Here is a 144,179-nt window from a genome sequence, read left to right on the forward strand (position 1 = left end):
GATGGTTGCTTTACCTTTCAAACTGGAAAGTTCAAACCAAGTGTCCAATCAACCATGTTCATCAACCCAGAAAATCGACCTCATGCAATACAATTCATCTTTGATTAAGACTTGTTCAATGCACTCAATTACATTGCATAACAGCAATTTTCTGAGAAAAGTAAAAACTAGGAACATAAAGACAGTCGTGTCGGATTTAAAGTCTACACGTCCTTCATTCTAATCTGAGTCCTATTCTTTGAATTCTTTCAAGCAGCAAGTTTGAATTAGTCATAAATGTGTGGCAAGATTGTGAGCTTCTGCATATTTCAGGTGAAAGGAAATTACACAAAATTCATGTTAGGGTTAACAACCCATCATTCTTTCATGAAAAAAAGTGCTAAATATTCACACATTTTCACACATAATGTCTAGCACCAAATGTAATTTACACAAATCTTTGTCTTTTTCCAAACATGTAAGATAAAAAGTACATACCATGAATATCAGACAGACTCTTTTTTACCAATGAAAACACATTAGATAATAAGCTTCATGGATAGAGATGACAAATCATTAATTTGTATTGCTATAAGCATCTGTCTCTCAGGCAAATCAGAAACGCGTGTAGACTCCAGTATGCCATCATTTTCACCAATACAGAATTTGCTCAAAACCAACTTTCCCTTTAACATGAATATGGATAGAAGAGTTTTGGCAGATTCTCCACCACACTGTTCCACTCTGCCTGTCTGTTTATTGGCACAGGATCCATTTCATCCATCTCAAGCTCTGAGTTCTAGTTGATCGTTGCATATCCATAGTTGGTCCACTACCACCCCAGAGGAACTGGTATAGAGGACGGCTCACCAGATGGGATGAAGTCCACCAGCCACCTGACTTTAGGATGATCTCCCATCTGATTCTCATAAGTCTCCTGCTCCTCCAGAACGTATAACCCTTACATCTTACTAGTTCAAAAGTAAACCTTACATGAAAATGTTTTGTTTTAGCATAATATCCACCCCGGTTCACATTTGGGTCCACAACTGCATAGGAAACAAACAAAATAGGAGACAACATCTTTCCCAGTAAAAAGGTAGGCACAGGAAAATAGAAGATTACAGTTAAACAAGACGTTAATATTGAGCAGCTTACATTTTAAACACATTATTACTAGTTACTTTGTCTGTTTTCTGACTGTCTAGTAATAGTCTTTCCAAGTGAAGCCATAGCAAAATTCACAATTGCATGTTTCTGAGAAACACAGTAGCCTATTGTTTTTTTTCTCTCTGAATAAATCAGTGTTTTGAACAAATCGGTTGAGTGAATGGCTCAGTGACTCTGAAATGTTTTTGAACAAATCAGTTGAATGAATGATTAAATTACTTAAACGTGAGAGCTGTTTCCTTCCTGAATGAATCACTGTTTTGAAAAAATCAGATCAGTGAATGATTCTATGACTCACTGACTTTTCACCACCTACACTCTTAAAAATAAAGGTGCTTCACGATGCCATAGAAGAACCTTTTTGTCTAAATGGTTCCATATAGAATATCTTTTGTGGTGAAAGAAGGTTCTTCAGATTATAAAAAGATAAGAAAGAGATGGTTCTTTAAAGAACCTTTGTTCTTTGTGGAACCAAAAATGATTCCTCTACGGTTTTGCTGTGAAGAACCTTTTAAAGCACCTTTATTTATAAGAGTGTACTGGCGTATCAGTGAACTCTGCTGTATGAAACTTTACCATACATTAAAATATTACACTAAAACAAACCTATAAGGACGATGAGAATATTACAAGACCCGTCTATAATTATAACAAAATAGACTGTTCAAATCAATGAAACAGATACAGCTCTGAATGAACCTGAACAAAGGCGGATTCCCATAAAACTACTGATGCAGTCTGCAGCAAAAGAGATGTGATGTGTGTAATATGCTAGAAACTGAAAGGTCAATTGGAATAGGGACTAGTAGGATTAGAGTTAGTTATTCAACTAATAGACATGGTCTCAAGTATCAGCTCATCTCAGAGAAAGAATGTGTAATAGTTGTTTTTCAGTGATTATTATGGATAGCATCTGACTGACAACTATTACTGAGATTTAATGATGGTGTGAATTAGAATGAACCTAATTTTGTTCCTAAGTGAAGGCTTTGACTGACTGCTTGCTCAATCGTGTTAAGTGAATATCAAAGTGACTTTTCTTTGATGCAATGCAAAGATCACAGCACTTCATTCAGTTGTAAGGTTCTTAGCTCTGAGAGAACACATATTTTATTAAGCCACTAATGATTAGGCTCTGACTGTACCCATAGCCTCATTAAACCACCTCTAATGCCACACTCTGTCCAGGCTTTTTTCTTATTTTTATAACAAGACCAGGTGGCCAGTCTAACATGATTTATCCTCTTTTCAATCCTCCCTCTTGTTCTGCAGGGGGCTCTTTATGGCTCAAATCGGTGTTCTGATTAAAGTCACTGGTACCTTCAGCCGAATAGAAACTAAGAGTTAAATGGAGTTCCTATACTAAAGATATAGGGTTCCTATACTAAAGATACTTACATAGATCTAATCTTCAAATAAATGGACAAATATTAACCATTTCATCTTTTTACTTTTATATATTCATCTCTCTCTCTCTCTCTCAGATTTTTCAAAGGAGAGAATGCAGCTGTCTGTCCTTTTGTTCCCTCATTCAGATTATTTGAGAGAGAGTTGTATTCCCCAAATCTTTGTGACTTAAATATGTGAGATAAACATGGTCATATGCTGATGACCATCTCATGCATGTCTGAACCGGCTGTTTTTGTTGTTTTAGTTGAGAAAACACAATTATGTCCAGACACGCTCTCCAGCTCTCTCACCCTAACCTGCTTGTGTCATCGTCCAGCTGTTATTGCTCATTGTTTCTGTCACAATATACACTTCACTCATAATTCTGAACACACTCGCATGCACTCCTCTGACAGAAGGACATCATAAAATGAGATTAGATTCTAATAATAACTGTCAAAATTTAATCTTGAATTATGATACCCAAACACTTTTGATTGATTGTTCAGTTTAAAGTACTGAAAATAATGAAAATTCATTTTAACGCCAAAATGTTGCTGTTGTGTTTTAATGTGTATGTGTAGTACAGCGACATGCAGTGGCATTCTGAAGTGGGGAAGCTTTTTTAATCTCTGTTTTATTTTCTAATGTACAGTAATTTAATGTTAAAATTAAGTATATGTATATCTCATATATTTTTGCATTTTTACATTAATTGTATCTGATGAAAAAAAAACAGGAGAGGAGATGTCTCTTTTTCATGTCCTTCCCTTTGACTTTAAATGGAATAGGGACAAATATCATTTACGTAGCTCCTTGAGGTATTTTTACTGGCCATAATGAGAATTTCTACTGAAATGTAGAACTGATTTACCTCAATGTGAAATTCTGAGGCTGTGGCGAAGCAGCAAGGTGTTGAGTAGCTCTGTTGATATCTATAGGTGCAAGTCACACAGTCGTATTGGGGCTGCCCAAGCTGAGATGACTTGATTGGACATGGTGTGATGAGATGTCTGGCATTTTGTCCTTTGAGATCATGTGGATGAGTTTATTAGTGAGATGCAGCTAAAGATAGAAGTAAACACAAGTATATGCCCTTCAGAGGGAACAATTTGTGTGTTTGTGCTGAAGTGTTTCATAGCAATTTTCTAGGCTTATTCCCCTGTGTTTTGGGCTCGTGCCTCAATTCTCTTGCCTGATAGGTGTGTATTTTAGAGTTCAGGAGTACTGTTATTGCTTTTTAGACATTCTGCATAGTGCATACTGTGTTTCATATTACACTACAAGGTCCCGTAATAAACATATTTGAACATAAGCTTATTAACGAACAGAAAGTGAATGAGGCTATGCCTCCCAAATGTTTTATTAACAAAGAACAGTGTGTTTAATATGTGGTACATTGTAATATAAGATTGTGTTTGTGTGTACAAGAGAAATGGAGGTTGAGGTTTGTACAGTCTGTTTTTGTATATGGCATGTAGAGGAGAGTTGGGTAAGCTGGGCCACTTTTTATTAAAGTGGCGTTACACCTGTGATGATATTTCCACAAAATTATATGTTTCCTCTTGTAATTTTTGCTGTACTTTTTAATGTGAAATCCTACGAGTGACGCTAAAAGCACGCTCAGTTTGATCATGTTTAGACTTAAACATTTTAATTTGGTAACTGTTTTAAGTACTGTTATTGTTCTACATTTATCAAAGCAGTTCGGAAATGAAATGTCTTCTGAGTGGCACTAAAAAAATAATGCTTTATTATGTTAAAAATAACAAAAGTATTTGTATCAAGTCTTAGAAAGAAATCTTATTCCCCATACAATCACACTCATAACACAAGCACACATAAAGGGATATGTGACCTCAAAATGAAAATTTGCGGACAATGTGCTCAACGTCAGGACATATAGATGAGTTTATTTCTTCATCTGAACAGATTTGGAGAAATTTGGCATTACATACTTGGTTCCCAAAGTCTTGTATGTTAGAATGAGAGTTCAAACAACTGATACAAACATTGCAATAATCCACAAGTAATCCATACAACTCCAATATATCAATAAATGTCTTGTGAAGCTAAAAACTGCATGTTTGTTCACTGTAAAAAATCAAATTTGTCAGACTTACTTAAAAAAGCATGCAAACTGATTGCCTTAAAAAAACGAAGTTAAGTGAAATGTGAATAGCTTGTTGTACTCACAAATGCTTAGTTCACTTACATGAGTGCTACTTGAATCTCTTAAGTAGGCATCACTCAAAGCAATAAATAAATTGTTTTATTTGCCTTGAAATTAGCTGTAACTTAATAAAATCTAGTAAGTAAAGATAACTAATTATATCTAAGTAAGGCAAATTATTGTATTTTACAGTGCTGTAAGAAACAAATCCATCATTAAGGTGTTTTTAACTTCAAACCACTGAATCCTGAAACTCTAAAATACAATTCCTCGGTCCTAAATTGTTCATAAATTTTCTCGTCTAAAATCTGAGAAATAATCTCAGATAAATCTCAGATAAATAAATCTATGCACAAATCAAGCACGGTTTTCAAGTGTTCTAAACAAATATGTTGGTGGATTTTGATGAGCGACTACAATAGGAGATGGACTTTTTTAACTCTAAAAAGAGTTATCATTGACTGATATTTTGGCCAAAAGCAATGGTTTAAAGTGAAAACGCCTTAATAATGGAATTGTTTCTTACAAACATGCAGCTTTTCACTTCATAAGACATTAATTGATTGACTGGAGTCATATGGATTACTGTGATTATAATCTGTTTAAACTCTCGTTCTGACGGGACCCATTCACTACAGAGGAGCAAGTGATGAAATTTGAAATTTCTCCAAATCTGATGGTGAATAAATTTCTTAGCAAATTTTAATTTCTGAGTGAGCTATTTCTTTAATAAATCAAGCCTACATTACACTTTAAGAATGAGAACACGATGAGCTAAAGTTAATTTATAAACATTTCATTTCAAGGTTTTGTTTTATTTTTGTACCGTCAATTACTATTTCAGTTTTTATGCTCAGGCATTTTTAATCATGTAGATGACAAACTAGATTTTCTTATTATGTAACAATTCAGCATGAACCCCTCCAGTTGGATCATTTACCGAATCTATGTCAACTTTGAATTGCCCCATGTCTTGGCACCTTTGCCTCCTTTCTGAGCTGTACATCAACTCTTTCCTCTCACTAATTTAAACTCTTTCCACCAAACTTCAGCTCTGCTGGTGAAGTGGTCAGATTTGGCATGTCTGAGTCAGCTCAAGTAGGCAGGCCATGAGTGTCCAGCTGTAGGCCAGATAAACCCCTGGAATGAGCTTCACAGCTGCTCTTTACACGCTCACCTGAGGGAGCCACGAGCCACGAGCATACACCTCACCGCTACAGATATGAAAATGCTGAAAAGGCCATGTTAGCTATTACTGTACATGTAAAAAATAAAAAAAATTAAAACACAAATGTAAGCCTATTTCATTTAATGATTTAAAAATATAAATAAATAAATAAATATAAGTATAGCAGAAGTATACTGATCCCTATAACAATAATACTGTTCAGGGAACCTTCAGAATTGTAGCAACATGGAAAACAAGTCATTGTATTTTATTTGTCACATATAGTTCATTGAAACATCCCAGTTTCCCAATCTAGATTAAATCATGTTTCTGCAAGAAAAACAAAATACATAGGTGCAATCGAAACATCTTGGATCTCCTCCTGAGTGAGAAGTATAGGATGGGATCCAGCAGGTTGTTTCTGCCCTTTGGAAGATTGCTGTTATTTTACTGAAAGGAACAATGGTTCCTATTATTTCAACTGAATCATTTGAGCTGTTTTATAAGCAGTATTTGCATATGAGTGGAAGAACTACAGATGATTTAGGTGCACAGATTTATCTTGAAGGATGATGAAATATGATACTGATAACATATAAAGTTACTTATTCAAAACAGGGTTATCTGGGGAGCAATTCTGATTTATTTAAATGAGAAGTGTCATATCCATTCAAACTAAGATTTGAAAGATTTCTGAGCTGATTTTGATAAAATACATTTACTTTTAATAATAAAGTTTGGCGATTAGCCAGTTATTAGTGCTGCAAAACCTGCCCGATGAAATTGAGACTTCACTCCGCATATGTGTAACAGCAGACTGAACTGAAGTATGTGCACATGAACAAAATATGTGAAAGTAAAGAGAGACCCTTTATTGTGAAGGGGCAACACACCATCTGAGAACACAAAAAGCAAATGCTCAAATGCTAAAGTTTATTTTAACCTTCTTTCTGTCTCTCACACAGCAGCTGAATCGCCAAACTCTGAGCATGACCACAAAAAAATAATGAAAAGCAGCAATTCACACATACAAATACATGGATGGAAAAATGGTGAGGAAGCTTTTTTTTATTTTGCTGGTATCTATGACAACTTCTTGTTGCGAATGCTCACAGAACTTAAAGCATATGTGTGTGTGCAAATCAGTATTTGTGTCTTTGGGAGAAAGCTGGACAGTAAAAGAGGCTGATTTAAATTCATGCATCCGAGGAAAGTGTTTGATGTCATTGATTGTAGAGCAATTACAGGTCTTGAGAGAAAGAGGAGAACAAGGGAGCCACTTAGTGTGTGTGTGTGTGTGTGTACTTGTAAGTGAGAGAGGGAGAGAATGATAAAGACCTCCGGACTAAAACTGAGGTCATATCAGTAATACCTGATAGGATATACAGTCTCTATTTCCTTGGAATAAACAAGAAACAACATAAGCACCCATTTGTTGGAGAGAAGTGGATGTATATTAATCTGATGTGGAAAGTTAAAGGGTTAGTTCGCCCAAAACGGAAAATTATGTCATTAATAACTCACCCTCACGTCGTTCCAAACCCGTAAGACCTCCGTTCATCTTTGGAACACAGTTTAAGATATTTTAGATTTAGTCCGAGAGCTTCCAGTCCCTCTACTGAAACTGTAGGCGTTTCTCAATGTCAAGGATACTTCCTTGGTAGGACTGATCCTTCCAAGTCACTTCCTTCAGAGGCTAGGTGAGACTTTAGCATACGGAGAACACGTAAATGGAACAGGCTAGCAAGTTCTCGTAATTGCGTCCTTACGTCAGTGAAAAGGTCCGTTTGAATAACGCTGTGAATGGTATCATTAAATTACTTGGACAACTTAACTAGTTATTTATAAAAGAAATGCCGTTGACGCAACCAATTGTTAAAGACAGGTCCGGTTCAGTTAACCAATTGTATTTGTATAATTTACAATATCAATACAGTAGTAATTTGTACTGGCATTTAAACGTCAAACTTTACTTATATTTACTACAGTTATAACAAATGTTTGGTAACGTAAATAAAAACCGTTAATGCTCGACATTTTTGAATTTTTGAACTAACGTTAGATAGCAAAGCTGTGCGCATAGGATTGTGGGTGATTTGAGAGTTCGAAGAGCGCGAAGGATACACATATGCATCCTTTCCTGTGTATGGGATATTCTTCAAACGAAGGACTCAGTCCTTGGTTGAAATTCCGAGGATCCTCGACATTGGAACAGTCCTTCGACGGATGTCGATGACGCAGCATCCTCGAAATACTGGCTTCCGAGGATCCTTCCTTGACATTGAGAAACACCTAGTGTGTACGGCATGGGCGTGGTAGTGGGGGGAAAAGTGGACCTGACTACCCAGGGCCCCGTCTAGGCAGAGGGCCCTTTGAAATCCCATCCATTTTTTTTTTTTTTTTTTTTTTTGTAGCCTAATTCAAATTAATTGGGCCCTCAAATTGATGTCATTATTCATTTCAAAATATATTGATAACACCAACTGAGAGAATGAACTCAGTGCCAGACACTCTGGACCCCCCCCACCCCGAAATAGTTTAGTCCGCCCATTGACAGCAGCCGGCGGGCAAGCAAGTAACTCAGTGAGTCTAGAGCCTTGGAGCCTGATCATGCTGCGCAAAAAGCTCAAATCGGCTTTCTAAAAAAGAAAGACAGGAAGGAAAAAGAAAGGAGGCAGAATGAGGGGAAGCAGCTGATGACTGCTTTCTTTCCAAAAGTTGAACTGAGTTTGCTTGTTGTGCACCTTAGCACCTACATCCAATTAAAGACAGCTGCTGCTAATGTATGTATGCTAATGTTAAATCTTTAAATTGTCAACCAGGCTGCTTGTTGCTGTAAGTAAATTATGGGCCAGTCCAGCTAATGTCAGGTTGCCAACATTAACCAGTTTCAGAACCAACCAGTGGTTCTGACACACCAGCAGTAGCAGCACTGGCCAGTCCAGTAGCCTAAGGTTTAAAGATATTTGAGCACAAGTAGACCAAATAGATTTAAACACTATTTATACTTGTTTATATTCAAATAATAATAAAAAAAATCATAAAAAATAGAATTTTCATTTTGCTAACCCGCATCATACAATGGCATGTGTAGGGGGCCCACTGACATTGAGAGTATACGGGGCCCAGAATTTGGTGCTACGCCCCTGGTGTACGGTATACTGTCCATGTCCAGAAAGGTAAGAAATACATCATCAAAGTAGTCCATGTGACATTAGAGGGTCAGTTTGAATTTTTTGAAGCATAGAAAATACATTTTGGTCCAAAAATAACAAAAACTAAGACTTTATTCATCATTGTCTTCTCTTCCGTGTCTGTTGTGAGAGAGTTCAAAACAAAGCAGTTTGTGATATCCGGCTTGCAAACGAATCATTCAATGTAACCGGATCTTTTAGAACCAGTTCACCAAATCAAACTGAATCGTTTTAAATGGTTCGCGTCTCCAATAAGCATTGATCCACAAATGACTTAAGCTGTTATCTTTTTTAATGTGGCTAACACTCCCTCTGAGTTCAAATAAACCAATATCCCAGAGTAATTCATTGACTCAAACAGTACATTGACTGAACTGCTGTGAAGAGAGAACTGAAGAAGAATGAACGCACGATTGACTCGTTTGTGTTTCACATGTCAAATTCCTTGTGCCTTTCAACTTAAAGCTAAAGAATATTCTGGGGCTGATATAATAGACTGCTCTTGTGCCATAATGTTGATAACCATAAAAATGGATTTAAATGAATCCCTTGCTATCTTAAAAATGGAAAAATGATAAGATATCAAAGCACTTAAATTAATTCAGATGTTGAAACTTGTATGTTATTTGATCTGTAAAGCTATTTTGATCCTTATTTTCAGAATCTGTTTAGGGTTTATGGTGTCAACTGTCTTGGCAGTTAAAATTTGTTTTAGAAATTGTACACTTTACACTTCAAGGGTTAGCATGCAATTTTCTTCACACTAAAATCAAGTTAACACAGCTACTGTTTTCACCCTGTGGCCACATTGTTAAAAACAGTGGTTAATTTAATGTTTTATTGCTTGTCCTCATTAACTTCTATTGTAATTGCTTTACTGGAACCCTGATTTTTGCTTGTTTTGAAAAAGGAAAGTTAATGTTTGTGATAATCAACTATGCCACAAATACTGTTGACTGAGCTTAACTTGTACTGAACCCAGAATGTTTCTGAAATTCAGTGCATTGAGAACTGTATATGGGATGTTGTTTGCTTAATTGATCCCATCTTCAAGACCAGAAAGTGCATAAAACTTGCACAAATACTGACATTCTAGTGTCTGAAAGTTATGCATGAATCCACTTTGAGCCACAGATTTGCTATATGGAGTTTTTATGACAATTATATTTTTAAACATTTTGAATGGACCTGCATGTTTTGGAAAATAAAACCTAGAATGAATGGGGAATAGATGGATGGAGTGCTAAAAAGAGGATGCTGACAAGAGAACAGAATCCTTTATGTGTATTTGTCTGCGTGTATGAGTATTGATTATGGGACATGGATTGGTGCAAGATCAAACGGCCTAACAACTGTTCATACTAGAGCTGTTCTGTCTCCATCTCAATCAATCAATCAATCACTTTTATTTATATAGTGCTTTTAACAAAATACATTGCGTCAAAGCACTGAACAACATTCATTTGGAAAACAGTGTCTCAATAATGCAAAATGATAGTTAAAGGCAGTTCATCATTGAATTCAGTTATGTCATCTCTGTTCAGTTGAAATAGTGTCTGTTTTTACTTGCAATCAAGTCAATGATATCGCTGTAGATGAAGTGACCCCAACTAAGCAAGCCAGAGGCGACAGCGGCAAGGAACCGAAACTCCATCGGTGACAGAATGGAGAAAAAAACCTTGGGAGAAACCAGTCTCAGTTGGGGGTCAGTTCTCCTCTGACCAGACGAAAACCAGTAGTTCAATTCCAGGCTGCAGCAAAGTCAGATTGTGCAGAAGAATCATCTGTTTCCTGTGGTCTTGTCCCGGTGGTCGTCTGAGACAAGGTCTTTACAGGGGATCTGTATCTGGGGCTCTAGTTGTCCTGGTCTCCGCTGTCTTTCAGGGCAGTAGAGGTCCTTTCTAGGTGCTGATCCACCATCTGGTCTGGATACGTACTGGATCCGGGTGACTGAAGTGACCCTCTGATCTGGACACAGACTGGATCTCGTGGCCACGGTGACCTCGGAACAAGAGAGAAACAGACAAATATTAGCGTAGATGCCATTCTTCTAATGATGTAGAAAGTACAGTTTTATGTGAAGTGTTTCCGGTTCCGGTTTACCTAATTAATGCAGCCTAAAAATCCTTTAACGGATTTGGATATTAAAAGCATATTAGTATGTTATGTGTATGCCAGGTTAAAGAGATGGGTCTTTAATCTAGATTTAAACTGCAAGAGTGTGTCTGCCTCCCGAACAATGTTAGGTAGGTTATTCCAGAGTTTAGGCGCCAAATAGGAAAAGGATCTGCCGCCCGCAGTTGATTTTGATATTCTAGGTATTATCAAATTGCCTGAGTTTTGAGAACGTAGCGGACGTAGAGGAGTATAATGTAAAAGGAGCTCATTCAAATACTGAGGTGCTAAACCATTCAGGGCTTTATAAGTAATAAGCAATATTTTAAAATCTATACGATGTTTGATAGGGAGCCAGTGCAGTGTGGACAGGACCGGGCTAATATGGTCATACTTCCTGGTTCTAGTAAGAACTCTTGCTGCTGCATTTTGGACTAGCTGTAGTTTGTTTACCAAGCGTGCAGAACAACCACCCAATAAAGCATTACAATAGTCTAACCTTGAAGTCATAAATGCATGGATTAACATTTCTGCATTTGACATTGAGAGCATAGGCCGTAATTTAGATATATTTTTGAGATGGAAAAATGCAGTTTTACAAATGCTAGAAACGTGGCTTTCTAAGGAAAGATTGCGATCAAGTAGCACACCTAGGTTCCTAACTGATGACGAAGAATTGACAGAGCAACCATCAAGTCTTAGACAGTGTTCTAGGTTATTACAAGCAGAGTTTTTAGGCCCTATGATTAACATCTCTGTTTTTTTCTGAATTTAGCAGTAAGAAATTACTCGTCATCCAATTTTTTATATCGACTATGCATTCCATTAGTTTTTCAAATTGGCGTGTTTCACCAGGCTGCGAGGAAATATAGAGCTGCGTATCATCAGCATAACAGTGAAAGCTAACACCATGTTTCCTGATGATATCTCCCAAGGGTAACATATAAAGCGTGAAGAGTAGCGGCCCTAGTACTGAGCCTTGAGGTACTCCATACTGCACTTGTGATCGATGTGATACATCTTCATTCACTGCAACGAACTGATGGCGGTCATTTAAGTACGATTTAAACCATGCTAATGCACTTCCACTGATGCCAACAAAGTGTTCAAGTCTATGCAAAAGAATGTTGTGGTCAATTGTGTCAAACGCAGCACTAAGATCCAATAAAACTAATAGAGAGATACACCCACGATCAGATGATAAGAGCAGATCATTTGTAACTCTAAGGAGAACAGTCTCAGTACTATGATACGGTCTAAATCCTGACTGGAAATCCTCACATATACCATTATTCTCTAAGCTCTTGCTCTTTCTTTCTTTATGTCACACACATAACATATTACGCTTTTTAGTTCAGAATAACCTTCCTTTAAGCTTCTTTGTGCCTGTTTCTTCTTGTCAAAATCAGCCTCTTTTCCACATGCATGCCTGTTGAAAACATTTGACTGTGGTGCAGTTATCACCCTTTTAGATGATTTTGAACTGTATATCTTAAGTAATTTCTGTCAGCCCTGTCCTTTTTTCTTTAGGGATTTTTCAGTAATATGTGCTTTAAACAATTTAAAGCATCCACTACTGGAATGTGAGCAACATATGTTAGACATAACATCACTATAGTGGCATTAAACTAGACATTTCATTAAAGGTTAGTTTTAAATGATGTTTAATTAGAAGTGTTTTGCACAGAACCTTTCCTGAAAGGGAAAATAAATCCCCTCTGATTTCTTTTATTAATTTTTCAATTACCCCTAACATACATTAAATTGAGGGGTTTTTTTAATAACTTTTCAGTTGATTAAAAAGAAAATCAATCTCCATTCTATTTTTAATCAATTACATGGATCTAATTGATTTTACTTTCATATCTTGATATTCACTGTATGCTATTATCAAGCATTTGATTCATGGGACATAAATAGATAGATAGATAGATAGATAGATAGATAGATAGATAGATAGATAGATAGACAGACAGACAGACAGACAGACAGACAGACAGACAGACAGACAGACAGACAGACAGACAGACAGACAGACAGACAGACAGACAGATAGATAGATAGATAGATAGATAGATAGATAGATAGATAGATAGATAGATAGATAGATAGATAGATAGATAGATAGAAAACCCAGTATTCAACAAGACAGTGGATTCTTCCTTAATGTGAAATTTTTGATTTATCGATTTAATGAGAAAATAGCCAATAATCAGTATCTAATCAGTAAATCACCAGCAAACATCCACTGCTTTTGTGCATTTTTTATTAGTGCATTTAAGTAATTGATATAAATGCATTGTAAATAGCTATCCCGCCCAGTTCTATTGTCTATAAAGGTCGTGAATCTACAACAAGCCTCAATTATTACTCAAGACAAGAGAACTTTATAAATAATTGCTGTAATTATCTACAAATGTTATCAATTAGCATCTCTGTTGTTCTTCGCTGAAGAAGCACAGTGCCATCAAAGGACAGATGGAAGAATACATCATTTCTCCTTGTGACCGACGACTCCGTTTGATCAAAGAGTAAGCTTTTGTGCTTCTGCCCTCTCCTGGCTGATAGATTAACTACAGGCACCCGTTTGACGCTCAATACATGATTTCATCTTCTCTGTTGGCCAAATTGAATGTTTCTGTCACCACCAGGGGCGATTCTAAGATTTTGATTTTAGGGGGGCTCAGCCCCCAATAAGGGTATGATTAAAAAATATTATTTGACTATTAGGGTAGGGTTGTATACTACTAACCTTATTGCAATCCACTATTCCATTGTATTCCCTGTATTTCATATATGGGAGTAGGAGTACTGACTGAGCCATATATAACACTGTAAAAAAAAACTAATACAGTTTTTTACATGTGACCAGTCACTGGAAAATTTTGAATTGGGAATGTAGATTTATTTATTTTTTTTACAATAAAGACTAACTGATTCAGTATTAGGACATTCATGTTTATCCTTTGATGATACCACTGCTTTTTCTTATGAAATGTACGTGGAAATCGGCAGAATATTAAAACAACATAAGGGTTCAATGACTGCAATGAATCTTGGGAACACAGTGGTATTGTGTGTGTGTGTGTGTGAGGCTGTCTGTTCTATTCTCACCTGACTGTTGCTCATTTGCAGACCTACTCCTGCACAACAAAAAAATGTTGTATATCCATCTACAATGAAATATAAATTATTATATTTTATTATTATTATTATTATTATTATTATAAATTTTTAGCTTTTTAGCCTTTATAATCAACAATACGGTTGGTTATACATCAAGTCAGCCCCTGAAAATGTATTTCATTTCAAATCATTTAACTAACCAGCTAATATTCATTAAGAATATAGACAAAACATGTATTAATGTAATTGTCTATTGGCAATATGTTTAATCTGTTCTATATTTATTTCAATTTATTAAAAATAACACAATTATCAATTTGCCACTTCTATAACTCAATTACTTAAAAAAAAAAAAAAAAATCACAGATCCCTTTACTCTTACTCTAATATATGTATCATGATACACTAATGATTCATTATTACTTAATACAAAATTATATTTAATAATAGAAAACAAAATATCTCCACATGATGTTTCTCTCTCTGTGCCACTTAGTGCTTTCAGACAATGATGTGTGTCGTTAATAATTTATTTTGCATGGCTGCATAATGTAATGCCGAAATACACAATAATATGTTTTCAATTTTAAAAAGTAAATTAAAATAAATCATGATCGTTTTCTAAAGTATGTTTTCATGGGTGTTAATCGCTTCATTTTTGTTGGAAGAAAAAACAACTGTCACACTGTGATAAAGGCTGAAGGTGAACGCAGCGAAGACGTACTGGTATTGGATGCGAGAACACACACACGCACACACACACACGCACGCACACACACACCTTGTACTCTCTGATGTTCGCTCTGCTCGGCGCCACTGTGGATTGAAAAACGCGCTGAATCCATGCAGACTCAGATCAGGGGAGGAGCCGGAACTTGATGCAGCTTGCCACCGTTTCGTTTCAAATGAGTTTTTAAAGGGGACTGAAGCGATCACTAATTAATTAATCAAATAATTTTTTAGGGGGGCTGGGCATAAGTTTAGGGGGGCTGAAGCCCCCCTAAAAAGGGCCTAGCGACGCCCCTGGTCACCACCTCATAATTTCTGTGATTCGTACCCATCAACAGTCATCAAAAGATTAAAGATTATTAAGACCTTTTTGTGTAATTTCCAGCCATGTTTGGAGTCCTTCTTCCCTCATCAAGTCTATGAGTGTTCATCATCATCATCCTCATGTCAAAACTGTAGACATTTATATTTTCAACTGTACTTCAATATAGCCCTTCCCTCTCCTTCTCATTATAATATATGAGCATTGCAAAATCAATAAACACCCTGTACTACAAGTCACAATGAGATCACAAAATACACTGTTCAGTCTTCCACATGCTGTTTTATAATATACTGTCCAAAAGTCATAAAGTCGTGAGTTTAGGCTTTACTCACATTTGAGAGTCAAGTTATTTATGCACAGGCAAATAGATTCCAAATGACTGTTTCCTTATCACACTAATCAAGCCTGTTCATCCAGCAGGACATTAAAATAATAATCAATATGGTCAGCATACATAATTAAGCAGTGAAAATAAGAAACATGCTGAGATATGTTCAGCAACTTTTTCTATATGAATTATGTCAATTCTTATAAGTATCATCGATAGCCAACTAAGTTTCCTAGATAATTTAAATACTCGATGTTTTAACAAAGAGCATTCATTTTTAGTGATAGCATTTGATGTCACTAAATTTGCAAGCTTAGCAAATCCTTAGCACAGACTGTCTCCCTGGTACCTTAGAAATATGTTTCCCCAGACGAATTAACTGAACACCTGTACGCCCTCCCAGGAAAAAGGGAAAGTGTTTGTGCGCGATATGCCTCTCATGTTAAACTTCACAACATCATAGCTTACTGTTTGAAACATTTATGCAGCCATTTGCACACACACACACACACACACACACATTTACGGTATATACTAAACAGTACACTACGGTTCCATTCCAAACAGCCCGACATCAAAGAGGCATTTTAAACCCTAATTCCAGCCCTGGCCAGAGGAGGGAGTGTTGCACTTTTAATAATCCATTACTCAGCAAAGCAAAGTATGTGTGTTACATGTATGACAATATTGAATGCAGTATGAGAATGTTGTTAATAAATTGAAAAAAGAATTGGGGAAAAAACATCTTAAATGAATGCGAGATAACAAGAAAACAAACAAACAAAAAATAGTGTATGTTTTACTAGAAACTACAATTATAGTCTTAATTGTTTGTGAAATATAGCTTCTAGCAATTTCTTTAACAACTGTTGCAAAATAGAACATGGAAAATAACTTAATAATGCAATGTTTGCCTTATTTGTCATATATATATATATATATATATATGACATTTTAAAATTGGCACTATTCAGATGTTCCCAGCACGCACGCACACACACACACACAGGACTCAATGGTATACTATACACAATTTACATATTGCATAGCTTACAAGTGTATTAGGCTGTTTATGAATGTACATTCATGATTTATAAGCATATCTCTAAACTCCATGATAAGACATTAAATAACCTTGCATCACCTTCACTTTCTCAATGATTTATTGTTTGTAAGAAGGAGCAAAATTTTATTAAAACTACAAACCAATATTTTCTGCTTATTTTGTATATATACTATATTATGTAAATGATCTCTCTTCTTGTTTATTATCTATTTACATATATATAACCGCACCTTACTTTTTTATGAATAAGCAATCTTCAAAACATTGTCAGTTCCTGCCACACACCCCGATGAAGCTGTGTGTGATTGGTCGGCTCAATCACAAGGTGCTCTGGCAGTCAGCTGGTTCGACACAATACTGAGCCCATACTACATGCTGTTTTTCAAAACCTTTGTACTTTGAAAGGAAAATCTAATAATATAGCAAAGACCAATTAATACATTTGTAGCACATTTGATGAACTTCCAAATATACTCTTATGTGTAATTATTTCTAGAATAATTTGTTTCCAATTAACTTGCTAATTGAGCATTGATTATTCAAATAACGAGCTCTTCTCAATTAGCAAATTAACTATTCATGTAGGACTTGTTTCGTTCTCTCTTATTATCAACTGAATGTATTTATCTATATATTTATTTATTTATTTATTGTGGTTTTGGTTAGAAGGAATAGAGAATGACCTAGAGGACCCATCAACCCCCATACAAAAATAGATTACCAACTATTGATATTTTAGTGATTAATATTTGCTTTTTCATTAAAGAAAATGCAATGCAATCATTTTTGCATCTGATAAATCCTATGGAAATAAGGGTTCATCTCTTAAAATGTTGAGCTCTAAAGGTGAAGTTAAACTGTGAAATGAAGATGAGCTACTCTGTGTTTACAGCTAACAGTAGAAATAAATATGAGGAAAATATTATATAAGCAAAATGCAACACATCAACAAGCATTCACACAGCAATGTATTGCCAAAAATTCAGTGAAAGAGGATAAAATTGGCCCTTGAGCTTACTCCTGAGTCTCAAAGGATGGATTAGAAGGTTTCAACCACATAACTTCATGTTGTGTCAGGGGAGGGCAGAAGGGTGTCTTGTCTGATGAGTCAATTTAAAGCAGCCACTTTAACATGTTCATTATTTTGAAAACGCTGCTATTCCACCCAGACTTGCTGCTTAATCTCTGCCACGCTTCATCTGGGATTCATTTGATCTGACATAACATCCTGCTGCTGAAGTGTCTAGAGAGACTGCAAGAGAGAAATGGGGAAGGCAGACAAGGATAAAAAATAAAAAAGTTTTTAAAAAACTAAGGCTAGTTTGCTAAATAAACAGTGCTTTGAGAAATACATACATTTATGCATTTATTTTATATATGCATTTTGAGCATGCCCCTTATTGCTCACTTTCATTGCTATAGCATTCCGGTTATGATAATGATACTTTGATTAAAGGTGGACAGAAGAGGCAGTAATTAAGTAGTTTAATGATTAAGGCCAATTATAATTATTAGAATTAATTTCTTAGCATCTTCATATGCTAAAATATTATTTTAGTTTCCAAATGTCATATTTATTGTTGAGCAACCTGTTTATTTTCATCCAACCACGTGCCTGTCTGCCATTTCAGGGCTTCCCTTTTCTCCTTTCTTAGGTCAACAGAGCTCTTTCCTGTTATTGGCTATAGGTGGTTAAATAAATGCTAAAAGACCTCAGCCTTGTACTGTGTTGATTGTATGAAATCATGTGTGCATGGTGTTGAAGGATGAGAAGAGCCTCACTGGTGCCCAGTTGTAGGGGAGGTAGGATGACCGTAGGGAGTTTCCCCTCTGCCTCACGCTTCTGTCCCTCCCACTCCCCCTCCTCAGAAAAGATGCCCGTCCCCAGACATTATCTCTCTCCCACACATTGCCACACAGATGTTGTGCCACAAAGCACTGTTGAGTATAAGCCACTAAAGGGCAGAATTTCCACATGGCGTATTGTCCTCTCAACCAGACAAAAATTTTATTTAGCCTGTATAAAGGTCTGTGTTTGCATGAGCTTCCTGTGCATTAAGGCACTGAATGCCATCTTCACTTTGTGAGGCTATATCCAAACCTGAAGTTGTAGAAGACAGAAATGGAGGAAACATTATTCCAGCAATGATTAAAGATGATTAAATAAACATAATGATCCCTGGGTCACCTCAATTCTTGACTGAGGAGCAGTGACTGAAATACATTTATCATAGATCAGCCCTTTGATTTCTCCCCTAGCACTACTTGTGTGTATTAACAACATATATTAACGTTACACAATGTGAAACTCTGTCTACAGGATAACTTTCATGTGAAAAACTGACCTATACAGAATTAGAAGAGACCTTAAAACAGCAGTTCTTCTAGGTTTCTAGGTCATAATGTGCACAAAAGAAAAAAAAATCTAAAGACCTTCAAGTGTGATCCACCTTAAAGGGATAGTTCACCTTCAGTTGCTGGTCCCCATTGACTTACATAGTGCTTTTTCCATACTATGGAAGTCACTGGGGACCAGCAACTGAAGGTGAACTATCCCTTTATGTCAATACATGTTCCTATTCAAACTATATTTGTGTGCACTATATTCAAGCTGAAATACCATTCTAATTATATAGATTTGTTTTATGCACATTGTTATTCAATAATTTAAGAATTAATAGGAATGAAAGAGCTAAGGACATCGAATCACCTGAAACACAGATGAAATATGAATGTTTTGCCCAAGTGTTAATAATTGACAGTGAGAGAACCCTGCATGCTTTATAGCTCTAGAACAACAACAATTGCAAAATATTTCATTAGAATTTTTTTTAAACCAGTAATAAAATCACTCCTTCATTACAGTTATTGCTTTTCTGTTGTGTCTGCCTGTGGATTTGAAAGAAAGTGTCAACACTTAGAAAAACAATCTGAATGTGAAAGATGATTCACTTAGACAGCTAAAGGGCACATTCCAAAGCTTTTGAGCTTTGATACTTTCACTTGGATAATGTTAACTTCGTTTAAAATGGATTTCAGTTAATCTCCCAGCTCAACAATATAGTTGTTTATTTTCCACTCCTGAGCATTACAAATGGATCTATGATTATATGTTTGCGTTGTCATTAATTACTTTAAATATGAGCCAGTCCTAGGAGAAAGACTTCCCCAGTCTACTCTCTGTTCCTCCCAAGGGTTCTTACTCATCTGCTTATGATCTTACAGAGTTTTTAAACTGCTGCTGTTAAATTGAATCGACTTTTATTTTTATTATAATGCAAAAAAGTAAAAATACTATTTACAGGAAACAAATACAAAATAACAAAGGCCAACAAAACCTACATAACAACAGTCGACGTGTGTGCGTGTGTGCATGTGGGGGTGGGAGTATATAAACAAAGGAACATGCAGAGAAGTATAACTAAATGAAAACTGAATGGGTTCCTGCAGTTAATGGGGCTAAATAGCTCAGTGAATGGATCTTGAGCACCTGCCATTATAGCATCTGAGAAATGTTTTTAGGTGAAGGACAGACATTGCTACTGTGTGAACTTGTTTAACAGGGCAGACGCAACTGAAATGCTTACAACACATCAGTTACGTACTTCTTGTTTTTGTACTAGCATATCTATATGATCATGTAGGCAATTTAAGTAATCACCTGTCCTGACATGTTTAGTATATAGCTGTTGACAGTCTCTTGACAAAGGGCAAACATCTGACCCCTCTATCTGGTGAGTAGTGGTTCCACTCAGGTGAGAGTTTGAACTCTGCTCTGTTCTGAATCAGTACTACGAGTACAAACACTTATTATCTATGGGGAACAGACCACTGACGATCATGACCCGATTCCCTCTTTCAGTCTAATGGAAAATGTCCAGCACATGCATCACGTAGGCACACTGCACGCTGTCACGTACGAAAAACTAACAAACCCGTATTAACTCATAAGCTCGGAGTTCATTCACGAACCAAATAGAGTTCAGATTTAAATAATGCAAGATTACAGCTTAATTTCCGTCGCTTAAAATTAAACAAGAAACTATCATTAACAACAAGGTCATTAAACCTTAACCAGAAATGTAAAACTTTGCATGACTATTTGTCATCACGCGCGCGCGCACACACAGACGAACAGCTGACGGCAGTGAACATAAACAACGCGCGTCCGTGAGAGGGAGGTGGCGTGCGCTCGCGTCATATGGCCCGCCGCTCTCTGATTGGCCAGTGCGACTCACCAGACATGACCGCGCTTGTTTTCTGCAGAGGAAGCGCGCGCGTGGCATTATAGTACTGTGGAGAGAAAGAGACGGCAGCCTTGCGCGAAGAGATGATGTGACCAAACACCACATCTGAAAGCGTCTTTTGTTAGCTTAGCTTTTTGCAGAATAGTTTCGAAAAGCACAGATGCGCCGCGGTTAAGACGAGGACTGCCTGAGGATCAAGGTGTGTTTTCATAGCCAGTTACTTCCACTGACAACTCGCTGACGACAGTATTTGTGGTTTGCTGAGCTAAAAGTATTTGTACCGTAATACCTTGACTCTAGGTATTATTCTAGCATTTTTTTTCACATTAACAATAACATTTTCGGTTCTCGCAGTGCCAAATGCCAAGACTAGAGGAGCACTGCTGGAGCTGCTCCTGTTCATCGACTGTAAAGACTAAGGATCTGTCGAGCGCTAGCTGGAGTGTTTGTAAATCAGGAGAGATGATGTCCATCATAACCTCAGTCCTGGGACACGCGTACGGCTCTCTGCACAGCCTCCAGTCCGCTAATTTAATTCGCCGGGGGCTAGTGTTGTTTATCGTCGGAGTAGTTCTCGCCTTGGTGCTGAACTTGCTCCAGATCCAGAGAAACGTCACATTGTTCCCAGAGGAAGTGCTGGACACTCTGTTTTCCTCGGCCTGGTGGATCCCCCTCTGCTGTGGGACAGCTGCGGGTGAGTCGGGGACACATATTACATTGTTTCGTTTGTGTCGACAGGGCAAAAACCTTCTGTTTGCCGTGGACCTTTTGTTATCGTATTTACATTACTCATACTGGTGATTTGGGGGCAGTTTTGTTGACATTGAGTTCTGTCGTTATCGGTTAGCGCTGCCCTGGAAACAGCCAGGCATTCGGGGTCAGTCTTTGGGGTGCTGCGTTTTCATTGGCTGCGCTCAGAACGGGTGAGCTGCGAGGAGGCACGCCATTGGCTGGAAGACAGAACATGCCACTTAGCCGAAAAGAGAAACACGGAAGTGAAATTGATATAAATTTGGTCACATACAACTCCTCCCCCTTACATTGCTCACAGTCCACACATACCAGTCTACTTCTTTTCAGTAGCAAAAATGCCTTTTTTGTCCTTGTGCTCTCCCTCTTACTCAGTTAATGGGTAAAACAAAAGCTTTCTTGGTTATTTGTTATAAAAAGCAGTCAGAAAAAAAATACAAAATAAGATTCATCAAATGTGATTTTTTTTTTCTTCATGTTTTTGAAGAATCACTGTTGTTTAAAGCACTTATGTTTTCTCTTTCCTCAGCTGTGGTTGGTCTCTTGTACCCCTGCTTGGACCGTCATCTTGGAGAACCGCACAAGTTTAAACGGGAGTGGGCCAGTGTGACGCGCTGCATTGCTGTTTTTGTGGGCATCAATCACGCCAGTGCTGTATCCTTACCAGTCACATTCATTAAACTGTAGCCAGTGTGGACCGTGCAGACTTTTGAACTGTTCTCAGATCTGTGTTGTTTTAAGACTGGACACCACACAACCTTTCTGAACAGTTTTTATAAACATATTAGGCATCATGTACTTGTTGACTTTGTAAATTGTTATAGAGAAAAACTAGGCATCATACAGGAAACAATTGACAATGTTGTTAAAACTCATGCAGGAAAATACACATAATTGCTAGGAAGGAGTTGCTTGATAGATGAAGATTTAAAAAAAAAAAATACTCCGACATTTGTATTAAAAACATAAAAGAAAATTTGAGTCCCATCATACAATAGTTTTAACTCTGACTGCTCAGAATCTAAAGACTGTTTCGCCAACTAGTGTCTACTTCTCCAAACTGCATTTTAGGGCAAAAATATGGGCTAAAGTCATGTAGTGTATTCCAGCCTTTAGTCAAAAAGATCTATTATTACTGGAATCACACTGAGACAGATTTCCTCAAATACCAGTGAGCCCTTCAGGTATTATCACACATGAAGTCTCAAAACATTTTTTAACATTTATCTAAAGAAAGTTCAAACCTAGAACTAAATTGTATTTCCCTTAAGTCAGAGTACCTCACAGAAACTGGACTTTGCCAATAATGTGCAGCTTTCACTAACTCTGGCTGCCCTGTCTCTGGGCCTCTGGTGGACGTTTGACCGCTCCAGGAGTGGCTTCGGTCTAGGGCTGACCACTGCTTTTCTAGCCACCCTCATTGCTCAGCTGCTGGTCTACAATGGCATCTACCAGTAAGTTATGACTCACACATATAGAAACCTTGCATTTGAAAACAGCTTGTCATTTATCATCAATTACCAAGTGAGAGCTAAGTCACAGGTCCACTTCTGATTTTATAATACATGCTCAATCTTCAGATAAGAGATTCTTGTAAATGTCTGGATGTCATTTTTCCCTCATAGCTAGGACTTAACAATTGTTGGAGGTTATTAGCAAGTTGTTTCAGTACATTTCTTGTACTGTGTCTCAGGTACACGTCTCCAGACTTCTTGTATGTGCGTTCGTGGCTGCCTTGTATTTTCTTCTCTGGTGGAGTGACAGTAGGAAATATCGGCCGACAGCTGGCTATGGTAAGCAACTCTTCCCCATGTTTTCTGCTCACCAAACCTGTTTCCTGTCTTTCATATTCCATGGCATCATTGAAGTACAGTAACTCTGTTAGGTTACTCCTGTATTGTCTTTAGTTTCCTGAAGTGCTCTGCACTAGGCCTAGTGGCTCTTTTCTGTTCAGAAACAAAACTTTAATGGGGCAAGCCTACAGAAGCAAAAGTGAAACTGAATATCCTGGAATGGGTGATCAGCTATTCACAGCACTCGGTGTAAATGTTTTGCTCTTTTCATATCCAGCCTCAATCTTTTCGGAAACGAATCAGACTTTGAGCCAGATAATTACACACAACAATTTGTGTGTTTACAATTTAATCTAGAACTTTAAGCACTTTTCAGACAAGATTAGTTTTCTAAACAAGATTTGAGATATAGGCGTTAACATAAGTGATTTCATAAACTGATTCAGACATGCTTGGGATTCAAGAGGTATTCAAGTTTTTAACATTAAGAAAAGGCAACAGAAAAATGTAGTTTTTGTATCTGATGCAGTACAGAACTTTATCCAGATTGGACCATACGGTAGCTGAAAAGTGGTAGACAGTTTGCCTTGTAATTTTCATAAATGTGTAAAACTATAGGGGTCTGGACAGTACTTTTTACATTTTCTTATAGCACACTTAAATTTGACTAGAAATGTGTGAAAATATTGCTTTTCTATCAAGTGCGTTTCTAATGTTCTAGTGATCCGTCTGTTAACTGTGTCCAGTGCAGTGTTGACATCCACACTGTCTTGCGCCTGGACTGAAACATCATAATTAGCTGCTGATTGTAGTCCGAGGCATGCTTGTGCCATCCCCTCCAAGCCTTCTCAGTCAGCTGTGGCTCTTTGTCTTGCTGACATAACCTCGTTCTTTCTCAATAAGGGCGTGAAAGCAGATTACGCTCCTTGTTTTTCATGCTAATGGTCAGGAGATGGTAAACAGAGTGATTTACTGGCTCCAAGTGGTGCGATTTACATGTTATTCCAGGCTGTTTTTTGTTTTCGAGTTGGCACCAGCTGATTTTGCTTGACCAGTTGGGATTAGTGCTCTCCTTGTATTTCTCTCAGCTTTCTTTATGAAGTGGCCAGTTAAGAGATTTACAAACTAGATTTATCTGAATATACTGAACAGAGGCCATTGATGTGCCTGTGAATTATTTTGTAGTCCTCAATCACTTTATCTTTTAAATAAAATTTATGTAAAGTCCTGCAACTAATAGTACTAACACTATTCAAACAATCACAACGACAGTATTCTAATTGATTACCATTGAAACCGTTTGGTTTTGGAGGATTAGATGTTCTCTTAGAGATTGCTGTTTTTGGGGACTGGCCATCTGCCCATGGGTGAGGCATGTGAGGCGGTCTTGGTCCATGAGGGGCTATCATATTTTACAGTGCCCCACATCCAAACAAGCCCTGTATAATTTGTGCATATACAAGGCATGTGTCATATAGTGCATACTAATTATAGCCACAGTGTTGAGGGGCCAAGTGGGCTTTAACAGGACAAGCTTCAGCTTTGTGTCCAAACCAATTCTGAATTGCTCAAAGCACCATTTTAAATGCAAACCTGGGGTGCTAGGTAGTTAGAAATAAGCAGAGTACTCTGACTTCCAATGCGTAGTCAGTTGCTGCATATTAATATTTCTTTTTAGGCTTTTTGCACAGTGGTACAGTTTATTGCCTGGTCACATATTCTGAGATTATAAGGAGGTGAATGCAAATCAAGTGGTTTCCCTTTTTATTTTATTTTATTTAGTCTATTTGGTTATGCTAGATGTGCAAACACTGCATTTTCTTACTAACACACGGTCTGTTTCTCTGCAGGGCTCAACCGAGAAGCCTCATAATGACTAAGTGGGTGTCAGAGGTCATGAAGTGAGCTACAAAGAGTGCCAAAACAGAGGGCCTTCAAACTATATTGGGTGTTCCTGGTTCCTGTCCAAGCATAACTTCTGCTCTTAATTGTGCTCCTGTATATAATGATTCAAGAAAACAAAGAGCAGGCTGGTGTGCCTTGAACAGCACCTTTTGAACAGCCAAAAGAATCCCCCTGGCATTCATTACTACCATCAGCATTCTCGTTGTTACAGTAGAGTTACTGGTCACAGCAGTCTCCTCATTACCAGGTTGCTGGAGTGCCACTATTGGACTGTACAAAATCATAGCTAGGTTCACTTTCACTGAAGGTGAACGAGTGAGAAGTAATGGTGAAACTGTGTATACAAATTGAGTGTGTGTGCTGGTCCTATGGATAAGGACAGGCAAAAAAGGTGGTTTGGAAGTGCACATTTTTTAGTTTTACTTTGCGCTGGAAAACTGAAAGAGAAATCAAAGGGAAAAAAATTAAGACTGTGCAAAATCCCTAAAATATCCAAAGAGGTCTGTGTACTGTCTATATAGGATTTGTAGTTTTTATTCTTTTGGAAACGCTGGCAGCACTGCGAGTCTCTCATACAGACCGACCACCTTGAGTGTTATTTTGAGAACCAGAGACAGGTTTGACTTGCCAATCACATTTGTGCCGACTGCTTAGTGTAGTATATAGACTCAACTGATTGTGGGTTTATCATACTCAGTTTTTAACGTAGACCAAAAGTAAAATTAGAAACCGTTTGCAAGAAATTAAGTGGCAACTTGAAATAAGAATCAAACACAAGTTAAAACACCAAGGATGCTTCTATTTGTGTACATGTATACTCACAGAAAAGGTGTGATGAAGTCTGTTTGAAGGTTTCTAAATCAAAAGGTTGGAAACTTAGGATAACTAAACGTCCAGAAGACATTTGTACTGTGGCCTCAAGGTTTTGCAATCTGTGATTGCCTTTGTGTTATAGAATTAAGTGCTTTTGTCACTTCTTCTCCAGTATGGTCATTTTTACTTTTTACTTTATTCATTATGTATTGCTGATCACCTGTAGCCGCTTCTGTATCTACAATAAGAGGAATCACTGGGCTAGTGTGTAGGTTTGGGGTCTTAGCAAATTAAGTGCAATCAGTTTCTTTGAGCCTGGTATTCTTTCATATTTATTACTTTTTATAATGTTAAGGTACCCCAGATGACTCGTATGCAGTATAGCAACATACCAGCAATAAACAGATTATATGTATATGTGAAGCTGTTATATGACAGCAGACTCATTTTTAAAAGACGTCACACACAAAAGATAATCTTGCAAATGATACCAATGACCATTTCCACTGTTCTGGAAAAAATAAAAACACCACCATGTTGTTACTAGCATTAGTAAAGTGGAGAAACCCTTTTAAGAGAATGCTGTGTGTTGTATTTTGGGAATGTTTGAAGAAGAACACGAGGGAATGTTTTAAAACCGTGATGTTGCTCTCAGGAGAAGCAGGCTCTTTCAGAACCTCTGCTTCAGGGAACGAGAGATGTAAAACTGAACGAAAGCTTTATTTAGTGAGGAGTGAGAGATGCAGTAATGAGTGTGCATGTGTGTCTTTGCCATTTCATTTATATTGTTTTAGATTCAATGAATGAAATTCCAATAAAATCGTGTTGCAGAATGGTCTTTGAGTTATTCATTCTCTCATGGGTGCATTTTATTCATTAATACCAGGCAGAACTAGTTTGATATTAAATGTAAATTATTTGTTTTTGTCTGTTCACTATTGTGAATCATAAACTGTGGTTAGGGTTTAAAATATACATTTAAAATTTTTTTTTTAAATGGCATGCAAAGGCCACCTTGAAACCTTCTGTCACAAAAAAAAAAAGTTGCCCATTAACTTCTGGCCCAGATGTCTGTTCTTGTGCATTGAATTTTACTTTTTGCATTGTTCCTTGCACCACTGAGCAAAACAGCTGATTGAGAATGAAGTGATTTTCATCACATTTTATATGCGAAACATTACTGACATTCTTGAAGCATTTGACCGATCTAATTAATAATTTATACCAGCATGTCAAGTATCTTTATAAAATAGAATGTTGTTTCTAGTTATACATTTAGTGTACACACAAGCAAATACAAACAAAAACACTGATCTTCGTTTGTTTTCAGTCATCAAACTGATCAGCATGTTTTCTCCCTTCCCCTCTGTTCAGACTCTGCAGAAGAGAAATCATCTGATACAGTTTATCCTACCCCCTCATCTATTTATATCAGCAGTTAGGATTGACCAATACATGTAAATGTGTGTGAAAGCACATACTTGATACAATTTTACCCTTCCATTAATTTATATTCTCCGAAATTATTACACAAAAAACATCATATTTAAATATTCTGCTCTGTTCATAGTTGCTGTTTAACCTACCACATCATCTTCCCTTCAAAGTCAAGAGCAAACATGAGCTGTCACACTGTATGTTAAACGAATAAAGGGTGCATCCTGGTGTGCCAGGGAATGTAATGCTGCTTCATGGTAAAGTGTCCTGAACTTGAGGTATCAGGCCCCTTGAGCAAAGCAATGAACCCCCAATTGCTCCCCGGGTGCCGCAGCATAATTAGCTGCCCACTTCTCCGGGTGTTTGTGTTCCCTGCTGTGTGTGTGCACTTTATATGGGTTAAATGCAGAGCATGAATTCTGAGTATGGGTCACCATACTTGGCTGTATGTCACTTCACTTCATCAGCGACAACTACTGTGTTCATAATAAATTACTTTTACTGAAAAGGATTTACTTTTTTATGGATAATTATTTAATCAAATTACCAGTATAATATACATTACACATCATCTGACAAGATAAAGGCTCTAATCTAGGGGGGGGGAAATCAGTGGAGCGATCATAATCATAATGCATTACTAATGGTGCATGTGTGTTAGGAGTGAGGTGCAGGATGCTTGGTCGAATTCTTATTTCAACAATAAATTAAACTTCCCAAGAAACGTGAAGAAAAATAGTTGCATTGTGTATTGCAAATACCTGAAATGTATTATACATACAGGGTAAACTGGCACATTTTTACCCTTCGTGGAACACTTTCATACGTTTGGTTCCAATTGACGTCAGCAGATGGCAGTATTGTACGTTTTTCAACAGTAGCACAGAGGGACACTGCCTGTTCCCTATCAAACTTCAACAGTGACAAGCATGTCATTGTGTACAAGAGATGTCCCTTCACATCTAATACAAAAGCCAGAGGTTTCTGGACAACTGAAAATGTGGGAATTCACAAAATAAAATAAAATAGCTTTTAGAAATCTTTAGCAAAGTACATTTCAGCATTTCTGGTGGTTACTGAAGACAAATTCAGAAACACGTGCTGAATAAAACAATGCAAGCATAAAGAGAGTGTGAATTTGCATCAGAATTACACTCAACAATACGGTGGTGAAAGTGTTGTGCTTATGAATCTTAGATCTGAACCTTGGCCAGGGCAATAAATTAACAATTTCTGAACATAACACTTAACCTGCAATTTATTTTCAGTAAAAGGTTCATATCAACCATTCTGTAGGACAAAAAAAAAAAAAGATGTACAACAAAAAATAAAGAACAAAAAATTAAAATGTTTGTGCGTGTTGATGGATTTTCCATGTGTTTGTATAGAGATGACTTGCAGAGGCTTTAACAGGCGTTTAGGATTTCGATTGCTCTTTGGCTCCGAGTAAGGGCCCCCCACTGCTCCTCTAATGGAAGATGATTCAGTCGAACGGACGAGAAGACAGAATCGCAATTACCCAGACTTATTGAACTCACCCCTGACATTTCTTTGGCTTCTGACTGAACTAGCAGGAGTACAAGAGGACAGGGAAGTGGAGAAGAGATGAAGGAGACCGGGGGGATAAAGAGAGAGAGAGAGAGAGAGAGAGAGAGAGAAGATAGAATACGCTAATGACAAAGAGACAGAGACACTAAGAAAATATAGATTGCAGAGAATACACAAGCCCCCTTGAAGGTCTTGTAGCTGAAAAGATATAATGCAGCCATATAGAAACATGCCCAATTTGACAAAAACAGAATAAAATCACAGACAAAATTAATCTCTGCCTTTTTCAACTAACCGAATTATCTTAAATTGGACTGCCAGGCTGTGAAATCATTTCTGCCTCAGTCAACACCGTCACTGATTCTGGGGATTGACGTGTGCATGTTAAAGCACAATGGCAATCTCTCTCCATTCTCTAATTCGGTATCTCTCGCTCAGTGTCTCATCAACGTCTCACTCAATCTTTGAGGGTAGCAGTAAAGAGCTGAACAATAATGGGACACAGACCGGAAATGGTGTTAAAGGAGGGTGCAAAAAAACAAAAACAAAAAAAACAACAGTATCATTTCTGTCCAAATTGCCCGCGATGCAATTCAAATGCCAGCCTGGCATTTAAAAATCTCACCCCTCACAGCTGACCAGACCAGGACTTCCATTCGCCTCAGTCGGTCTGATTCTGCCCCGCTTGTCCTGATTGGTTTATGGATTGGTTGCTCACAAAAAAAGAACTCTTATATTAAAGGTGGTGGCAAAGTGCTTTTCAGTACGGAGGGCAAAGGTCACAGGACTCGACAAGGATTCAATTAAAACAATAATCAGCTGTCATTATAACAGCATAACTCCATTCCCTTCAGAAAAAAAAAAAAATATTTATTTCTGCAATTTATCTAATTTAGGATTCACATCCTAGTCTAAGAAATGCCAAATGCGTCTAAAAAAAACCTTATTGGAAGAAAAATACTATAGTGGTCTGCAGGTATATGAAGGGAGTGGGGACGAAAAAAAGGTTAGGTCGGTCATTTATTATGGGGACACTTTATGTCAACAATGTCATTTAAAACGAAGATTACAAGAAAATATACTTCAGGCACTGTACAAATGAAAATCAAATACACTTCTCTCTTGTGTGCAGTGGAATGAATTTCCCAGTGCTGAGATGACTGTAGTCAGAAAAGTAAATATCAGGTGGTGTCTGATCCGCACAAATCCTTTACAGTGCAAATGAAATACACGTGGCATTATGGCCTGGGATTAACTGTCTGCTGACTGCTGTTAGGCCTGCCACTGTTACAACCTAATCAAGCACATGAACTCACACTCTTACAGTAGGCCTGTGCTGCGAAACCCTCTCGATCAGGATCTAACTGACACTGATGAATACAATAAATAAATAAAATATTACAAATAGAAGGTTCAAATAATTGTTTAAATAATGAAATCTACTGTCTGATTCCATACTGTACATTTCCAACTATATTCCATATTTTCATAAATCAGCTGGATGTACTGTTACTCAACCTGTAGAAAGGAATATAAAATAAATGTATTGCCATTTCACTACATGTTAGGACTGAAGTAATAGAATTTATTTTCTTAAAAATACTGCTTTTATTTCAAATGTTATAGTTTTATTATTATTATTATTATTATTATTTTTTAATGAAGAATCAATTCTGTAAAAAGACATTTAAAGACATCAAACATTTACCTTGAGGTCAGTGGCCTTTGTGTGGCATTCTGCCATTTTATTTTAGATAAAGAATGTAATAAGATGCCAGAGTTTTTATATTTAGTCATTTGACCTAAATATTTTGCAGGGACACCTTTCAATGTGTGTCTCAGAATTTAGGCCCACTCCCTCACTGTCGCTCGCCCCAGGCCAGCCACTCAAATACTGGTAAATAGCCTGGGACACACAGACAATTATGATTTAACTTCCTCAACATGAGCTGTTAAACGCTCACACTCCACTTTTGTGATTATTAAAAAAACAACCAACAAAAGACATATATATAGAGAGAGAGAGAGAGAGAGAGAGAGAGAAAGAGTGAGAGACAGAGAGAGAGAGAGAGAGAGAGAAAGAGTGAGAGAGAGAGAGAGAGAGAGAGAGAGAGAGAGATTTAAAAAGCAGAGTAATTTAAAGATATTATTCCCTTACTTGTAATTCAAAACAGTAAAATCTAAAAGTAACTCGCAGGCGACAAAGACAAATTCATGTCTAGTGTTTTAATTCCCAAAGAATCGTGTAATTCATCTCAATTATTTAAAAAATGTATAATAAAATATTAATAATAATAATAACTCGTCCAAGAGCAGATATTCTACAAATAACTAGCACTTAACAATTCATTTAGCAAGCCTAAATCCCCATGACCCCATCATATTCCCATCGTCATTAAATAAGAGCAGCAGAAGGAAGGAGAAACAGGGGACTAGACTGGGTCACATGGCGGACACAAGATTTATTTGGAGGATAACTGGCTTCCGCCCTCTAGTGCGTTATTTCACGTTTATCATTCATAACTTAATTTCGTCTGTTAGTTTGAGTAATCTTAAATATTTAGAAAATTCAAGTTACGTTTATTTGTTACAAGGCACATTTAGACATGATGAGGAAAACGATTCCATTTATCTTCCAAACACTGTGCAGAGATTTCACCTTTGAACTCTTTTTTGACAAGTGATGTCAAATTTGTGAAGTCAAAGCATGAAGGGATAGGCCGCTTATGTAGCGGAATATTTTAAAATTGAATGAAGAGTATGAAGTGCAAAAACAGGGAAGTGGAGATAAATAGATGTGTGTGAAAGATGGCGAAATAAGGCATTCCGCATTCCCCGTCACAAAGCAGGAGAGCAGCTGTGGACGGAGCAGGTTCCGCTCGACTACAAACGCACAAAAGACCACTCCAACTTTCTCAGAGGGGCACTGGAAGGGACACTTGGGGAAAAAATACCCTAGCTACTGTGAAAACATCTGAGGTAGAAATTTATTCAACATTCAAATCTTTATACATAATGGCAAGCAACATGATGGGACCTTTGAGCGCATATCAGGTCCATGCCTTACCATGATTGGCAGCTGGTGGAAGACCTCGATTCAGGAAGCCCTCTCACCTCAGCTGTGCTCAAATAAATATCTTAGGGGTTATGTGGTTAGGTTAAAGGTGGGGCACGCGACACATGGAATCAGCCTCTTCTCTATATATGCTTACATATGCTGAACCTGAAGACATGATTAGTGATGCCACACACAGAGAAAATCCAACCCCATTTCCAAAAAAATAAAATAAAATAGGCTACATAAATAAAAAGGCAAATTACAACGAAACTTGCAAATGCAAATGGCACGGTTTAAGTTTTGACACGTTATATAGCCTATCACGGGTTTCATAAACAGTCCACTTTTTCTTTAATATTTGCTTCGTCATTAATTATTCAACTTATGACCAATTGCTTTTTTTGTTGTTCACGGTAGCTAACTTGACGAGCTAGGTGTAAGGTGCTTATGTATTTTGATACTAATTCATTTACAAAATAAGTGACGCTAAAGTGAATTAAGCAACAAGTGCGCAGTGAGGTGGATGAGAGAAAAGTGTTTATAGAGGCAAGTGATTATTGTGCACATGTCACGCGCCACACTTGTCGCGAGAGTCGTAAACAATCACAAGCACGTGAAACAGGTGCCAGTGAAATTCAAAGCATCTGGACTCCCGCGAAGAAACCAGGATAATGAACCACCCAGGGTGTCCAGCCATCGGTACAGGTGACCCATAGCATGCGGATCACCCGCCTCTAATGTCACTACATTTTCAATATTTATTTATTTTCTGAATATAGGGATGCAAATCCTTTACCCTATACTGAAGTGTATAGCCACCACAAGGTTTAGCCTAATACTAATTGCCAAATGTAAGATATCCCAGCACTTGAAGGGTGCATATACGTGATTTACATTAATTCATATTCAGAGAGGGACCAACATTAACAGTGCCTTACTATATTCGCAAAATAATTATTTAAATTTAATTTGCGCATAGCCCTTCCAACAGAATATAGCACCGTGCATTGGAAAACATTAGCAATGCGGGCAAATCATCTCCCGAGCAATCAAAACTTATTCTACAGATTTTAAAAAAGTATATTTTTTAGCTTGATTAGCCTATTATAAGATACATTATTAATATGATAAAACCTCTGATTATTATTTTAGCTATTATTTAGCAAACTCTCAAGTAAAGAAAAATATGAAGAAAAACAATTGGAGAATTATTTCTTTAAATGACATATTTATAATATTCAGATTGGTTGCTTTTATCAAATGAACTGGAAATGAGAACATGAAATGGCATTAGGGATTATTAACGAATTCTGGTGCCATGTTACAATGTTAAATCGGTATCATCTAAACAGAAATGCAGATTTAAGCAATTAAACGTGTTTTGTTAAAGAAATCAACCATTCAGTAATGTTTACAACACCAGACACGCATATTTAAAATACACTGATTTCAAATTAAATGAAGTACAATTTTGAAGTAATAGAAAAAAAAATTCAACTTTTTAATCTCCAATACCAATTCTAACTAAATAACTTCAAAATCAGATTATTTTTTAGTAGGCTATATTCAGTACAAACACACTAACTTCGTTTTAGTGAAACGAAGGTTAGAACAAACATCTGTCCCTAAGACTACAACAAATGAACAACATTTAAATGTAATTAAAAGGAACAATTAGGAACGTAGACAGTAAAAAAAAAAAAAAAAAGTTAATGCATGGATGTAAACTTCATTCATAGATTCCTGCCAGAGAATAACACAATAAAATACAGATGCATAATATTGCGCATACATATTTTTAACCAAATTAAAACACTTTTTTATATTATTCAATGATTCTATTTTTTATGAACTAATTTATCTAAATACAACTTATTCCAGATCAAACATGAATAAATTATATTTATAACAATTCGTAAGAGTGTAGAGTAGACAAATGTTTTTTTTTTTTTTTTTTTCACTTTCGTAAAAGTTTCTGACAACTGGCCACAAACCATTTTGAGAAAATGCGTTTGCTCCGTGATGTCAATTAAATATAATGTGGGCTGACACTGTAAATGCGAGTTTTCACGGAGAGAAAATGCTTGGTATTTGTGAAAGTGAAAATGCACCTGTGGCACTTTCTTGCATTTGAAAATCTAACCGACATGACACGTCTATAAAAGCAGCGTCAATTATTATTTTTTTTAGTTAGTTGGGTCAAAAAAGGTCCATAAGCATAACAGTTTTGTCTCTTTGATACACTGAAATATTCAAGAATGACTAGAGAGAGATACACGGCTAAAGTTTTGGCTGTCAATGAAGCCATTTTCTCCAAAAGGGGTCTCAAGATGGGAGCAGCATTCAATTAGCTTGATCCCATCTAAAGAGCCTTAATTAGGTTTGTGGAGGACGCCACATGCACGGTGGGTCAGGGACAGCGAGACTGTGTCACTGAAAGGAGACTTATTTACGCCAGGACGATCAGGTGCTTTAGAATTAAAAGCATTAAAACCTGTCAACTCTATCCTCCCGGCGTTTTCTGTTAGGATCCGGACCCCAACAGTTCCCTGGCTTTGATCGAGGGGTCTGGATTTAAAACAAGAAGCATCAGACATGCATTTAGACCAATATCCACGTCACTTTTACTGCACCAAATATTGGGCGGTTGGTTACAAACATATACTGCTAAAATAATTTCTGGGGCGGTCACTTAAGTCGCGTTTATTTGGGAAGAAAAATATATATTTGTGTGTGTAAGATCAAAAATAACTGCTCTCGTGCATTGCAGATCCTGGAGTGATGGTTGGCTGGATTGGAGACTCATATCGCAGGAGTGCTTTGACTGACCGTGTTATGACTGTTTGTGTGTCTTTGAGAGCAGGACGGTGAGAGGGTGAGAGAGTTGAGGGGAGGCGGGGTGTATCCTTTACATCAGACTGCAAGCTCTACGATCAACAAGGCTCACACACACACCAGTGCGTCCATTCACAAATCGAGTCAGCGCGTCAACACCTATTGTAGTGACTGAGCCAGTGGCATCTGTTTGTTAGATAGTCCAAAGAATACACAGAGGGTCAAACATAGGCACGCACTTCCAATCTAAACTGGAACAATGCAATGATTCAAATAAAACTCTGCTCTATACCTTGACTCCATCGATAATAGGCCTCTATTACAGCAAATAGAAATTAAATTTTCATATTCATATTCATTCATATTGGTCAGTGAAATCACAGAATGCAGCTGAAGTGGGGGGTAAATGAGGAGACAAGGGTGCTTCATTTATGGAACATCATTGATCTATTGCATTGTTGTTTTATTTTAATTACCTAAGTTCTGGCTCCTATAATGCTGGCATGATGTATAGCCTAATGATATGCACGTCTGATAACGAATTTATTCTACGCGCAAAGAAACAAATAATTGCGAAAAATGCAATAAGCGCTTATGCCAGAGCGAGCGTTTCAGTCAGAGAGACAGTAATAGAGGAGGGCAGGGCAGGCCACGGCGCTTGCGATCTGTCAACCGCTCTACTGTCTTTCATCCATTCCGCGCATGGAATCCACGGTGAATGTCTTGTGGGTGATTCTTATTTTTTCTAATAGAATGCCCTGTCGATATTAAAGCCAAAGCATCACTGAAGACCTTTAGATTACAGCCTTATCCATTCCACTCATGAGAAAGGCGGTTGTGTACAACAGGCCAGTGGTTCTTGTACCGCTATGGATGTTCACCACCCGATTCGAACGTTATCACTCGATTGAATGGGGCGTTATCAGCGGTTATCAGCCCATAGAAATGGGCCAGGAGGGGCCTCCTGTGCCTACTAGTAGGCTCAGAAGGCCGTGATCATCCATCCAAATGGTTGATCACCCACAAATATACAAGAGAAGACTCCTGATCCAATCCCAGAATTCCTGCTCACCGGTAATCGGAAGTCTACTGGACGAATGCGGGAACGTTGCGATTTCCTGCTTAATATTTTCAGGTAAGACTATTAAAATTATAAAACTGAGCATTTAAACTGTAATGGAAAACAATACATACACTCGTATTGCGTGTCATTATTGTTGACATGAGATAACCGTATAGCGAAACGTTATCGCTAACGTTAGGCCATATTACGTTATTAGCCTGTCGTTACGTTAACGTTGCATGCTTTATGTGAGCATTAACGTTGCTGTATTTACTTCTGAAGCTAATGGGAGAATTTAGTTTCTAGTTAAGCGCAAAGTTAAACTGTAAACATTTAAAAACTTTTTACACTCTTACAGGCTATTGTGAATGCTCGATAACTCCTTACTGAAGCCAGATCATAGGACTAATATATCGACTTGAGAGAAATATTAAACACAAGACGTATTTTAAGGCTGTTTGGAAACCTTGGGATCTTGACTAGAGTGTAAAATAACGTTCTGTGGGTTTGAACAAAGCTTGGCTGGATTTGATCCTATATCAGGAAGCTTTGGATCTGTCTTTCTATCTATATACCTTCTCAAAAATATAAAGGGAATACTTAACAACACAATATAACCCACAAGTGTTCCCTTTATTTTTTTGAGCAGTTTATCTATATAACTAGCTAGGTGTGTATCTATCTATTTATATAATCTATCTTTAGATATAGATCTAGCTCGATGTCTATTTATCTATCTATCTATCTATCTATCTATCTATCTATCTATCTATCTATCTATCTATCTATCTATCTATCTATCTTGCAATCTATATATCTAGTTATCTAGCTAGCTGGATCTATCTAACTATCGCACCAAATATCCCTCATCTGACTGCATCCCATTTTCACTCATGTGTTTCTGTCTTTTAGGCTGTGATAAGAAGTACGGTACGGGTTGCACTTTGCTTTATGTAATAATTGTCAAATATTTTGATTTCAGATATGGGAAAAGCACTTAAGATGAGCACACGTTTCAGGAACGTTAAAATTAAGTTGGTGAGGAGGTCTATCGCTGGCCCTGCAAAGTTTTCTTACCTCAGTCAAGGTCTTCCCCATCCAAACAGACCCACCCTTCAGACGCTTCTATTACATCTCAACCTGCTGAACCTGATGATGCGACGCCGAGCTGTTCTGAGAGTGCATACAGTAAGGCAAAGAAGAGAGAGCTTCATGCCTGGGATGCAGTCAAGGATGAGATGCATAAGGTGTCGTTTGAATGTTCAGCATCAGTCACTACCCAGTGTGCTGTCTGCCGAGAACATGCTGATTATAGGTGCATTGAGTGCAGCTCCACTGCAGTGTTTTGTGAGGTTTGCCTGAAGAGGATTCACAGAAATTTACTGCATCTTCCTGAAAAGTGGAATGTAAGAACAATAGCATACAGTCTTACATTGCTATTGCTATACTTGCATACAGACAGCAAACTCACAGTAATGTCAACAGATTCATTAGATACTTCAAATTGTTTTAGCACTATGCAGTATCAACTGTTAGTGTCACAAGTTTGTTGTTTTAAAAACATTAGAGCTATCCATCTTTCTTACAGAGTGTTTACTATGAGCCATCCTCCCTGGGGTTATTCTTATATTTACCTGAAGCCCATGGCACCCATGCTGTGTACACAAAGGACATGAAGATCATTGTCAGCACAGGTTTGTCATTTTACCTGATACAAAATCTTAATGTATTTAATTTTATTGACAGGTTAAGGAATTCAATCCTATTACATGTGGAGTAATGATTTCCTTTAAAGAATTAATCAAATTTGTGATGCAATAAAAAAAAAAAAAGTCATGATAGTAGTTATAGTTTATATACTATCATGATAGGTAAAAATGTATAGCCTGAATCCACTGTAAGTCGCTTTGGATAAAAGCGTCTGCTAAATGCATACATTTAATTTAATTTATACTGATATGGTAGTCTCTATAGTACTACTAGGTTATGTTTTTATGTTATTTTCCTCTTTATATTTGGCAGGACGGCTCTGCACCGTTACAGTCAACATGTGTGCGTGTGAACCAGAAACCTGTACTCTGCTGAGATCTGGGCTCTGACCAGACAGCCTTCTCCATCCCTCTGCTAGAGCTTTCTGTTTCTCTGTCACTGGAGTGTCAGGTTTCTGTTGAGGGTTTTTGCAACACCCCATATCCCATTTTAGGCATCACCACTTCCGACAAAGAGGTTTGGTTGATATTTGCCCACAATTAAATGATGGAACAATATGCCCAGCATGTCCAAAGGTTGGTTATAATTCCAGCGTGGTTCTTGTTTGATTAAATTAATGGCATAGAAATAAAATCTGAATTAATATCAAACTAAGTTAATTTGTGTATGTAGTATTGTAATAGAATAGTAATAGTATAAATGTATAAACCTGGTGCGGGTACAAAACCAGTGTTACTGTAAGTGTTTGTTTTCCAGGCGGATGGAGATATGATTGTCACATTGGATGCCAACTTTGGCCTTGTGAGGAATCAAAGCTCTGGGACAAGTGCGGTTGATCCATTACACGGAACCCGCGTGTTTAGAGGAATACCTGCTATCACATCTTGACAGCTCAAAGCCTCGAGGTGAAAACTTGTGAAAAAAGATCACTATTCCTCTCATAAATCTATGTTTTCCTTAAATATTTAGGACTGCAGTAAGCTGCTCTCATTCAAGGTATTATAATATAATATAATATAATTACTTTACTGCGTTACTTGTGCAGACATGTTGTTTTACTAGGTCTGATCTATTTAAGCTTAGGCACTGTATTTAAGCATACATATACACCACTAGTCTGTCTGTATGAGTACAAAATTAAAAAATAAACTGTCTATAATTGTTACTGTACAAGCACAGTAAAATATTTATATAAAAAATATTGCACTACTGTTATTTTGCATAGAATACATTGTTCAACAATATTTTTGCACACTCATCCAACTGCATTTATTACCACTGTTCTCACGTTCCTGCTCTTCATAACATATATATATATAATCCTTCATTGCTCTGTTCATAATGTACATACAATCCCTACATTGCATTCATATTTATATTCTGTATATACTCTGATCAATATTTTATATAGCAACTCCACTGTACATTCTGTATATCATAGCTTTACTTACTCTGCACTTTTATGTATATAAAACACTATATTCTTGCACTTCTGGTTAGATGCTAACTGCATTTCATTAGCTCTGTACTGTACTCTGCATAATGACAATAAAGTTGAATCTAATCTAATCTAAAAAAAAAATGTGTTTACCATAATGTAATATGTTATTTACTGTAATGTACAAATGTGTGGGAGGTGTTTTGTTTTTTGTGAGCTCACCATCAAAATCCCCTTCGACTGAGTTGAAATGAAAATAAATTATTGGATCTTGAATCCTCTGAAGCAACGAGTTTGTAAAAACATAAAATAAAAGGGAACATAGAGGTTTATTGACTCTACGAGTTACAGCCATGTTTTCAGCCATGGTGCTCTGCACTTATTCACAGCACATTTAAAGTCAATGAAAAGTAATTTACTTAATAAATAACATACAATGAATTTACAGTCATAATCCGTATGTGACAGTGTGCTACATTCAGTAGGTTCCTACATAACTGTTATTGGCTTGAAATTCTCCAGATCCAAGCCTATGTAATTTAACACATTTTTTCTCTTCTTCCCATTGGCTGTTTTCGTTTTATTTTCACTTTCTTCTTTCATTGAATGTATATTACATTTAGTTTGTTCGTTGTTCGTTGCCATGGTTGTTACGCTGCTATCTGAAACCACGTGGCTTGCATAACGTACTTCCGTCCAAAAGTATTTTATTCACAAGACACTTTTTTTAAAATGATGAATTCAACATTTGTCCACGAAAAAACAACAACAAACAGATAACTCAACAATAAGATATGTTAATATAACTTTTGCACATTTCTCCTTCGATTCAGAGAAATACATTTTTGGTAGCAGAAGGTTACGGAAGTGCATTGTGTTGTGGGCGGGGTTTGCGCGTTCTACATTTCGGCTAAAAAGTCTTAAATAAACAAATATATTTAGATTTTCTTAACGTAAATCATCTAGATGCAGCGTAATTAATAGATTGGTTGTACTAGATATTTGATATATTCAATAGATATATCTTTTTACAACCCTAATTTCCAACCCTAATTCGCAAACCAGATACTACAACTGCAGTGCTTGATTTGTATCAAGCTGCACTGAGTAGCTATAGGGAATTGTAGTTTTAAAAAAAATCGTGTATTTCTTAGAATTGGATATTGCAAATAGTGAGTTGAGAGTACAGTGTGGAGTTTAGGCGGATTGTAAACATATCTATGTAAACAGATTTTAAATGTCTAACTTTTAAATGGGTTCAAATTACTTTTAACCCGATTTGACAATATCCAGAGCTGTTGACTATATTTACATCATAAATGAGGACAAGAGCTCTCTATAACAGTTAGTCCCATGTGTGTAGCCCTTTTTATTGCTTTATTATAAGCCTTCAAATATGCACCAAGTTGATGTTTCAAAGGTCAGTATTTCAAAACAGGAGCTATGTAGAATCTTCATACTTACATATGTTACTCTCTGGGTCATGACCTTTCTAACAATGTATATGGTTTAGCTCTACGACAAAGTTTTAATTTTCTCATTTCACATGCACAAGCCATCTCGGGTGTAGTTTCAGAGAGCTATTTGAAGGCTCAATAGCCATAGCCTATATAAAAAGAAGCTATTTGCTTGTTTGTTTGTTTCTGACTTTGTAAACAGATTTATGAACCCACAACATGACAAATACCCTGTCCGCACACACACACACACACACACAGAGAGACTCATTTTGCATTTCTGTTTGGTTCCCATGTGGCAAATCTAATTATGGGATGGTTCCCCCAAAAATGAAAATTCTGTCATCATTTACTCACCCTCATGTCATTCCAAACCTGTATGAGTTGCTTTCTTATGTTGAACATAAAAAAAGATAATTTGAAGAATGCTGGTAATGGCTGGTAAAAGTTAAAGTTTTTACAAGGTTTCTGAGCAGAAGATGGTTAAATGTTTTCTCAGTCCATGTTACCAAAACTCATGTGTCATTTAAAAAGCATGTTTGAAAGCATGTCAATTAATTTCTTTGCATTCATCTAGATGCAATGTAATTAATAGTCTGGCTATACTAGATATTTTATATGTTCAGTAAATATATAATTTTACAACCCTAATTTGCAAACCAGATAAACTAATCAGATTTAAAATGTATAATTAATTATATATATAATAATATAATTGACCGACAGCACTTTGAATTAAATGTAGTCTACCCACGGCAGACAACTGCAAACAAAAGTGGAAAACACCAGTCCTCCCTCACATAAACAGACAATAAACTTTATTTATCTGAATCCAAGGAGAAACAATTGATATCCTTAACACAGATAAAATGATACCCTTCACATTTTCTCTTAAATGTTTATCATTAAAATAAAAGCTTAACAGTAATTGTGAAGAAAATACTTCAGAGTGGAAGTAAGCAATGCCATAGAAACCATTTAAATTTAAAATAAATAAATTGTAGTGTTCAGCTGTATACCAAAGTTTCTACAAGTACCAGTAACCATCTTTTCAATATATTTTTTTGCCAAGCATCTCCTACTGACAGCAAAACTGTGAAAAATATAAAGTTATGTGAAGCATCTAATCATAACATGAAATCATACTCTGACCCACTGTTGTGAATATTAAGGTGAGGTCCTTGCTAAAACCCAGCCCTGAACCAATGATGAAACAGGTGTATATATATATATATATATATATATATATATATATATATATATATATAAAAAACCATGTAGACTCAATTCAGTACAATATAACTTTATTGGTCCCCACATAAGTCCTGTATAAAGGAGAACACATTGATGGTGCCAACAAACAACAATAATAAATAAAAATGGGGTGAATGAAAATAACAAAAAGATCACAATTTTCTTCTTACGTGTGAAGTGTGGTCATTACAATAAATTTGCAGCATATGTATGTATTGTGTGTGTGTGTTTGTATGGATGGGTTGGGGGCCGTCAACACAGTAAAAACAACCCAAACAAGTAACAAGATACATATTCAGGGTGTTTGCATGGTGTCTTCACATTTGCAGTGAACGCACATGTTCTTTTTAAAGCCACGTGCTGTGTGTGACCATGATTGGCACACTGTGCACTGAGACCATGAATGCCACTTCTTTCTTGCATTCTTCTTCTTATCATAAAAATGGATGCGGCAGACACAGCACAAATTGCCTCCATCTACCAAAGAAAAAACACAAATATTTTGAAAGTCAAGCCAGTTAGTTTAAATCATACTCATCACTATATTTAAAGCAACATCTCAAAGGCAGCTTGTTCATTTTTAACTGTTGCCAAAGGAATATGTGGGTATTGTACATCAATTCATCTCAGATCTTTAGGAAAACTCTGGGTTTTTCGTTTCAGAAATGGATGTAAATCAAACCTGAAACAGAGGGGTAACTACATTTTAATTTAACAAATCTCATGACCACTTTTTTCTTCAGCTGCTTCAAGTTTGATATGGTGGTATGAGTCTTTGACAATTTCTTCAATGTGAGAATATTTGATGTTGATAGCCTTGTAAACAAAAATCAGCTGGAATATTTTTTTGTAACGAACTCATTTGAAATTATGATAAAAACTAGAGATAAACAATCCAGTTGTCTAACACAATGTTCTGCACACACCACAATTGCTGTTGATCATCCTTCCATCTAATACTTTAAGAATACCACTAATGCCTGGCAAATGAATCCTGTTTCCAAACCTCTAACTTCAGCTTCTTAAGGTGCATTTTAATTTGGGCATCCCTCACCTCAGGGTTTAGTGTCCTGTGACTGCCCATGTGCCCTCAGTGCTGCTGCCTCTTGAATGTATTTTTGCTTTGCATCTTCCCCCAATGTGGCGCACCTGCCCTTAATATCATTCATTGTGCCTGAAGAAAAAATAGATGCACAGAAAACTTAACGCATTAGTCAGCATCTCCTTTTTAAAGTAAATTCATACAACGACAATCAGTACTTGGGTTGTGAAAACCATTTATCTGTAACAACTCTGTAAAAACAAGATAACGTGTAAAGTAGATGACCTGATGATTCTTTTCAATACACTCAGCATTCTTAAACTGATGAATGCAATTTGTGTGAGTGAAGTACTTCCCAAATACTATCATGAAAATCTGTTTCATGACGCTTCATGTATATATATATATAGATAGATAGATAGATAAATAAATTATATAAATATATACACAGCTAGCAAGCTTTAGAGAGAGTGAGAGAGAAAGAGAGAGACAGACAGATAGACACAGACAGACAGCTAAATATATATATATATATATATATATATATATATATATATATATATATATATATATATAGATAGATAGATAGATAGATAGATAGATAGATAAATTATATAAATATATACACAGCTAGCTAGCTAGTATAGAGAGAAAGAGAGAGACAGACAGACAGATAGATAGATAGATAGATCCAAACCCACAGAACTTTATTTTACATTCTAGTCAAGATCCCAAGGTTTCCAAACAGCCGTAAAATACGTCTTGTGTTTAATATTTCTCTCAAGTCGATATGGGTTATATTAGTCCTATGATCTGGCTTCAGTGAGGCGTTATCGAGCATACACAATATGCAATAAGCCTGTAAGAGTGTAAAAAGTCATTTTGACAGTTTAACTAGAAACTAAATTCCCCCATTAGCTTCAGACGTAAATACACACTCATATTAGCAACGTTAACATAACGACAGGCTAATAACGTAATATGATCTAGCGATAACGTTTGCAGACACATCGCAATACGGTTATCTCATGTCAACAATAATGACACGCAATACGAGTGTATGTATTGTTTTCCATTACAGTTTAAATTCTCAGTTTTATAATTTTAATAGTCTTACCTGAAAATATTAAGCAGGAAATATCGCAACGTTCCCGCATTCGTCCAGTAGACTTCCGATTACCGGTGAGCAGGAATTCTGGGATTGGATCTGGAGTCTTCTCTTGTATATTTGTGGGTGATCAACCATTTGGATGGATGATCACGGCCTTCTGAGCCTACTAGTAGGCACAGGAGGCCCCTCCTGGCCCATTTCTATGGGCTGATAACCGCTGATAACGCCCCATTCAATCGAGTGATAACGTTCGAATCGGGTGTGTTCACATGGTTGTTGGGGGGTCTCCATCACGCAACAATAGGGCCTCAATATGAATAGCCAACATAAAAACATGACTAAATAATATTTTTGGTCCACAGGTTATTCCCCAACAGAATTTTAAAAACAATATGTTATTCAAATGTGGACAATCATAGAAAGGTGTAAAAAAATAAATAGATTAAAAAAAATGCTTTGTGAGTGCCATTAAAATAATGTGGTTAGATAATATGCACCAATTTGAAAAGAGACTGCACGCTCTTGGCTCGCCACAAAAACTTCATAATGAGAAATGCAATCATAGAAGGCCTCCTGAGAAACCTCTTCAGTTAGAAAAGCTATAGCTACTGCACTTTCATTGAGAGGATTCAGTTGTTGCCAGAGTACTGTGGTTATAGCTTATGAACGAGTAAAAAAGTTGTTCTACTATTTCATTTTTGGGCGCGACTATACTTAGATTGATCATCTTTGAAATAGCAGGTATGTTTAATGAGACATAGGCACCTGTACAAAGAAATAAGCATCCAATTATTATTACCATTAAAAATGGTACTGCTCAAAATATGAAGTGTCTCCGTTTTCGTATACTTTTTCTGTGTAGTGTGCAGTATATAGGCCTACGTATAAATAGACTACTGATTCTGAAATAAGAATGCTGAAAATCTTTATAGCTGTAAATCATGTCAAATTAAATAATAACGCTCTGAGTATTGAGGAAATCTAATTTCTCCTACTGCTGTTCACACACACAAAAAAAGTCACCACACATCAAGAAAACAGAAATGGTTACTATGTGTTGGGCACACCATTACGGAATGTTGCCTCCACTCGTTTTGGCTTGACGCATATTTTACATTTAGCTTTTTTTCAAATTAATAAAACTGCTATATAAATAATAGCTACAATAAAATATTCCCCTTCTATTAAAACTTAACATATAGTACTAGTAGAAAAAAATGACATTAAAATTTAGATTTGAAAATCTGTGGTTTCGTGAGTGTATTGTGAAAGCGAGTTGACCACCAAATCTTATTAGATAAAAAAAAAAAACACATGCACACATTGCGCTACAAGAAAACCTGCATGATTAAAACGTGAAGACCGTGTTCAGTATGCAGGCTGCGTTTTTGGCACTGCCCGAATTTGTATTTTGGTGAAGCACTGTGTCTTTAAAAGTGCAAGGATGCGTGTTGTCTGTTACCCTCGAATCAGGGCCATGTGACTGGCTCTTGTCTATTCTATTGGTCAAAGGCACGTGTCTAGGATACCGGAGTGTAACGTCACTGGGGGCTCGTATTAAAAATAAGAACAGAAATCTGGAGTGAAAGTATTTCAGGAGCGGTTAGGAGCCCCACTCCTCTGTCCTCAGAGTAGCCACTGATAGTTGCATTGCGCAGAAAACAAATAGCACCAAACTGGCAAGTTACGGTTCATCAACCTTAGACAGAGAACATTCCGTGATTGGAAGGCGTAACTATGTTTTTCCTTTGTGACCACGGTGCGCAAAGGATTTTTACTGTCGCTAAAGCTCACTGACAGATTTTTTTTGCCTTAGTTTTGAAAATTGCCTGAAGTGAACAAAGTGGACGGAGTCGCCCGTGGAGTGGGGTGCGACTGCCCGAGTGCTGGAGAGCGATAAAGGGTTAAGGACGGAAAGTGGAAAGTGTGTCTCAGCATGGATGAGACTGAGCAGAGCGCAAGAGACGCGGAGCAGCGAGGAGCGGCGGACGAGTCCAACAGTGCCATACGACCCCTTCTGCAAGCTCCAGGGAACCTGCAGCTCCCGCACCGCATCACAAACTTCTTCATCGACAACATCCTGCGACCGGACTTTGGCCGCAAGAAAGAAGCGAACATCACGCGCGATGAGGGCAATCTCGGCGCGCGAGAGAATCCAACTTGTCCTAGCACGGGACAGGTGGGAAGTACAGTACCAGCAGAGGGGACTTCTACAACACATCCGAGCAGCGGAGGAAAGAAGGCAGAGATAGAGAGCGAAGAGCCCCTGAAGACCCGCGGGGAGAATGTGGATCAGTGCCTGGGTTCAGAGTCGGATAGTTCACAGTCCAATGGACAACTTAACCAGCCTATGCTGTGGCCCGCTTGGGTTTACTGCACACGATACTCGGACAGACCGTCGTCAGGTAGTACGTCTACCTTTAATTCCTTACCATGCATGTGCCAGGAAATAGCGTTGGGAAATCTGTTAAATGCAAACAGTTCTAATCTCCACTATATTCGATTCTAATCACGTATAGCCCATCCCAAATTTAGAGGGACATTGTTATTTTAAAACAAACTCAATAAGATGAAATACAAATCGCCAAATTATTGAAAACATTAATAATTAAAAAAAGATATCGGTTTAATTAAAATCTCACATCTTTCATATTTTTTAATTATGAAAGTTGCGATTGGATTTAATGTTATCTAAAAGTAAACAATAGGCTACAACGTCAATCAAAACGAAAATTAGAAAAGTAGTTTTAACAAAACGTAGCTACGCCAAAACGACCAAACGTATCATTTTAGACCCAGGCCTATACTTAATATAGCATATCGTCTTTCATTTCAATTCCTTACCATACCGTTTGCTTGTGGATTGGAAATTATGATTGTAGTCTGGTCTATCTAATTTTGTTATAGTTTAAACGAAGAGAATGAGCAATATGTGTCGAAATTGATCTTCTTTTAATAAAGAAGTAAATAAAATATCACAGAAACGCAATTTGAACGTTGAATGGCTGTACGTGAGAGGTTTTGCCCTGTGAGTCTTTCGTCTTTGTTGATGTTTCATTAGCATATTTTTGACAATGGCGTAGGCCTCACATCTACTATATTTGAGTAAGTAGTTGCTTATTGGTGCATCTGTGCAGTAAAGTAGCTACATTTCGTAACTTGATAATTTAACTAAAATTGTAGGCTGTTTATAATATTTCAAAACAGAAGAAAGCGTACGTGCATAGCCTACTGACTGCTAATTTAACGCAAACTCGGGCAAGAATGGTCAGTTAGCCTAGTCCGTCGAATATTTTTCTTTTTACATTTTAAAATATTTGGAATTACGGCCAACCACTATTGGCATCCAATTTCTCACCTCTGCGCTTGATCTTAATAGCGGAATGCTGGTTGATAACCTAATTATTATTATTTTTAGGTTACGAGAGAGCGTCGCTATTTCATGTCATTCGTCTATCATTTTATTTTCGTTAAAGAAAAGTCAAATAATATAATTAAATAATAGATTTTCGCGCCAGTCTTACATTAGACTTTCACGTTGAAATGTAGACTAGCCTACTTTTAAAATCATCGCCTTCTCGCGTTTAAAAAAAAAGTATAGCCTAGATATTCATGAAATTATTGTTCAACTGCAGTTGGAGCGTTTTAGCCGTCGTGAAGCAAATCTCGCGTTTTGTTTGGACTGCTCTCGACTAACACTAGCCTTAAACAGCTATTGTGTCGAATGGGTTAATTTCACGTCGGCCTGTGATCGCCATATAACCATATTCATACAATGTTAATGCATAAAAAGGCTTTTTAAACAAGAAATGTCCAACTCAATGTCCAATGTGGAGCAAGACGTGAATCCCTCATTAAAATTCTGCTTCATCGCTGAGGTTTCCCGCATTACCTATTAATGTAGCCTCCACTGAGAGAGAGAGAGAGAGAAAGAGAGAGAGAGAGAGAGATCCATACTGCTCACACCCAAATGTGACGCAAAATAAATAAATAAATAAAAGCCAACGTAAAACAAATTCATAAATTATAACTCTACGCTGAACATGTTTACAGCCCCCCCTTCTCTTCAAGACTCTGCATGAATATAAATACAAAAGCTATCTCACGACCAATTTGTACGTATTTTACGAGGTGGCTTATTCGTATGAGTGTGGTCGTACGAATTCGTACGAATAAGCCACCTTGTGAAAAATGTATAACGGTCTGTTATTCCTCACTTGCAGGTCCTAGATCTCGCAAACCAAAGAAGAAAAACGCAAGCAAAGAGGACAAACGTCCACGCACGGCCTTCACGGCGGAGCAGCTCCAGAGACTCAAGACTGAGTTCCAGACCAACCGCTACCTGACCGAGCAGCGACGGCAGAGTCTGGCGCAGGAGCTGGGACTCAACGAATCACAGATCAAGATCTGGTTCCAGAATAAACGAGCCAAAATCAAAAAAGCCACCGGCACCAAGAACTCTCTGGCACTGCACCTGATGGCGCAGGGACTGTACAACCACAGCACCACGTCAAAGGAAGACAAATCAGACAGTGACTGAGACAGAAAAAGTCGGGAGGGGTGGGTGCGAGGTTATATTTACAATGCAATAATTGAAAAGAATAAAGGGCCAGTTAATAAATATACCAGCATTACTGACGTTAAATAGAGGCTATATCGAATTATGTCAAAAATACATTTATTGAATACAATTCTCTTATGAAATAATGGCCAAATTATTTCAAATGTAGGCTATATATGTGCCGTTTTTTGCACTTGGGCAGAGTGGGTCTCTTAAGAAACAATTGTTTTTATAATTCTTCTTTGTCAAGCTGTCACAAGAACCAAGCGTTTTCCACGATTAACACAACGGGAGTTTATATACATTTATAAGCTGCTGAGGAAAAAAAAGAAGAAGTGAAAACCTTGCTTAGTCCAAAGAGTCTTTTCTGCTGCATCCAGGCAACTGTGAGTACTATGAAATGCGTGTGTTATTTACAAGTTTATCGTATTTGATTTGATGTTTGATACACAATGGACGCAGCAATCGTCGGATCGCAGCAGGATAAAAAAAAAGAACCGAAAAAATGAAAGAAACCGTTCTTTTTATTGTAAATAAATGCAGAGTCTTAGCCTGGTTCGTTTTAATGAGTGAATTGGAGAAGAAAAATAAATAAATAAAACGCGCAAGAACGTAGTTAACAATATAGTGCATTACACTTAGGTTCTCTGGTTGAACTATCATGTGAAATAGCCTAACATAAACGAAATAACATTGGGTTAACCTTCATAGCCTGGGCCAAACATTTCAACTAGGTGCGCTAAATAAATAAACAAATGTACCACAGCGTCTTAAATCGCATACATACATTTTATAAAAGAGCAATATAATCATCTTTTGTAGCAAAGTATGTTTTAATCATCACAATGCTGCCTATTAACGTGTAGCACTGACAATGATTTCGCTTATGCCACTCTTGAAAAAAGCCAGGGTAAGCGCCACAACACATCACAGAAATATAAACAAATATATACATATACAGCTATATATAAACACAAAACTAAGGAATAAAAAATAATAAGCAAACCAGCTGTTTACTGTATGACAAATGTTAAAATACTGTTTTAATGTTGACTTCATATTTGTTATGTATTTATATAGATTATATTAAGAAGAAGAAAAGAAGAAAAAAGGTGTTGCTTTTTATGTGAGAGTAGATTTCTAAGGTGTTTAAATTGCTTATTTATATTGCAATAACTTCTTTATGTGAATGAAGCGGTATTGGGGCCTTTGCATGAAAGCTGCAAATTGTCATATTAGGGCATATTCACGCGTGTTTAGAAAAAGTTAAAAGGTATGATCGAGATTTAAGTTGCAGACTGTATCCATATACCAAATTGTGGAATTTTTACTGTTTGAACCTTTTTGTTTTATACCTGAAAAGAGTGTGTGACTATTTAGCCACCAAACTTAACACACTTTGCCTTACAAGTTCAAGTGCAAACTTAATAACACAGAACTGTGCCGAATCAGAGAAACATGAGTTCAACTGCAAATAAGCATATCTATGAATATGGCCTTTTGATATACGACCTAATGAATTTACTCATCAGCGAAGATCTATCTATAAAAGCTATGTTGAAAGCTGAAAAAAAAGAGATAATACAATGCTATTTTTATTTTGTGTTTACAGGTAATGTTTGTTATGTGTAAATAATTTGTATTACGTACGTATTAATTGTGTAATTAACTGCCTCCTGAAATCTTGATAAGAATGAAATAAACAATAAGAATAATAGTTATCAATGTCTCAATAGCTTATGTATTTGCTTCTACTGTTGGATTTGATAACTATCTCGCGCTCCAGCCTTATCTGGCTCTTGGGTTGAAAAGAACGTGCCACGGTCTACTGAGCTGAGCCCAGCGGAAATGACGTCACGGCGTTGGCACACAGAGCTTTACCAAATCAGGAGTGAGTCGCTAATGCACCATCAGCATTTGGGAAGCATTGTAGATATCCAAAAACCCATATAATAATCACCAACAAACACATGGCACTTTGGATGTTTTTCCCCATTCATTTGTTTAACTTCAGAACATCGTTTTTGTTTAAAATCAGCGAATAGGTTACATGAATGCATGATACACTCTGCATCAGATAATTTTAACTGTAACCCTTTGAAACGGAGGCATTGCCACAGAAGCTTGATACTTTACAGTCGACTTTATTCAATATAGCCTTTGAAATCGCTCAAAGTATCGACTGCATATTTACAAACACTGTAAATATAGCCTAATTTGAATAGCCTAAATTGCTTCACACTTAGGCTAACTAAATGTTTACTCAAGAGAGAGAGAAAAAAAATCTCACTATCCCTGCATGCTAACATATAATAAAAATATTATTATAGTTATATCCATTATATATATATCCGGGGAGACGAGGAACCCGCCTGTTCGGGGCCTTGTGTACATAATTTAAAAAAGTTATTTTTTAAATAAAAAGTTCCCATAAGATAACATGCAAATTAGACTCATTTATTAGTTTTATTTAGACCTGAGGCAGAAACAATGATTTTGGATTAACGCCTACAGCTTTTTTAGAAAACACGATCTTTATTAATTCCTGATAAAATATCAACAACCACTGCTTTTGACAAACGCATTAGTTAATTAACATCCATTCTTGATAAAAATAACTGCTACGCATGTAATTTCTGTGGTTCATTTTGCAGTATTAATTTAAAAACCGGACGCTAACATTTCACTTTAATGTTCAATCACAAACCCAAAATAATAAAATAAAATAAAATAAAATAAACAAATAAATGAGAGAGAGAAAGAGAGAGAGAGAGATTCTCATCAGTTCAGAATCTCATAAAAATGTATACTGATCATTAAAAGTCACAACCATAACCTTCAAACACTTCACGAAATACACTGATCAAAAAAAAATTAAATAAAAAAAATTAAACCATTTAAATTAAATTGTGAAATGTATTATTTTTGATCAAATAAAACAAAGGCATTTGGGGTATAAACTTCATATAAACTTTGTAGACCACCTAATACAATGCTCTACAATATCTGCAAGCCAACAATCATGTTATTTAAACATACAAAATAAAATAAACACATAAAAGATATGTCCTTTTAGGAAAGTCACCCAAACAGTAACCTGACTTTCCCTAAAATATGTAAATGATCTTTAGTTAAAAAAATCTGGTCATAGTCTACCTGTCCTCTGGGGGGAGGTGAAGGGGGGCACAGACAACTGGCATTTCCCATGCACTGACCTGCTCAATGACAATGCCTCATCTACATTTCTTTTCTAGCGCCCCTTGTATGAGGAAGTGATGCCCAATGGTTGAGGGGAGAGCTCCCTGACTGGCTTTCTATAGAGAAGAAGTATGTGTGTTTGTGTGAGCAAAGTAATGAGAGACAGACTGTGTGTGTGTGTGTGTGTGTGAGAGAGAGAGAGATTTAGAGACAGAGAGAGAGAAAGAAACCCCAAATGAAGGTCAAAACCTCCTGTCATGGCTGCAGGTGGCTCATTTCCTCTGCAAGGAATAGTCCCTGCCCCCCTTCAGCTCTCGCTTTCCTCACCTTACACCCACATTTAACTTTCACTATCACACACACACACACTCACACACACACACACTTTATTTAGATATTTACACTTGAACTGTGGTCTCAACTTCATATATGTCTCAGAAGGCAGTGTCAATTATGCGCTCTTTTAGGGTAAGAAAGTACACCATTGTCATTTAATGAAATCTGCTGTCATAACCTGTTGTATTTACACTGCTAAGATAAACATCAAAATACACTTCTGGCCACAAACAGAGTGCTTTCATTAAAGGCATCGTTCATTTATACATGATCAAATTACACAATTTCTATCAGACTTAAACTTTGCCTGATAGCAATTCAGACAAACAACAGAAAAGCCTGAGGCGCAGGGAAAGTATCAGAATACGGATGTCTACTCGTCTGCTTTCCATACAAAAGATCCGCACACCCTCGACCCCCCCAAACTCTCCAAACACTCCCACTGTGCTTTTCTGCCCCGAGTTCTCCAAACGCTTCCTATGGACCACTGAGGAATGTGCCTGCGAGGTTCGGAAACGTCATTAAAGGAGTGAGGGATGCAAATGGAGGACAAAAGGGATGACATCAGGCCGATTTCACACCAGGCCTTTGGATGGCCAGACCCAAGCCAGGGTCCTCACTACGCACGGCAGATCAAAAACACTGCTGCACATACGCAGACCGGTCCGGCAAAGCAACGAAAGGGATGGTAAAGAATGCTAATCCGCAGGACAAATATATTTTAATCTTGTTACAATACAAGTTAATGCTGAACCAAGCTGATGGGAAAAGAGCATCTCATATCTTATCCTCCACTCTATCTATGCTGCACATCTGCAACTTGAACTCTTAACCTATACAAGACTTGCATTTTACAAGATTTAGTGAAGAAGTTAACATGAAATGCATCACAGAACATCCCCTGACTAAGTACAGTCATTTATAATAACTAAATCAATTCAGGAGCCTCTTCTTTAGCACCTTACGGTTTTCAGTAAGCAACACACAGACACACACAAATACACAGGGGTTGGTTTTTCATTTAGGGGAAAGCTCCACTGGCAGTGTCAGTGACCTCTACTGAAACCCCAGCAGGACTCTGACATGCAAAGGAAATGAGTCTGAGTGAATGAGTGTGAGTGTGTGTCTGTGTCTATCTCCTGAGCACCTTGGTAACTCTTGATCTCTCATGTATGGAACTCCGGCACTGGGCTCCTAAGAAGTCAACTCAGAGGACAAAAGGAAGCAGAGGCATTGAAACTCCAGTCTCTTGCTTTTTCTCACTCGGTCTCTCTCTTAAGTCTCACATACACACACCAGCACCTCCACATGGGTTATACTAATTTAAAAAAAAAGAAAAAGTTAATGAGACGTTTTAATGTGCATGTAAGGTACAAGTGCCAGTCACTGAAGTTAGTGACTGGAATGATGTGCACCTGTTAAAAGTGATTTCAGAGTGAAATCAAAATCAACAACTCTGAAGTTTTAAATAACTTCATAGAAACCGCAAAATACATTTTTAGCTGTCTTAAAGTTTAAAGTTAAAGTTTTCAATTGTATAAATGTTAAAAAGCTATTAAGAACAAAATTGTACTTATGGAGGCATGGACGGATATCTATAACATTACAGTTCAAAAGTTGGGGGTCAGTAGTAGGATTAAACACTTTTCAGCAAGGATGCATTAAATGGATCAAAAGTGACAGTAAACACATTTATATTACAAACTATTTATTTAAATAAATTCAGTTCTCAACTTTTCATTCATCAGTTACCACAAAAATATTAAGCAGCACAGATAAAAAGAAATGTCAACATTGAGAAGAAGGAAATGTTTCTTGGGCAGCAAATCAGCAGAATGATTTCTTAATCAGGTGACACTGAAGACTTCTGTAAATTAATTTTGCCATCACAGTAATAAATTACATTTTAAAATATATTAAAACAGAAAACAGTTATTTTTTTCTTTACTGTGTTTTTGATTAAATAAATGCAGCCTTGGGATTTGGTAGAAATAAAACTTTTTTATTCTAAATATACTCTAAGTTTCTTCTACGAAAAAAACTTGTTAACTGACTGGCCCTGAATAAAAACAAAACAAATGTATTGTTATTTAAAAGTCAAAGTACAATTAAAGTAATCTGATGTATACGTGTTCACATTTGCAGTGAAGTCACATTACAGCTAATTAACCATTAACTCCAAAACTTCAAAATCTGACTTCAGTGCAAATGAGACCTGTGCATTTTTAAAATCTTACTGAAAATATATAGAGGTTAACTTCTGTCATCACACGGGGCGCTATATCATTAACTTAATCTAATACAAAGTAAATCAAAAGCTCAAAGATGTCACTGTGGCACGTTTCCTTTGGAAACATGGTGAGTGGCTGACCTTTCCAGAACAGTTACTGTCATCTTTCTAATACAGCACAGCGACTTTTGACCTTTATACTGTACGACATTTGGAGACATAATTGACCGTGACTCCAACTAACCATGAGCAGGACAAAATAACCATTTAAAACACTCTATTACGTTTAAAGGTCTACAAATATAAAGTGAACAATGTGTGTATGCTAGCTCCTTCCTGATATTATATATAACATATTTAAACAGTTTCAGTGCAGGGTTTTTTTGTTGTTTTTTTGAAATAAAATCTACACTAAGCATTCATTACAAATGTAAATAACATCAGTAGACTGCATCTAAACTGTTCTTTTTTTTTTTTGCATTTTTGTTGAGTTTATTTAAAAAAGGCTGTAATTATGCAGCATATGGATGAGCCTTTAAATAATAATAAAATTACTTTAAAAAAAAAATCTAATTTGAAGCTCAATGACTTGATATATTTATCTCTGGATAATATATAATGATCATGTTAAAAAATAAAATGACAAAGGTTGAGTATTATATTTTAAGAAGACATTTAACAAATTAGACCAGTTTGAGCAAACAGGTCTGATATTAAGAACGGCTCTAACATTGTATTATTACAGTGTGGATCATTTGTGCAACTTGTCCAAAGAACTAGAAGTTAAGTTAAGTTAAACAGCTAATATTATATGGATTTAAAAACGTTGCTATATACATTTATTGATCGTATGGAAGTAGTTCTGCTGTTCTGCTTCAGTGATATGATGGAAATAGTGAGAGAAAGAAAAAGAGAGTAGAGGAGACAGTATAGGAAGTGAGGGAGAGATTAATGCAGGTAAAAGAGGTATACATACAATTATGTTATTATTACTACCTGCATCATCTCTGCAGACACATCATCTCTGTTCCTCTTCACTATCCTGTGACAAACAGACAAATTCACAAAAAGAACATCAGTGAGACACATCAATGCAAAAAAGAGGGGGAAAAAATGCAGACTTAAAATTCAATGAAAAAAAACACCATGAAAGCACAGCATTCAAGTATAGAGAGTGTAATTTTCAGTCCGACATGCAATGATCTATTCATTTGAACTGTCGAGCTCCATTTTATCATCAACTCAAGCTGGAAAACAGGGAGGGTCACATGTTCTCCACAGAATAACCTTCACATCAACCTGCTCACATACATAAATACATTCAGAGAAAGTCAGTATCAGAGAGGGTAGAGAAACGGGTCTGCTCCATCAGGGGGAGTTTTATTACATCCTTCGTGGACCTGCCCTGCTTCTCTCTGGTGTGCTGGCAAACAAACTGGGTCATTGTTGAGACCGTTTCTTGGTTACAACGATTTAATTAGACACTGTAGTGAGTTCAACTTTGCCATAGCATCTACAATTACATGCTTTTGACTACAAATTTAGAAGCATAGTTATACTGCACAGAACTACAGTTGGAGTACCTTCATAAAAAACATAATTGAGGAATTAATGGTGCAGCAAGGCAGGAGACAATGCAGTATGATTCTGCAAATGCTCAATAGTACTAGAGACATCGAACACATTGTACAGTATACATTATCTTACATTTAGTGTCGATGGTGCAGATTTTAACACTCCCTACAAAACACGGTCAGTACACTTGAACAGTTCAGTCAAAGCCGTGCTCAAATAATGGCAGGGAGGGTAAATAGAGAGGAAATGTCCATATTTTCCAACAGCAATCCAGATTCTCCACCCTCAATCATCTGCCATGTGGGAGTACAGCAGTGAAAAACCCTGACTACATCCATTCATCACATATGACAGGCTTCATTAAAACATTCATGACGTTTTGACTGCCATGAAATGCATTTACTAAAGCATCTCCAATATGAGGTAAATTACTCCTATTACACTTTTCATGGTTACGCACAGTAGTGAAGAAAGTGTTCAGCGGAAGGTGTATGCATGTAAAGATATGGATGATTTTTATCCACAGAAACTCTTAGTGGTGTGGTATGTTTCATTTTAACACAAACCTGGGAATTTCAAAACATGGGCATGGAAGAGCTGGCCTTAACAATGTCAATGTTGAGACATTTAGACTGCAAAGGACACAAGATTTCAGTTCATTTTACCTCAAAAGTGACAAAACATGGGAAGAGGCGAGCAGGGAAGATGGGTGGGGGATTGGGGAAATGGAGGGGTGGGTGGAGAATCGGTGTTCTCTTGGCAGCTCACTGCATCTGCCATTTTCTTGGCTCTGAGTGACTGGTTCGAGGGCGGGGCTGGAGCAGCCACACGGAGTATGCCATCACAACCCACCACCTTTACTACAAACCGCCTCCATATCGACTGTTCCAGGGTCAGATTGAACTAATCCACCCAGAATCATTCCTGACAGAACACTGGACCATCACAGACTCTAGATCAGCAGTAGCAGTGCAGGCACCCAGCCACCCGCACAGGAACAACAACAGCGGCACTTCCTGCACTTTCAGCGAGCAAACCATGCCTACAGCCATTCATAATGAAAGGTAGACCAATGCGAACACACAGCATTCACACCAGCACTTCAGAAAGATTTTGAAATTGCAATATTCCTGTGACCAAATTTTTCACTTGTCATCAGGTTTTGTGTATGTAACTCCCAAAAGGCACAATCATCATATTTTACCAGAGATCTTGACTCAGCATAGTACAAGAAAATAAGGAAAATGATTCCGTGCCTTCCACCTTAAGTTTAACAAATAAATATTTTTGCACAGTTCATAACATTCATCAATTTGTGAATTACATATTTTTTTTTTAAATCAATAGGAAGTAACAGAAAAAAGTACATACTTGATGTTGCACATAGGCAGTAACGCAATATTAACATCAATTACCATATATTTATCTAAATATAATAATATCTAAATATAATGCATTTGATGTGACATTAATGAAAGTCATTTGAAAGCACACTTACAAAGAAAGGCAATACAAAAAAAAAAAAAAAAAATCAAAGGTAGCATTATTAATTAGTTTATTATAAATACTTACAGAAAATGTGACGTCTCACAATGTGGGATCAGAATAAATTTTTATATCTTGTGTTATGTTAATACATTTTACCAGGAATGATCTTTTTTTTTTTTTTTCAAAAAAATTAAAAAATACTTTGTAATTTGTTAACTTTTAAAATCCTCAAACTATAGTGCAAAATCAATCCATTAAAGAGAGAGAGAGAGAGAGAGAAGAGGGTAGAGACATTTGATCAACAACACAAAAAAGGTTACATTATCTGTTTGTTAACAGCAGAGTCTAGACAGGTCAAGGTGTATTATTGTGCCTTCCCGAATGCCGTCTCAATATCTCCAGACCCCTCACATGATTCTCTTCAGAAGGAGGGGTCAACAGTGGCCAAGTGCAATCTAATCAGGGCAGAGGGTAGTGTGACCCCCCACCAATGTCTCTACTTGGCTAATCAAAGCCCCCAGTGCTGGGTGTCAGGCTCTGGGCTGCAGAGGGCAACGGGGACAAGGATAATGGGGAGTTGGGGAGTTGTGTCCACTCTCCTTTGTCTCCATTCAGAGACAGAGACAAGCTTCCCCTCAAACAGATGACATAAGGGCCGGGTTCTTTTACTAAGGATGTCCCTGATTTCAGAACGAACGGACAGACAGATAGATCGACAGACACTTTCATATAAACACACACACACACAATGCTGCTTTCACACCCCTACACCATCTGGGGCCTTCATATCCCAAAAGGGCTGATGAGGGAAACCAGGGTTTATCACACCTATACTCTTTTCTCCCTCCTTCCTTCCTTCCTTCCATCTTCTCTTGTTCATTACCCGGGGCCTGTTTAAACAGACAGCCAGGACAGACACGGCAAACATACTGAAAAGCTTCTCAAAATCCTCATGCAAATCGCAAGCCAATCTGTGTAGAGAGAGACAGAGGCATTTTGGGTTGGGGTGGAGATAATTAACTCTCTTTTCTGTGCTATTTTCACCAGACATAGATGAGACTGCGAGGCCGGTGCTGTAGAGGGTACTGTTCAAGTTTTCTATGCCAAAATTAGGTTTTTTTTTTTCACTTACCAGAGGACAGAGGGTGATTATAATAATTTTTTCCTTGTGGAAAAGTACAGCTGAATCACTTTGATATAGAAAAAAAAATTGGTGGACATTTTACACTTAAGTTTTTTTTTTACAAATTTAAATCACGGTGTAAACATCTGGTCAAATTCATCATTACTTTCACTTTAATATTTATATTTCATTTTAAAATTCACCTTTCTGATATGATGCATTTAAAAAAACCAAATGCAAACACAGTCTTTAAACTAATAAGTTATTACAACCATTCTTAGAAAAACCATCATGTTCATTTTCATGTTGTGCATTAGTAAACAGTGGGGGAGTGGGGGGGGGTGGGGGGGGGGGCTGGGGGGTTGACAAATGTTGATACTTTAAAGCAATTTTTTTTCCTTTTAATAAAATTATCTATAAATGTTCATCTTCTCAAAAGTCTTCACATTTGCAGTAAATGTACAAAGGGGTAAATGCTACAATATCTATTTTGTTGAATAGTGTCCTGTAGAGGTGGGAATCACAGGGTACCTCATCATACAATACAGAGCACGAGACATAGCTCACGACACGATAATATCATGATACAGCAATTCTGCGATAATTTATATATTGCTAAACAATCCTATAATGATAAATCACGATATCTGTCTATGAGAATGCCCGTGAAAAGGTTTATTGCAGATTATTTCTCTTTCTCATTTATGTCCAGACTTAATTCTGCAAAAATGAAAATTCTATAATTGTCTCAATCTCAAGTTGCTGTAAGTCTGAATGAGATTCTTTCTTCTGTTGAACATAAACATTATTTTGAACAATGTGGGTAACCAAACCGTTGCTTGCCCCTAGTAGACTTTCATAGTATGTTTTTTTCTTCTTCTACTTTTAACAAAGTTAATGGTGACCAGCAACTGTTTGGTTACCCAAAATATTGTATTTTGTGTTCAGCACAAGAAAGAAATTAATAAAGGTTTAAGGACAACATGAGAGTTAGTAAATGTTTGGATGCACTATTCTTTTAAAGTGTAAGTTCACCAATAGAAATGAAAATTAGCCCATAAATTACTCACTCTGAAGAAATCCTATGTGTATATGACTTTCTTCTTTCAGACGAATCCATTTGCTACAGAAGACCTTTGTTCATCCCCCGGAGCTGTGCGAGACACTTTTGTTTTTGGATGGGCACTTTTTATTTTACTTCTTTTGGACTGATGCACTGCAGCACCTGCAGAGTGCCATTAAACAGCTTGAAAGATCAAAGACAATTTTTTTAATAACTCAATCTGGATTCGTCTGAAAGAAGAAAGTCATATAAGGATGACTTGAGGGCAAGTAATTTATGGGCTAATTTTCATTTTTGGGTGAACTAACCCTTTAATGGCAAGTGGCAGCATGTTTAGTACAATCGTCTACTGTCACTTTAAGAGCTGTCTGTTTGTCTCTTGACTGTTTATTTTCCCTTTAGACATAACCAACTGTGATTATATGTAAACCTTGTATGTTTTTGGCAGTATTAGAACAATCACATGCAAAAGATAACATAGTCCAGTAAACAGGCACTTTTTGACAGGCTTTTTAGTGTGCACACACATCAGGTGTACAAGCTCAGAAAAAGCGTTTGTTATAACAGCACACATATTAAAAGTTTACCAGCAAGACTTTAAAAGCTCATGCAAATAATGTAATCCATGCATATCACATACTCTTTGTTGATTCTGTTTGTCCCATCAATGGTATAAAAGCCAAGGTGGGTCCAGACTTTGGAACTGGAATTGGGAACCGCTGGGCTACATCACGTGTCACCGGTTAGAAAACTTTAAAAGTACAACAAATATGCAAATACATATGTTGACAGGCAGGTAGGAAAGCCAATTTCAGACCGAGCGTTTTGATTGGACGAACATCTTAGTCCTACACCTTCCACAGAATATATAAATACAGATAAATACATTTAGACCACTTAAACTTAATGATTGCTATCGGGATGTGATGAGACTTTCAACCGGTAAAAAAAAATAATAAATTCAGAAGACAGTAACCTATTGCTCCTTTAACTTATGTTCACCTTTCTCTCAGTCATACGATGAGCGCCACCTCAAGGAGCAATGAAGTAGCAACGCTGAGACCAGGGAAATAATATATGTAGCCTAATATTAACAATGCACAATATGATCATTTGCATGACTTCCTACACTGAAGTTGACTCTGAAGTACAGCGGAGTAAAAGTTGCATCTGTTTTTTGCCAACATGTCAGAAGTCTGTCATTTCAATTACATTACCTCATTTGAAGTATATATAAAAAAAACAGCAGAGATGGAAGGACATCCACACAGCTGGAAAGCCAAAGACAGCATGTGTTTTCTTACTGCATATTTGCCTGAAGGGCCCGGTTAATGAAAGTCTGCGGCAGCATCTTTACTAAAACAGCATGAGCAGAGGGGAAATGACTACACAAAGAAAGAAATCACAAAAACATTAGCTATACAAACTTACTGTGCGCTAACTGACACATGATTTTAAAAAGAATCTCTGGCTGAAATGTGCTTTTGATATTGAGCTGCACATTTCTATATTCACATCCTGTGATAAATGAAACAGCATTTCATTCATGATTTCTAATATACTCCCATTCTAATATAGCACCTCATTACTGATTTTCTGGAGCTCAGTCATCAAACTACACAGACTGTCAACAGGTAAATGATTTCACTCTTGAATTTAAAGGTCCCCTTCTTCATGATCCCATGTTTTAAACTTTAGTTTTTGTGTAATGTTCTTGTTAGAGTATAAATAATATCTGCAAAATGCTAAAGCTCAAAGTTCAATGCCAAGCGAGATATTTGATTTAACAGAATTCGCCTTCAAAAAAGACCTGTTTGGACTACATCCCTCTAGTTCCTGCAGTAATGACATCACTAAAACACTAACCTCCGCCCACATGAATTCACAAACAGGGGGCGTGGCCTTGTTGCGCTCCGACGGAGAAGAAGGAAGAGCTGTGTTTGTCGACATGTCATCGAAACGCTGTTATTTTCATCTCTGAGTCCAATCACCTTTGTTTGGGCTTGCCAGGGACGCTGTACTTGGAGATTAATGGTTACAATTTATGTTTAACTCGGTTCCCGAAAATTATAATCCACATGTAAAACTATGTGCATCTCATTTTGCTGAAGACAGCTTGCTGAGGACAACTTCCTCAATCTCAATCAGTTTAATGCTGGATTCGCACAATGATTATTCTTGAAAGATGGAGCAGTTCCCTCTTTGTCTGGAGAAGGCGTTTGTAATAATCATCGGGAAGAAGGAGGCGGGAACCAGCGGACAATCAAAACGAAACTTTAATAATTCAAAATAAACACAAAATAGCGCATCAGCCCCTCACGGACGACTGATGTGCACAAATAAAAAAGCAAACATAAAATAAATATGGACCAGAACCGGTAAGTGTATTTTATTATTTAAGTTGGTGCGTTTAACAGTTTCTGTAACTTATTACACAAAGGGCAACACTGTTTAGCTTTGTTAACTAGATGTTAGGGCTGTGCAAAAAAACGGATGCGATTTTCATGCGCATCTCGTCAGTAAAAATGCTCCGTTGATTATAAGTACATCTCCAGCACATGCTCCTGCCCACTTACTTCTCAAAACTAGCCCAATCAGGTTAGCAAGAGGGCAGTGCGCGCTCAGCTGCTGTCAAATCACAACACAGGAACCGCTGGCCCAATCAGAACTCGTTACCTATATCTGAAGGAGGGACTTCATAGAACAAAGAAGACATCCGACTGTTAAAAGGATTTTATAAATGTTATGTCAACTACTTATTCGCTGTATACCAGCACAAACTAACTGGTAAGAAAGCAGAAAGAATATTTCACACACAAAAAAATGCTGTCATCATCTACTCAGGCTTTTGTCAAGGAAAAAAAAAATAAAAATAATAATAATTAAAAAAATGGTGACTATCATGCAGCATATAAAATATATAAAATTGTACAAAATAAATGGCTTCACATGGTCATTCCATTGGATCGACGTGGCCGCCAACTTTTCCAAAAATGTCTTGGGCCTAAACTCGAAGGTTATTGCTGCTAAATCTACCTTTTCCTGAGGAGATACTAACACCAGCACAGGTTCATGAATCCAGAGTAAAGTCAGCAGCAGTTTATTTCCCGTGTTGCGCGACACATCAACATTAGCCAAACTCAAACTGTGAGGTTCATTCTGCTAGGCTTGTTATAAGAGAAAAGCTGTCAACTCTGAATACATTGCTGATTCACTCTCACCTGTACAACAGCAGCATAACACAACACAGCGTGACTAATCACCCAATATCTAACCCTCTTGCAAAACACATTCATGATAACATGTCCACAAAAACATATCAGTCTACTTCCCCTATTAAACTAGTAGTGAATATATAAAAATGACAGACAGAGAGGCAGACAGAAAGAGAGAGAGGTCCTCACTAATGAGGGAAGCAGGTGACCCCTGCAATTCAACAGTGATCCTATCAGCTTCCTCTGTGTTGCAGGGGTTAATCCCCTTTAGGTGCTAATTGATAGGAAATAACAGGACACTATTGCCAAGGCCCCTGCACTCTCACACATTTCGTGTCAGTGGGAGATCAGACGTGAAATTGATATTTGGGATGTTTGCGTGCCTAAGCACGGCTCTTTCTTATCGAAGAGTTGCAGTGTTCATTTGGTGTCTTTGCTGGGATTAACCACTTGGCCTTTAATCACTGGGACCGGTTTATTTGGTTTTCAGCCCATCAACACACGCTTTAGCAGAACAGCATCAAAATGAAATTTAGCTCTAGAACTGTTAATGAGCTTCGACTGTTTGGAAAGCCTTAACACCTGACAGAATAAAAATGGGGGTCAAGGTTAAATCTGTGTCACCTCTTGAGATCGATCAAAACAGCACTTAGGCAAAAATATACAACCACGGCTGAAGACAGGGAAAGTCAAACAGAATGGCCGTACCAGAAGACCAAAACCTTTAACAACACACTGCTTGCATATGAAGCCATTTTTGACATACACACACTCATATCTGGAAGTGGAGCGGCGAGGTTAGTTTTTCTCAGTGATATAATGTCAAATAGTGTTATACGGGGACTCATCGCCATCGTTCAGACTAAATTAAAAGGCCATAAGGTGATCAGCAGCTTTGAAAAAGGAAAAGTGAGTGTGTGTGTGTGTGTGTGTGTGTGAGAGTGAGTGTCAGAGAGAGACAGAGATGAGATTTCATTAAAATACTATGCCTTTAGGGAGGAAGGAATAAACAAACCTTCTTTCTAGTTCTTCAGAATGTAATAAATCATTCAGACAGCTTAGGAAACATGCATATAACAAAAATAATAAATATATAAATAAATAAAAAGTGAAACATAACAAATAACATCATGCATATAACTGTTTGCAATGAAAAAAGGCAGCTCAATTCAGCCGAAAAGAATTGTTGTCGAGTTCCACAAAAGCCTGAACAATGTTATTCAATTTCACATTTTTTAATCACGAAATAGCAAAAAAATTTAAAAGTTAAAAAAATCTGCCAGTGTGCCCAATGCATAATACAATGCGCTTGAAAATAGTATCAGCAACTTTGAAAAGCCATTAAAGAGGGATAAAAGTATACAAGGACACAGCATTTTAAACAGTCATACAATGTTCACAACTAACAAAGCTAAGCTCTTTGTTTTGGCCTTCTATTCTGTTAACAGAAAAGTGAGTTGAATCAGTAAAATACATAGACTTACCAATCATACGTGGAGAGTTGATAAATGAAACCAAATGAACTGCCCTCAGCGATGGCTGGCATTTCATCTGGCATAGCCTTGAATTAGTGGATTGCTGACCAATGCCAGCGTATCAAATCTACAGTTTACTATCCGGCTCAAATCATTCTGAGCGCTATGAAAGGACTGACGTGATGGCGTGATGTTCGTGTGTCAATCCTCAAGACAACTGCTATAACTTTTACAAAGGATCAGCGACAGTAACAGACACTAAATTTGAACAGCTTTGTTACAGCATTCTCTAAACGTCATTTAAAAGATTTTAGGCATAAAAGAATTCTTAAAAAATTTGAAAGAATAATATAAAACCTTCAGTACTCGTGAATATTTTAGAGAAAAAAAGTATTAGGGAACAGTACATAGTGTCAATATTTTCAGAGTAGAAAATTATGCAGATATACAAGTGAAACATTATATATAAACATGGAACTAACAAATAAACTGAAATCGGTAGTAAAAATGTAAGCATATTCCCGAGGAAAAGGATGTGTGACTTTCATAGCAGCAGGACATAACATTTAACCTTATTACTTTAAAAAAAAAAAAAACTTCTTCAAATCTTTAATTAAACACATTTTTTAAAACCTATAAAGCATTGAAACAGTCAATTCTTTTCCCCTCCACTGTTCTTGTGAATTCTTGTCATCGCACAGTATCCAAAATGACAATAAAGTTAATGTATTAAATAATGTATTTGTATTAAATAACTATTATTATATAATAGTATATAATAATATATATATATATTTTTTTTACAAACATTATGCTCAAACTTAAAATGTGTAAAGTAACTATACTAATAATCACAAAAACAGTCCTCATAAGTATCCCATTTTGAAGCTTGTCCAGTTACGAGCAGGATTTCAGGGGCAACAGGTCACTCAAGAGGCCGAATCTTCCAGAACACTGTGTACCTCAGATACTGAAGCATAAAGCCCCAGACACTGAGCCACAAATCCACCCTCCAACACACACACACACACACAGTCAGTGGCACCGTTGTGGCTTAATACACTCTCTACACTCCAAAAAAATCGTTTATAACATATTTGTATCACATGAGTCAATCAAATATGTTTTTAGCAATACAAATACAAAACATGTTATATTAAAACAATTAAAAGAATGTTTTTATTACAATAATAACAATAAAAATAATTCATTCTACACCGCTGAAACAGTCCAACTTTAATTTAAATTATGAATATGATGATGACCGATTTATAAAAGCAATTTTAAATGCTTCTATTACATTTAACATTAATATACTAATAATAATTACTGTATTTACACAAACTGACAAAATTATATTTTTTTACATTTCTATAAATCACTGGGATGCTTTAAAAAGACAGCAAAAATACTTTTTAAAATATATTGTTCTTTACTACATTTATTTGCTTCAATGAACATTTACCACAAAATATGCACATATTTTAATTTGTCCAGTTTACAACACAAATACTTTGACATAATGAAACAATCATCTTTAGAGATACTAAGCAATGACAGAGATAAGAATTATTAAACAGATTATTTCTAATGCACGAGAACGAATAACGAGTTGGAAATGAATGCTTTAATAAATACATAATTTTAAGGACACATTCAAATTCAAATTATTTAACTTTTGGACAAAAACAATAAATAAATAAATAAAGGAAAATGGTTGAATCCTGCTAAAGCAATCTGTAATTTAATATATTTTAGGGCCAAACTAAACAAACTAAACAAAAACATAACAGTACAGTTATGCTTAAGTAATATACAATAAAATAAGACAAATAACATTTCACAGCGGATTAGAGCACATCATCATTTACCAGTAAAATCCTGAAGGCCTAAAGGCACCATTTCATTTGGATTTTATGATTTTTAATTATATCAAATCCAGAAATGCATTTAAAAAGAAGAAGACTGAAATCTTTCTGTGTGCGTTTTAAAAAAGTCATAATAACAGCTATGCGGAAAGTCTAAAGTAGAGCTATAAAAAGCACATTTGCTTTAATTCGAGACAAAGCACAATTCATATTGTTCCATCTTATCTCCTAACACAACAAATGCAATCAAAGCAAATATCAGGAAAATGTACCACATTCGGGTAACACATGAACATCGAATGACAAAACATAACTAAATAGTGCAGGCGATGCCTCAGGTCAGAACTGAATCGCGCAGCAAATTCGGCTAGTTTGGAAAGGGTATCCATCTTCCTCTGCAAAACTCCTCCCTAAAATGGAGGCAGCTGTCCTAATACAACCAATGTCCCGCTCCAGCACTTGGGTTAAGCTTTGAGAAGAGTCAGACGTTACGCTGCCATCAGCACGAGGACATGAGTTAAAGGCAGAAAGCAAGCAAGCCACAGCAGCCACCAAAAGGAGAGAGGCTCTATGTTTTGGCTGCCTGCCAGTGGTCCCTTTAAAATGCAATAGTGGCTGTGATATTGTATCTATGCAAGTAATGCAGGAGTGTGAAAGCCTTGCTCTTTCACACACAAACTGCATAAGTTCACTCTACAAGAGTTACAGAGAGACCTAGGGGGCGCTGTTGGACACTACAACAAAAATGGCTGCCATCTTCATTTTGAGAGATTTCATTCCACAAAAAAAACATTTCTGCAGCCATATGAAGTCACAGAAAATGACTTTTTGAGTCTCTCTCTCTCAAGAGTCTCCCTGTAACCTTCATATTCAAACATTTGGCTTTTTCTATGCCCGACTGTCTGTTTTTTAATTTTTTTTACCTCTCCGTTAATCAACCCGTCTAATCGTCGTGTTCAATGAAGAAATCAGTTAAAAATTGATATAGGAGGCGAGTGCTGGAAATGATTGGTGTGCCAAGCTGAAAGTGCGATTACTCAGCAACATTTCAAACGTCACGTCTGACAAAGAAAAACAGAGGCTCGTTTCGGTTAGCATTAGCTTCTCTGATGCACACTCATCAGCCTGCAGGCTTTCATAATCGCACCTATGCACACCTCTCTGCATTCCTGTCGTTCCACCGCTCTCTCCATGACATGCCCAAATGTGCTTCACAGAGTACTGGGAGAAATGCCCTTTCAAACCTACCATCAACACGGCAGCACAAACGCAGAACACGGGTATCACCTTTAAATGTCGCTGAATCTGTGACAGCTCCAAGAGGTCATCAGAAACTGCCAATAACAAAAGCCCAAATACAAAGAATTACAAAAAAAAAAAAAAATATTTATTGCAAAAGAACAGCAATCCTAATACCACTCACGGTCCAAATGCAGAAATACAGTTCAGTCAACAAAATTCATTTTAACATTAAAGATATCACACAATTAAATAAAATTATTACTTTTTATTCCATTATTATTCATTTAAAAAAAAAATCCAATATAAATTTAGCAATATATTTACAATTTATCAGATGGATGTAACACATTGTTTAGCACTTTGAAGCATTAAATGCCTGATAATACTTCACCTTCAAATAGAAATACTAGTAGTTTTTTTTTTACATTTTCAAATACCACTCATTATTACAAACAAATGTTTTACGGGACTGTGAGCTTATCCAACATGCACACACACACACACACACTTTCACACACAGCCTGAGCAGTTGAAACATGGAGAACTGAGGTTGGACACTGATAGGCCTGTAAGGTGAACTGATATACAGCTGTGTGCAATGGAGCATTTATAATATCATCTAACATTACAGTAATGAAAACCCTGGGTCAAGTAGAAGGAAAAAGGAACACCCTCTACACGCACTGAGCTGTTCAAATTGCCGAAAAAATATTGGCAGCTTAGATTGTAGGCAACAAAAATACTCGACCAACAGAAAACGGATCTCTCTAGGACTCTCATATGTGCCACAACCATTCTACATTGACCATGTGCTCCAAAATGTAGTACTCCGTTTACATAATATTAAGCAAATACCGTTAATGAAAAGGCAAAATCTTCAAAGCTTATATAGATGTACAAATAAAATCACTACTATTAAAATCGGATTCATTCAATGCCCAATTTCAATTTCAATTTATAACTAATAACTAATTCTTAATATTTTAAACATACATTTTTATGTGTCATAATGTGTATTCATTTTAATAATTAAGTTATACATAAACAACTTATCAAAACTAGAGGCCATCTACTGCTACAAAATATTAATTTCAAAATAAATTCACACCATAACCTTGTGTGACCTTCAAAAATGATATATTTTTTATTTGTTACATCCTTGTATTTAGATAATGTACTTAATTAATTAGATATCTGCATCTATGAGAATGAGACAAGGATTTTTGAAGTCTACATTTAAGTCTATTCAATTATTGTTACTTGTAACATTTATTTGCTTAGATGTTGTTGTTTTCTTCTTTTTATTGCACAACCCTTCTGGGCCAGGGCATGATACCATCCTGTGTGTGCTGTGTCCCAATTTCTTTCACTAAGACACTTTATACTGACTCGACATAATATAAAGGGACCACTATATTTACCAATGTATAGCCTTGTGCCTCCCGTGAAGCAGCCATCTTGTTTTGCATATGACTGGAAAGCTAAGTCCTATGACTGCTTATTTGATATCAATATCAAAGAGAGATGTCTCTGTCTGCTTTAAAACTATGAATGCATGAACATGCAAAGCCATGCCGCACGGGTAACAGATTCGTGGTGCCTTTTCAAATCAGGAATAATACAAACATACAACAGGTCAAAAAGGGATGATATACAACAACTTAAGGGGAAGAAACCTGACCCAACACTCGACAACTTCAGATCGCAAGATCAACATAAAAGGTAAAGATAAGTAAAGAAGAAACAACAAATCCAATAGACAGCATGGAAGCCCATACTAAATCTGAAAGGTTTTGATCTGCACACCACATGAATCCTGGGATGAGTGCACTGCGTTTTGATTAACAATCGTTCTTCTAATCTAAAGACAATAGCATAGGATCAATTGGTAGCTTTTAAATACAGCAAGGAAAAAATAGTACAACTAAAATACAATGAAAATAGCCTACTTGAAAGCCTCATAATAAATGCTTTCGTTTATTAAAACTGGGAGTAGTTGTTATAAGTTTTACTCCAGTGAATATTGCTCAGTATTTTCTGCAGTCAACTGATGTTTCGGCACATATCTTAAAGTCTTGGCAATATAAAAAAGCTACTGTTTTACCATTATCTGCCGATGAAAAAAGAAAGAAAAGACAGTATATTTAGCACACATTGACCTTACAGGGCATGTTGTCACATTACAGTATGGGTTATTAAAAAACATAGTATGACTGTTCTGCTAAATTAAAATGATTATGAAACAAATAAGAATTGAAACAGCAAACATGTAAATGTTATCATTCAATAACCTTAAAACATTGTTCTGAGCAACAGTATTACAATTTATAAATAGTATATATTTGTAATATTTTCCACAACGTAACAACATGCCCCAATATAAACCTCACGCCCTCACCTCACATTTATGGAACATATAAAAAATATATATTTTAGCTGAATAATCATTGGTCAGTTGTAAATATCAGTTATAGTTACGCTTTCTTTTTGCCTTAATGATTTATGATTTTGACTGTCAATTATTAACCCGACGGCTCAAAAATATGACGATAACGTTATTAAAATGATTGTAATAGGACAATTTTGAATTGTGATAGAACTTTTAGTAATAGAACTCTCATCTTTGCGCCAACTAGCCACCGACTTCTATTTCTCGGATGAATAAAATAAACGAGTTATATTTATTTGGGAACTTATGATACATTTTAATTGGCTAAGTCAAAGCATTGCTTTACAGTATACTAGGGAACAAACCACTGATGGACGAGACCATCGGAGAAAGAGCGCAACAGAACTGCACTGACAGCTGCGAGCTGAGACCGCGACACCGACACGCGTGACGAGGAGCTTTTGGCTTTGTTGTTTATTTATTTTGTCAGTAATTTTGCCGAATGCATTTGAAGTCTACGTACTGTCATTAGACTAACCAACCTTTACCTAAAATCCGATTTTTTTTTTACTAGGAAACCAGGCTGAACGCCAAACCACGGTGAATTACAACGCAGTCATCCACCTCAAGCGAAAATCTCACGCGCAACGACGGGCCTCAAATTACGGATAAAAAGCTGCAGACTTGGCAAATGGCTGCGTGTTTTTCAGTCCAGACGGGCTGATGTTCACACGGCAGCACGGTGTTCTGGTATCAGGAGTTCATGGGGTTAATGAGAAACCGTGCTCACGTGAGCACAGGTGCGTCATCTGTCTGAGTGAAGAGATGGTCGCGATAAACTCTTTCTTCATCTCGCCAAAAGACATGCGGTAACATGTAATCACATTAAAATGAGCACCCAGCAGCCGATCTGCGGTTTACATGCGCCGTCTTGTTTACTATGGTGAAGCAACATCGCACACATAAGTGATATATCCATGAACATCACAATCACCAACGGCAGACTGTACCAGACAAAAAGATTTGCGCCCCGCCACGATCATCTTACCTGTGAATTAATGAACTGTCTGTCTGGTGAAAAACATGGAATAAAACTTTGAAATGCGCTAAATAATCTAGTATCAAGCTACGATCGGACTACAGTGTTGAAAGATTGTATAATTCCGCTCTGTCTCCCTTTGTTTTTCTAATGACTGTGAGCGAGACTGGATGAACTCCATCACCATTTTTATCAGTTTCAGACAGACTCCAGACACTCTCTGGCCACTCGCGTGTCGTGCACTGTCTGCGCGGCGCGTTCACGAGCATCGGCGCGCCACAGACTGACAAGCACCAGACCAATGGCGTCCCGAACTGGAGCACAATATCCAATAACAACGGCCCAAAAATGATAACCTCTGAATGACTCCACAGATGGATGCAGAGAGAAAATAATATTTCGGAAATGCAGTCAAAGAAGGTGGGGATGAATCAGATTTATCATCCAGCCGCTTGAAGATATGGACAGAAGTCACACATGCAGTAAATTATTTCCCAATATAAACTTCATGCCCTAACCTTACACTTATGACACACACACACACACACATATATATATATATATATATATATATATATATATATATATATATATCTATACATATATAAACTTCTAGCTTAATAATAATTTTCAGTTAGAAATATCAGTTTTAATTAATAATTTTTCCTGCATTATAAATATTAATTATATATAAAAAATAAATAAATTATATATATATATATATATATATATATATATATATATATATATATATATATATATATATATATATATGATAGAACCTTTTACATGTGACCTAACCTCACATGGAAAAAAACGTTTAGCTTAATAATAATTTTCAGTTATAAATTAAAAATCAGTTATATTAATATGATGGTGTAACTTGAGCATTTAAAACATCGATCACATTGAAACATCTCATACTTACTAAATTGACTTTTTTTCTAAGTTAATTCTTTCCAAACTCTAACTAGTAAAATTAATTAGAGAAATTAATTTGACCTAATTAACAATCATATCACTGGAAAAAAAAGTAGCTAAAATTAACTTATATTTTGTTTTGCACGTTTTTGCATGTATCTTTTTGTAAAGTAAAATTAAAGTAGGCTATGGAATTAAGTAAAATATACTTAACTAAGTTATATAAATTAAAACAAGCAAAAGGAATAAGTAAATTTAACATGGCCAATTAGAGTTTGATGAGTAATGTCTACTTAAATTTGCCCTGCAATACTGAAGTAGACAACTCAGTCACGGTTTGTAAACTTTACTCTAAAAACAAAGCACTGAAAATGCCATTAAAGCATGTGGTTTACTTACACACATGTACGTAAACTAGTAGACTGCTCCTTAATCTTTTCAAAGTAACATGTTGACGGAATGTAGCTATTAACCTAAGGAACACAAAGACCCCAGTACTTGGCACGATACACAATGATGGTAACAATCAGTGAATATTGTTTGAGTATGAATGGATCATTTTGAGAAGAAAATGACCTCTAGATGTCACAAAACAGCAAGTTATTAAACCTAACAGTAAAAGCAACCATAAAACACAAAACAGTGTAAATACATCTCGAAAACAGCCAAAAAAGAAAAAAAAAGATCTTACCGTATTTATTATTTTATCCTAAGTGCATGATTGGAACAACAGGATAATGACTTTGATATTTACTTTAAAAATCTCTGTAAAAATAATATATATACTTATAAACTCATATACTAACATTACTTTTTTCATTTTTTTTTATTCTTGCCTGAACTAAATTATTTAATGCAGAAATTACATTTGTTTTTCTGCATTATTTACTTCACCACAAAATAATTTTTAGCAGTACATGTACAAACATTAAAAAATATAGAATGCTCTGTATTATTGACAACAAAAAAATGATTCTGCCAGTGCTAAAGGTTATAGAAAATATATAAAACAATGAGTTTAGTGAAAAATTAATACCCACTTTACGGAAATAAATAAATAAATACATTAGGCCTAAATGCAGCTACTGTTAAATACAATCACTTGCACACCACACACGTTCTGTAAATACACTTATAGTCTAAAAATGCAATTACCTCATAGTGTTTCTGTTGAATGAAGAGTTTGTCTAACTTAGAAAGCTTGAAATGATGTTATGAAAATGTGTACTGCAACTGAATTAATCACCATGCAGTAAGAAAAATAAATTCTATGAACAGCTGCTTGATCTTATCTTACTTGACACATTCATCACCTCAGTCTACTGTATCTATAACCTAGACCCACTCTCCACTCTGACCCCCTGAACAACCATCAATCAACAAGCCAAGCTCTGATGGAGAATGTTAAGGGAAAATGCATTTCCGAATCATTCAATTATTGTAGGCTAAATAGCGCTATACAAATAAAATGAAATTGGCTCATCGGCTTTAAGATGGAAACAGATACGCATATTAGAATTTAAAAGCAAATTTCTGTCACGCCACACCCAAGTCTGTTTTTGGATTATACAGTAAAGCGAAATAATAATCCAAGTCTGTACAGTTACGCACATCCCTCACATCCCTCCTCTTGCGGCGTCATACCCATGATGCAGCGCGGCTCGTGCAGATGTTTTCAGAGCTCAGACTGAGGAGATTTCACGCTAAGCTAACGGCCTAAAGCTCTGCACTTAAACCAGTCTCAATGCACTCATCGACGGTGTAGAGATACAAGAGTCTCCAAGATAACACACAATCTTGGGTTATGGCGACCAGTGGCGGGGGTATGATATGCAGCATTCAATTACACTTAGTTTAGCTCCCAGCTAGTGCTAACGAGTTAGCTGCTTTTGTTTCATTATCTGCTGAGCTTCTGAGATCTGCTGTTTGTTTGTAGATTGAACAGGGTTTACTTAATGCCACGACTATGTTTTTTGTTTCTATGGTTTGTTATATTGATGATCGTGAGTTATTAGCCGGCGTGCGTTTACATATTTACTCATTCTCGGTTGTTAACGTTAGCTGAAGGGTTGCAATGAGTGCGCAGCCCGTGTGTTTACATACTGAATGAGTTATACTTGGATAGTGATTTTGACACATAAATGGTGGATGAAGAATGAGGTTGAAGTCTGTAAGGTTATGTAAGCATCTGTACCGCTGCCTCGACAGACAGCAAGACTTGTTTTATCAAGGCCAGAGACACAAATCAATAGGTGGCTGTTTTTTTTCCATTCCGTAGTAGCAAGTACGTTTTTGTGTGTTAAATGTAGGCGTGATGTTATGTCAAGTGTGTGTTGTAGCGGTTTATTACAGAGATCAAGACCGGTTCCTGTAAATCCCTTCAACATGTCATTCGTACAGTAAATCACTGTCAAGCTGTACAGAGGCAGATCAGGTTTTAATGCTGTTTTCAAGTTCAGAATTTGATTTGGATAACATGCTAATGGGAACGTGCTTTCCAGTGAACATATTTATGTTGTAAATGGGTACTTGAACTGCTTAGAAAGTAAATATGTCAAGAACTGCACTTGGTACAGTCTTCCAGTGGCTACTTCCAAAAGACATATGCACTGGTTAGTTACTCGGCCTCATGCCAGTCCAAACCTCTGTGACCTACTTTCTTCTGTGAAACATAAAAGAAGATATTTGAAGAAGATTCTCTTTGTTTTCCATTTATACAATAGGGGTAAGAGTGGTCAGCGCACTGTTTGGTTCCCATCGTTCTTCAAAATGTCTTCTTTTGTGCAAAAGACAAGCCATATGGATTTGGAATCAAATGAGGGAAATTAAATGATCACAGGATTTTTCGATCTTGGATAAACTGTCCCCTTAAGATTAGAGACATTCTTCAAAGACTACTAAATTTGCTTCAAAGGGAAAATTGTGCCACTGCAGAATCTTGAACCTGAACATCTCAAGCAAAAAATCTTGCTGTTGGAGACTAGGGCTGAGCATATACAAAAATGTAAACATAAGACATAAAATATAATTTTATATAAAGGTAATAAAGTAAGATGAATGTGTTTCGTTCTCTTTTCTGCATGTAGATGATGAGTTTGATGAATATGATAAGCCTGGTGCTGAAAGGTCAAGAAGACGGAGAGGAGATGATGATGACTTGGAAAGGTAAGTCTTCACTGTCTAACTGCTGCTATTAAGCAGAATGAAAAAGACTAATAAAGAGAGCAACAGTTTCCCAGAAACACTCCTAGCGTTCCAGCAAAAGTCTTTCATGGCATACACAATAATTTTCACCAGCATAGATATAGAGTGTATTGGTTGCCGTGGGCTGTGGTTTTTGCAAAGCAAATGAAGTTGTTGCTTTAATATGTTGCTTTGCTCTGCTGAAATGGTGTCAGGCTTTTAAAAATTTATTGTGAAAGCACCATATTTTTTTTAATCATAAATGTATCAATTGACAGTGATTTGGAGGAGGGAGACTTACTTGAAGAAGATTGGCTGTCATCAAAAAAGGTAAAGTGATTTCGATCATTGCCAGTTTCTCCTAGAACTTATTTTTCACTGGTTATAAGCAATCTTAACTAATAGGAATATATAAAATATTCCCATCAGGTGTACTTAAAGGGTTAGTTTGCCCAAAAATGAAAATTATGTCATTAATAACTCACCCTTATGCTGTTCCAAACATGTAAGGCCTCCTTTTATCTTCGGAACACACTTTAAGATATTTTAGATTTAGTCCGAGAGCTCTCAGTCCCTCCATTGAAGCTGTGTGTACGGTATACTGTCCATGTCCAGAAAGGTAAGAAAAACATCATCAAAGTAGTCCATGTGACATCAGAGGGTCAGTTAGAATTTTTTGAAGCATCGAAAATACATTTTGGTCCAAAAATAGCAAAAACGACGACTTTATTCATCATTGTCTTCTCTTCCGTGTCTGTTGTGAGAGAGAGTTCAAAACAAAGCAGTCTGGATATCCGGTTCGCGAACGATTCATTCAGTCCAACAAATCGAACTGAATCGTTTTAAACGGTTCGCGTCTCTAATGCGCATTAATCCACAAATGACTTAAGCTGTTAACTTTTTTTAATGTGGCTGACACTCCCTCTGAGTTAAAACAAACCAATATCCCTGAGTAATTCATTTACTCCAACAGTACACTGACTGAACTGCTGTGAAGAGAGAACTGAAGAAGAACATCGAGCCGAGCCAGATAACAAACAAAACATTGACTCGTTCACGAGTCAAGAACCGTTTCTGTCAGACGCGTCCAATTCGTGAACCGAGGAGCTGATGATACTGCGCATGTGTGATTCAGCGTGAAGCAGACCGACACACAGGGCGTCTGAACTGAACTGATTCTTTTGGTGATTGATTCTGAACTGATTCTGTGCTAGTGTTATGGGTGCGGGTAAACCGAAGGCTTGAATCAAGGGCAATCATCGCAAATGACGCCATTACGTCGAGCGCAAAAGAACCGGTGAACCGTTTTCTTCAACCGGTTTATTGAGTCGAACTGTCCGAAAGAACTACTGGTGATCCGAACACCGATGCAACTGGTTCTTCACTCGTGAACGAGTCAGTCTATTGTTCGTTATCTGGCTCGGCTCGGTGTTCATCACAGCAGTTCAGTTAGTGTACTGTTGGAGTAAATGAATTACTCCGGGATATTGGTTTGTTTGAACTCAGAGGGAGTGCCAGCCACATTAAAAAAAGTTAACAGCTTAAGTCATTTGTGGATTAATGCGTATGAGACACCCGAATCGTTTAAAACGACTCAGTTCGATTTGGTGAACTGAATGATTTGTTTGCGAACCGGATATCCTGCTTTGATTTGAACTCTCTCTCACAACAGACACGGAAGAGAAGACAATGATGAATAAAGTCGTCGTTTTTGCTATTTTTGGACCAAAATGTATTTTCGATGCTTCAAAAAATTCCAGCTGACCCTCTGTGCACACAGTTTCAATGGAGGGACTGAGAGCTCTCGGACTAAATCTAAAATATCTTAAAGTGTGTTCCGAAGATAAAAGGAGGTCTTACATGTTTGGAACAGCATAAGGGTGAGTTATTAATGACATAATTTTCATTTTTGGGCGAACTAACCCTTTAATGTTCAAGACTTATAAGGCCAACTACATTTTCACCAAAATATCAATCATATTAAGCAGAAGATTTTTAAACTAGTATTATTATTATTATTATTATTATTATTCATTTTTTTTGTTCGCCCCAGAACCCCTCAGAGCTGTCAGATGAGGAGCTTAATGATGACCTGTTACAAAGTGATGAAGAAGACCAAAATGCAAGGTACCATAACAAAGCCTACAAATAACATTTTGTTCAAAAACACAAACTGATGTTTACAAGAGACGTAAGTGAATTATACAATATGGCACTCATATCAGTGTAAACATGTTCGAAATGGTCTTTTCTTTGAGGTTAATTGACAAATCACTAAATTATAAAATCTTCTAATATGATAAAATTGCAATTGGTTTAAAGGGTTTAGTTCACCCAAAAAGGAAAATTGTCATTTATAACTCACCCTCATGTCGTTCCAAACCCATAAGTCCTCCGTTCATCTTCAGAACACAGTTTAAGATATTTTAGATTTAGTCAGAGAGCTCTCAGTCCCTCAATTGAAGCTGTGTGTACGGTATACTGTCCATGTCCAGAAAGCTAAGAAAAACATCTTCAAAGTAGTCCATGTGACATCAGAGGGTCATTTTGAATTAGTTGAAGCATTGAAAATACATTTTGGTCCAAAAATAACAAAAATTACGACTTAACGACTTGTCTTTTCTGCTGGGTCTGTTATGAGTGCATTTGAAAAATTAATATAAAATGTCACATTACCAAAACTGTTCACTTTTCAATTTGTAGGGTAAAAATTGCCCTCACTCCATAATGTATGCAAAGCAAAAAAAAATACATTTATGTGTGCTCTAAAATCAATAGTTCATCCAGAACCTAATTAGAGATGACATTGACCTAACTTTGACCTCTGCCTTAATCAAACAGCTTTCTTTTTTGCAATAATAAAAAAATAAAGTTAACAAATTGAATCATTAACAATTTTAGGTGACATGCTTCTCTTCATCTCTAATATAGTAATTGTGGTAACCGAAGGGCTTCACTTTATTGTCCAGAGCTTAACACATGCTTGTCTGTTGATGTCTTTGTATCCGTGATCCAGTGGTCAGGGTGACGTTGTGAGCTTAAATGCCACACTGAGTCTGGGCACGTCTGGTCATCTTCACGATGAAGACCCTGACGGAGGTGGATACACTGAATACACCTATGAAGAGACAGAAGGGGGCCAACCGGGTTTCTCTCAGGGTGAGGAATATGAGGGAGATGTGTACCAAGGAGAGCATGAAGAGGTGGAATACCCAGGAGACTTGAATTGTGATGAATTTCAAGATGAAGTGTTGGACCTACAGATTGACAAGCCACTGGATGATGATTTTCAAGTAAGTAACACTTTCTCTTGCTATCTATTGCTTGCACACACTCCCTCTGTCTGTTGTGGTGAAGAAATTTCCCTTTAAGTTGATTTTGAAGGGCTTATCAAGTGCAGAACATCGCGGTTGCTTGTCATAGTCTGTGGTTGGCTTGTCAGTATCGTGATATTACAATATTGTGGTTATCATGTCAGCCCTATCCATAATCCCCCACCACATTTCCTCCATGTCTGCAGCCTGACACCTCGTGCTTTGTGACCCTCAGGCTTCAAGGTTTTGTTCAGGGCGAGACTCTTTTCACAGTCTTTGTTCAGCAGATGTCCTGCCAATCCATGATGGCTAATAGGAAGAGGACTCAGACAGGATCTGATAAAGTTGGCTGTAGGTGAAAAGGTTATTGACCACCTTTAATGTAGTTTTTATCAAGGATGACACCGGAGCCTGATTGATGAGTTGTGTCCTTTCTGTATGCATTTATGAATTTATGAATGTATTAATAGGACAGTTCCCTCAAATATGAGAATTGCATGTCGCATGAGAATTTGAGACCCAAATCAACTTCATGAATCATTCAGATCAGTTTTGGGAACAAATTCATTGAAAATCTACTCAAACATCCTACTGAAAATGATAATTTATTGATGTATCGGACATCAGAGAAAGTTAGTAATATGAAAAGAGGAAAACGAGACATTGGAGGTTGCTTATTCAATCCCAAATGTCTGTCAACTGTCATGGGAGAGTATTTTGTTGTACATACATAGGTGAAAAACTATCTTTGCCAGCTGTTTGTAGCACTCTTGAAGAATATTGTCATTGCTTAAACGCTGCTTGAGCGTGTGATATCTCTGTTTACAAGGTCGCTTAGCTGCTGGTGCTTAGCATCTTTGTTCACTGTTATCCAGAGTTAGGCCATCCTTAAAAATATTTTGGTTTGCAGTAACAGTAAAAAAAAAAAAGGGGGTCTGTGGGTAGGTCTCTCTCTCTCTATCTCTCTCTCTCTATATATATATATATATATATATTTATAAAAAAAAAATTCAAGTTTCAATGTAAAAGAAAAAGTAAATTTTGGTGATGGTGATTACGTAGGTATAAATGTAAACAAATTAGCATATTGTGACATCACCGGCTGGGTCTTCAACCCGTGCCTTCGGGCGCATAATTGCAAACCTCATTTTGATGCAGGCAATATAGACTACAAACAAATTGAAATCTTTTAAAAAAAATGTTTATTGCATGAATTTCAGGTGAGAAGAAAAAAAATGATGTACTGTTATACTGTTTTACTTGCATCCACCGCTAGGTGTCAATCCAACCTACAAATGAGAGACCGTTTACTTTGCTTTCTTGGATTGTTCCTGTTTGATTTCAGAGACAAGTGTTCATTGAATCAATTGTAAAAAATTTTTACATGTCTAAATACATTTTATACGGCAAATAACACCAAATATAGGTAAATCCACGGACAACAGGCAAGATGAATGTAAAGATTCAATATATTGGTAAATCTGATGATTTATTGGCGTTAGGTTTCATGCACAATGACAAACAGGAGTGCAACATTCTCGAAAAACAATAAGCAGAGTGGACTGCCATAACAATGCAAAACATTTACTGCAGGCTTCAACATGGCTGTGTTTACGATTAGAAATTTCGGCCGAACAAAATTTTTGTTGTTGTTGATGTTTCTGGCTGAACAATTTCAGTTGCCGGTGCATCCCCAAGTGCAGTGTTGGGAAAGTTCACTTTCTACATGAACTAGTTCAAAGTTCAATTTACAAATTTTAAAATGAACTAGTTCAGTTCATAGTTCAAACTACAAAATTTTTAACTAAGTTCACAGAATGAACTAGTCATAGTTCTTTTTTTCCATATGTCGCTGCGAGCTATTATTTTTAAAAATTATTGCAACAGCCCATATAGAATCAAAGACAGCAATTATTTTATCAGTTTTAACAATGAAGCTATGCGTCAGATTTCATCTTCATATCCAATTTTGAATCCTTATCCAACCAGGGTTTACATTAGCATTGAGGGTACAGCATTTCCCCATTTTTGCTTTAATGCTTTGTCTCCCATTCTCACCGACCTTGTCATAAACATCATAAAATTATTTTAAATGATCATACGCCTTCTTGCTACATGCTGCTGTCGCCTCCATGCTTTTTTTTTTTTTGATGATGCGTCACTCATGCGCAGACGGCGGTGCGACACTGGTGGCTGGTGTTGCCAGACTGGGTGTTTTTCCGCTACATATTAAGACCCGTTTACGGTGTGTTTTAGCCGGGTTTCTAGCGTGCCGTTCACAGACACCAGAATGAACGAGTTGACAGTAACGTTCATCAGGCAGTAATACAGCACGTTCAGTTCACGTTCGCCCAAAATATGAACGAGTTCATGAACTATCGTTCAATGAACGCGTTCAAGCACAACACTGCCTAAGTGTAACATTCAGATTACCCACAGCCAAAATAAGATCTCAATATAAGGAGTAAAATGTGGACTTCAGCGGAGGGAATGGGCTAGTGGGCCGGTAGGCTTTAACAGATGGACAGAAACAGGACCTGTAGGTATAGTGGGGAATGGAGACCAGACCTGTTGTGGCTATAGAAGCAGAGAAAGGACCGTGTGCAGAGGGACAAGATCTGTGGCAGAGGACGTGAGATTCAGCAAGGTAGTCAGCAGAAGTGTGCGCCCATCTCTTTGGATGCTTTTGTACATTCTGTGCTTAAGCGTGTATGAGGATTTGCTCCGAATCAGATGATGATATTTTCCCTGTCAGTGAGCTATGTGTGCACCAGAGCTTTCTTTGCGTCTGTTTATATATATATATATATATATATATATATATATGTGTGTGTGTGTGTGTGTGTGTGTGTGTGTGTGTGTGTTGGTGTGTAAAGACAACACAGTCAATGATATTTTCACCACCACTGAGCCGTGTGCATGTTTATCTCCCATTCTCTGTGTATCATGTCAAACATTTACATCTCATTGAATTTCAAATAGCAGCAGGAATAGTAATGGGGCATAGTAATGAGACTGGGCTCCTACTGTTATGCTAATTTAGAAAGACTCCACTTCAGTGCGCCCCTCCCTTTCCCTCCCCTCCCCAACTTTCGAATGCTACACCGGGGCCTTTCTGGCCTCTTTCTCAGATGTGGCATTAACCTTTTTCATTCAGAAGTGATTCTGCTTCCTTCTAATGTTTTATCTTCATCATTGTTGTTTTTGCCATTGAACAGGTCCTGGTAGTGCCGACCTGTGACACGCTCCACAGCAGGTGTTTCAGCGAACGAAGGACAAGAGATCAGTTTAGCCCTGATGTTCAAGTCCTGCTTGAATTTCCAATGAATAAAGTAAAGATTTGGTTGTTCTTCACAGGTGGATGAATACCCGACTGAGTATAGTGAAGAGCAGACTGACCAGCAAGAAGTGGCTGAGGAGGAGGAAACTGAGGAGCAGGATGGCTCTCAGGTCAAAGAATTAGAATTCCTGTCTTTCATGGAGATGTTTAAAGTCACACAGCGTGAGTCTGATGATAAATATATTCTCTATGTTTCAGATGGAGAATGAAAACGATCCAGAAGCTGAGGCTGAGCTAGAGACTGATGTAAAAGAGGAGTCCGACGAGGAGGAGGAGGATGTTGAAGAATCCGGCCGTCTGCGGTTTAAGACAGAGCGCAAAAATGACACCGTGGTCAGACTCTCTGATGCTACCAGTAAAAGAAGGAACATCCCAGATACATTAGGTTAGTTACAAACAAATGAAGCACCTTTTTGTACTGTTATAGGTATACAAATATTTGGACAGTAATTGTTTCTCATGGTGACGTAAGCTTTTTTCAGCATTTACAAGAGTGAAGCCTGTGTTATACTTTCCGCATGAGCAGCATGGATGTGGACAGCTTGTATTTATACTACTGAAAGCGTACGCTGATAGTCTGCTCCGAAATGTGAACAAACAATTGCCCAGAATTATTGCACATGTGGCTGTCTTTATATTGTTTTGACTGATTGCACAGGTTCGAGTAGCAACGGGCTTCTTCACACAGCCTGCACATATGCAATGGTGCTTTTGAAGCCTACTGACAAAAAATGGGAGGCACACGGTGCCTCAAAGCCTCCGCACACACTCTTCAATGATGATTTTTACGTCACGCCTACCTAAGAAAGGCTTTAGTCTATGATTTTATTGCCGTCCGAATCTAGAATAACATTTTTTTCTCCCACCTCCCATGTAAAAATCCCCATGCTGATTAACCTACTGTTGTATATATTTATTTATTTTTTTTTTTACAAAAACCACCTCTCCTTGAGTTTAAATCACTTTTGACCACTGCCAAACAACGTATGGCAGCGGTTGCACTTTGCTGTAATTTGCTTGCATATTTCTTACTGAAATAATGGGAAGTATTTACAAGAGCAATATTTCAGAAACGCTTCACCACAGCTAGTATGAGCTGTTAAGAACAAAAAGACGAAAGAGAAAAAGCATGAAAACATTTAAAATGGATCATTATTATGGCAGCAATTATATACATAAAAATATAAACCAAGCAGCTTTTTTTATCTTATGTAAATAACAGGTTGCATTAAAAATGTGGAGATTAGGATAAATAAGTTAATGACATTCATCATTTTGAAATATAAAATTAGAGTGTATCTATTTTCCTGTTTTTTTTTTTTTTTTTTTTTTTTTTACAAGCGATTTAAATTATAAAAATGATATAGTTGTCCTATTATTAAATTAAATATGATTTTTTTTTCTTATTAATCCAAGCCTTTCACATTTTATTTACAGCAGACAATCATTTGACTGACCACATGAGCATCCCAGAACTCACTTCTCCACTGTGAATAAATTGACATCTGTCAATCCGCATATATATATATATATATATATATATATATATATATATATATATATATATATATATATAAAATTAAGTGTAGCTTATAGGGCTGTCACTTTTAGTTCGAAAATCGATTGCACAATCGATCAGACCAACCAAAAAAAAAGTTTCGAAAATGAAAATAGGGAATCGATTTTAACCAAATATGTACACTATTAATTTTATCATAATTAAACAATTAAAAAATATAGATGTTACAAAACTCACAACCTAGCAGAAAAAGAAAAAAGTGCAGTATGCATTGCGAAAGCTAGACAGTCCTCATATGCTGTGTTCACACCAAACGGCGAATACGCCTCATTAGCGCATCTCGTTACAGGAGATTCTGAGTTATGAAAAGGACCATTGCAAGCTGACAGCGACCGGCTTTTGTGGTGGAAAATTGTCAGTAATACCCCCACCTTGCGCAGCTGTACCTGAGTGTCCCTGGGACATCAGTGCGGTTGAAGCGCGTCCTCTCAACAGCTGGACATATAGTGAATAAAAAACGCTCTGCTCTGGACCCCAAAAATGTTGATCGACTTGTTTTCCTGTCCAATAAATTTGTAATGGCCCTAACCTTTTTGCACGTTTCATGCCTGCCTAGTGCTGCCTAGCCTAAGTGTCGGTTACGTTCAATAAATAAATAAAAAAATTCACACATGGCCTGCTTCTCAAGTCCATTTTGTTTGAAATGATTGAATCATTATTTAAAATAATCTTGGAGATTTTTGAATTCATAAATGCAGCCGGGTTGAAGCCTGCAGTGATGTTTTTCTTTTGTTATGGCAGCAGTCCCCTCTGCATATATATTTTTTTGAGAATGTTGCACTCCTGTTGCTTTTTGTTATTCTGCCAGAAACTTCATGCCAATAAATAAGAAATACTGCTGACTTGTGCGTTTCCAGCGCTCTCTTTACATCCGTCCGTTATTTGACGTTGAAAAAGGAAACAGTCTTTATTTAGACATGGAAAATCGATTTTACAATCGATTCAATGAACACTTATGTCTTAAAAATCGAAAATGATTTTTTCACAAAAGTGACAGCCCTAGTAGCTGATATTTCTGATGTAATTTTATATTCTGTTTTGATGGCTAAAATTCTCACCATAACATTTCAGACTTTTAAAAAAAAGCTGGCACTGTGTCCCAATTTGTTTTTTTTTAACTTTATTTATTTATTTTTTACTCAACCAAGTGCTTATAAACAAAGTTACTATATTAATATCAGTTTATTGACATTATCCTATTTATGATCAGGAAGAAAAAGGTTAAATTGATCCTTCGTAACTATCAGCTGCCTCGTTTTTCAAATATTACCACTTATTATCTCTAAGATAATAACTGTCATTTTCAAATAAATCTGTATTTTTATTTGTCTTTCCTTTCAGAGCTCTCTGATGATGCTAAAGCAGACCTGTGGGAGTTTGAGGAAAGGGAACGTCAGAGGAAGCAGGGCCGTTTTGGAGGACGAGGAAGAGGAGCGGATGGAGGGAGGGGAGGAATGGCAGGTAGAGGTGGGATCAGAGGAAGGGGAGGATCAGGAGGACGAGGAGTCAGTGGAAGAGGCAATTTCCCTCTATTTGGAATGGGAGGTTTCCGCGGTGATGGAGTCGGAGGTCGAGGAAGAATAAATGAGCAAAGGCCTCCACTGATGCAAATGAACTTGGGAATGCAGGTAAGAGACTGATGGTTTGAAATGACACACACACAATACAAATGCTCCAACTGAACCTGTTCTAATAACACTCATACAATTTTGTTGTACGACACCTTTAATTAAAAATTTGAGATGCACCAGTCATATGGCCAGCAATTATTATCAGCCAAGTTGCCATTGCAGAAGGTGTGCGCAGTTGTCATTGTTGCAAGTGGGTAAAGGAGATTATTATTATTATATTATTATTATTTCTATTATTTTTTAAATAAAACATCACAGTCAGTAAGAAGCAGACTCCACATAACATTATGAAAGTATTTACATAAATGTTTGGCATGCAACAATATCACTTTTTCCAGAACCAGTCCAGTAAAAAGTATTTTTATGAGTACGAGTACAGGAGCTCAGTATTAGGACCAATACCGAAACCAGTATCGGTGCATTACTAATGCATTTCATAGTGATTACGCATTTTTCAATGGTCTGAATTTAGGCCTAGAGTTGTCTTGAATTAATGCGCATTCTTCAAGTGAGAGAGCAAAATGTATTATTGTAATATGATAATATTAGGGTGTACATAAGAGTTCATTAAAGTTATCTTTCAAAGTACTAAATGTAGACCAGGTGAACCAATTGAACAAAACTCTTTGTGTTCACACTGTTCCATGAAATTGTACTGATTCACTTTAGTTTTTATTTGATAGCATTACGCTTCTACTCACACTCTTTTCTGGAACCTTGTCATTTTGAACGTTATCGAAGTAAATAAACCCGCAGAGTGCAGGGCTGCTTAAATTTATTATTTAACATGTTAAACTGATAAAGTAATATGTATAAAGTAATATATATAAAATAATATGTATGAATGAAAAAAATTAAAATGTTAAAAATAATTATTAAATGCTATAAGCCACATAAACATTTTACTCATGCTGTCTGGCTTATTTTATTTAAATGGTCAAATGCTCACAAAATGATAAATAAAAAAAATCCTTTGAGTATTCACGTAATATAACGGTTGTCTTAATTTGATTTAAACATTTGGGAGAAAATCAGATGTGTATTGGTATATTGGATCCGTGCTTCAGCTGCCTAATTTACCTGCTGCTGTCTGTCATTAATGTTAATCTAACAGCTAAATAAAAAGAGAAAATTACTCCCTGCTCTTGACTGAGTAGCAATAAAGTGTTTAATTTTTACATTTGGTTATACAGTTATACCCCACAGTTGTAGAGGACAAAAAAAAGTACCTCATTGTGGTTAGGGTTTTTGATGCCAGTCTTGGGAGGGAAGTTGTAATGTTGATCTAGTTTTGTGAATCAGAAGAGTCTATGAGAGAAGTATTTGAATTGCTTGATGGTGAACTTAAGAAGCATATCTGTTTTCAATTAATTATATGACCAAAACATTGAACGTGTATAAATGTTCCCAGTAATAAGAGACCACGCTCTGACCTGAACTTTGATTTCTATTCAAACATGCTAAAAAGCAGTGGTCTTTTCCTCAAGTATATATGATTGTTTTGTTTTCTCAGTAACCGATTTTGATGACTGTGCAAAGTAAAGTGCCGCTTAAGCATGTGAACTAAACACAATGTGGTACTTAAAGTTTCCCAACATTGGCAGGCCTGTTATATTAAGGTTTTACAGTAGTTTGTCCAATCCTGCTCCTGGAGAGCCAATGTCCTGCAAGCTTTAGCTCCAACCAACTCCAACTTGCTTGACTGAAAATGTTTAGTGAGTAAGAAGACCTTGATGAGCTGGTTCAGGTTTGAGCTAAACTCTCCGGGAACAGATTTGGACATCCCTGTTTAACAGCATTTTTGATCAAATAAATGCAGTCTAGGTAAACATCTTACTGACCCCTTTTGAAAGGTAGTGTATAATGATAACATTCTTTGCAACAGTTGGACACTTAAGTTAGGACTGGACGATTTGCCAGTTTTATCAATTAATTTGAATGTAATGTTGTGCCACAATTAAATTTTTTATGAATCGAGGAATCACGATTTTGAATAGAAATATTACCAGACATTACAATAAGACACTTATGCCAATGATAACAGTAAAGAGAAAACAATGATCCAGCTGTATGTTGGCACACGTGATTAACTGCTCACGTGTGACGTGCTCCGTGAAAGACCATGAGGTGCCATTCACACAGAATGCAAGATGGGAGGTGAACAACTTTTAACTTGAGCACCGCGTTTTTTTTTGTGTTTTGCATGAGATGCTGCAAGAGATGCGAGCACAACAGTCAAATGCATCCATGTTTACATGGAAAAGCAGTGTAATCGAATAAAAACCTGTCCAGAACTACTACTGTATGTATGATATTTAATTTTTGCATCATGGTGACAGGTTGAAAGCTGCCGTTTCATTTGTTTTTACAGAACATTTATAGTTAATAAAATTTTACTGGTGTTTTACTTTGAATTTGAATTACCTTGACTTTTTAAAGCAATTTTCTTGTATTTTTTATTTTTTTGAACATATATGTATGAGACAAGTTTGTACAAGATGTAGTTGTAGTTCATGCATCCTTTGTGCAAGGATATTTAACGAGTGATTTAGAATTTACATCATGTCAGCTTCATGTGTGGTGCACTTGGAATATACTTTTCTTTAACTAGAGGGTTAATAAAGAAAAAATTACTTGAATCATGTTGTAGTTGCATTTTCAAGTTGACTTGTCAAAAAAATCATACAAATCGAGAGTCTGTCGAATGTAGTAGTGACCGCTATTTGCAAACACAAATTTTAACTTCCTTGGTGATCAGGCAGATCTATTGAAATTAGATTTACCTTTTGAGGCTGTTAAATATAATAATGCATCAGTTGTGTCTTGTCTCACCCTCGTGGAGTGGAGTCCGTTTGCTTTTGAGTAAAAGACAATTATCACCGTTCTCACTCCCTCTTATCCATGTTGATATATGGATTATGGCAAATAACTTGGTGGCAGTCCATTGAGGAAGCATTACACCAAATTAAATTTGTACTTTGCTGAAGGATTTAGCTTTCTGCGCTGGGTGTAATCCCTTTGCGCTTGAGCTGTTCGTTCGAGCTGCACCTTTTTTTTTTTTTTTTAAGCTGATTTTCTTTCATAGAAAAGGCAAAAGGCTTTTGACATGACTTGTCATTCCTCAACACTGATGTGTTCTTTTACTTTATGCTTCAAACAGTGGTATATAGATAGCAGCACTGCTGTAATGATTTTATTGAATTCATCTCCACCCGTCTATAAAGTACAAGTGGTCTTCATCTGATGATGAATTAATCTAAAATGTGTAGGTTTTTCAAGAGACAACAGGGTTTATTTGTGAGTTTAAGGAGTCAAAGAAAAGGGTGAAAGAGATTGAGCTTATGTTATTGATTGATGGTCTTTCTATTTTGCCTCTCTTTTTTTAAAGCAACAACTCAGAATGACTTCTCCACTTCAGCATCACCACCATCAGTCTCGTCTGCCTGGTCTGAGGGGCAGTGGAGGTCCTGGGCTATTCCCGGACCCGGGCACCCCAATTCCCCAGCAGCCACTGCAGCTGTTGATGCCACGTCTGGCCCACCATTCCCCGGGACCCAGAACACAACATGACCCGCACGCACCTCGCTCATTGAACTCACCGCTGCGGCACTCACATGCACATCCCAACCAACACCAGCAGCATCAACAGCATCACCCCAAGAACATTCACATCAACCCTCACTTCAGAGGACCCTCCTCCTCACCTGTGCAAGGTATGGCCCCAAAGACCACCAACCTGATTTTTATATAGTTAGGTGAATGGAGGCTGTCTAAGCGTCTGCTGTAACACATCTTTAAAATTGTAAAGTGCCTATCTGCTTGTTAAAGGGGTCAGAACTCCAAACTAACTGTTTTAACCCCAGTTCAAAATATGAATTTTTTTTTTATACCCTTCACCAGATTTTTAATCAGGAAAATCATTCCCACTATTCTCCTCGACACAGTCCTTAACATGTGTCATTGTTTTATGTAATCAAGGAGGTTTTCTTAACAACTCCTATCTGTTCTTCAAATGAAAGCCTTTTTTGGTGCCAAACTCTTCGCAAACTTTATAAACTAACCTCGGAGAAACAAAAAAAGTGCATTTCATGATCATCATGACCTGATGTTGGTGTAATATGTTAGGGCTCGTGTACAGAAGTACTTTGTCAAAAGTGTTTTACTTCTGTGTATGCATTAGTGACTCAAGCCACTAATTAAATGTTTAACATCTCACTGTTCCAGATAGTTGCTTGAAAACCACCCACTATCTATATCATGATTAATTTATAAACCAAGCGTTCAAAGAATAGGTTTTAAATAGCTGAAGCAGTCAATTCGAGTCTTGTTGGCTGTTATAGTAAAAAGGCAGTAAAATTTTCCACTTATAATACTCATTTCATATGCAAAGATATTATCCGATCACAGCAGTAGTCATTTATATTGAAGTCTCACAGCTAAACATGCCCTTCCAACAGATCATTTAAATCAGAAGGCTAAAATAAGCCTTTTATAATGACCATTTATCTCAAAATTGACACTTTTTGATGGAGAAAAAAACCCATATGTTTACAAGCACACCTCAGGAAACCATATGAAATCCTTTAAAAATATATTTCATAATCAACTCATGCCATCAATTCCAAACTCTGTATTAGGTGCTGTAACAGCTAAGATTGCTAATATCCACTCAAGGTGTGGTGTTAATACTGCAAAAAGATCATGATTGTGACTTTAAATGGCCAGACAGTGATTCATCTTTTATGGATTGTAGAAATATTGATGTCTGGGATGCCTTGAGCCTGGTGACTGTAGTGTACACTAGGGTTGTGACGATAACCCCATTACTGCGGTAATGAGATGCTGACTTCGGTGTTGAGGTCATCTAACCGCACTTTTTTTGCAAGGTATTTGCAGGAGGAAGCTAGAGGTCTGCATTGGTTCAGTAACCACGGGACATGACCAGATTTCTTGTGACACGGGATTAAATTCCTGAATAAAACATGGTAGCTAAGGATAATGCTGGCGTAATTTGAACAGGAGCGGGGGGTCTAGCAATATCCCGTTCACGACGTCCTTTCAGAACAGCATATCTGCGCTTTACTCACTCTTTGCTACCGGTACAGCCTGCGCTCCGGACTGTTATGGCCCAGTGTTTTGTGTTACATGTATTTTCTTTGCAGGGTCTGTGTGCGCAGCATGTGCATAATGGTCCTCAGAGCAGGCTAACCGGTGGTAGATATACGACCCTCAGAAAAGGCAAGTTGTAGATGAGTGACAGAGCAGAATAAGGATGGCAAAGGATGTATTGTCCTTGAAGTATGTTCAGTGTGGGCTGAAAAATTGTCAGTTTACTGCTAAGAAACCCACGTCAGGGAAGTCTGACTCGGGACATTCTTCTTAGGGACATTAAATTGTTTGGTTAAAAAGTGATTTAATTTTGCAATGGCTACAAGCCAACGGTTTTGTTCATATTCTGCTTATATTTTTAAATTATGTTTTTCCTGCTATGTTCACAGCAAAATGTTAAACGAATTTTGGATTTTGACAAGACGAATTAAAATAACAAATGGGTTACAATTTTTGTACAACCTACAAATTAATTTTTTCTTTCTCTGTGACACTTTTCCTATTGTGTTGACAGCAAAATGTAAAACTTATTTTGTTATGGACAAGACGAATATGATAACAAATATAATTTACAAATACAATACAGACTACTTTTTTATTTGTTTTCTCTCTTCACTTTCAGTAGTGAATATTTAAATGTGAGATTCTGGAAGCCAGATCTAAAAATTAGCGTGAATGGTCAGGTCAGGAAGAAAGTTATTATAAATGGACAGTGGGTGAACAGAGTGGAAAAAAAAAAAATATATATATATATATAGCAGTTGGATGCGGAATATAAACTTAGACTATAGACTGGCCTGATGTTCCTTTATTATGTTGCACTTTGAAAAACCGAAATCAGAAAAAAGCCTCATGTTGCACTTTAAATTTTTTTTTTTTCAAATGTAGCCTAATTTAAAGTAAAATAATATAATTTAAAGTTTAAGCAGTTTGCGTTTTTCCACACAGGGGAAGGGAGGTGTTTGGGGGGGGATTGGTCAGGGGTTTGGGGTGTGATAAACCGCCAAACTGCGTGAATTGTTGCTTCTTCATCTACGTTAAAAAAAAATCCATTACCGTCACAGCCCTAGTGTACACGGTAGTTCTTTAAAGCTTAGTTTAAATGTGACACCACGATTAAATAGTGATCATAAATGGCTGTTGACATGGTATTCTCAACTTAAATGAGTACAGGCTTGGACCCAGAAACAGTATTCCTCACAACTTAACAAGCAGATTCCCTGCTCATTTTTTTAAGGCCTTTGCATTTTTGGCTGATGCTTACTTGCATTTTTGCTCAGGTCCTTTTAAAGAGTTTATTCCCCCCTTTGGTATGGCCTTCACTCTTTAGGCAGTCCATCAGCATTAAACCAGCTTTCTGACATGCACACATCTGCGGAGGTGAAATGTTTCACAGCGAAATGACTCCCTTTGACTGTCAGTTATCTCATTAGGTGGCCCAGTCTGCTAGCGAGAGAGATGCACCGTTTAATCAGCAAAACAGCCCCCTCTCTGTGACCAGCTGTGACAAACCTTGGTTTAGACACGTGACAAGAAGAGACTTTCATGGTGTCTGTTACCCTGCTTCACTATCTGGTTCTGCATCCCTTTTCCTGTCTGACTCGTGCTTTCTCTATTTCCATTTAATCTCAGTGCCTCCTGTGCAGAACCAACCGAGGCCTAACTTCAGTCCACAGAGACCCCCGGTAAGTAACCTCACCTTGCTTTAAGATACAATTAATTGATTTCACTTTGCATAAAACTGCAGTGTGTTACGGTCAAGACATCATGGTATTTCTTGGTTTGACTGGCACGTAGCCACCGAAAGCAATATTTGTCTTGCTGTGTGGATGGCATGTCTCTAGAAATCTAAAAACATCATATGTGTGCTCAATCTGCCAATTTAAATCGATAAGGAGACAGTGAAAACCGAACAGATGTAAAATCCCTTTACTTGTGTGTAAGGATGTAGAGGAGCTATCAGGCAGCTGCCCGTGCTGTAGCTAAAGTGATTTCTGCTGAGGAGGAGACCTTCTGAACTCTTCTTGTTTTCCCAGTTCTCTTCTTTTTCCTCTCTGTTAAAAGGACTTGGATTATTCTTTTTACTACTGCTGTCTATCAGAGATGGGGACTCGAGTTTGAGACTCGGACTCGAGTGCGACTTAAGTCGCACAAACAGTGACTTCAGACTCGACTTGAGACTCGTCCTCGAAAGACTTCAGACTCGACTCGGACTCGAGCTCCGGGACTCGTGAACAATGTTAATTTTTAGTAAACGTCAGATGAGCTCGCTGTTAGAGTTGTGACGTTCGCGAACGAACCGATTCTTTTGAACGGCTCATAAACATGAACGATGGGAGCCGAGTCACGGCTGGAGGGGAGCCGTTCTTTCTGTCGCTCTTTTTTCCTATGCGTGTTTCAGAGCGCGTGTTTCACACAGATGCACACAAATGAGCTCCTCCGCGAGACAGAACAGTTATAGGGGGAGGGGCGCACCCAGCGCAGGCCAACCCTTTATAGCGTGATGATATTAGTTATTAGTTGTGCACGCATCCTTCACGTGAGTACTCCAGTGGAAAAAAACCTGCGTGCCTCTGTCATTGGGTAGGAGCGGAGGCATGACGTTTTGCACAGATATTCATTGCAGCCCACTTTGTTATTGTTCATTGACTTGAAGGGGCTGATGTCCTATTAGCAAAGTTTACAGTAGAAATAGTATGTAGACATTTCCATTTTATTTATTCTAATTTTATCTACTTTAAATATTTTTGGTTCTCTATCAAAATGTTCTTGTGTGATAACAATGTTCTTGTGTGGAAGTGTTTGTAGTAAAAGCTGTTTTGCACAGAAATTCATTGCAGCCGGCTTTGTTTTTGATGTTTATTTGTGAGTAGGTATTGTATGAATAACATAAGTCAGCGTAGCTTTGTTCATTCTTAAGCCAGACAAGAGGTGTGCAGCTATACAGCCAGGACAGACAGAAGGCCATTACTGAATCCATAAATGCAAAATACAGATATTAACTTAAAAGTAAAGCATTCTTGGTGTTTTTGTCATGTTGCAATAGCCTGTTTACACTGATTATATACCAAAATCAAAGTTGATATTGTATGCTAATAGATACAGTTGTCATAATAACAGATTACATGCTTTGAATTCCTTATATATAGCTATGCAGTGTTCTAAGCAGCTTGGATGGGTCGCTGTACATGATGCAACATTTATTATAACCAGAGACTTAATATAATAAAGAGACTTGAGACTTGACTTGGACTCTAGCTCAGAGACTTGAGACTTGACTTGGACTCTAGCTCAGAGACTTGAGACTTGACTTGGACTCTAGCTCAGAGACTTGTGAGCATCTCTGCTGTCTATAGGATGTATAGTTCAGTGTTTCAGTTTGGAATATGGATATGAAATTAAAACTTGATGTTTTAAAGGGTGGGGGGCATTTAAAAGGGTCATATGATGTTGCTAAAAAGAACATTATTTTGTGTATTTGGTGTAATGAAATGTGTTTGTGGTTTACGGTTCAACAAACACATTATTTTCCACATACTGTACATTGTTTCTCCTCTGTGCATAGTTTTTTTTACAAAGCTCATTCGGTCTAAAAAGCGAGGTGTGCTCTGATTGGCCAGCTATCCAGTGCATTGTGATTATCCGAATGCCTCATGTGTGTGACGGAAATGTTGCGCTAACATATTGTGATGCCCTGTCGCGGACAGAACACTAGCGTGACAAGACAAAAACAATGAAACCCACTACAAAGGAGCCATTTTTTTGCATCCATTGGGAACATGATCACGGGTGATCGGGAAAAACTACAAATAAAAAGCGCAACTCTGCACCAGCGGTCCTTAGGGCTGTCAAAATTGCTCAAAAATGACATTCGAATATTCCCTCTAAAAAATACACGAATATTCGAACATCTGGTTGCGCATGTTGTCAATGACGCGCATTATGTCAATAACAGGCCAATATAATACAAAGAGACTTAACTACTTGTATAGATAGTCTATTTAAGTTTAAACATATTTGACAACTTATTACCTACACAAAAACAAGGAAATCAACTAATGGCCAAGACTGCAGACCTCACGCTCTCTCACCCTCACGTTCTCTGCGCATAATGGTTTAAATGAACAGACTAATTTTTGTGCAAGCAATTTAAGGTCGCGACTGTTGTCCCAAATATAGCAGGCTTTATTCAGTTATTGAAACAAATATTATTAATATTAATTGAAGTTTTACAGCATATAGAATTGACATTGAATGCTCCGAGCGAGCTGTGCTGTGGTAAACATCGAACTTTTCGTTGACATGAAACGAGAAATAATCAAACCTCGGATCCATTGCTTGACAGAACTCCCCGAAGCGTGCCCCATCCACGATACTGGCCGGTCTCCTGTCCTTACAAATGAACTAAATTATTTTATCCGTTATGGCCTCTTGACGTGTTGCAGAAAAAGAGCTTGCGGCGGGCGATGCAAAGTAACGTTAAGTGTCAAGACGTGACTGTTTAGCTGGAGTTCCACACATTATGCCATGCTCATTTGGGTGTACATTTTTGAGATGTGACCTCATGTTTCTAGTAGTCGAATGGTATGCTAACTGTATCTTAAATAGCTTGCATACAACTTTATCTTGTGGGTCAACAATTTTACCTCATTTTCTCTGTTGCGATCGAGTTGGGCTCTGCACTTGCTGGCATCTTCCATGAAGACGCGTCAACTTTCAGCAGTGATGCTGTGCCAGACAGTGCGACTCCTGTCAGGCTGTGACCTGTCCCTGAACTCTCAGTTTGCACTCGCAAAGCAGACAACCACGCCTCTACTACCGCGGGCCTATATATACATATTAATTTTCACCTTCAAAATTCGTTTTTTTTTTTTTAACTATTCGAATACATATTCGAATTTAGAATATTTGTTGACAGCCCTAGCGGTCCTCAATTCCAGTCCCCCTGCCCCTCAGCTCTGCATATTTTGGACGTCTCCGTTAACACACCTGATTCAGATAATCAGCTCGTTCGAAGTGAGATCCTTGCATGAACTGTGTTCCCATTGACATGTTCCCTACATAGTGTTCATTGCTCCCTACTCCCTGAGCAGGGCACCTCTGTTGAAGTTTACCTCACTCGGGAACATTTATTCACAGATTTCTGCTGCACAATGTCTTCACACACGGACAAGTGTGACAACAAATACCTCTGGAAATAAATATAATTTAAATTCACTTCTCACACACTTCAATGAACTGTGAATGGAACATATATGTTCGTGTCCAACCGTAATCAATGTCCTGTGATGTCCACTTCAAAGGGCACTTACATTTGAATAGAACAAAAGTTTGAAGCAATAAGATAAACATACAAAATGTGCAGAGCAGTGGGGCACGAGGACTGGAATTGAGAACCGCTGCTCTACACTGCTCAAAACTCTCGTTTGAATTATCAGTGGCAAATCATATTTAGGTTGAACTGTTCTGAAACAGTGTTGTGAATAAAACTTTTTTGGAAGACCAAACAAAGTATTTTCGCTTTCACAACGAAACAGCGTCTCATCAACATGGCCCCGAAAAGAACTTCAATTACACTTTCAGTTTTGATCGTACAGATAAGAGCAAAACATCAATCAAATCTGTAAAGGGTCTACTTTTTTTGTATACAGACATAATAACAACAAAACTTTGTGCACTTATAAAATAAAAATAACAAACAAGGTGTGCTGTCTGCAGCCTTTGTCTGTGCTGATCTTCAATTAGACACACGTCATTAAAATGAACTACCTCAGTGAATAGTCAACGAAGAGACATGAGAGAGATATCTGTAGAAAGCTTGGCATGTCTACTTTTAAACTAAACAAGTGCTGCCGAAAACAAACATTCTATGATAAAGTAATCCATATGAAATCAATGCAATGTCCAGTCTTTCACGTCTCCCTTTATTATCTTCTAATGTGACCATTAGATTTATAATGTTTTACTGAAGCGCGCGGCTTGAATACGCCCATACAACAGAAAATACAACAGAAAATAAAGTTTGCTTCGCAATGAGAAGAATAAGACCAAATTCACCCCAAGAAGATGTGATTTGGATTACCTCAGGATTTGAGATTTCCTCAGAAAAAAGAATGAAGCACTTTATTCAGCAGAGATCTTAAACATGAGAAAGTCTCTTTTTATGTATTTAAATACTTGTACTAGTTTTCACATAATGTGTAAACATTTTACTAGTTAATTTTTCCAAACTATAATTCCTGACTAAATGTATAATCAAGTGAAACATTCTGAAATTTTAATAACAATATACACTATTACCATAAAAAAAGCTTGATGTAAATAATATAACTGTAACAAATGTAACAATGCTGTACTTTCAATTTATATATAAAAATATTCTCAGCTTTTCCACATTAATAATAATAATACTACTACTACTAATAATTATAACAGTAATTGCTGTAAAAATGTGTTTAATGAACCATGTATTCTGACAAGATGAACACTTGGGAAATTCTCTCTTGATAGTAAAAGTTTATGTGAGTCTTGAGTGTCCTATACCTAAATTCCTGATTGTAAAAAAGGAAAGTTTATGTTCATGTGTTTGTCAACTAATCATTTACTGTGACCCCTTGTTTGGGCACATTGTGGACATTTAAAATGATTGTTCATTTTTTAAAATTGCTGAATATAAAAGAAGTTACACACACACATTCATGACACATTTCCAGCTGTCTGCCTCCCATAGCCATTCTGATATAGACAAGACACAATTTAAAATGCCATTGGCATTTTGCACGGAGCGGTGTCCATTAGCCCTCTGGGTGCTTGATTATCATACATTAGCATATGATCCAATCTCATTTTACAATAGGCTGATCCATAATTTCTCTGAATATTTACTACTGCAGAGTTTTTGAATATTAATCTCCATTCAACCTATTTATATTGTATTTTATGTTTGATACTGCTTTAGTAAATTTGTATAAAATAAAAACATAGCCTGGCTTTATTTTACAAGTTAGTAGAAGTTTAAAGTTATATTTTCTTTTGTAAACAACATTTATTACAAAGTGAAGCATTAGTTGGATGGATAAATTGCTTCTATGTTAGAAAGTAGCACCATTAGAAGGATTTTTGTATATATAAAACATTTATAAATAAAACACTTAGAAATATTGAAGAAATTAGTCTAGAAATGTAAGAAACTAGTTTTTCATATTTGATGTTTTGTGTTTGTATATCAGGGTCAGAAATTAATGAGGGCTTGGGGCAAAAATACTACCAAAATTTAAGATAAAGCACAATTAAAATAAATCAACTTCTTCTGTTGCCGTTTAAGTGAAATGTGAAAATGTAATGAAAAGTGTTTGTGGCATTACATTTAGAACTGCTTACACTGCATCTGATTTCTTGTTTGTTTGTTTTTTTTCTCCGTGTTGAGCATTATAACCAGTCAAACACGTTTCTGTTGAGTGAGTTAATGAATGCAGTGGCCAATCAGAGGCGTTTAGATTAGTTACCGCACTCACTGAATTATCTCTCTCTCTCTCTGTGTGTGTGTGTGTGTGTATATATTTATACTTTTCTTTACCTTGATCTTTGAGAATTTGTCAGATACTTAAACAGCAGAAATGAATAAGTTGCAGAGTGTATTTTAAGACACTTGAGGCTTGTCTCAAAAATTGCAGCAGCCCATGCTTGGCATTTGTCTTTCTCACTCCCTATATATCTCCCAGGCAGATCCTAACTGGTAACATATTGAACCGATCCATGGGTATTTACGAAAGATTAGCTCCCCAAAAGGACATGCTCCTTTTATCAAATGAATGCAAACTTGCAAAGGTATTGTGAATGTACTTAAGCTCCCATTGTGTTACAGGAGCTGACCTTTTGAATAGAGAAATGAAGAATCACAATGTGATTCTCTCCCGCTCCCTCTCGGCCATTGCTTAGCTAAGCTGCCTGATTGACCTTCTGTTAAGCAACTTGGCTGGCCTTGGTGACACTCACTGGCCGACTGAAGATTAGAGCTGAAAACGTGGATTAAAAGTTTGATTACATCTTAAGTCATTTATAATGAGTAAAGAAGTGCTAAGCATCACAGTTTGCTGGAGTGTGGCCCTTCGAACGAAGGTTTATTTCTTAAAAGCAAGGGATATTTTCAAAGAATAAAGGAGAGGGGATTGGTATTCAACTGCAGGATTAATAACGTTCGTTATCTGTCTTTCCTCTGGACAAGTTTGGGGGGCAAAGGGTTAAGTGAGGACTGAGAATGGATATGGATCTTAATATGAAGGGTTACATTTTAAATAAGAAGATAAGGAGCACAAATAAGAAGCTTTTTGGCTTTGAAACTCATGTGTCGACAATAATATTTTGGTGCTGAAATAGTCCTAATGTTTTCTGTGGATTCAATGTGATGTTTGCTGTTGTCTGTCCACCTTCAGGCTCCTCCTGATTTCCAGCAACATCTCCAAGGGAATTTTGGCCCACCTCAGCGGCCTCTACCCCACCAGGAGCAATGGAGAGGACCACCGCCACATCATCAGGATCCAGAGCACTTCTTCCCCGGTGGTAAGGTCAATCTAAGGTGGTCACACTGGTTGTCTGCATAGACTATACCTGCAATGTTCTCAATATCTGTTTTGTCTCTTGTTATTCCATCCAGTCATTTACCAGTAACTGAAGCAGTCAGAATTGATGCTTTAGGTTTCTGGCTTCTCATTCACGTTAAATCTTTTATTCCTTTCTTTTCTCTTTTTTAGAACCACGTTTTTCGGGCCAGCACTTATTTGACCAGCCAGGTCCTGCCCCCCTCATGAATAACAGTGTTTTTTCGTTATCGGGGCAAGGCCCGCCATCATTCCCCCTACAAGGGGGACTCAGAAGCCCTGGATTTGGCTCTCTGGGGCTTGGGCAGAACCAAGGGTCTCAAGGAGGCGGTATTTTCCAAAGAGAGCCCTCTCGGACAGGTTTGGCCCCGCAGCATGGAGGACCCCGTGGCTTTGGGGGTCACAGACAGCCCTTTTCGCCCCAACAGCAAGGACCCCCCTTTAGCTCACAGCACATGCAGTTTGGTATGCAGGTACGCCAGAGAGTAAGTCCGTTTACCAGAAAACTGCATGGCCTTGCTGGCATGTTGAATACTGCATGTTAATTTAAAGCATGGCATTAAAAATGTAGTATAGGAAAAAATAAAATTATTTTGCATTTATTTTGTATTTTCCACAATCCTGGAATTCAGTAATAAATATGGCAGTCATACACTACCGTTAAAAGGTTTGGGATTGGACACATTTTATAAATGTTTTTTAAAGTAGTCCTATGCTCATTAGGGCTGCATTTATTTGTACATTTGTCTGTAAAGCAGATATATAAAAAAATTATTATTATGATTTAAAATAACTTTTCTATTTAAAAAGAAAATGTCAAGACAATTTATTGTCGTGTGTGTGTAAACCGTATTACTTTTTTCAGGATTCTTTTAAGAATGTAAAGATTTAAAGAAAGGGTTTTTGTTAAAATAGTAAAATAAAATGTTTAATGTTACAAAAGATTTGTCACCTTTGACAAAATGTTGTCTTTGCTGAATAAAATTATTAAAGGGGTCATATAATGCTTTTTATAAGATAATTATTTTGTGTATTTGGTGTTACAGAATATGCTGGCATGCTTTAATCCTCAAAAAAAAAACATTTTTGTGTTGTACATTATTGTAGGTCCTCTATGCCCCGCCTCTCTCACATCGTTTTCTACAAAGTCCTTCTTTCAGACAAACACAATCTGCTCTGATTGCCCAGTGCATTGTGATTGGCTAAATACAGCAAACACTCCTCAGAAATGTAATGCCCCTTTCCATAATTGCAAGTTTCATCTTTCAAAATAAATGTAAAGACAGTTAATAATGTCCTCCTAGGTTCACGAAACGGTCGTCCATAAAATGCATTGCTGTTCTGTTGTAAGTAATCTTAAATATTTCTGAATGCATCCACTTTCAGAAGGCCAAATAAAGTGCTTTTGTTTTCGCCTAGATCCACGCAGCATCTCTCTGACATGACTGCTTTAACACTAACTGTTACTGAAACCACGCCTTCTTTCTTTGCGGCATTATGCAAATATTTCCACACAGTGAAGTAGACATGTGGGTCGTGTTTGAGCGAGACGTTTTAGGAAGTGTGGCAGAGGCTTAACTTTGATACAGAATATCTCTCTGGATTTGATACTTTAGTCTTTGTAACTTTACAGATCTTTATGCACCAAGAGCTTGTAACACTCAAAGATAAAGGAAAACTTGAAATTGCATCATATGACCCCTTTTAATTTCTTTAAAAAAATAAAAATAAATCATACTGACCACAAAGTCTGTGTACAGTCCTGTATATGACAAAGAGCCATACCTAAGGTGTTTTAGCTTGGTTGGACAGCTGTTTTTGTAAGACGTAGGTGTAGTGGTCTCCTGTGCAAGGAGAAGCTGCAGTCTTCATTTGAAGCAGCAGATAAGACTGCCCTCTTGTGTTAGCACTGTTTGTCACTTCATGGTTATTCGAGGTCACTGGGTTAGTAGTTACACATCAGGTCTAGCTTTCTTTAATGAAAAAAATTATTCTTAATCGTCATTAAACACAAATTGGTGTTATTTTCCTTGGCTTGAGATTATAAATGATTTTAGTTGTACACTACGATAATAGTGAAAAATGATCTGTCTGTAAGACTACTGAAATTTATACAGCGCTGACTTCAAAGGTACCCACATTCTCAATCATGACTGGCCTACATTTCAGTATAAATGTCCTAAAGCTTGATCTAATTCATTCGTCTGATCAAGGCTAAAACTTTGCTCTGGATTATTTTCTGTATATTTGATTTGAGGTCTTATTCAGGCTGTATTCTTTGTGTTTTGTGATATTCAGGGTTTAATGCAGCTGCCCATGCACCATGATCTGCCACTATCCCATCAATCCTTGCACCAGCAACACAGACAAGACTTGCCCCTCCAGGGTCCACCTCACACCCAGCCTCCACCCCAACACCAACAGCACCACCAACACCACCCAAGGGACCAACATCCCATGGTGCACCTCTCTCAGCCCCACTTTCCCCGGATGATTCAAAGCGACCAAAGACAGATGCAGTGCCAACCTCAGGGCAACCAGCAACGAAATAACCATGCCAGACCCAAAATGGTTAGCCATTCAAATGTGTATTTGTCAAGATAAATATATAATATAAATAAACATAGTTAATTCATGTATGTCAGCTCAATAGCTTTTTGAGCAAAAGTGTTGTTAGTTGAACTGATTTTCAGTCTTTGCAGTACTATGAATCGTCAACCCATATATATGACCACCACCTCCTCTTCTTCAGATGCCTCCTTCTCCACTGCAGAAGTTTCCTACTCAACGCAACAGCAATCTCCGTGAGCTGCCCATCGCCACAAGCAACAATAATTGCCCGCCAGTGCCTGGTGGGCAAGCAAAGCCTGTTAGCAGGGCAGCACAGAATATTAGGCAAGGGCAGGCTGCACGTGCTGGACCGGCAGGAAGAGGATCATCTGTGGCACAGGGGCAGGGAGCTGCCAAAGCACTAGAGCAGCCAAGTGTGCCTGAGATGAAGAAAGAATGTCCAGCTGCACAGTCAAGCACCACTTCAGAGGTAATACTGCGTAGCATGAATGATCATGTGGGAGGGGTTAACATTCAGCATGTTTTCCATCCATAGACTTTTGCAGTAGCCACTATTTAAAATGCTACATTTGTTCTGTTTGAACTGGGTTATTCCACTGCAATACACTCATTGATTAGTTTATATAGTCATATGCCGCGTTTCCACCAAAATTACCCGTAACATTTGTACCAGGAACTTTTTTACCTCCAGGCCTGTTGCTTTCTGCGTTTCCACTGCGGTGTAAAGTACCGGGTAGATTAGGCTAATAGACTGGTGACGTAGGTCTGCGCATGTTTCTCAATACGAAGTACGCTGATTTTGGACGTGCATCCTCCTCGGTAGTTCAGACTTTGCGCATTCGTCTTGCGAGTGGGATGACGACGCAAATCCAGTAAATTTTCAAACAGCAGAACTTTATTTAGTTCCTGGTTCCTGCGGTGGAAACACACCAAGTACCAGGCCAAAGTCCCTAGTTCCTGGGTAAAGTTCCTGCGGTGGAAACACGGCAATATTGTTGTTTTCATCTATTTAAAAAAAAAAAAAAAAAAACCTGGCTATGCGTTCTGTACTAGACTAACTGAGACTTGTCATGGCACTTGTGTACTGTTGTTGTTCTCTTGTTGACCTGACTGCTTCTATTGTTCTCATTTGTAAGTCGCTTTGGATAAAAGCGTCTGCTAAATGATTTAATGTAAATGTTTTGGCTGATTGGCTGTCGTTTTTACTATTTTTGTGCTGATACTTTCTGTAAAAGCTTAGTTTTTTTAAGAAAATAGATTATAAAGATAATTTTTCATTTCCGACCTGAGTTTTGGCATGAAAATAACCACATAAGTTGTCATGACAATGAAACAGACAAGCAAAGGTTTTTTTTAATGCTTACCTTAAATTTTAGTCAATTAAAATTTCTTTTTTTTTTGTCTGAAATCATACCAGTTCAGACAAATAAATACAGAGAATCCAAATGTAGCTTGACTGTCCAGCATGTATACATTTTAATTGGACTACAGTTGAACTGGTGTGTGTGTGTGTGTGTATGCACACCAAAGGAAGTGATGTGCAAACTCTATTTAATCCTTCAGATTTGTTGTGTATAATTGGGCATAGAGATGAACGCTCAAGCTTGATTATACTAAAACGAAACAAACTTAAACATACATTACTGTATTTTTACACCTTTTTTTTTCATCCAGCCAAAAAATTAAAGCTGACGACAATTTTAATTAATTTTTTATCCAAAAATGTATTTGTTTAGGACCCAGATGAAGATGAGGAGACACGTCAGTACCGACTGAAGATCGAGGAACAGAAGCGTCTGCGAGAAGAGATCCTCAAGCGTAAAGAGCAGCGCAGACAGATGCAGGCTGGGATGCGCAAAAAAGAGCTGATGGATAGGAAAAGTAGCCAGAACCCAAACCAGACTCCACAAACTCAGAACCCCACACCGTTCCCTGCAGCCCAACCCCCACAGCCGGTCCCTTCACTGACCTCTAACGGCACCCCCCAGAACCCTTCGTCAGGTCTTAGTTCCCCTCGTCCAAATGTGAAGGCCCGACTGCAGAACACTAATCCTCAGGCACAGACTTCAGGCTGGTCTGGGCCGCAGAAGCAACAGAACGCTGCTCCTGAAGCCAGCACGCAGGGTCAATGGCAACCGCAGCAGAAGAGGACCATGACCCCACAAAACATTCAAAGACTAGGTGCTGCTCAGACCAACCCATCAGAAGGGCCAGTCGCTCAGCCTCAACCTGGAGGAAAGAGAACAGTGATGCAAAGAACAAACAGCGTAGAACCACCACAGGTCCCACAGAAAGTGCGACTAGTTAAACTTCAGGGAGAGGTGAGTGAATTTGTTACCAGTTTAAACACTAGATGTGATCTTTAAAGTTCACATGCCACTTATTTTTTCTTTTTCAATTCTTTCTCTTTTTGTCTTTGTCCTTTTGGTGGTTTTTTTTTCCAAAGTAGTTGTCACCAGAGCTCTTTATAGAATAAAATCAAAGACCTCTGAACTCGACAAGCAGGATTTCCAATTACTCTAAAAGTCAAGGAGTGTACTTTATTTGACCACTTAAGATTTTTAAATCATAATGTTTTTTCTCTTTTTGAGAGAATCAATACAGAACGTGGTCCCTGTGCTGTGATTTGTGACACCACACTTAATTGACAGAACTCTTTTACCTTTTAAGCCAATAAATTGCACTGTTCTGGGCATCGTTAAAGCAAGTTGCTTGGCATTTGCACTTTTACTTTGAGTGACAACAACAGATCCAGTGGTGTCTTCTTTAAGTCAAGCTACTATTTTCACATGACAATTTGAGCAAGACCTAATGGAAGTTTATGTTGAGGGTTCCAGCAGCCTTTTAGCATTACGACTTTGTAGAGTTTGAGGTGGTCATTTACAAATCTGGCAGGACATTTTCAGAGTCTCAATCAAGAAAAGAAGGACCCAAATATGATTTATGGGCTCGAAGATAATATTTGCTGCACTGAATGAGGAGAAAACGTTCTTTTCCAGTCTCCTTCCTGAAACGAAGCTAAATATTTCCTTTGAGTGCAGAATCTCTGTGGATGAAGATAGCTGTGTGTCAGCATAGTTAATAGAAAGCTACATGCAGCTGTCTGAAGTGCTGTGGATCTGACTGACAAAGAGGAAGAATGGGGAGGGGTGTCAGATGGAGAGAATCTGATCCTCTAGGTGCTTCCCTTCTCCTGCTGTCAACCTCAGCCGCCTGACAATGTTATCTCTCTCTCTCTTGTTCTCCCTTCTAACTTGTGCTCAATCAGTGTTACTTTCTTCATCTATCTCGTCTCGCCTCTCGCTTTATTCATCCATCAGCTCATCATTGATGTGTGTTCGAATAGTTGTCGGTCTGGGGACACCTGCAATTAATCTTCCTCGTCTGTGTCGATAACGGTGTAATAATACCTGCGAGAGTCTGGGAGAAAGGGAGATGGCGGTTTAGGCGGATTTGTGTTTTTCCCCAGCTTAGCCGTACAGATAAGAGCAAATTAAATTTTCATCAGTAAGAATAGAAAGCCTGTGCCGTACAAAAGCAGCTTGGGGGATGGAGGTGACGGGGTGGGAGGGGGAGGTGCTTGTCAAATGTCGTCACCCTACCCTTTGTATTGCAGCGGTGCATCTGATGTAATCAGAAGGTGTGGATTTTGTATCGAGTAAGATTAATCCATTACCTCTCTCACGTGGAGATGCAATTGAGATAATGCACATGGCTTTGAAAGACAGATGGGGAGAAAAGTATGAGTGCAGCAGGTTTGGCAATTATGTCTTTGTTGTAGACTGAAGGAATCTGTTTATAGGGAGAAGCTGAGAAGCTGCGCAAATCCACGTTCATTTTCAGCATTTATTTGCACATCTGCTCAGTTAACAACGGCTCTGTGTAGTAACAGCTGCTCTATGTGAAATCACGCACCTGATGGAATTTACCGCTGATTAGAGAACCGGACCCCTACTGAAAACCTCAGGTGTGTGGGAGCACTTTAAATTGAGTGAGGACAAGACAAAGGCAGTGTGCCAAATATACGATTTGATACTGGCCTACCACAACAGCACATACATGTTCTGTAAGTAGTACACCTATAGTATAATGTTAGTGAAAAAAAACTAAAACAAGCTGCTTTTATCTACCATGTTAAAGGGATACTCCACCCCAAAATGAAATGTTGTTCCAAACCCGTAAAAGCTTAGTTCATCTTCGGAACGAGTCCAACGGTGTCCCTCTAGAAAATGTGTGAAATATGCGTTCTGTGTGAATGGCTTGGTTTCAGTTGTGATGTAAACAACGTCTTGTCCACATTGTTGTTCTCTTTTTCTGCAATATTTTGAAAGAGCAGCGCTGCATCTAGTGACTTCAACTAGATAGGCTAGCAAGAAAATTATAATGCAATCAAACTTACATTGTCATTGCATCTCGTGCGCCACTGATAAAAGCCAAAATATACTTGGGCCGACTACATCCACACACCATCCGCATTTTGTCATTTTCGTCATCAAGCTCTGAGACCACGCGGACGGTGCCCGTACAACAGCGCACGCACAAGGAAAATGAGACCGAAGTGGTATTGTGTGTCGAGTTCGTCAGTCTTTTGAAAGCTGTGCGGACGCAAGACGGAAAGGAGCACCGAATGTGAAGTACACCCGGCTCTGGCCTTAAAGCAGCCTCCTTAACGCAAACCTAAAATTCAAATGCAAAATTCAAAAAAAAAAATTGGACGGCCCTAACGTGCATTTATGCTTTGATTTGAAAGAAACCAGCACATCCTCTCTATTTTTTTTTTTTTTTTTTTTACAATGTAGTTGAATAATACAAAAAATAACAAAGAAGAATCCCCCCACCACTCAAATTTGGAGGAAAAGCCAGAGGCAGTTTATCTTAAACAGGTCCACTTCCATGCCATCTGTGTTTGGAGATGCACTCATCACTGTTGTGAAAGATGTTTCACGTCACACAATTCAACACGTCTGTCTCTAATTGTGTCTCTGTTTGCTTTTCATTTAAGCTGTGCCAGTTTAAACTGATCACAGTATGTTTGGTGAGCTGTAAGTCTGCCATTGTATTAATAACTTTTGATAGAAGCAGTTTGCATTTGAATATTTGTGATACAATCAGACTTCATGGTGGACTGTAATGTTTGTTGTTTTTGTGTGCCGCTGGAGATTTTCTTTGTGTGGGTTGTAAGATGTGTCTGCTCTGTATTCAGCAGGCAGATGCTGGTCCCATCACTGGTCCCCCACAGCAGCAGCAGCAGCAACAACCAATCGGTCGGCCTGCCCCCCAACAGAGACTTGGTCCCATCAGGAAAGTTTCCATGGCAACTGGTGGTATACAAAATCAACAACAGGCTGGTCGTGGCACGGCAAACCAAACGAACCGGGTATGACATTGAATCTGGATTACTCTCATAAGCCTTTAATTGGACAGGTGCACAATGACATTTTAAGCCCTGATACTAATGATGATTTCAAGTCATGTCGAAAGGAATGTATTTACGACTTTCTTTAAGCCATGGCTTTCTGAGTTGGGAACGTCTGAATTAAAGCATTACGGTGGAAGCAGATTGCTAATAGTCATAAATTGTAACTGTAAATTGTTTTATGCATTTTGTGTACTGTGGAGGGAAATTATGAAACTTGCCAGAAAGCAATGCATTTAACTTGTTTACGAGGAATCAGATCAAATTCCCCATCTCTCATTATCCTCCGTGGCACCCCAAGGATGGTAAGATACACCGCCACTGAAATGTTTGGGGTCCGTAAGATTTTTTTTTTTTTTTCTGACATTAATTCTTTATTTAGCAAGGATGCATTAAATTGATCTTATGTGACATTTATGTTACAAAAGATTTCTACTTCCAGTAAGTTCTGTTCCTTTGAACTTTCTATGCATCTAAGAATCCTGAAGCAGCACAATTGTTTTCAACATTTAATAATAAGAAGAAATGTTACTTGAGCATCAAATCAACATATTAGTATGATTTCTGACAGATCATGTACAGTGCTTCCCACAGGTTTGAAATATACTGGAAAATCCTCCTATTACGCACAAAAATGGTCTACTAAATGTGACATTTATTGAAATTAATTTTAAGATTGTAGGCTACTATTAAACATTAAATTACATTACATGTAATAATATTTTATATTACATATTATGCACTGCAATATGCAACATAGACATATAATGTCTCTCTCAGTGATTAGGACACAGATTTTACTGATACTATCTATATCTATATCTAAAATCTATATATGGAATAATATGTCAAATAATCTTTGACGTTTCTTCCTGTGGGGAAGCATCCCAGCCAGAAACTACAACAGGTTACCTATGAATGAAATGGAAATTAAATTAAATACAATTTTTTGTGTAACCAAAATACCAATAATTCCCAGAAAAAAAAAGAATGTAACGTGTGACTTTTAATTAAAAACAACCTTAAATACAGCGTGACTTTTATTTTGAAATATCTATTGTATTGCGGGGTTGATCCTTCAGATGAGAGATAAACTATACATTCTTACAAGGTTTAAAACATTATATTAAGATCATAAAGTAGACATTGTCACGCATCATCAACTTAAATTCATAAGCAATCGCAAGATATAAATGTGCTCTATTCATTGATTGAGAATCATTTTGAAGCGGTGCGCAACAGCACCCGTTCTTTTTTTTTTTATTAATGACATCATAGCCTTTTGAAATTTAATAATCAATAGGCGTTATGGCAATTAGTTTTTCCATCCTCAAAATATAAGATGTCTTAAAATGATCATTAAGATGTTTGTTTTACCATTTCATGTATTGAAGATGTTTTATTACATTCAATTTTTATTTTCACAAATACAGCTACTTGACTTGATACACACAGGTGTGTTTGATTAGGGTTGGAGCTGAAATCTGTAGGATGGTAGCTCTCCAGGAGCAGGGTTGAAGACCACAGAAATAACCTAACAAATCAGGCAATGCTGAAGCGGTTCCATAAACCATCTTATTTATTTGATCAAAGAAATGTCATTGGTGAGCATAAGTCATAAAAAAAAAAAATAATAATAATAATAATAACCCCAAATGTTTGAATGGTTGTGTACATAACACATTTTACATTTTGCCGTTCATTGTTGTATTAGTTCTCAAAAGTGTCATATCTTTGTCAGGAAGTGGAAGAGAGAGAGAATTTGAACTTACCCATGAAACTGCTCATTTCTGACCTAAATCACTTGAATCCCCTTATCGGTTGTATTTGTTTTATTCTTGTTGTTGTTGATGTTGTTGTCGTTGAGTGGAGCTGTTGCTGTTCCTCCTGGCCTCGTGTAGTGTTCTCCAGAATATACAATTCACATCTGCACTCTCTATTAGACGCACCATTTCCTCTTTTTCTCTGTCATAAAGAGCTGCTCTCTCTCTCACGCTTCAGCTGTAGTAAAGATGGCAGATTTGGTTTCCTGCTGTGGCTCGGCTGTGTCACTGCTTCTCCCAGGGGACTGCTAGCTGTTTTGGAGGAGAGCAGGAGCAGTAATGATATGGAACAGACTGCCAGGTGTGATGATATTGACGGGCTGAAGCAGGAGAGATGAAGATCCCTTGCTGTCTCTGTACAGTAGTCCATTCTCAGGGGATAAACGCAGTGCTAACATGTGTCAGTCAGTCACAGCAGAGTGCCTTCCCACACATCCCCTCGCACGGTCTCAGTCGTGCTGCCTTGCTGCATCTGCCTGAGCTCTCGTGTTGAGTCGGATATCCTAAACACTGACTGCTGTTTACAGGGATAACTGTGGTCTTGTAAATCACTCACTGACACTGTACCCAGTGTCTCGCTTGGAGCAAGAGTGAATTGTATACTCTGTATGTGGTGAGAAAGCATCTAGCTCATAGCATTGGGAAGCCATAAGGGATTTTTTCAGCATGGTTGCTGCACTTACTTGTGTCCAGAGCCAGCAAACCTGGGCCTTTTGATGCTTCTCTTATATGTAAAAAGAAGATGCATTGTACTGGGATATTTTATTACTGTTCCAAATGTATTAATATTAATATATTATAATATAATTAATATATATAATTAATATATCATTTAAATATATATATCACATATTTATATTTTTTTAAGAAATGGATGCATCCTTTCTGAATAAAGATATATTAAAGCAATTGAAAGTGACCAGGAAGTAGAAAGTGAAGTAGACTTGTATAATGTTAGAGAAGATTTCCATTTCAAATAAATGCTGTGATTGATGATTGATCTTCATCAAATTATCTACAAAAAAAAAAAAATCACAATTCCATAAAATTAAAATAGCAAAACTGTATATATATATAATATGATTATTAATGTATATATTTTTTCATTTCTAAAATATTTAATGTGTTTATAAGACTATATTTTGCAGAGGCTGATGACAAATTTGAGATCTTTCTCTCTTTTGACCAATGTAATCAATATTTATCTTTTTTTTTGTGTGTGTGTATTGTCTATATAATTATTATTTACATTATTTTTGATCAAATAAGAGCCGCCTCGCTGAGCATAAAATACTTTATTGCCTTCTAATATGAAAGGCTTATGCTGAAGCATTATGTGTCTTTGGTTTGTGCCCAGCACAGAGCTTTGCTCTCGAGGCCCGAGAGCTCAGCTTCAGTCTCAACAGACCACATGATTGTCATCAGCAGGTTTTGTCACTTGGCCTCTAGCAGACTCCGGGCGTGACTTAATGATGACCTTTTTCAGAGCTCTCTTCTCTCTAACCGCTTCACAGACTTTATCAGAAAAGTGCTGAAGAGATTGGCGGACTGTCTCTCCTATTTCAGACATAAAGCACTTCATCTTCATGTTGAAAATACACTTTTTAACTATATGATCTAATATTCTCTAGCTTGGATTATTTAATAACTGGTAATTAAATCACGGCTACAGGAAATTTGTTAATATGGTTTACCTTGATTTTTGCAACAATTTGTTCATATGGTTAAACCATAGAAGTCTTAACAATGCATGATAATAGAAACATTAAATGAGTATAAATTATAATGTTTTTAAGAGCAGTTACTAAATTGTGATATTTCGTTTTTTTTTTTAATGTATATATAATATCAAATAGCGTGTAGAGTGAACTGTTACTTGTTCTTTCCATCATTGTTAATATTCCCCTCCCTGATGTGCACAGGTGGTGGTCCGGGGTCGAGCCCGTGGCCGTGGCCGGGGCGGGGGGCGTGTGATGCAGCAGACCCCAAGAGCTCAGGACTGTCAGCGAAGCAGTGTCTGCATCGAAGGGTTCTCTACCACCACAACCAACAAACAGCTCAAGAACCTTCTCAGCTCCATTGGCCCTCTTGAGGTAAGGCTTCATTACCTTTTTTCCACTAATCAATTCACATTTCTGGCTTTTATTATATACGTGTGTGTGTGTATGTATGTATGTGTATATATATATATATATATATATATATATATATATATACACCTCGTGCAATAAAATCATTCAATGCTCTCTTAGCTGTAAATTATCCCTCACGTAAACGCCATTAAAAGAATCAGATGGAGTTTGCAAAATACTTTACTTGGGAGAAGAATTGTTTCCTGAGAAGACTATGACCCCAAGATAAAAGTGTGCTCTTCTTAAAATATTCCAATAGCGCCATCTAGCTGTGCATTCTGGGTTGTGCTCCTGTATGAACTTGGCCATCTCTTACTGAAACATGAGGATGAGCATTTAGATCGGCTCCTAGATAATCTGCTGATTCTTTGATAGATGTTTACAATGTTGCCAGAGCAGCGGAAGGCCATTGCCAAGTTTGTGAACCCACAGCATGCAGTGAGTTTTCAGCACAGCTTTCACAGGTAAGCTTTTGAATTCATCTTAAACAGGATTGTGCTGTTTGTTTCTGCTTAATGCATGCATGCACAAAATGTAGTTGACCTTTTATGGATAATTAGATTATTATTATTATTTTAGAATGAGGCCTATTCATACCAAGGCCGAATTTTCATTGTAAATATATGCTGCAAATTAGATTTTGAGTCGAAACCTATTTCACCTTAAAAGCTCCAAAAAAAAAAAATTAGTTTTATAGTACAGTTATCAAATATCAAATCTATAAGTCTCCTCATATATGGGTTTATTAAGGTGTTGGTGTTAATGGCTGAAGCAGATCAGAGTTGTTATGCGTAATGGTTTGTGCAGCCAAAGGGCAAATGAAATGTGCCGAAATGCAGCATCAGCAAGTGTTACTTGTCAAAACAAAGAACACGTGCTCACCTGTGACTCCACTGATCCTCATTTTTTGATGGAGATGCCTCAGATTAGCTTGCTTTAAGTGCGAGTGTCTCATTTCCATCACATGTTCCCTTGATTACATAGGCACATGATAGATTTGTCTCACATCGATGTTTCCGTTATTGATGGCTGAGGAACGAGTCAGTTCAACAGAGAAGACGAAGAGAAGTGAACAAGAAGAGAACGTCTATTTCTGAAAAACAGACGCAGAGTCGGGAAGCTGAAGCTGTGGGATCTGTGTGGAGAGCGCTGTCGACAGAATCACAAACATGCTGGAAATGGCACAGCACTGAACTCATGCCGTTATTGACTTTGTTTCTGTACTTTCATTTATACATGGAGTAATCCGTAATGGTCCAAGCCAGCAGGTGAAAAGAGAGACAGAGATATGAAAGCCAAGACATTTTTATGCCAGTTGATAATAGTTGCTCCCATCCTCAAGCTCTCAACATAATTAGAACAAATATTTTGAATGGCCGGTTTCAGTCAAATAGGAATCACTTAAAAAATATATTTTGTATGTATGTATTTATATTTTTGTCGTTGACGGGTGGTTTGGCCTGATTGAACAGTAATGTGTAGCTGCAGTTGTAAATGTGACCTGTAGAGGGCAGCAGATGTCTTCTGTACAGAGCTCTGTCTCCTGTGGTATATCAGAGTGTGAAGCACTGCTTGCTAGAAATGTTGAAGTGCTGGTATAGAAACTCAGGGGCATGTTTGGGTTGAGGTTTTTTTTTTTTTTGGAAGCCACTGTGATATTGCAGGTGTCTTTTTTTTTGTGTGCAGTTTTCTATGACTCTTCATGATCTCACGTTTCTTCATCGTCCCTTTCACCGTTGTGATTGTATTGCAGTTGAGGTTTGTTCTGCGGAGCTGGAGTGGTGATCGTGACGTGTGTCTTTGTGAACTAAAGACAGCTGAGAAACGATTTGACACTAAATGGCTTTTCTACTTTGATTTTAAGTTTTGGTGCTGGAATTGAGTATTTCGATTATTTTAATTGTTGTTAGGAATAGCTTCTCAGCTAGTATTAAAGGCAAGTCTCCCCCTTCAGTAATGCTACTTTTTAATGCGTTTAGTTTTCTTTCCTCAGAGTTCAGCAAGTATTGTGCGTGGAAGAGGATTGCTGAGTCTTGGATTTTATTGATAGCTCTGTTTGCTTGTGTAGAGCACTAGATGTGTTTATGAATTGTGAAGAGGTCACGACTGTCCCGTTTACAACAACAGCTTGGTCATATGTTTGGGAAGAAAGACATATTTTGGACTATTTGTAATTATATTCGTATAGCTTTGGCTCCGTTAATTGTTTTGAAGCTGGTCAGATGGGAATGCAGATCAGGATTGGTCAAAATCAGATGTCAAGTGGCCTATATTTTCCCATTTATTTTATAAGTTTTTACCCAAGCTTTAGATTTTTGGATTTTTTTTTTTTTTTTTTTTTTTGAAAACCCATAAATTTTTCATTCTTCAGTCAATATATTACACACTTTTAAAATGATTGCATGGCTTCAATCATGAGTATTTCACTCCTCAAACTGTTATGTCAGCATTATTATTTATACTAATAATAATAATAGTCCGTCAGTACTGTGCAAGCATAGTGCTTGGTTATGTCTCAGCTTAATCTGAACGGTCACTTCATAGCCCCAGAAATGATCTTAGATCTAGTGCATTACAGTTTTCATATATGTGACTAATGTAAATCCAGCCAATTTACATTATAGGCACAAACAAAGTCTTGTTGTAGTATTGAAAATATCTCTGTTCTAGATAATATAACAAAATCTAATCAAAAATGATGTCTGTAGATATTAGCACATCCAGGTGTGCAGTTTCAAAGGATTTGGGAGCAACTGTTATCCGTGGTCACTTTCTTGTATATAATGAACAAAAAGAAATGTGTATGAAGCTGTCAAGTTTGTTGTTTTCTCATCTTGAAATCTTTCCGTGTTTGAAAATACCGAACTAGTACGTGACCGGTGAATTTCTTTTCTCAGTTTGTTTTTATATATATATATATACATATAAAAAATATTCCTTGGTCATTTTACAACCATTTTGTTATTGGAGAACTTATTATTTGATGATATTTTAAAGATGAAAAATAAAAGATGGTCACATATATACCATGTAACTGCAGGTATGTGAAGCCAGCTGTCTTGATCACGATGAACTGTTGTCTGTTGTTTTGTGTTTGAAGATTCCCTAGTGCATGTCTTTTATTATTCTGAACACCACATACTGGTTTCTCCATTTCCTCCAACCTCCTGAATCTTTCTCTGTTGCCAACCATAGAAACTGATTTTAGGGGAAAAGATTGTTTCCAATTAAGGTGCAACGATTTCTCTCAAAGAGGTTTTTTGTGTGTTCTGATTTGAATGCTCATGGATTGCATGTGTCGAGTTCACCTGTAAAGCTGCTTCCCTTCAGCACCTCGAGGTTTAAGATGCACTTGTATTTTTCTGATTTACCTTTGTCTTTTATAATATAGTAGTTGGGAATGGTTTATCACAGTGCCTTATTTGTCTGTGTTTGTGTTCATTTACACCATGAGCTTCTAGGAATCACAGAAATACATATAATGGGTAAGATTATGAATAATGTCATAAAATACATACGAATGCACTTAAAACTATAAGCTTTTTTTATTTTGTTTTGTTAACGGAGTTTTCTACACACATTCTGTGTAAAATTGGTATAGGACACTGTTTTTTTTTCAGTTGCAGATGCACACTTTTATTTATTGTTTTGAATGTATTTCTGTAAATAGTTAATCCTATGGATTTAAAAGCTTTCATCTAGTCTGAGAGACTTTTAAAAACAATATTTCCAAGTATACATCTTTTAAGACATAATATTTATAAACTGTCTTATCAGAGAGAAAAACAGATTCATATTGAATCTTTTAGTAACTTCACTGAAAGTGTAGAATAACTGTTTATTTCTGAACTGTAATCACAGTTGAGTAACTGAGTAACACAGAGATTGAATAATTGGTCTCTTTTTGGGCAGATGTTTCTGACAAGCGGAGTAGGTTAAAGGTCTTCTTTTTGTTGGATCTTGTTTTGTTTTATTTATTTCTGTCAATTGCAAGTGGCTGGTACACTCAGAATTAGTTATAAGATTACCTTTATTTCTTATGATATTAGTCAACTATGAGTCCAGAGATGCAGCATTTTTTCCCCTATGAATACATGGGGAAAATCTTGACACTTGTAAATTCTGATGCTTGTTCAGTGTAATCATTTTGTCTCTCTCTACTTCCCATTTTAAGCATCATACATAATACACTGCTCTCTGTTGGCAGCAGTATGATTATTTGTGTCTTGTAATTAAATTTTTTTTTTCTCTTTTCCAGGACAGAGCTTCCAGGAGCACAGAAAGGAGGGTTTTTCATAAATCAAATAATCTGTACCCTTTTTCATTCTAAGATGGCATTGGTTTTCAAAAGGACTGTTTAAAAATGTACAGAAGCTCTAGAAACTTAATGTTTAATGTGTGTGTGTGTGTGTGTGTGTGTGTGTGTGTGTGTGTGTGTGTGTGTGTGTGTGTGTGTGTGTTTTAGTAGCAGATTTCTTGAGGTAATATTGACGTATGTAGATTATGTAACGTATGTAGATTAAAACAACTGTAACCTGATGAGATTGTGTTTGGAGAAAGTCATACATATTCACACTAGCAAACAACAATTGCTGGTATCTTTAATAACTAGGACAGGATGGTGCCATAAAATACATTACATGTATTAAAAACATACTACAGAATGTCAATCTGATTTTGAATGTAGTCTTGCTCAGCGCTCTGTTGTTCATTTGAACTCGGCTAGACCATCAGGTTTATGGTTTCTTAGCTGCTTAGTTTTTGTGCCTTTTATGTTAGATCTGTGCCCGGTGTATCCATTCCTAAAATAATTCCAGTGACACTCCATGAATGGGCCAGTGCTTTTGAAAACCACTGCATATTCAAATCAGAAGACAACTGAAATCTGAAACTGATGTGAAAAACCCTCCTTTTGGTTTCACTTCTAAATACTGTTGTGTCTGTCTACAGTAGAGCTGCCTCCAGATGATGCTAACTTCTCTTCGTTTTTCAACAGGTGCTCTTCAGTTTAAGTGCTGCCAGATACCTCTTCTCTCGGGTTTTTCTCTCACTCTCTTTTCTTTGGAGGGCGATTTATGCTGTTTTGATCGCAGTTTTGTTGTCCCTCATTCTTGTATTAATGAAACTGTTTTGAAGTGTCTGAAATGTGTACACCAGACTGTCCTACTTGTTGTATTAGGAAGAATATATTTGGTGTTTGTTTAGTAACCTTTCATGGAGCTTGTCAAATGAAAACCGATAACATGCCTTGACTGTACTTGTTATGAATAATACCCTTAAATTAAATAAATCTGTTTCCTGGATTTTATCTTCTGTGTTGCCCGTCTTGTTGTTTACTGATAAATGAATGACTTTTGACACTCACCTTGCATCTGCTTTCTGAGAGACTGATGTTTATCAGTTGTAAGCTGCCTGCAAAAATATCTCCATATCTTACAGCTTTTTTAGAAAGGAATCAGTACCACTTTACAATAACTTCTCATTTGTTAACATTAGTTGTTTACCCGGTGATTGCACAGGCTAGCAATGAGCAATGTATTTTTTACAGCATTTGGCAACCAAATATTGTTAATATTACTTAAAATGTTCATCTTAGATAAGTGCATTGAATAATGTTATCAGATACAACAATTGATATTAATGTTTTAATAAATGCTGAGATAAACATTAAGATTAATAAATGCACTAGAATGGTTTATGGTTGACACGCAGTAAAACTAATGAATGAAACCTTATTGTAAAGTGTAACTAATCGATCATTATGTCTCAAATAAGCCCTGTGGTCCACACCGAACAAGCTGTAGTCTGTCCTGCAGCCTACGTGTTGTCATTCGTGGAAATTGTAGTTTTGTAAAAGTGATTGTCACTTGGGTAAATATTTATGCAATGGAGATGAATGATTGGAATTTAACGATAGACAGGCTTTAGTTCGTTCCCACTTCACAAAAGTTGCCAGTCCATATTTGTTTGCAAATGCCAGCAAGCGTTTGTTGAAACAGTTGCTCTCTCTGCAGACGCGGCAGAAGGCCCCTCTGAAGGATTAGTTGGTTTTATTTACCTGCTCCGAGGAATGCTTTCGCCCGGTCACTTTTGTGTCTGTGTAAATGCTCAAGGTCAGGCTGAGAGTGAGCCTCACCAACAGCTCTAAAAAGCAGCAAAACCTGCAGCACAATGAAGTCTTCTCAAGAAATGGTAGTGGAATTTCTATTCGTGTTGCGACAGAGTTCAAAAGCTCACTCACTAGTTAACACCCTTCAAAGTGTCCGTGCACACACATGCACACATCCATCATAAAAGACAAAAAGTGGATATGGTTGTATATGTTGTTAGTGAAGACACTGACCTATAGCTCATCTTTATATTTATTGATCCTTCATGCTGATGTCTTTGAGGTTGCTGTCTGGATTTACAGCTCAGTCACGCAGGAACATTCACAAGCTTTAGTATTGTTCTCAATAGGCATTTTATCCGCTGAGCTCACATTGACTGTTCCTCTCATTGGTAACATTGTTCATAAGCGAGTACACATGAATGATATCACGGTCTGGGAGGTGCTTGTGGAAGTTTTACAAATTGTTGAATTGGTAAAAGTGACATTTGGCCATTCAGCTTTACAAAACAGCACTGTTTCACTCTGCCAGGGCTGCATGAGACCAGCTTCTGTCATTTCAAAGGTGAATGCTATAGTTGCTTATTAATTTCAGACACAAGGGAATGTCTACTGTCTGGACTTGTGAATGGGTTTGGGGCTTGTTTTTAGATGGCTGCATAAGGTCCTGCTGTCTTTCGCTTGCTTGCATGTAGAAGCCACATGATACATCTCAGATTTACCAAAGGAAACTGAGATCCTTAGATCTGGGCTTATTTTAACCCCAAGTTATGAAAGACTCGTGCAATGGTGTACCCACATAGCAAACGGACTTGGCCCACATGTGGCCTCAAGGTGGCACTGCTGGCCTCCTGTCGGCAATGGCATGTACCCTTTCAGCCAGAGCTGGGCCATGTGTGGCAAAGACGACACGGTGGGGATCTGGCAAAAAACATGAGGGCTGATTGTTGATGGGAGGAGTGTGGCCCAGATCAGTCAGGTTATATGTGGCCCAAATCAGACTAAGATCTGGCAGCATATTATGTGACCCATGATAAACAAGATAAATACAATATTGCATGAAAATGGTTAAATGATCACATACAATTTAATGAAGTGTAGTATTGTTCAAATGTAGTCTTTGAAATTGCAAGTCAAAACAGAACGAAACATCATTTAAAAATTAAGCAAATCAGTCAAGTGCATTAAACTGCACTTAATTATTATATATATATTTTTTTAAGTATTAAGTATTCTTGGTACAAATAATCTTAGAATCCTTACATGAAAAGAAAGAGAGAGAGAGTATTTAACCGTTATCATTAGACGGGAAGTGGAGTGCTTCTTCACTTCCTGCACCACCTGTTTCACTTCTGCCATTAACTATAAAATCCCAATTACACGAAGACTGGAAAAGTGTGTTTAGTCGCACAAATGGGGTGGTGGGAACTTCCTTCAGTATCATCCATGTGAATTTTGTCAAAAATGTGTAGCTATTTGATTGCGTCACATCTTTGACGTGATTCTTGTCTTGGTGATGAGCAACTTCAGCACCAATAAACCTCTGCATCAACCGTCTAATAAGCAGAACCGTTTCCGGTTGGAAATGTGTTGGTGCGTTTAAAGCACGCAAATCTGTCCTTTTAATCTGGGTGAGAGAATTTCAGATGCTTTTGCAAAGAACTATCCCTCTTCATATATAGCTATAGCGTGGGACCACAACTTTTCGCAAGCATACAAAATCCAGATCAAATAGTTTTTCGCGTCTTAACGACAGCCGTTGTCTACGATTTAACTTCAATTCTTATTTCCACACGTTTGTTTGAATGGACTTCTTGTTTCTCCCACCCGAGTTTTATCCAAGCTGAATAGCCCGATTTACGTGGGTTGGAAATGGAAACATATTATGCACCTCTGATCAACAAGATCAGAAAGCTTACCGCTTTTTATTGTAACAATAAAACACAAAGCCGTGTTTAATTCGATGCATTTCCTAGGCTTTTTCGTTTTTCTTGTGCCAGCAATGAACATTAGCTACTGGCCCGGTTAATATATTAATAGCAGCCCCTGAGAGCCGAGTATTTAGACAACAGCAATAACAATGAAATATTCATGAGCGTTAATATCTATAATAATGATACTAAAACTGATTATGGAAATGATAGTTGAAGATGTTTAATGTCTGCGTTATCAAATTATATTAAAAAAATAAAAACATACCAACAAGCAGTTTGAATATTTTCTTTATCTCATTCATTTATAATAAACATATAAATAATAAATTCTATACATCTCCTGACACCTTGCCTTGATGAAAGGTAGGTTAACTGGTATGGCCACTCAATCATATGCTATCCAAACTGTGCATCAGCTGCATTTATTTCTATAAAACTATTTAACTATTACAAAATACGAAAAGAAAAATACATTTTAGTCAAAGTACAGTAGTTACTTATTAATTTGTTCAACGAAACCCTTTGTTCTTTACTGTGGGGCTATCATCGTTACTGAATTAACATCAGAATGTGCACTTCGTATTTTCTTAAAGAAACACAAGAAACAATGAAAGCAGAGAACAGTGAACAAAGGACGTATATGTCTGTCCCACTCTGACAAGCAAAGCAATGACAAAATAATAGAGAAATCAAAAAGAGAAAACAGCACAAGACTGCAAAGACTCGGCACCTATTTAAATTAAAATATATTCTCGTATCTAACACTCTTTCAAATAACGAAAAGTGATTAGGTAACGATCGGTCAAAATCCTAATGTACAATTCTGTGTATAAAAATATAATTTCTGGAGCCCCACGGCGTTTGCTTTCCCCTAAAATATAACAGTCATTTGCACATATGCACAGAATGTTACAACCTGTCATGAAAGTTTTTTCTTACTGTAATTTTTTTCTTCTTCTTTTTTTTCTGTTTACATGAGATATACAAAAATAGATTCTGCACCGCTGGATGAGCTCACACTGCATTCGAATCCGTCTGTGTGCCTCCAGCCTGAGTTCACGCGAGAATAAATTATGCAAAAAACACTTTTAAGGCTCCATTTATTCTTTGAAACTGACATCTTTTTAAAGTCATTGTAATAAATATCCAAGCTCCGCTCCTGGCCTTTGTCTCTCTCTCTCTCTCTCTCTCTCTCTCTCTCTCTCTCTCTCTTTCACACACACGCACACACACGCTCTCTCTCTTTCTCTCTTGCTTGTTCTAATATTGTCTTATATCCTACATTAGTGTGATTTCTCTTGCTTTATTTCCAGATGAGGGTTTTCAGCTTGATTTTACTGACATCCCCAAAGGATGAAGCACGCGGCTGTCCAAAAGCCACGTCCCCATGTGATACAGGAGCTTGGAGTACCAGTGGACTCCTTCCTGTTGTAAAGTCGCATTGGACTGACTGATGAAGTTTTGGGGGAATAGGACCGATGACGCGTCATAATAGAGCCTGACTGGCCCGAAGGCCAAATGCGCGAGACTGTGGTCCTCTATTACGGCGTAACAGGACGCCAGTATTCTGTCGACCACAATGGTTCCATGAGCAGTCACTGGTGCGAACGAGCCCTGGTGCTCCTCGGTGTATATCCGCTCCACGATGACAGATTTAAGCTGACCGCTATCATCAACAACCATCACCTTTTGTCCGGCTCTGACACTGCTGGCAAACGCGGCGGTCATGGAGTGCAGATCATCCGTGGAGTTGTCGAGGACAAAAAGGAGGTGAGCAGCGGTGAGGGTGATCTTTTCTACGGGTTCTTTCGTTTCTATGACGTAAAACAGGCGTCGCGTCGCGGAGTCTCGGTCTGTGAACATGATGAAGTCGCTGTACACGAGCTTCCCTTCGCCGTCCGCCGCCAGCACCTTGTCACCTGGCTTCAAGTCCTTCACGGCCTTCTGTCCCCCGTCTCTGAGCGAGACCAGAGCCGAGCCTGGGAAACAGCCTCCAGATTTCGCCGCAACCGAATTTTCTGTCGAGATACATATCAACGAGTGAATCATTTTATCATACATCGAATATATTAAAATATTACGCTAATTTATCAGATTTTAAATTGTAACTGATGAGGTCATGGAGCACAACAAGTTCGAAAAACATGCACGTTAAGTTAAATCAACCCCAAAGTCGGCTCACACACAAAAAAAGCCCGAAGAAACAAAAGAAAACGTGGCTACGGGAATTATTATGCTGTAAATCGAGAGCTTTCCCCGCAATATAATGTCTTTGTGTGAGATGAAGGAGGAAAGAGTCTGGACTGCTCTAATTAAAAACCATTAAAGCCCACACATTGTCATTCTAATGCAGCTTGTGTACAGAGCACTCTTGGAAAAGGACACTTCTGCCTTTCCTTGCGCCTCTTTCATATTTGCTCAGGTGCAGAAACTTCTATGTGACAATTCACACTTACAGAATGAGAAAACCCCAAGCAGGCTCAAACAGTATTTACTCAGCCCAGACACTTTCCCAAACCTCTAATAGTGTAGATTTGAATGTAAATTAGAAATGCTAGCGGTAGTCAATCAATGCCCTCTTCTTCTTTCCTTTCATTTTCTTGCTCAAGCTTAATTACAATAATTCGGGTCTTGTGGGATCTCTTCACATTCCGATCTCTCGGCTCGGTAAACAGAGCTATAGAATGGACTTTTCGTCTAATCCTCTCATAAGATTCTAGGGCATGAAATAAGATGTTGACAACTGAGAAACAGATTTGGGCGAGCCGAGCGAGTTCGACCCGGCTCTGTTCAAAGCCCGTAACGTATTTGTAAATGTGTTTAGAATTCAAATGATACGATTTGGAGAAAGCTTTATGAGGGTTCCCCAATATGTCCCAGCTAAATTACCTTCAATCAATGGTAAACTAAATAAAATCCTGACAAGAATTTCATCGTATTTGCGCAAGTGATGATTTCGTCCTGTTTTCATCGAAGCCTATTTTTACAAGCGCGCGTGTGAAAACATCCTCGATTTGTTTTTATATATCTCTAGTGAAATGTGTGTACAGTGTGTGTTCTAGTGAATGAGCTTGTGAAGTCTTGATAAGCGCTACCTTCAAAGAGACAGAGTGGGGCGATGTAAGATCAGATCATTTATATTGGCTGGCAAGCCTTTCTGTGTTTGTCTTAAGGTGTTAAGGTTTAATAGAGTAATAGCCTTAAAACAATTGGCTTGGCCATTATTCATAAAATCGCCTTTGCCAGATGTTATTTTTATGATTACACTAATAATCAGGGCTTTGCACAAGATCCCGGTCCCTGTGCATAGGCAGTCCTGATTGGACCCCCCATGAAAATATACAGGTAAAATAAAATATATTCCAGACTTTTCAAGGGTCCTCTCTTCCTTTGGGGCCCTGGTAATCAGTACTGGTTTTACCCCCAGTCAGACGCCCCTGCTAATAATTTAGTACACTTCCAGCAACAGACTAAGAACTTTTTTTTTTTTCAATATCTGTATTTAAAAGCAGTTTATAATTTTTTACCATGCTTATTTCACACAAAATCGAATGTGAAGCATTGTGCCCATCACTTGTTTATTTTGCCGTCCCAAACAAGCTGCCATGGTCTCACCTGCTTTGACAGAGCAATGGATGTGGGCTTTGGACTCGTAATAGACCCAGTCAAATCCAGCTTCCACAGCCAACCGAGAGAGTGTCCCATACTTGCTCTTGTCTCGATCAGAGGTGGTGATATCAACAGCTCTTCCCTCGTAGTGGAGTGATTCTTCAAAATGGTGACCGTCCTCATCCCAACCCTCTGTCACCCGCAGCTTAACCCCTGGCCACTGGTTCATTACAGAGATGGCCAGGGAGTTCAGCTTGTCTTTGCATCTCTAATAGAACAGAGAGAGAACAGGAAGAAATGTAACTAACTGGTTTTGAATACTTCCGTTCATTGATCCAAACTGCCATAAGCATGTTAAAAAAATAAAATGACTGCCTAAATAATGCTCCGAATCTCCAAAAATAATAGTATAGCTTTATACATAAAAGCTGTTTACATCCCCTAGAATAAAGCAACAGGGCTAATTTGTTTAAAGACATAAATTGGAAAAAGTAGTATCTATCTGAGCAATCTTCTTGAGGATAACAACTGAAGATATCTTTTAATGACAATAATTCTGTAATACCCCAATAGATGCGTCCAGACAAATAAACCGGCTGACAAATAAGCGTATGAGAAACCTGTATTTACACTGGTAATAATTCAGCCTCGCATGCAAGGATATTCTGCCCAAAGAGCTCAATGAAAAATTGATTGCATTCGCTCCACTGATCTAAGACATATAGATCCAACCAGAGAAAGATGTGACTGCATCAAGGCTTCTTCTCTTTCAAAGGCCAAAATACATACAATGGTACCTTGAAATTAGAAGGCAAAATAATAATAACAATAATATATAAAAAACAGGGATGTTTCAGTTAGTGATTTGTAGTGTTTATGTATTAACTTTAAGGTTTAGAACAGTGGCTCTCTCTAAGGTGCAGGTATCTTTGGACTGTTTAGGCCATGTTTGGGTGGTGCACCCATTAACCTTTCCTGGGACCCTGTGTTGAGATGCTTGGCCTCCTCTCCAGGACAACTCTTCCCATCACTTAACCAATATGTCAAATAAAACACCACAAAAGACTCTTTCACTGCGTCCAACCGGAGAAGCAACAACTCATCATTCTTGCAGCACAGGTTTGCTCAAGGGACGTGATGTGATGGCTTAACTGACAGTCTTTCAGAGGTTATATAAAATCTATTTAAAATATGCTTGCAAATTGTGACACTAGGCCAAAATCATACCTTCAATAATTCACACATGCCTCTTAGCTTTGACTAGCTCACTCTCTCCCTCTTTCTCCAACCCCATATTGTTCTATACATTTCTGTACCAGACTATACTATTGCCTCACTTTCGACTGATGTGCTTGATCTTTTCATTTTCATGTCTGCAGTAAATGCACCATGCATCTTATTACGCTAGATTATTCCATTCCACATTTAAAAATAGTAAATTATAAATTATTAAATGTTTAAATTAACTCCATTATGTCTCTAGTGTTTAATACACACCATGCATAACATATGTCTGTGGATCTGTCAAACCACCAAAATCTTACTGCACTTCACAGATGCGTCCTCTTATATGTGGCTACATGAAATATTTTCATACTGACTGAGATACTGATACATTTGTGGAATATCTTTGGCCTGAATGAAGAATGATAGAATGGTTATTTACCCTAATAGAAATAAAATAGATTTTCTAAAATAGTGATTATAGAAATTTTGCTGCCTATTAGCTATACAGCACTAAGTGGCACTTGACTGAGAGAGAAAAATACAAACAAGGCACAGGAAGACACAACCTAGCACATTCTGAGCAAAACTGCTGGGGATTCAAGAACCGTGAAGCCTAAACTCTTTATTAATTCATTGGGTCGTGTGCCGCAAATCGAGCCATATTCTGTTCAGCCACCATGAAGCGCAGCGGGAACCGCTTTGTGCTCCACACGAGGTTTGTTCAACAAGCCGCCTAGTCACAGTCAGCTACTAATCTCCTCCCAAAATCAACTGTTTTAGAGCAAACACTTATCAGCTACCTGTCAGAGCAAACAGCCTCCTGGATGCTCTCGCAGTTGCGCTTAATTTCGCGAGCAGCACCGTTAAGCCCAACTCATTACACAGCGTGCAATGCAACCAACAAACCATCTCTTCCACTCGGGTGCGCTTCTCCAAAACATTTGTTAACAGGACACCTCGTTAACTCCCTTTGAAAAACTGAGACGTTCATTTGAAGTTACAAGATTGCAAGGGTAACCTTCCAAATTTAACGGCAGCGTGTGTGCCCGGGGGTCATCGCACACTTGTAATCACATTCACCTTAAGTAGAGTTTGATATAGATCTGAGAAAACCACACCAGACAGGGGTTTCATCTTTTTTAGGGACCAGAAAAGGGGAAACTTTATAATGCACCTGCGCGGTAGCTACTTTGTTTGACAATCTCGTCCATGCGATAATCTAGTCATGACTTAGACTTTGAGCCGAACAGCTATTCCACAAAGACACGTCCAAAATAGCTCCTAATAAAATGTTTATACTCCGGGTAATCACTTTGTAAATTACACGGAAGCAATCCTGAATATGCTTGGTATAGCAAATACATTTTCGATGCATTTACTAAGCAGCAATGTTATTGTTCCTTTGCATTGGCAAAAGGTCAGAAGTTCAAATGATCTCTGCTAATGCGACGAGAGTCGAAAGCCATGTTGGGGACAGACAGACTATTCCCAAAGCTGTCTGACTTTTTCCAGAGGTCTAGCTTGGTTTCTAAAATAAAAAAGAAAAGAAAGAAAAAAGGGGGAAAAGATAAAAAAAGTTGAGTCGTTTCACACGACATAAAAGTTAAATAGCTAGCTAAAACAAATTAATGTAATTTTTGAGCAATTCAAAATTCTAGCATTCACCATTAAAATAAATAAATGTAATTCTAACGAGTCCAATAATGTTCTTTCGAGCAGAGAAAACTGTTTTCCGCATCTAAGTGATTATTTACATAGCTATAGCCTACCCATTTACCAAAATAATAGCGCATACTTCAATTAAAATAATATTGCACTGTTCAACTCCTGGAGTGTACCACATAAAACTTATTTCAGACTGTGTCGCTTGCTGTTTCTTAGCCTATATATCGGTCAGTTGTAGGCTACAACAACTATAGATTATACAGCATCGCATGTGGTGCTATTACTGCCAGCAGATGAGCAAACTCCTCAATAGTATCGAAAAAAGAGGGTGAAGACAACACAGGCCATTGTATCATGATTGTGCCACTAAGTGGTACCGTCCTGGCCCACTAATAGGTAAACAGAGACAAATCGAAAAGCATCCTTCGAGAAATGTCAATGTGTTCATGCACAGATAAGCAGCGTCTGAGAGCGGGTGGACTGCGGTCCGACTAAGGGATCCCATCAACATGTAGGCTATGCTTAATTCGTTCCATATTTAGCTCCCATAAGACTAAAATATTCTGACCATCACTGTCCCGTCGGATCAGGTGCCGTACCTATCTAGCAGAATATCCACGTTTTACAAAACAGATAACGCGCGCCCGATGTAGGCTATCTCATCGCGGGCAAAAGTGTGTACATAGAAACAGAGAAGCGCATAAATATTTCACGCAGCCTTCCACAATGAGGGTGAGCAAGGAGGCAACCAGCCGGTCTGGGCTCTCCTGATGGCATTTCTCTCGCACAGCTTCATTAGAGCGAGCCATGCCGTCAGACTCATTCACAATCCGTCTGACTTCAAACAGGCACCGGGGAGCTTTCTGAAGGGAAAGGAATTACCTGTGTCATGAGTCTGTCCGCGCCCGTGTTCTCCTCATCCTTAAAGATAATATCGGGATTGTAATTTGGAGTAAGTTCTTTAAATCTCTCCGAGTTGCGCGTGATCTTGCCCTCGTATCTGCCGCTGGCCCCTAAGGTCTTCTCCGCGACATTAGGTATGAACTGCTTGTAGGCGAGAGGTGTCAGCTTCTTGGGATGTCTTCTCCTGCCGTAGCCTCTGCCGGGACCGCAGGCCAGTCCGGACACCACCAAGGACAGGCTGAGAAGAGACACCAGCAGCACTCTCGTCTTAAACCGCATTTTGCCGCGCGGTGAATCTCGCTGCGGTGTTCTCGAGCGCCCTGCGCGGTCTGTCTCGCAGGATTTCTCGTTCTCGCTGCGCGGCTCTCCGGCGACGTCCTTGCCGTCTCCTCAGTTCACGCGTGTCGCTCGTCGCCGAGCCCTACCGTGACAGGTGCGGAAATGTGCGTCTGATACCGCATCGGAGGTTTGCGGTGTGGATATGAAAGGTAAGACTGACCTCGAAATCTCAACGTTAGTTGAAGACACAGCCACTTATGCGAGAAGCCTCTATACTCCTATGTATTATAGCTGCGATCTGAGGTAGGGAGGGACCTGATTGGCTCGACGGGACGAACCCTTCTGATGTTATCCCTCTAAACAGACGCGCAAAAACCTTTCAGAAAGGTGGGCTACAGGGGAGGGATGTGAACGCATCAGTTTTGCCCGCTGCTGTCTGTGAGGCTGTCCACATGCATGTGTGCTCAGTTTGATACTGGGATGCAAATGCCCCAGCCGCATATGTGACCTGCTAAGAAACCGTTTTTGTTTAAATTAGTTGGGCTGTATGTTGTTATGCTCCTGCTTAAGGCGAAATAAACCACGCGACTTTCAAAGTTTCGTTTATCACAGTCAGTGCAGACTATGCTTGTGCACATCAATCCAGATGAACCAGAAACAAACCGATTACAAATACAGCCCAAAACATGGCTAAAATACAGAAGTACATTTTAAAGTAATATAAACATTTTCGTTTTCTTTTAATCTCCTGAATCACACACTCATCAGGTTAATCACTTATTGTGCCATCATTGCGGCTAGTTTGTATTTTAATAAATGGGAAAAGTGTCAGATCTTGCAAAATATTCATTTTATGCATACACAGTCAGCTATATCAGCATCATTCTGCAAAGGGTTTAAAGTGAAAGGTTCCATTTCTGAACAATTTACAGGATTTAATTTTCTCTGAAATATTGTCCACATGTCTATTTCCAAACTGAAAAGCCAGGAATGTTTTGATCCATTTAGAATAAAATGAAATATTCCTCCATCTCTATCAGCTGCAATTTGACAGGGATAGAGATCGAGAGAGTTGGAGACTGAGATTAAGTTGGCTCTTCTACCCAACACAGCTTATTTGAGATATTGGAAAGGGCTCTTCCTGTGCACACAAATGCTAAGCTGTCTGTTTGGGAGAAAGATCAACCTGCAAAAACCCTGTCACCCCTTAAAGTCCACTTCAGTGACAGATTAAGCCATGGTAACCACTGTGTTCCCTGGCCCATAGCAGCGGGTAAGGTATGTGTTTCATTGTCTTATTATCTCTCGTTTTCACACATTTTCTGCTCTATCAATGATGGTGGCTGTTTGTCTTTAGAAGAGTAGGGCCACAGCTGAAGGTTTTATGACACAGGTGATTTGTTGTTCAATTGGGTTGGAGTGTGCCTTTTTTGACAGCAGAAAATTCAAAAATGCCATTAAATAATGCTGATATGTCAGGAGTAAAGCAGGAAGTTTAACACGCATCACAAAGGCAAAGTGTGTCTGTTTCTCTCTCCCAAAAACAAATATTTTTGTTATATATATATATATATATATATATATATATATATATATATATATATATATATATATATATATATATATGTATATATATATATATCAGAACATACACAGCAAATTAATCTCTTCTAAAACAACTTCATAAGCTCCAAATACGTCACTTAAAGAGAGGCAGCTCTTAGGACAACTTTGATGAACTGTTTTGATCCACTTCAAATGTTGACTACTGTAAAAGAAGTGAACTGTGCAGACAGGTTTTCTGCTCGATATGCTGCCACACTGTGATGAACACCACATGAACTGTAACTTAACTGATATTACGTGGTTTTGGAAGTTGGCAATAATCTGTATGAGTGCAAAGGTACTCCTGCAACAGACATTTTATCGTCTGTGTATTAGAAAATCGGTGGTAATGACTTCAAGAAAACAGTGGAGACACAGAAGTGGAGCATCATCAATCACATCTCTGCAATGGCATTCATCAGCAATTAAGAGATCACTGATATGTTTTCCTTTCCTGTATTGTTTATTCAAGCATAATGATTACATAAACATCATATTTCAGGCCATTCAGGTATGTAACTGTGCAGGTAGCTCCAACTGACTTCTCCTTTGAGAATGACCCTAAGCAGTCAGTGTACAGCAAAACTTTCTTACGGTCAAGCATTCTGTGGAGGAACACTTAGCCTCGATTTCGTTGTTGTGGACTGCAGGGAGTGGAACGTGAGGAATTTCACAATCGCGTACCTGAGGTTCCAGCTCAGCTCAGTCTGGGAGTGTGTAAAGAGTTTTTTTATTTGCCTCGCTCAGCCGCTCCCTCTACTTAAACACAGACTCAGTCCTCTCAAGGCCAAGGCAAGACAGCCAAGCCCCAGGTCAACCCAACACAGCGGGAGAGAGAGGAGAGCCTCAGAGATGCGCAAATACGTGCTGTTTTCAATTCCAACTGAGATTTAGGTGGCAAAGGGGGCTGGTGAGCATTAAGAGTAATTCATAAACCCTAGAATGCTGAAAAAAATGCACGATATCAATAGCGTTTTCATATTGACTTAACACATTCCACTCAGTGCCATAAAAAAAATGCCATTGTGGAGGCTGAGAAAACTGATTTAGTTGTCATCAGCCAATATATAATACTAATACTATAATGACTGGTAGCATGTTTTAACCTTTTGTTTTCAGCACTATATGTGGTTCCATATTTATTTGTAATATTTAACACTCTAAAACCCCCTGGAAAAAAAGAGATAAAGACAGCAGAAATGTAAAATGGTAATGGACAGCAGAAAATATTATTGCAGTTATATGAGAAAGTTGAGGAAACAAATAAGTGTGCACGTGAGAGTGAACCTTCTGCTGCAGAATACTTTGTTCAATTGCCATTTGACCTGAGGACACAGATAGTATCTATTTAATGAACTTGGGGTGCTTGTGGCCCGTGCCATATTACCTGGAGCAACAGTAATTTCTCTGGAAATGTAGTCAACGTTTGACACGGCTGACCACAGTAACCACTAGAAAAAGTGTAAGCGTCGTACAGTTCCCCTTGGCATCATGAGAAGTGCTGTCTTTCCTCGAGAACAGTGAACAGGGATTTCAAAACATTCCCGCACTCAGTAGTCTGCTGGACAGGTTCTAGGATGTTGCTCACGGAAAAAACATCACAGCCAATATTTTTCATATTGATTGTAAAATTAATTTTTAACTACATGTGTCTGCACGCTTCAGCTTCTGAGGTGATAGATAAGGATAAGTGGTGTAACGTCATCAGAGAACAGGAGTGGAGCAAAATGATCCCAAAGACTACTGCTGCTGAAGAGAGAGAGAGAGAGAGAGAGAGAGAATGCAGCAGTTCCTCGGCAGACTTGGATAATGACCTCATTCCAGTCGCAAGAGTTTTGCGATCGAGGGCAGCATGATTGTAAAGGAACGAAGCAAAGCCTGCAATGAAGAGGAGAGGAAAAGGTGTGAAAATAAACCAAAAGCTTTGAGGTGAGAGTTGTATGTAAAGACCAAATGATGCTGTGATCCACCTCTTCAAGAGTCATTTAGAGATCTGACCCAGATGGTTTGTCTCTAGCACTTTATCAGCATTGCATTAAGGATTAGCAATATATGGAAATCCTTGTAGAAGTGGCATTTTCTGGTGTGTTTTGCGCTACGCTTTCTTGAGCACCTGTTGTGGTTATTGTCATTGATGAGCTGGTTCTTGATTCTGTTGTTAATTTGTTTATTATTATTATTTTGTACAATAACCACTAAACTGTATCATTGACTTTTGCCCCAAGCAACCAGTTTGCTACAGAACTGTGCTAGTTTCATGTTTTATTTTGTTAGTTAGCATTTTGTACCTTCAAATCTTCAAATCACAGCCCTGATCACCCTGTTTGGGGTTTTTATTTTGTGATAAAGATGGGTTGACTGTACATCATCCCTTACTTATATGCTATGTAGAAATTTTGAAATGAAAAAAGCAAGCCCTAAATCCCCAAAAACAGCCTAAAACAAATGGTTGAGAAAGTCCAGAGCTGCATCTGTGGGTTTATTTAACATCCTCACCTTGTTTTACAGGCTCTAAAGCTCTGATGACTTGTGGTAGCTTCAAAAGCTAAATCAGCTTTCTAAATCTATTTACGGATCTTAACAAACTCCAGACAAACTTGCTTCAAGAGATGTTGATGGTTCAGACACGTTTCTGTGGGCTTTATATTAGGTATTTGAAACTGGCAGTTGTATTAATCAGTTAAACATTACTGTTCCAGATTAGCATGTCAGCTTTATCGAGTTAAGAGTCTGTTTAAATAATAGTTTCCTGTAGATGAGTATCATATTAGAAGCATCTGAAAGGTGTGGTTCAGATCTGTGGAATCTGTCCAGAACTACTGTACAGACAGATAGACAAACCTGCACCAGCCTTTCCAGCTGTGAACAAAAACAAAATCCACTTTGGACCTCAATTCTGCTGTTAACCAACAGCAATATAGAATTCAGCGCTTGTTAATGAAACCATCTAATGCTCAGTCTCTGTGGCTCTTTTCATATCCCCCTCTGTTAAAGAGCCAGTAAGATGAAAATTCTAAGCTTCCTATCACTGTTTATATGTCCTGTACATTAGGTTTAAATCCATCCAAGGTTAAAAAACATTGTCCTTTTGTCAAAATATCATTTTAAAATTACCTCAATTCTCAGAGATCCCCAAACGGTTCGCGCGAAGCTGTTCAAAAGATTCAGTTTCCTTAAACCCCACCTTTCAGTAGCATACTGTGTTCTGATTGGTCAACTAACATAGTCAGGTTTGATTGGTTGTTCCGCACACACCTCCACGGTAAACTATGCTTTAGCATCTGTTTGGGGTGAATTATGTCTTATTCCTCTCATCGCAAAGCAAACAGTAAAATAAAAAACTTGAACAGTCTCGCTGCTTTTTCTTCTGTGTGTGTGTATTCAAGCCGCACGCTTCAGTTTGAATCTGAATAGCGCGTTCAGCGCGGGGGCGTGGTCACATTAGATATAATGAAGGGAGACATGAAAAACAGACATCGCGTTGTTTTCATATGGATTACTTTATCACAGAATATCTGTTAGCAGCACTTGTTTAGTTTTAAAGTAGACATGTCAAGCTTTCTATAGATATCTCTCTCATGTCTCTTCTTGAGTATTCACTGAGTTACCCTTCATTTTAATGATGTGTTTGTACATGACGATCAGCACAAACAAAGGATGCAGACAGCACACATACTGATAAGACGCTCGGGAGAAAACAGACACATAACTTCATAATCATACTTTGCGTTGTGATTCGGAGATGCTCGTTGGTCTAAATAAAGTTGGTAATGAACCCTCTTTTATGGCCAAATGCTTTAAAAATCCCGCTGTACTCACCGAGATTAGAAAAGCAGTCATCAGTGAAATGTTGTGAACACAACACAAGGGATTTGTTGTACTGCTCTGGTATTGTGGTGAAAATGAATTTTAGCCATTGGTTCTTCTGATCTTCATTCTTTGGCAGTGAAAATAAAACAAACGGGTCTCCTCGACATGATGCTATCACACCAAACAGAGCGTCTGTGTGGGGGGTGGGGGAGGTCAGAGATCCGTTTCTCTCAAGACGGTAGGCGGAGATTATTATGCAAAGTGTTGCTAGTGACGTACATAGAGATGGGCAAAAGATTTGAAATCTATAACGACTCGTTTGAGCGATTCAGAGTCGACTCCTTACTTTAGAAGCCAATAACTTTATAAATCGTGTACTATTTGGTTTAATAATTTGCACATTGTTTACACAGATGGACAGCTACATCATATACTGTAATACAGGTAATTTTTGATTTCCCATCTGTGTGGCTCTTTAAGTATGTAGCAGGAGCTCAGAAGACAGACGCATGACACATGCTTGCAAAGCTTGCACCAGGTTGAGAGGCGGTACAACTTTAAAAGATTCCTTTTCTCTCTCTCTCTCTCTCTCTCTCTCTCTCTCTTCTATTTAATTGATTTGCTCGTTCCCTCATATAGCCTACGGCAATGACTTTTTATAAACTATAGCCTTACAAGATGAAGTTTACAGATGAAGTTCACCCACATCATCAAAACAGTTTTAAGTTTTAGACATAACTCCATTAAACTCTGACACACATTTGGAGAGTTTTGAGGATTTAACTTCATGCAAATGAAGACACCTGTCTGTACTCAGATATTCTTGTCTTGTGTTCGCTGATTTCACACCCAAATCAATCTCAGCTGTAATCATAAGATTATGTTAACACAAATGTTAACCTAATACAAACAAGCTGAAACCATAACATGTGACCATCAACCAACTGTTTTTGTTGTTTCAGCCAAGAAGCATTGTCTGTAAAATGTGATTACTTACCCACATTTTAAAAATGACTACTGTGTGTACTTTATACAGCTTGTAAGAACAAGCACTGAGTTCATGGAAGTGTTTGTAGACTTTTTTCAGTGATGCAACCTCAGGAAATACATCACGTTCCCCATATCTACAAATGTAAATAATCAAGAATATTAATGAAAATTTGAAGCAGCTAAATCACAATGATTTAGTCACACTTCCACTGAATGACGTCCTAATGCGTAACAATATGGCTCATGTCGGCAGGTGTTTGGATCGGTATGTCTGCACAGGTGGGAAGCACCTCAACCTTTATCTTTATGACTGGAACTGTCTGACTGGAAGGAGGGGCGATTTAAAGCACTTCTCTGAGCTGTAAAAGTGAAGTCGAGCATCACAGAGACAAAGATCACAAAGAAGACAGACAGGTGTGCGTGTATATGAAAGGCAGAGGTGCAGGAAAGGTGCAGAACATATACATATGTAATATACAATTTCTGGCAACTTTGTTGACTTGACTGCACAGACACTATTGGAGGAGAACTGAACTGAGCTGGATGATGACGTCAATGAATTGACTTTAACTGATAAACTCTTGCATTATTTTCCATTTAACACTGTACAGTTGCTTTGACACAATCTGTATTATATAAGGCACTTTATAAATAAAGGTGACTTGACATGTACACATGTGATGCTCTAATTTCAAAACATCACATTACATGTTTATAATTAATCACACTAAATTAATTCTTTGTATTTTTGGTGCTCACTAAGGTTTTCCAACCTGATCAGCATGAAGTCAAGCTCGGCCATGTGAGACCTGCCACATCCGCGCGGGTCCTGCGTCGCTCCAGCATAAATGACAGTAGGGTGCACAAAACCTCACCAGCTTGCCACATTAGAACTGAAGACGCGGCGCAGACTAACACTCACCGCTCACAAATGTGTTGAATTTGTCTCTACTCCAGTGCTGTTGAAATATAGTGGAGATTTTCTCTGCATTTTGTATTTCACGCTGCCCTCAGCATTTGTAATTACAATAAACAAGAATATGACACGCTCTGATGAGTCAAAACGGCTCTTCTCACTGTATTGTAATTTGTATTGTTTTTGTTGTTGTAGGCATTAAACATCTGTGGTTCAATCGTTCTCATCAATGGCTTACTGTTTGTAAGAATGAAAAAAATCTCAAATGATCTGTAATATAATATAGCTAGCAAGCAAATTACATGTATTTTTAATTAATTTGTTGTTTATTTCTTGGATCCATTTGCAATTGGAACAACAAGACTTTATGAAGACGTTCTATTAAGCTAAATCCTCACATTACCACACAGTTACATCATCACATTTCATCTGATACAGTGTCGTCATACACATTACAAGCCACATTTTACTTTAGAGTATTATAATATCTCAGTATAGCTGTGATCATTTCTTTGGGTTTGAACGTTGATGTATATCAAACATGCATCTTCCAAAGTTTACACAATAGATCTCAGTACTAAATATTTGTACGCCATATTGCTTTGGATTTTATAGTCCTATTAAAGCTCAATTTAAAGCTTTCAAATTCTTATTGAATTCTTCAAAATATACCTTTGTCAGATACATTATATAAATATAAAATATATAAATATATTTACATGTTAGTATATATATATATATATATATATATATATATATATATATATATATATATATATATATATATATATATATATATATATATATGCTGTTGATTTATCGCATCCAAAATAAAAGTATTTTTTTACATAATATATGTGTGTATACTGTGTTTATTTATTATGTACATGCATGTGTATATATTTCAGAAAAATAGATTATGTTTATATATTAAGTATATTTATTTATTTATAATATTAATTATATGGATATAAATATATACGTAAATATATGTAAATATTTTAAAAATATAAACTGTATGTGTCTGTATTTATATATACATAATAAATATACACAGAGCACAAACATATATTATGCACACAAAAACTTTTATTTTGGTTGCGATTAATGTACTGCAAAACTGTTTTATGTTGTAAACTCTAAGTACAATGTAGATTATATAGCATATATTTAAAAAACAAACAATACAATTAATTATTTATTTTTATTTTTTTACTAGCAATAGCAAACCCTGTGTGTTGTTAAAGTAACATAAAATGACAATTTGCTGAAAGCGACATCCCTGGAAAAATATGGTTTTAGGAAATTAAACATGAAAGAAAAAACAAGTGAAGAACAATAAGATTAAGTCTATTTTTTATGGTCTTTTTTCGTTGGATTATTAGTGATGAGAACCACATCTCAGGACATCCCTGTGCTATACAGCCTGCGGAGCAATTCAAGCCCAATAATTCTACACTGCTTCCATCCAGCTCTCCTCTAGTAATAATTCCATTAGTCGATCTGCTTCGAGAGGGTCATTCCCATCTTTCGGTGTCGGCCTGAAATAACGTGTGCTGTGATGCAGGACAGGACACTGACAAGCAGCATCAGACAGACAAGCCAGTTAGATTCAAGCGTTTCCTGTCTCTAGGCAACCCTGGCACTGAGCATGACCCGAACCGTCCAATTACAATTCATCTCCCTGTCCCACTGACACTTTGATGTTCAAGAAATATATAATGACTTCCTCCGAAACACATTTACCTCAAAAAAGCCTCCACATCTCAACAGCATTACTTAGCATGTTTTGAAAGGAAATAACCATCACGAGTAACACAGCTTGGATTATGATGAATAGAAAGTTCCTAACCAGCTTTCTGATCCCAAAACTATTTTAAGAGTCTTATTAAGCAACAAAATCCTTGCCAAGCAATAGGCAATGATATTTGGTGCTTAATCTTGGCATTCAATCCATTCAGGGGAATTCACCTAAATGTTTTATGTCATATCACATCACATATCTATATCTATATCTATATCTATAAGCTTCAGTTGCTTTAAATCTTGAGTCCTGAATATGAAGACCTCAAACATAGTAAAAGGCTGCAAATGAGAGCCTGATATATCTGATGAATGAAGGCAGCGGTGGGGGTGGGGCGAGGATTTGGATGAGGAGATGACTGAGCAGTTTAAAGTCTTCTTAAGCAAAAACGTAAATGAGTCTGACCTTGTATGAATTGGCTCTGAGCCTCATGCTCTGTGTGACAGACTGAGAGGTGAGGGGACCGATACAATGTGAGCTCTAACATTCTTTTATTTGTGTTCAAACTACTGCAAAGAGCCAATAGGGGGCGATATAGAGGTGTTCCCCAACTGTAGTGTAGTTAGAGACTCTGCCTGTTCTGTTGTTGACACCACATTAACATCAGCAGTGATGAGAGGGAAAATGGACTGCTAAAACAGATACAGATGCTGGATTTAAAACAAGAAGAATAGAAAAACTTCTGAACAGAAGGTAGACCCCCAAATTGCATTACATAACAAAACTCTGTATAAAGGTACAACAAACATAAAGGAACACCCTCAGCTTATATTAACTTCAGGTAAGAGCGATTGTCACTTCACTTAGACAGATAGAAGATTTAAGGTCAAGGAACATTAGTATGATCAAATACATAGAACACACACACAAACTCCAAAGAATTCTAATAATAAATCTATTTAAAACACATAAATGTTTATTTATTTATTTCTAAAGTAAAGTAAAGGCTGGTTGAATAATAATTTCAATGGGTATTTCACACAATAAAATAATTCAAAAACCGGACAACTTTCTTTCTTCTATAAAACACAAAAGATGGCATTTTGAACAAAAATTGAGTGTTTGACTAAATATTAGAAGTCAGTGGTGTCCAGTGTTGTTCTGGTCAAACACATTCTTCAAAATATCTTCTTTTGTTTTCCACAGAAGAAATAAAGTCATACAGGTTTAGACTGATTCCTGGAGTAAATGTACGAGATGCAAACCTATCCCTCTGCAAATATGACTGCACACAGAACATCCTCACAAAGAGACAATACATCAGTCTGCCCAGTGACTGAAATGAAGAAATGAAGAAGAAGCTAGTGGTGCAGACAAGTAGAATTTTTCAGACTTCTTGGTTAGTGTGTGTATATGTACGTGAGAGATGGACGTATGTATTTGTGTGACAAAGATAAATGAGGTTTAGAAAGAGACGCAACGGCTCAGCTGCACCCAACCCTCCAACACTGATCACTAGATTGATCTGAGTGGCAAGAAGAACAAATGTACGTCAATCAACAGCTAAAGTTGCCTAATGCAGCAAACAGGAAGACACTTTATTAAACAAACAGAGATTCAGAACCAGTAATGATCCTTTTGAGCTGTTTATTAGTAATGGCCACATTATACATATGCAGGCAGCTGTGAGAACATACTACTTCCTGCAGTTGTAGCTAGATCAGCAGGCTTTTATCTAACTACTTCCTCAACAAGCATTTACTTTGACAAGCATAATGCAGCATAGATTGGCAGGTCATATCAATAACTCTTGTTAGGAGCATAATAACACTGACGAGCAGAGATTGGTTGGTCTGTCTGGTTCTGATTAAAAGCAGAATCAAGATATCTAGAAATACACACCCACAAACACACACACACAAACACACACACACTCTCCTTAGGATGGTAATAGACCTAGTCGCCTCCATTTAGCAAGGACACGTTAGCAAGGGCAGCAGGTAAATAAACCAGCCTGCTCTAAATATAGAGACTACACTCCTGCCCTTCATCCACATGAGAGATAGAAAGAGAGAGTGAGGTGAGAGGATGATAGATGGAGGAGATGCAGACTCTTTCTTATAGAGAATAAGAAAGACTGTGAAGAAAACAGAAGTCAGTGAGCTCCAAAACTTTCAAGCTCCAATAAGGACATAAGCGTATTGTGATACAACTTCATCCAACCTTACAATATATTGCAAACCACACAATCAGTTTTGTCAGATCAAAACATTGATCAATGCACACATACAGACTATATCCAGGATTAGAGCAAAGACATGAAAGGTCAACTAACATCAAACCTCAATGGTTCTTGCACATAACAGAACCAGATCTCATGATCTCATGACGTTTGAGGTTTGCATCGTCTCATTTACTGTCAGCTGCGTATATGTTCATTGACCAGAGTTTCAATTCGATTTGAGAGTGAATCAATGCTTGCATTTGAATCTGTTTTTCATAAATAGTGATCAATGCAGCCATTTTGAACAGCTGCAACATTCTTATAAATAACTTCTTTTATGATCCTCAGAATAAATTATAAAAGCATGCATGGGTGGAATGATGTGAGGATCTTTTGAGAACTATCCCTTTAAGTGCATTCGTGCTGAAAATATGACATACACACATAATAGAGTAGGTGAAAGGAAAGAGATAGCCACTTTGTTAGATGACACATGTAGTGTGTGTGTGTGTATATGTGTGTGTGTGAGACTACTGTGCACCAGCTCTCTTCTGGGAAAAAATGTTCTGTCAATCTAGCCAGCCAGACTTTCTAATTATAGGCTACAGACATAAGAAGGTGGAAATCTTATTAAAAATAAAGATTAAAATTCCCTCTGCATATTTAAATCTCTGTCTAACGTGACCAGCACTTATTTGCAAGCTCACAGAACATTACATTGCAAAGAAGCTCATAACAGTGTTTGTGAATCAGGAAACAAGGGCCACTGTTCACTGTTCAACATAATAACAGTTAATAGTTTTTGCACATGAAAGTTAAGACTCTTATTTAAACTGCCATATCATCCTCATAACACATCACAAAGATGAATCCAAGCGTTTCAACATGCACACAGGATGAGCAGTGAGCCAAAGATCTCTTGGTCTAAAAGATAAGTTCTGGATAAGGCGAATTCCACATTGTCCCAAAAGCCCATTAGCACCCAGTTAAAAATGTTATCCTGTTTTGGTGACTTTTTCTCTGTCCCTCTGGCTTTCTGTCTGGTTAGGTATTTTTTTGTACCTAAATAAGAGAAGAGCGGTTTGTGTGAGTCTGAGGTGTGTTGTGTGTGACTGACAGTGTGTTTGAGTCAATGAGAGGACAGGGGCTCAGAGATGCCGGGGCAGCACCGGGGCAGAGCTAACAGCTCAGAGACAAGACTGACGCAGGTGTTGGCATCCTTAGAAATACCACACTTCATTTTGCATTCCCTGACTCCAACCTGTCTTCTCACACATCACACACACACTCCAGGGCTGCGGCAGTGTCACGCACACACACACTCGGTCTGAGCCATATAAACTCAATCAGTCTTTGACACAGTGCTATAGAAAGGCTCCTGATAAGTGTAGTTTGAAGCTGAGTTTGCAGTGGAGTCTGTGTGACAGGCAACCCTTGAGACAGTTTGAGCTTTTTACAATGTCAGCTGGGGTGAAGACATATCCCTCTTCCATGGTTCCTCAGAGAAACAAGAGGGCCAGAGGAGCTGATCTATATGCTGATTTAACAGAAGTCTCTCATGCTCACCAAAACTGTGCTTATTTGATATTTTATTACAATTTAAATTAACTTTTCTATTTTTTAAATGTCATTTATGTCCATGATGCAAAGATGCATTCTAATATTTTGATTTAGTGCTCAAGGAACATTTCTTGTTGATAACAGTTGTATTCTTCTTCTTCTTCTTTTTTTTTTTTATGGATAGAAAATGTAAAAGAGCAGCATTTATTTATTTATTTTTTGTAACATTATAAATGTCTTTACTGTCCATTTTGATTAATGTACTGTGCCTGATGGCTAAATAAAAGTATTCATTTAAAGTAACTTTTTAAATTTGATTTCCATTGGTCTGACAAATTAAATAGACAAAATATACATTTAAGCCAATAAATTAATGATTATGGTTACTCACATTACTTCTACAAAGAAACATATTACATATTCATTATCTATCTTTAATATTTATCACGTTTGGAATTAATCACTCTTTAGTTATCAGTTAAAGACATTTTGACGCAAAGATTTTTATTTTGCTAAATGAAAAAAACCATGTTACTGAAAAAAAAAAAGGAAAGACTCATATCTGCAATTATACTTCCTTAGCTGGTTTCTTTTTGAAAATCATTTTCCAAATTACGCTTCATCCACACCATCTCTTTTAATAGCAGTTGAGAGTGTGTGAGATCTTTGCTCCTCCTCTGCGCTCTCCTGCTTTAATCTTTATTTGATGTGAATTCAGCAGCCGTCTCTAATACGAAGGTACCTGACAGAATTACAGGACTGTTGCAGAGAGTAGCTAGATTCACTTTCTTGTGGCTCACTAAACACTGTTTGTTGGGCAAATGTGGAGCTGTGAAGTTCAGTGGAGATTATCCAGTCTACAGTTTCGATGCAAGGCTTTGAACACAGGAAACACAAGCTAGCTTGCTCTACAATTAATTGAACTCATTCTACGGTGTGAGCAAACAGTTTTATCCAAAAGAGCAATGTTATAGGTTCTTTCACATATCACGAATATAAATCTTTTCTCTTCACTGAAAGCCTAGGAACATAGCACTAAATAAACAAATCAATATACATCCAAACACTGACGATTATATACAAACTTGTAAGCCAGTGAGATGTTTTGATGTTGGTATGCCAATAACTATATCTTTATGAATTTTTAAAATATCCTTTAGATCACACAGCTCATTCAATGTGATTTAGCCATTGATGTTCATCTATCATATGACATTGTACAATTTTTATGGGCTTCTTAATGTGATGCTAATTTTGTATTAGGTTTCCAGTTTGACAGCGATAGTATCTTAATTATCAGCTGAGCAGAGGGTTGAATAATGAGCGCAGAGGCTGGTGTCTATTGAGGGGACTCCGTTAGTTCTGGGTGACAGACTTTTGAGGAGCATTTACACCCATCCAAGACCCGTCTGACAGTTTTATGCTTTAACATCCATTTTTTTTATATCCTCTATCATCTGCCCAGCTTTAAAAGTGACTCGTAGGGGGGAAGAGCGGCTGAAAGAAGAAGAAACGGCAGAGAGAGAGACAGCGGTTGAGCCATTAATGACGTCACCCTTTGGTGTTTTCCAGGATCCACTCGAGACAAGGGATAATTATTACACATCTGAAAACAAGATCAATTTGAATCTTTATGTCCACAAAACACTAAATCTTCAGGATGAAGGTGGGCAGAAATGCATAGTCATTGTATCTCACTTTCATACTCATTATGTGATCATGCCAAATGATTATAATAATTCAGTCAACACATTCATTTTGGGAACAAGTCCTGCCAGGACTGCACTAATATTGCAGCACTAAAAATCTTGCATGGCAGTATGCTGTTCAGTGCTACATATTTACCTGTTATAAATGCACTTGTGAACCTTTTTGGTTCCTGCATACCCTTGTGCAGACCCTGTCCTACAGACTCTTTCCATTGCTGTCTACACCAATTACATTACAGAAATTGATGAAAGAAAAAAGGGTGGCCAAACTCTTAATTAATTTTGCTGCAAGTGCACTGCTGTCTATTTAGCTTGGATCCAGTTTGCCAGCAGTAAAAAACCATGGTGTACTAAATCATGAAAACGTATGTGTTTAGCCTGAATGCAGCTTGATGCACACTGACATTTAACATGCTGCTTCTTTGAAAGGTTATCATGTGTGTTTATTTGACAAGTCTTTGGACAGGTTGATCACAGCCACAGGCCTCAGCTCATCTCAGTTTGGAAAGGCCAAAAGAATTTGCATCCTCCAGATATACTCCCCATCTTGGCAGGCCATATTCGGAAAATGTGGGGAAACATTAAGAATGTTTTTTTTTTTCAGATGATTTACACTTTCCATTCAAAGCTATTGCCTTTATGAGCTTTATCTGAACTCTAATCATTTGGCAATTTATCACATTTGGGATCAGATATAATTGTGTCTGTGATATGAATAATGTTTTAGGTTATGGTCAGAATTATGTCTTCAGTTTCACTCAAAATTTATACATTTATAAATAGTAAAGGCCTCCAGATCATGCAAATGTCATGTCAGGGATTTTACACTCTCTTTTTCCTTTACAACACTTACACTGTGAATTATTAGTAAAATAAGCACTATTTCAATTTACTTTCAATAACTACAAGCCAGATTCCCAAATTCAAGTCCCCAGGCATCAACAAGCCCAGGAAGTGCCAGCAGATACAGAAAATGAGTTTTTTCTAGCAAGTCACCTGCCTAAGTTTTCGGATGCAGCCTTGATGTGTTAGAAACAGGAAAATTGGGCAAACGTAAGGATTGAAATTCCCAGTCTGCAGTGGTCAGTATCTATCAAAATATGTCCAAGGAAGGAACAGTGGTGAACCAGCGACAGTGTCATGGGGAGCCAAGGCTCATTGATGCACGTGGAGAGAGGAGACTGGCTCAATCCAATTTGTCAAAGAAAAATTCTGATGGAAAGGTGTCCGAATACACAGTGCATCTCATTTGATTTGATGAATCTCATTTTCTTTTACATCACATGGATGGCCAAGTGTGTGCGCGTGGCTTACCTTGGGAACGCATGGCACTAGGATGCACTATGGGAAGAAGGCAAGCCAGCGGAGGCAGTGATGCTTTGGGCAATGTTCTGCTGGGAAACCTTTGGTGCTTTTGTAAGTTGATGTGTATTCGGTCAATATATATACCAATGGACAATCTATGTATTTTGATGGAATGTGTTTAATATTTTAATACTAATTTATTGTTGGTTGGACTGAGATTATTTAATTGTGCACATCTGGGAATAATTGTCTATTTATACCTCTCCTTACCTTACAAGAAATTATACCTTGACAAAGACGTTGTGCCGAAACGTTGGTATATAAAGAATCACCTGCAAGTGAGCGTGCGGTCTTATGCTTCTTAATGCAACTTTGATGTCTTCTGACCGGCACCTCGTATGGTGTGCATATGCATGCTCCTTTACTAAGAAACCTTGGGTCCTGCTATCCATCTGGATGTTGCTTTGATATGTACCACCTACCTAAGCATTGTTGCAGACCATGTACACCCTTTGATAGAAACGGTACTTCCTGGTTGTTGTGGTCTCTTTCAGCAGGATAATGCGCCCTGCCACAAAGCAAAAATGGTTTAGGAATGGTTTGAGGAGCACAACAATGACTTTAAGTCTTGTTTTGGCCTCCAAATTCCCCAGATCCCAATCCAATCGAGCATCTGTAGGATGTGCTGAACAAACAGGTTCGATCTTTGGAAGTCTGGAGTCCATGCCTTGACCACTCAGGGCTGTTTTCATTGACAGTAAAAGAAATGGACACAGCGACCCCATTGGAACTCAACTGAGACAATTGAAGCCCATTTTAAGCATTTCTTTAGCACTTCCGTTTCTGACGCGCAGACTCAAACGAAGCTTGACGACGTCAGTAACCTGTCTGACAGATGTAAATCTTCTAAGTGGCTGTGCTTGAAAATTGCCATCGTTAATCTTGCAGAGACGGCGAGCTTGAGCGGGGAGTTCTTTTTCGTGAGTGAGCAGAAGTAAGTATTCTGATTAATTATTTTGTATAATATTTTAAAATGTAACGCCAGTACGCCATATTAAATTAATTGCCTGCGAGCTCCTCCTCCTATCTGTACGTTAATGCGACAGAGAGTCGAGAGGTTATGACGCAATCGTTAGCCTATTTTTTTACAAAAACTGTTTCTACGGGGCCATAATTTAACATAGAAGGTAATGGAGCCCTTTATACATTGTCGTGTATCTTTAGAAGTTAATAATGGACAAACAGAGTCTTTAAACGCCCCAGATGTAAAGTTATTCGCTGTCAAAGTGACGCCAAAATGAATGGGAGTCAATGGGAATGCTTTCCTACAGTTAAGTGAAGTTCTGCTACAAGATGGCAGCACGCAGCCGACTTCAACTTCCGGTCGACTTCCTTACTGCCTGGCTGTTTTGGAAGCAAAAGGGGGACCAACACAATATTAGGAGGGTGGTCATAATGTAATGCCTGATGTCTTAATATATGAAACTGGTCTAATTTCTAACACGTTTCATTTATCTTTTTACTTCATATGACATTTTATAACAAATACATCACGATATATTACAATACATTTAATATATGAACATATGGGTTGTTTGCAGCAACTGTAAGCAGTTAATGTAACTGATGTGGTGGTGATGGTTCATACTCAGTGGGAGAGATATCAGTAATCAATGGCCATTATATGGCAAATACAGGGAATGTCCTATGATTATGATATTCTTGGTGTTGGAGGGCAGAAAGAGGACAGGGATTGGCTCACAAACTTGTCTGGTATGGTAATAGGCTGTGATCATGCTATTGATGACAGCACAATGGCTGCCTGTGACCATGAATTAAATCAGATCTGTGATGATATTTCAGTTCTCACATGGACTGCTTTGTGGACAAAAGATAATACTGAGGCAAAGTAAGGCGAAAGGAAAAGAAAGAGATCAGAGATAGGCAGA

The 144,179-nt window shown here is 37.5% G+C and overlaps 4 protein-coding genes and 3 long non-coding RNA genes across 12 annotated transcripts; 5 read left to right on the plus strand and 2 right to left on the minus strand.

Moving 5' to 3' along the window:
* Positions 1–21,027: 21,027 nt before the first annotated feature.
* On the plus strand, positions 21,028–27,103 carry LOC128016759 (insulin-induced gene 1 protein). Of its 3 annotated transcripts, none has more exons than XM_052601542.1 (6): positions 21,030–21,208; positions 21,364–21,703; positions 22,289–22,413; positions 23,047–23,213; positions 23,453–23,552; positions 25,403–27,103. In XM_052601542.1, exons 2-6 carry the CDS (start codon positions 21,370–21,372, stop codon positions 25,430–25,432), a joined length of 756 nt encoding a protein of 251 aa, XP_052457502.1. In that variant the 5' UTR covers positions 21,030–21,208; positions 21,364–21,369; the 3' UTR covers positions 25,433–27,103. The 3 variants fall into 3 exon arrangements, with proteins under 3 accessions (XP_052457503.1, XP_052457502.1, XP_052457504.1); XM_052601544.1 differs by lacking the exon at positions 21,030–21,208 and adding an exon at positions 21,857–22,141 and having other exon boundaries at positions 21,554–21,703; XM_052601543.1 differs by having other exon boundaries at positions 21,028–21,703.
* Positions 27,104–36,028: 8,925 nt separating this feature from the next.
* Positions 36,029–39,648, plus strand: LOC128016763 (uncharacterized). The gene is made up of 5 exons (XR_008184278.1): positions 36,029–36,283; positions 37,194–37,617; positions 37,800–37,905; positions 38,234–38,496; positions 38,678–39,648. It is a non-coding gene; the product is annotated as an uncharacterized LOC128016763 (long non-coding RNA).
* Positions 39,649–42,103: 2,455 nt separating this feature from the next.
* On the minus strand, positions 42,104–45,230 carry LOC128016761 (uncharacterized). The gene is made up of 3 exons (XR_008184277.1): positions 44,230–45,230; positions 43,125–43,244; positions 42,104–42,547 (listed from the first exon to the last, which is right to left on the minus strand). It is a non-coding gene; the product is annotated as an uncharacterized LOC128016761 (long non-coding RNA).
* A 211-nt stretch (positions 45,231–45,441) lies between these two features.
* Positions 45,442–50,482, plus strand: LOC128016757 (homeobox protein engrailed-2a-like). Its single transcript, XM_052601538.1, has 2 exons — positions 45,442–46,628; positions 48,447–50,482. The coding sequence occupies exons 1-2, from the start codon at positions 46,160–46,162 to the stop codon at positions 48,761–48,763; spliced, it is 786 nt and encodes a 261-aa protein (XP_052457498.1). The 5' UTR covers positions 45,442–46,159; the 3' UTR covers positions 48,764–50,482.
* A 19,894-nt stretch (positions 50,483–70,376) lies between these two features.
* On the plus strand, positions 70,377–71,100 carry LOC128016765 (uncharacterized). Its single transcript, XR_008184282.1, has 2 exons — positions 70,377–70,471; positions 70,561–71,100. It is a non-coding gene; the product is annotated as an uncharacterized LOC128016765 (long non-coding RNA).
* A 2,497-nt stretch (positions 71,101–73,597) lies between these two features.
* LOC128016751 (RNA-binding protein 33-like) lies at positions 73,598–115,949 on the plus strand. 4 transcript variants are annotated; one of them, XM_052601525.1, is made up of 19 exons: positions 73,598–73,769; positions 75,033–75,111; positions 75,408–75,459; positions 77,183–77,256; positions 78,146–78,422; positions 81,801–81,893; positions 81,982–82,168; positions 84,704–84,990; positions 88,382–88,706; positions 91,735–91,787; positions 98,535–98,661; positions 98,853–99,184; positions 100,998–101,270; positions 101,452–101,739; positions 103,007–103,591; positions 106,477–106,647; positions 110,432–110,602; positions 111,017–111,105; positions 111,626–115,949. In XM_052601525.1, the coding sequence occupies exons 1-19, from the start codon at positions 73,751–73,753 to the stop codon at positions 111,672–111,674; spliced, it is 3,531 nt and encodes a 1,176-aa protein (XP_052457485.1). In that variant the 5' UTR covers positions 73,598–73,750; the 3' UTR covers positions 111,675–115,949. The 4 variants fall into 4 exon arrangements, with proteins under 4 accessions (XP_052457485.1, XP_052457487.1, XP_052457484.1 ...); XM_052601524.1 differs by having other exon boundaries at positions 73,599–73,769; positions 106,474–106,647; XM_052601526.1 differs by having other exon boundaries at positions 73,599–73,769; positions 98,853–99,172; positions 106,474–106,647.
* Positions 115,950–118,923: 2,974 nt separating this feature from the next.
* On the minus strand, positions 118,924–126,721 carry LOC128016766 (sonic hedgehog protein-like). The gene is made up of 3 exons (XM_052601545.1): positions 126,068–126,721; positions 122,300–122,561; positions 118,924–120,702 (listed from the first exon to the last, which is right to left on the minus strand). The coding sequence occupies exons 1-3, from the start codon at positions 126,365–126,367 to the stop codon at positions 120,008–120,010; spliced, it is 1,257 nt and encodes a 418-aa protein (XP_052457505.1). The 5' UTR covers positions 126,368–126,721; the 3' UTR covers positions 118,924–120,007.
* Between the last annotated feature and the right edge of the window lie 17,458 nt (positions 126,722–144,179).

The sequence above is a fragment of the Carassius gibelio genome, chromosome A7, assembly GCF_023724105.1.
Source record: "Carassius gibelio isolate Cgi1373 ecotype wild population from Czech Republic chromosome A7, carGib1.2-hapl.c, whole genome shotgun sequence".
In the NCBI taxonomy this organism is placed as follows: domain Eukaryota; kingdom Metazoa; phylum Chordata; class Actinopteri; order Cypriniformes; family Cyprinidae; genus Carassius; species Carassius gibelio.

Bases quoted from the DNA above. Each gene is read 5' to 3' on its own strand.
- LOC128016759 (XM_052601543.1), top strand. From the start codon at position 21,370: ATGCCAAGACTAGAGGAGCACTGCTGGAGCTGCTCCTGTTCATCGACT. The intron at 21,704-22,288 runs GTGAGTCGGGGA...CTCTTTCCTCAG, and splicing joins CTGCTGTGGGACAGCTGCGG to CTGTGGTTGGTCTCTTGTAC. The intron at 23,214-23,452 runs GTAAGTTATGAC...ACTGTGTCTCAG, and splicing joins GTCTACAATGGCATCTACCA to GTACACGTCTCCAGACTTCT.
- LOC128016757 (XM_052601538.1), top strand. From the start codon at position 46,160: ATGGATGAGACTGAGCAGAGCGCAAGAGACGCGGAGCAGCGAGGAGCG. The intron at 46,629-48,446 runs GTAGTACGTCTA...CCTCACTTGCAG, and splicing joins CTCGGACAGACCGTCGTCAG to GTCCTAGATCTCGCAAACCA.
- LOC128016751 (XM_052601524.1), top strand. The intron at 75,460-77,182 runs GTAAAGTGATTT...TGTTCGCCCCAG, and splicing joins ATTGGCTGTCATCAAAAAAG to AACCCCTCAGAGCTGTCAGA. The intron at 78,423-81,800 runs GTAAGTAACACT...TGTTCTTCACAG, and splicing joins CACTGGATGATGATTTTCAA to GTGGATGAATACCCGACTGA.
- LOC128016766 (XM_052601545.1), bottom strand. From the start codon at position 126,367: ATGCGGTTTAAGACGAGAGTGCTGCTGGTGTCTCTTCTCAGCCTGTCC. The intron at 122,562-126,067 runs GTAATTCCTTTC...CTGTTCTATTAG, and splicing joins CGGACAGACTCATGACACAG to AGATGCAAAGACAAGCTGAA. The intron at 120,703-122,299 runs GTGAGACCATGG...GTATCTCGACAG, and splicing joins CCATTGCTCTGTCAAAGCAG to AAAATTCGGTTGCGGCGAAA.